Source organism: Scedosporium apiospermum, assembly GCF_000732125.1.
Source record: "Scedosporium apiospermum strain IHEM 14462 chromosome Unknown SEQ_SAPIO_0090, whole genome shotgun sequence".
NCBI lineage: Eukaryota > Fungi > Ascomycota > Sordariomycetes > Microascales > Microascaceae > Scedosporium > Scedosporium apiospermum.
In genome coordinates, this window is record NW_015971791.1 from 419672 (window position 1) to 559674 (window position 140003).

Sequence of the window (140003 nt, forward strand, 5' to 3'; positions counted from 1 at the left end):
TCCAAGATCGTTAGTTAGGACAGTTGCTCTCAACGGCAGCCTCCACATTTTATCCCACAAGTGGCGACTTCATTTCCCCGCAGGGGCTTCCCCCAGAGCGGCTCCGACAGGCAAAGACAACGGCGGCTCCGCTCTTCGAGTCCCAAAGCTTGGAGCAGAGCCCTCTTTGCGGAGCTCCTTTTCTCCATTCTTTGCCGTCGCCTAGACGAAGCTATGCATGTGATTTCGCCTGTTGATAAACTACTTCGTACGGTGCGGGTTTTACGAAGAAGACGAGAATGCTCTAAAGCGAGAAATCGCCGAGGCTATCATGTTAGTTGAAGATCTGCACGCTCAGCTGTTGTTCCCGCCTCGACTCTACGTAGGCTCTAGGCTGGTTCAGGTGAGGATTCGAGCTGTACGCAAAGACGATCCATCACTTATCTTGTCTGATCGATAATGTCTTGAAAACCACAACATTGGACACTTCGTAAAATAGCGGCATTGCAGGGAAAAAGCAATCGGACTCCACATCAGTAACAAAAGATCTGGTCGTAATTTCACACCCCTCGATAAATTCGCGATCTTATCGATAGCACAGCGGTCTCAGACTCGGTCCTCCTTTCCCACCGTCTGCACGGTTCCCACAAACGCAGCAGAGCGGTCGGTTAGCTTCAAAGTGTTGCATATCGCCACCTGTCCCGTATACCTTTTACCCGCACGCCCTACCACACAATACCATTCATGTTTCTTCCTTTTTGTTTCGTTTGATCCATCGTAGGGCCAGACCAGGCTAGGGTTATCGGCTGCATGCACTACCCTCCCCACCTTCACACGCACACATGCAACGACTCGTTTGCTTTACGATTTCGGGTTGGTGATAGGGTCGCTCAGTCTATGTTTGGACCGCCCCCAAAAGTCGGTGGGAGAGATGTTGGAGGGGGAGTATACATGAAACTACGGAGACAGCTCATCTCTTTTTTTTTTTTCTTTTCTTTCCTCTGCTATAAGAGTAAAGATATGTTAGATATTTCAGCTCCGGCGGTCTGCTTTAATTCCCCTTCGGGCTCGTATTGTATGTCCCACATGGCAGATATCTGCGACTTCAATGTATGAAGCAGCAAGCCGACAAGCAAGTAGCCGTGCCCACAGGAGACTGAACATTGAAATGTCGGGAAAGCAGCCCTTGCATATTAATCCAGCGGACCGTGGGAATGCGCTGAGATCTTCGGAAGGCTGTTGTCTCGATTTGAGCGGTGTCCCATCGGAAGTCAGACGGGGGTACATCTCCTCTCCGCTGGTCCGGAATAACAAGAACAAAGTGAAATTGAGACCGTCAATTCGATGGGCACGCTACGCCTCTGACAATTTGGAGTATCGCACTTTAGTGCCAGCTAAGATTTACCCCGGAATCTTTGACTTTTTTCGCCCCGACACTAGAAGGCCTGTTGGTGTTTCCATTTTCCACTGTGCCCCACCGGGCTGAAATCCATAGTGTGCAATTGCTCCAACGGTGAGAATACTTGGAGATTTGATCTCATCTTCCTATTCATCAATTCACTCCCCCCACAAACCATTTGGCCAGATTCTGCAAAGAATCCACCCTAGTAACAGCGTGTTCTCTAAACATATCATCAAGTGTCCGACCAGGATAATCCTCCAGTCGAGGTACGTTACCAGGGGCTTGCTCGGTAGTCCCGAAGAGCACCGGGTTCCAGCCCGCATTTACTGCTCCAACGACATCCTTGGCATAATCGTCTCCTACGTACACTTTCCGCCACGTCTCATCAACATCTGCCTCGTTGGCATCAATGTGGCTTTTGCCGTCTCGAAGGCTAAGAACTCGCGCCAACATGCGCTCGGCAGCTGTAAAGATGAGTTTGTCCGGCTTCTCGACGCCAACGTCGTAGGACATGCAGTGGAAATCGATATCATAGTGACGCGAGGCGAGTGTGCTTGGTGGCTCTTTCACCTCCATGCCGTATCGGAGAGGGCTGACGTTGAGGCCGAAGGATGAGAGGACACTTGGGACGCGATCATCGGAATTTGTGATTACGCCGATAACTATGTTGTCAAAGCGCCGCTGGCTCCTTAATGCCTTGAGTGAAGATGTTAGATTCGGCTCGGCTTCGTAGCCTTCGTGAGATGAGAACCGGTGTAGAAGCCTAGGCGCAAGATCCTTGGGTAGAACTTGATCTTTCTTGATCAAGGGTGTGAATGTTTTGTGAATAACCTGAAATAAACAGTCGTTAACCATGGATTGTTACCAGGCTACAATGTTTATAAAGGCTGTGACGACTCAGCGCCTTGCCTGTTAAGAGGAACACACATTTGTCCACCATCTAGTCGCTCCAAGGCCAGTGGACTTTCCATAGTTGGGATTCAGCCTTGCCTCCTCCTTGATCGCAGCCAGTAGGGACGACTGCAGCTCATCGTCACTGAAGCCGGTGATACCACAGAGTCGGGCTATTTCGGCATACTGTAGGGCGGGTGAGCGTCTTGGTCTGAACAAGGTTCCAAACGCATCGAAACACAGCAGGAGGTTGGGTCTCGTCATGCTTGGCCTTGAAAGGGCTCTATGAATAGTTGGAGAAAATATTGACAAAATTTACTGGACTGAAATATCCCGCATTGCTGTCGTGAGAGCCCTGGGATCCGATGACAGCCGGCTCCGAGTGCTACCAACGAATTCCTGCACTACAAAGCCTTAACGGTTACGAAGTACTTCCCGCTGTCGGGCTTCGGGGAAATGAATACCCGTCGAAGCTTTGTGTCTTTTCGGGCAGTGTGAATATTTATCAATGTCCGGAAAGCAGGAGACGCCATCCGAGACAATTGCAGCGTCGAGCTCGATCGCAAACGCCCAATTTAGATCTTCCACCCGAACTCGACAGCGACATTGTCCAAACTCGATCGCAAAATACAACCCCATCAAAGCCATCAAAGCACACAAAAGAAAACAAACCTCAAACAAACAACGCAAAAGAAAACAACTAATATTTCCTGCACGCAGAGACCTTCTGCATCCGTTGACCGCCCTTTTTTAGGTGCCTCACCTTCTTATTCCGGTCTGTTTGGGCTAGCAAATAACTTCACAATAATGCATGCAATGCACATCTCTTACTTTCCCGCCTTTCCCGCTGGGCGTCCGTGCATGTCTGTGAGAGTTTTTTGTTGTTTGGTGGGCTTTTCGATTGTTGACTACGAAGTATACTGCTTTGCTCCAATGGAAACAGATTCTGCAACACCCTCTTCCCGATCCCGATGCAGTGCCGTATGCACGTTCGGGTCGTCGGTATGCAGGCGCATTTTGCGGTGAAGAGAACAAGGGGGGGAACACACAAACGCGAAGATCTGGAATTTCTGCCAATTGTCTGATTTTAATTTTTTTTACGAGCCATGTCGTACAAGACGCAAACCCGATAAGTCTACGGATAGAGTAAGTATTGGGCGATCCTCCAGATTGATTTCTTGTTCGGATCCGCATGCTTCTTGGTCGTTTGAAGCCCTCGATGAAGTTGAGTTGATGGCTCTTGGTTTGTCTCATATTATCATCCAGTTTTGGCGGAGATGAGAGACAACCCGAAGATCTTTGGACACACCACCCAGGACACACACCCCTCCCCCCGGTCCGGGTCGTCGTCCCCGGAGCCACCCTGCCGTTACGAACCACACCAACGCCCAGCTAAATGTTGCTTTTTTGTGTGTTTCTTTTCTTTTTCACGCCTTGTCTTCGACCCCACTCGCTCCAAACGCGTCGATCCACGGTCGTTGAAACCCCCCAAAAGCCCTTCTCCATCAGGCCCAACCACAACTACGACCACGCAGACAGGGAGTGCTCCGTTGATGATTTCCCGTTGCTGGATGTGAGATGTGAGTTACCGTCTCGGTGGAATTATAGTGGTACTACCATAATGGCTAGGCCCAGGCTTCATTCTGCGACTTTACCAAGTATCAGTGGATTCAATTAATTCTTTTGATTATTACTTCGGACCCTAAGTTTACGAGGTATCGTACTAGGATCATCGGTTTTTCGGGATCGTCCTAAAAAGAAAAAACTTGGGGTAAAAGAGCCCCAAATTCGAACGGCTCCAATTCCCCACCAATAATTACGAGGACCATCTTTCGCACTCGCTCATCAAACACGGGCAAAGGGGTAAAAAGGAAAGGAAGAAATGAATTCCATCGCATCTTCTTCGTTCCTTCTTCCATCCAATGTTCCACGAACGGGAAGACGGGATCTCGGATAGAGTGTATTGTTAGACCTCTCATCTTAACCCCCCTTCATTGTTCCCAACGCCATCAGTCATTGATCTGTAACCTCCTGCGATGAATAAGCCAGGAGAAGGAAATAAACAATTGAAACAAAGCTGTGGGCTGGGCTAGCTGCATCTCAGCAATGCCTCGGATAAGAACCCGTCGGTGCGACAGGAGGGGCAGCCAAAAACTGCAAGCACTCAGCACTCTCTGCATCCTCCCGGCAAGCCGCTAACACGCTCAGCTTCACCTTTTGTGCAGCGGGTGTCCAGGGGCTCTGCTCCCGTTACGAGGCTAAACCAACAGCGGTGTCGCCTCGTTCAGGCGACGGAAACGTGCATCGAAAATTCCCAAACAAAGCCAAAGGATCCGTTGGCGTCGACGGGACAGTCTTCCGGCGCAGCTCTTTGCACTATTTCGGAACCCTCAGGGATTTTCCTTCGGGGAAGAGGAGTCTGTCCCAAGTTGACGGGTCAAAGAGGCAAGGTCCCATACATTGCACTAGTTTAGAATGAAAGAGGATTCTTTTTGTGAGATTTGATACTTTTTTTTTTTTTCTTGGGATCCCTTTTTCTTTTGGCCCCAGGCCTGAGGGCCGAATATCCTGCCGTAGTTTTACAAGGGGAGGGTGTAAAATTACTCGGTAACCTCTGGGAGGGAGGAAAGTTATGAAAGAAGAATAGTCTGGTCGGCCGGGCGTTGCCGTTGGTAAAGAAAGACGGGGGTGAGGACCGAGCGGACGGGACAGGACCCAGAGAAGGAAAGAAGAAAGAACAATCCTCATCTTCGGTTGGGTCGAGGGGACGCTTCCCCGGCGGCTTGGTGTCCACTTTTGGTCGCCTCGGTCATTTCTTGGGAAGAGTTACAGCACGAAGTAGGATGGATCCCTTGTACGTACTCCATAGGTTACAAGGGCAAGGGAGGGTGTGTGGTTTCGGTTAATGAGAGGAGGACCTGGCTAGCCCAAGCCTGAAATGAAGCAAATGGGTGTGTGTGGTGGGTGCACGCAGATTTCCCCTAGAGGAAGTTCTTTGGGAGCTTCCAGAACCGAGGGTGAGTACCGGGCAACAGCCAGCACGTCGGCGAGGTTGGGCTTTGGGCCTGGCGGGCCCCCTGCCTGAAGAGACAGACGGCGGTGTCAGAGAAGGAACGCAAGGACCCGAGAATCTGTTCAATTTCGTCTGATGATTGGGGCTCAAACAGATTTCAAAGGGGGGTAAAAAAAGAGAGCTGATCTCCTTTGCCTACGCGTATGCGAATATCCGGATATATGTGTACACTACATCCAAGCGAACACGGGAAACCTGCCGGCAGTTTGGAAGGGAAAGACGGGAACGAACATCAGAGGAGGCCCCCCGGAAAGAGAAACACAATGCTGTCTTCTTCGTTTTCGTCCCAAGTTGCGTCCGTTCGCAGACTTCCCGTGGGAGTATCAAACGAGGTCTGTCTGCCTTCAATAGGGAAAGGGCACGGGGATTCGCGAACATCAAATCGGGCAATCGAACGAACCTGTTCCTCTTTTTTTCTTTGGCTTCGATGTTCCCCTTTGGGACAAGAACTCTTCCAGTTCGGGCATTCGCGGGCGATCCTCTGGAAAAATAAAATACCAAGATAAAATAAAATCAAATAATAAAATAGGTGGATTGATTACTTCGTACTTCGCAAATGAAAAACCTCGTGGCATTCTCCAGATCTGCAGTTTTGGTTGCCACCATCCTACGACACGACGATCCCTTGATCACCAAATGAAATGGAGATTGGTCTCGGTCTACCTCGGTAGCGGGTGGAGCCGCTGGCCCGGTTCGGTCAGGCACGAAGAAAGACCAAGAGTACAAAGTCCCCCGGCAGGACACGGCGCTCCGCTCCGGCGGATGATCCCCCAAGATTGCATTAGAGTGTACTCGTATAGTGTACAGTTCTCTCTCGTGGGTATTATTAGGGATTATCCTCCCTCCTCCCTAATCTTTCTTAGTGCTACACACTCCGGAGAAGTCCGTGATGGAGATTGATGCATTCAATACCCCCTGCTCTGCCCTGGACAACCTCGTAAAATACTGTCCAAGCTTCCGCGAAGTCCCACACTCTTTGGCTCCCAGCAACAAAGTCCCAAGCATTCCCAGCAACCTGGTAAGAAAATAAAATAGGGGACTATCTGAAATATTACTAGTAACTTTCCCACGAGAAAGGAACGCGAGATCGCGATGGTCGGGTTCGTCTTTGTCCCAAATGCGACGCTAACTAAATTAATACCTGTAAAATGCTCAATCCTCCACGAAGACCCAAGTCCGGCGACGGGGATGTGGCATCCGCGGAGGGAGCGTTAGTCCCAGAGAGGCAGCAAAACTGCACGAGCCCCAGTCAGCCGGATGGATGGGTCCCTGTCTTCCGGAGGCGTGGTGGGTGTGGGTTGGTAACCACTTTCACCAACGATGCTACCACACACCTTCCATTCCCCTTTGATCGTAGCAAGCAAAGCTTCAATGTTCCCTTCTCATACCTTGTAACAATATAACTGTGTCCACTATGAGGACCCATCCACGCCCTCCCTGGCCGACTAAAGACTTCCCCGTAATGGCATCTCGGTCGAGGATTGGGTAGGCGAAAAAAGAACAAGGTCCCAGCAGGACCGAGGATGTGGTTTCTGGGTAATTAGCGTGTTATGTTGGCTGGCCAGACCTGTCAGGGGGATCAGGAATCCTGATTGAGGGGAAGCGTGGGATATTTTCGGGGTGTATCTCAGGAGACTCGCCCAAGCGACTCAGGGACGAAGACTTACCCTGCCTCGGTGGATAGGGGAGACGAGGTGCAGATGCGTCCACCTCTTCATATGCTTGTTCAACACCCTCGCCCATCCATGCCGTCTGTGCCCTCGCGCTGAGTGGTGGTTCCCTCCGGCTGGTAACTACGGGAAATGTTAGCGGCTTCGTTTGCTTGCTCCAGGAAGATGGGGCAAACAAGCTGAAGCAAACTGGCGGGTATCGAGGAAGCAGTATCCGAGCTGAGCGAAAACAGCAATATTGGTGTTTGCTCACTTTCCCTCGTCTTCCCACTTTGCAGAGCGATGCACAGCGATGAATGTAAACGTCTTACAGAGATGTTATGTTTGCGACTTCTGTACTACCTCGTTCGCATTGATTTCTCTCCCACACGCAAACACTCCTTTTCCCTCTCCACCCCACGTCTTGATATAATTAAAACGACCCAACCCCCATGAATGAACCAAAGTGTAGTATCCGACCTGGCGGATACTGTCCGGTATGCTAGGCCAGGCCCGACACCGGTTCTCTGCAACTTCGCTAGATTTAATGACCCTTGCTTGCTCTCTCTCCTCTATCCCACATCCCCCTCTCAGCCACCAAACAGGGGAGACGAGCGATCACTGCAAAGGAGAGCTTCAGGGATTCTTCCCCGGTGGTGGCAGACAAACAATTTGCACAACGGGGGTGATTCGATGTGATGGGGGGAGCACACACACACCACAACCAACCAGGAAGCTCTCATCCCCCCGTGGCTCGTCACCTTCACACGAAGTCTGCCCCCATGCCTACCCCCATGCCAAACGCTCTGATGAGAGAACAGTGAGAACGCATCATATGACTTAGGTGGGGGGATCACCATCCTCTGTGCTTCCCCCCCATCCTGGGGTAGGTAACAGAAGAAGCGATGCCACAAACAGTTTGCTCTCGAAATATTACTCTAGTGTAATTCAATACTGTCGGAGTGGGGGATCTTCAAGGAAACCCCAGTTTCTCTCTTCTGAGGTATCCCCTCCACCCCCGTTCCCATGGCCAAAACGGGGCTCGCGTGATTGATTGGAGAGTTGACGAGTCACTCTCAGCACTCAGCTCGGTGAGGCTATCTATAACTCTTTCATTTGCTTCAGTCCCCTTTCATCTCGCAGAAACGTGGGAGGAGTTGAGGGCTTCCATTCCAGGTCAGCGACCCCGCCAACCGCTTCCTTTGCCTCCCCCACGCGTCGGATAATTGTCTCAGTGACAGGTTACAGCACGCCTTGCATTGTGAATGAAGAATCGAGCTGGTCTCCCACTTGGATTAATAAAATAACCCTCCATTTGGAAAGGGAAGGAGGAAAGGTGGTGTGGTGGTGTAAAGACGGGAGGGTATTGCGAAGCAGCTATTGATAACCTCACATCCCGATTGTTTTCTACGCAGGTAGATCGCACTCGTTAAATGTTCCATGCTCGCGTCGCGAGCACACGTAGTCTAATACACGCAGAGGATTCGTCTTATTTTCGTCCAACGCTCGCAAAAGAGCCTCTGGTCTATTACTTCGTATTCCCCCGAGGCGCTACACCAGGCATCTGCTTGTACGTCTGCGTCGTGCGGTGTCGGTGATGATGGTGGTGATTGGGGAGATAGAGTGATGGTGATGGGCCATCACACATATTCGATTGGATCATCACGTCCAAGTCCTGCATCAGATTGACGCGTCCCCCGCGCCCCCTTATTTCAGACATAAGAAATTACCAGAGAGCAGGATGTTGTCACCTCTCATCACTGCTGAATGACGAAGAAAACTATCACCACTAGCGTCTGATTATTCGCAGACCGAACACTGCGGCTGTAATCGTTGAGAGCCGTTATCGCCAGTTAAGGGCGCCTGGGTTCATCACCACCTGGATCACACGCCCGAGATAGGTGAGATGGGCTGGCCTGTGGTGTTGCGCCGTTGACCGTTGAGGCGGACCATACGAAAGTATTGGCGGGGAAAGTGTGGCTGTGGCTGGCGCCTAGCGACGTATTATGGTGATTCCCATTTGATGCCTTTATCACGATGGACTCTCTTCCTCTTCTATTGATCTCCTTTACTTCGTATCTCTTCCAACTTCAATAGATAGAGAGCTCCTGGAGACGGCCTGGCCGGACAACGCTGATGTTCTGAGTCATAGAAAGGAGAGAGGGGTGTGTCTACAAGAAGCTATTTACATTGTATGAAGTTGACAATTTCCGTAGGTATCTCGACTCTTTTTTTTGGTGTGGATGAAGCCGGTCCAAGTATGTATTAATGCCTGATTGAATCTGCTGCTCCCACACTTGACACGAGGACGCTCAACCCACCACACCTCGTGCTCCTTCACCCATCACCCATCATCCATATACAATCCTCTGCCACTTCATCACATTTAATCGCACTCCACCTCCCAAACCTCCATAGTTTTCAAATCACCGAAGCTAACAATTCATCAACTCGTCCATCCTCATCTACACGTGTAACTACATCCAGAAACCCCTCCCCCGCATCAATAGATCAACCCATCAAACACCAAGAATCCCTCACCGCTTCCGGTTCGACCACTGACATCAAAACACAGTCCTTTCCACCAGACAGCGTGTGTATCCCTCAAACACTTACCTGAAATGGCTTACATGGGCGCGAATCTGTACGCCTGCCTGTGCGTTTCACTAGAATTTGATATTCTTAACCCACTCTCCTGACCGCCCGAGTCCACGCGTAAACCATGTTTCCGTGTCGACCGCAGAATTGAGAAGTTGAGTCGTGGCATTACTCGAGGGCACACCAGGTAGTATGTTTCTCAATATCGAATGTGCGCTCCTCACAACTTCCTATCCGCCCAGGAGAGCCTGACAACACATCGATACACGCCCAAGGCCGCGGCCCACACACACTTCTCTCACTTACCACGTCAACAGCCTGCTTCTAGCTCAGTTCTAGACCACAAGACAATGCGAGGAATAAGCTATTCCTACCCCCTCCTCGCGGTGCCTCATCCATCCCACCAAAAAAAAGGGTCTTGATATCCTGAATGTACCCTTTAATCGCTTCTGACGCACTGCGCCCCTCCACCTCATACACCGCCCGTAAGGGAACACAGGGCTCTTCTCTCCGCTAGATGTAAGGACATCGTCAAAAAAGAAGATCCAAAAAGAAAACATACAACATCAGGGATTCGCTGGTCGTCACCGACCCAACTACTAGTCTGACGCTTCGCAGCTTGTGTTCAGGGGAGCGGACGGGACCCTCAATTTTCTGCGAGCTATGGTCGTATGTATCAGCATCGGAAGATAGAATCGCTTATAAGAGGAGGTGTAAAAGATAGGATAGAAAGAGATCAAAAAGAATCACCGAACCAACGACGGGACCGCGTGTTTTCCCATGAATCTGGCACTTTGGTGAAAAGGGTGCCGAAGATGGAAGCTTGTGAGCCCAGAAAATGGGATATAACGCCCAGAGAAAGGGATGCTCGCCTTTCCGGCAACAGCGGCTAGAGATAGACCAAGCATTGATCTCGGCCTTGAACAAATCCAGATAACAGAGTTGTCCTTGACGTCGGATCTGGGCGGACACTCGGCACGGTCGGGCTGTTACTAAGACCAAACTTTGGCACCAAAACTCTCCAAAAATCGGTTATACTCGAGAGCCACACCCAGCTCCAGTACAAGGGCGTGTTCTTGCTCCTGGGGGTCTCGGGGGCATCCAGAACCGAGTGTCGGGAGAAGAGTCTTCACCGGCGAGCACGAGATCAATGATCTCGCAGACACCGGGTCCCGCTCAGCTCGCCCCGGATCGCCGCCCACAACCTCGACGTACGCTACGAACCTTTGAGCCGTGGCCGGGCCCCTGCCTCATGGCCTCTCTTACCAGTAAGTTATCTATCTTAGCCTACAAACTAGCTACTATATAGCGGCGACACGACCGACTATGCTACCGTCAAGAGGTATATATATGTATCAGGGTAAGGGCTAATTTCAAGCCCGCCAAGTCCGTAAGTTGAATGATAGTTAAAGGTAGAGCAACACAACTAGAGTACAATAACGACCTATCTTGTCATGGTAAATGGGCGAGTCAACTACCCTCATATAAACACCGACACACCACCAGGCTTCCAAAGCGCCATAATGAGGCGGTGCATGCAATGCTGCCCGCCCAGCCCTGTAGGATAATTTGTGGTGGTTTCGCGGATCCAAACATACAAGTAATGGTCACGGTGCGTCTCAGCCTGCTCAATTTCCCCTCAGCTGCCCATCAAGCCTGAAGGGTCGAACTTAGCATAATGGAATCATCCACGCCCTTGCCAGATCCCACCCAAGCCGCCTTCAACAAAGCGATTCGGGAGTTCAAGGCTAACCTGAAGAACGAGGCCCTGTATAGCGAAATTCTGAGCACCACCTCCGCCGACCAGGTGTATGATCTCACAGACAAGCTACAGAACGAGCAGGGCAGGGGAGGTCACCTTCGCAACCTAGCGAAACTCAAACCTTACCTCGAGCGCTTGCAAGGCTATTCCGGAGCCATCGACACGTTCGTCCAGGCAAAGGCCGAAGTTCTTGCGCTAATATGGGGCCCTATTAAACTGCTCCTTCAATGGGCCAGTACCCTAACGAGCTCCCTCGACGCCTTAATCAACACAACCGCTGAGATTGGGCTTTTGCTACCCGAGTTTGGCCTCGCGGTAAAGCTATTTGGGCACAATAGCATGGTGAAAGATGTCTTGGCGCTATTCTTCCAGGATATCTTAGATTTCTACCTAGTTGCGCTCAAATTCTTTAGTATGCCGCGTAAGTTGTGTGAACTAGATCGAGGCGGCGATGACGCTCATATTGACCGGAGCCCAGGATTCAAATCTTTCTTTGAAGCCGTGTGGCCCAAGAAGAAGCAGCAAATCGATAGTGTCATCAACCGAATAGGGCGGCATACCACCATGCTCAGGAACGAAGTCCGCCTTGAACACATCCAGGAGGAGTACAACGCACGTGCTCGCGATATGGAGCATTTTGAGAACCTCGAGCGGTCAACCAGACGGACAGAGTATGGGGTGCTCGAAACTCGCGTGGCGCCCGTGTTCTACGATACGAAATTAAATCATCTGCGCGGGCGTCTCTGCGGAGGGACAGGGAGCTGGTTTCTCGATGACTCTCAGGTGCAGAAGTGGCTCAACGTTACCAAAGACTCACCGAAGGTTATTTGGCTCCGTGGAATACCTGGTGCGGGTAAGGAATACCAGTTTAGAGATATTATTGATGCTGGTGCTGATCAGTGGTCCACGAGCAGGCAAGACATTCCTCGCAGCGTGTGTTATTGATGAGACTCGCTCACGCACCTCCTTGGGCAGCCGGGTGATCTTCTCGTTTCTACATCACTCCCATAGAGATAAGACGTCGGCGCTTTCAGTCCTTCATTCGCTATTATTCCAACTTGCTCGAGACGATGGCGCTCTCCAGGATGTTTTGTGCGAAATCAGCCGCGAGACCCTTAGCTCTGATCCCACTGCCGCCACCGATATACTGATTAAGCTCCTCACTTGTTCCGGTCGCGTCCATATTATCATTGATGGCCTCGACGAAATTGATGAGATCGAACGGGCGAGATTGCTTCAGGAAATGCTTCGAGTCTCGGAGAGCTGCGAGGAGACGAGGATCCTTGTTAGTAGCAGAGCGGAGCATGACTTGGAGACCCTCTTAAAGCCCGTGTCGACTGAGATTCGAGTTGATACGCGCAACACGGACAGTATTCAAACCTACGTTTCAAACCGCTGTTTTGACTGGGTCCAGAATCGCCATTTCAGCCCAGAAGACAGAAAGGAGATCATGACACTTCTTTCTCCCATTGCAGGCCGGGCCAAAGGTAATTTATACTCTCGCAGACCCGTAGTAGGCACCGTTCCCTTTCAGTTGCCACTATGTTGACTAGTTAGCAAACAGGGATGTTTATGTATGCACAGCTCATCTTGAAGAGTCTAGAGTTTCTCGACACGATCGACGAGGTACGAGATGAGTTGAAGATTCTTCCAACAGATCTTGACGATGCGTAGGTTTCCATTTTTTCCCTCTCTCTCTCTCTCGCCCCCACTTATTCATATATACACATCCATATATATGTATATATTCACACCTAGTCTCTTGCTTCTTTCGTTTCTGGCTAACTTTTTCTTAGATACGGGAGAATTTTCTCACGCGTCAACGAAAGACTTCCTTCCGGTTCCGTGAGGGACAAGGCTCGTAGAATTCTCGGCTGGGTGGGCTGCTCAGCGGTGCCCATGACAGTCGAGGAACTCGAGCAAGCTCTTTCCATTCGCATTGGAGATTACAGCCAGATACCAAAGGGATACTCAACTTTAAACCTCGTTCGCCTGTGCGGTCCAGTAGTCGAGGTTGTTGACGGTGAGGTCCAATTTGTGCATTTTACAGCGAAGGAGTTAAGTTCTTGAAGTAAGAGTCCGTTCTATGATGTAAAATTAACTAGAAAGCCAGGTACTTCTTCAGCCACGAAGTCGCCCATTCACTCGACATCGGCCAGTATACTCTCAGCCTCGCAAAATGCTGCATCACGTATCTTTGCCAAGCACACCACGATCCCGACATCAATGAGGATCAACTCGAAACACACCTTATCAATGGTGTATACCGACTTCACCATTATGCCACGGGTTTCTGGCTTCGTTTGGTTGAACTCTACTCTCAGTCTAACAAGATCAACAAAGGCTCCCCAGAATGTTCACAACTCCTCGACGTTTTGCGCTGCGTATTGGAGAACAGAGTTAATGGCGACTATATTCCAATTGGTGATGGAATCGAATTCCCGAGCCTGAAGCCATTCAAGGACGTATCTCGAGAAGTTTACGACCTTCTCTGCAGCGAGGCACAATTTCACCAGAAATCTGAATCACGTCTGTTTCAACTAGGCGAGGGTGAGACTTCCACATCTTTTCAGAATGCCACCTAGAATCTATCTACTTTATTCGACGGAAGCCCAACAGAAACTAATACTCTCTGTCAGATAACTGGGAGACAGCGGACCCCTTGACGTTGCGGCGCATCTCGGCATCTATCCAAAATGCCCTCGACAAGACGGCCAATACGCCAGCCGAGCACGCACAGCACAAAAGGGACGCAGAGGACGCAGAGGACGCAGAGCAATGCCACTGCGACGCCATTCGACACAACTATGGGGCTCGGCCTTTCAAGTGCCCATTCATGAGCTGTTTATCCCATCGAATCGGCTTCGAGACGAAGAAACTTCGACAATCCCACTGCAAAAGTCATGACCGACCTTGGAGGTGCGATGTCCCGACCTGTGAATACGCTAAGATCGGGTTCCTGTCACGCCGGATGAGAGACGATCACCTCGATCGAAATCACAGGGCCGAAGACCCAGAACAATTGATCACGCGTGGCCAAAGAAGCAACGACGAGCTGGTCTCGCTCCTACTCGCTCTGATAAGAACCGACAAAGTGCACAACGTCCGATCCTTGCTTCCGGCTGCTCAAGACTTGAAGAATGATCAGATAATTGCTCTTTTTGCAGAAACTGCATCTCTTGGGTCGTCTGATATGATTGAAATAATTGGATCGCACTTTTGGGATAGGATGATTGACATACATGACTGGGAAGGCAATCCCTTCTGGGAGCAAGTTCTTATCCCAGCAGTAACAAGAGGCAATCTCGAAACAATCGGGTGGCTGACAACTAAAGCCGGATCATTGATTGAGCGGCGAACGGGTATGTATCACGTCAAGGACGTTTTCGTAGCAGTTTTGATGTCCGACAAGTCCGTTGCCTTGTACAATCACCTCGAGCTCTTTATGATTGCTGTTTACAGTAAAAAGCGCCTGGAGGACTCGAGGTTCGCCCGTAACTCGCTCCGGGCGATGGACCCCACTCTAATTTCAGCGACGCGGGGTCGGCCTCAAAGTGAGAGGATCTTGATCTCTCTCTGGAAAAAGCTCGACGACATGGGCTGTGTTCCTCGGAGATATTTTGGGACTGGTCTACTGTCGGTTGCCAAAACAACATGCTCCATAACCCTGGCTTCAGCGCTGATTGACCTTGGCGCGGACTTGGAATACCAGAATAATAGACCTCTTCGACGGGCAGCACGTAAGGACACCGAAGAAGCAGCGAGGTTTATGAGGTTTTTACTATATCGTGGTGCTAACCCTGAGAAAAATTGCAACAAGTATCGATCCACTCCAGCAGAAGGTGCGATCACGCGGGTCAAGATATCTGATGAAGTTGGGGCAAAGGGTATTTCTAAGTGGCTGAAAAAGTCTTGGGAAGATCTGGTGACAGAGGCGAGGGAAGCTAGAATGAATCACGACAAACCGCCAATCTCCGAGGACTAGTCTAGTGCCGAGGCCACACAAGTTTCTTTCATGATGGTATCCTATGATAAGGACCCGTTCAACTTCTATCATTGTGCGGTTTCCATGGTTAGCCCCATAGCGCAGATTCTGGACAACTTTGATTAGACTCACCTTCCATCTGTTCTGATCAACCTCTTCCTGAGAAATCGCTTTCGAGTCGATAGACTGCGATATGAGGCGTAACTTGTCCTTCTGTATCCATTGAACATACTAGCCGCTGTCAGAGCACCACTCAAAATATTCCGAAGTAGAACGCGGATAGAAGGATCAACCGCCCGCTGAGTTCGGGCCTGACTGGGACTTCACTTACAGTCTCGATGGAGCGGTTAACAATATACCTCGTCACTGAAACCTGTTGCGTCTGTCCTATCCGATGTATCCTACCGATGGCCTGTGATTCTGTCATGGGGTTCCACTGAGGCTCTAATATGTGGACGTGGCAGGCCGATATCAGATCAATCCTAGTCGCAATCACTTCGTCAGCTTCACGGCATAAATCTGGATCGATTTATCCACTTACCCTTCGCCAGCACTGCCCATACTAGCCAGCATTACCGTGCAATTCGGATCGGACTTAAACTGCTCCATGGCTGCCCTTCGCTGCTGCAGGGAAGCCTGCCCATCAATTCGTTGAATGCCTAGCCCAACGTCTTGGAGATCTTTCTGTACCAAGTCTAGCATTCTCGTCCAGCAACTGAAAACAAGGCTATGAAGCATCAGCCAAGACAGCAATCACACAGACATCGTATTATTTGCTTTCACTAACCTCTTCCGGGGTGGGGATGCCCCTGGACTTGGTTGCTGCTCCAAGATATTGTGTATCAAAGCTTGAACTTTTGCTGAACGGGATCCCTCCGATGCCGCAAGGATGTTCTTGCTCTCTCCGATTCGGTCAGAATCTCGGCAGGCGGAACATGCCACAGCCTCGTCTACCTCGCCTTCATCGGCCTCTTCAGCATCGAGTTGACACTTTCCACACATGTGGTGCCCACATGGTAGAACATGTCCCTCATCAGCGTCCCTTAAGCGTTTTCCGCAGCCGGCGCACTGGCGTTGCATTGCTTCCATCTCTTGCCAGTCAATAGAGGACAAATCCCTCTGTCTCCACGCCTCCAAGGCCTTCGCGGGTAACATTTGCTCTCCGTAGTTGCATATCATTCTCAAAAAGTTAATCAAGCTCAGGATGTTGTCGCCACCCTTGACTTTCCCAGCGGAGCCCTTCGCACTCCTGGCCTTTTTCTTGCCTTGACCAGAGGCAAGACTTGCTGTTTTGCGTTTGAAGAATGAGTACAGCGGTTCGTCATCCCCCAGCTCGATCCACTCAATCTTCGACTTTGGAGGAGGGAGCTGAAGAATGCCTGCATCGAGGCCGGAGATTGTACGTCGGAGACATGTCGCTCTGACCAAGTCCTGAAGGCGGCCCCAGCCGTACTGGTTCTTATTCTTCACGGGTTTGGCAATCAGCCGGTCAAATTCTCGCTTATCGGAGAGCTTGGGGACCTGGAGGAAGCTGAGGAGGGCGGCGTAATCGTCGAGGGAATTATGTATCGGGGTCCCGGTGAGGCACCAGCGGCAATGCGCGCATTTCGAAATCGAAAGGGCAGACTGATGCAATATGGAGCCTCGGGAGCGTATTCTATGGGCTAGGGAACCTAGGATAAGTACACGAGATCGGAAGTTCATCCTAGACATGGGGAGACGGGCCCCGTACCTTCGTCGAGTACAACGCGGTACCAGTGGTAAGAGTAGAGGGTCTTGGTTTCTGGATTCTTCGACGTCATGAAATCCTCTCGGTGTGTTTCGTATGTGGTCAACACCATATCGTACTTCAAGAGATCCGAGACGAGAATCCGTCTGGATGGGCCGTGATATGTAACCGTGGTAATCCAATGCGGGTTGATATGTCTGGATGGAGTCAAAACAAGTTCTTCCTTCGGAACTCGGGGATATCAATTACCTCTTGATCTGACTTTCCCATCCAATAATGGCTATGGCAGTCAGAACAGCGTTTCTGCTTATAGGGGAAAACACATACTTGATTTCGGAACCACTATCAAAGTCGTGGAGGACTGGATGTCGACTGTAAATTTGCCTGCGTCCCTTACGTCCAGATACCAGCAGATGAGAGCAAGCGTAGTAAGAGTTTTCCCTAGGCCCATTTCCTGAAATTATTAGACGTGCCCGAGTATTGCACTCATGTAGCACTTACATCGGCGAGCACGCCTCCTCGAAGGAGACGCGGCCTTTTCTCATACGTTCCGGTGATGATGTGGCGGTACCTACACCAAGTTAACGATCGAAGACTAGGCCACGTGCGAAATAACTAACCTCGGCTTGGAAGGGTCGGATGGTCCTTGCCATAGCGATGGGAACTTCGAGCCTTCAATAATACCACATTCCCTTTCACTCATCATTGCGAGTGCCTGAAGCTGGTGTCTGGAAGAAAAAAAAAAGATTTCAGTACCTGAAGCACCAGTCTTTGATGGATCAACCTACTCTCGCAACGTAGAATTCAGCCTTGGGCTTGCCGTCACCGATGCCAAAGTCCCAGCCCCGCTCGCACCATCGAATATTCTCCAGATCTTCCCTTGGCTCACTTCATCAAGCAGCCCGCCCCTACCAGAGGCGGACTGAGAGTCTGAGATGGAAAGCCCTTCAATTTTTGGCATTTCGGCGCCAGGTCGGAGGAGGAAATGCGGGTTGAAGTACGGTACCTCGGGGTCGTACTCATCAGCTGTTAGGTGTTGGAAGAAGAGTCCTGCATCGGAGAGGAGGTTGGCGATATCATCCTTGTCTTCCATCTTTCCGTATACTACGACTCTAGCCGTGACATCTGCCAACCTCCATTTAGAAGCTGTGGCACCTTTACGCTTGGGCACTTTTGTTTCTTTGCCATTATGAGATGGCTTGGAGCACAGCAGCATTGCGGTGAGCCTAACGGCGTAGCGGTCTAGGAGCTTCTTCAACGCGCGGGAGTCGATAATGCCGGCGAAGTGACCCGAGTCTTCGAAGCAGAGGCTCAAGATATCGCCTTCTGAGCGGATGGTGATCGGGCAGTCAGCAATTTTTCGATTATCTGTGGTTGAAAGGTTGGCTTCGACGATCACCTAGATGCATAGTTAGAACGTGAGGTACGATGAAGGCCGAATGGAGGGCAACCAGGGTTTGGCACTGAGACTTACAACGCCAAAACAGGTGTCATAGTCTACGATTTCGTCAACTTCATCACTAGCCTCAGATACCAATGGCAGTTGAGATTCAGAATCGTCTTTGGCCTTGACTGGTATCATGCACTCGATGTCAGGCTCCTCCTTTATTCCCACCTCGGGTGATGGGTCCGTCGCAGGGACTGGCTGTGAGTTATTATTGCTGAAGGTTGGCGTTTCTCCTGCTGTACTCCAATCTCGGACATAGCCTTGGTACTCGAGCGACTGAAGATGTGCACCAGATGGTTGTAAGCCAAGCATGGAAGCTGAAGAGTTTCCTGTAGTCGGGATCTCCTGGCTCGCTGGCTGAGTCCAATCACGCTGATGTGGTGAGCCTTCCTGAGGGGTAGCAATCCAATTACCGAACTGTCCCTCAACTCCTTTCATGGTCTGAAATATGGGGTTACAGAGGTTCTCGATTGTCTGCAATGGTTCCATGTTATTGAAACATGAGCCGGGAGATACATTGCCCGGGACAGACTTGAGCTGAAATCCAGTGCTATTTTCTGGAATGGATATGGCCTCTTTGTTGAGTTAGGGCGGGTGCCGGGGCTCGCCGGAGTCTCGTTCGCCGATCCTTGGTACCACGGCCAGTTCATGGTAGATGATATCGCCAAATTCCACGTATATATCCTTCACACTTGGGAGGAGAACAAGAATATAGGCGAGTCGGATTAAGGATGAAATGATGGGAAGCTGAATTATAGACATTGGGCTACCAGGCTGCCAGGCTGCACGCTTGGCTCACTACACTCTCAGCACAGCCCCAGTGTGGCGCGTCTTGCAGGAGCACAACTCATCGACATTCGTCAATATCTCACAGACAAGTCATAGAAGTGTAATTGTATTTTCTGCCAGCTTGTTAGCCTATTGGAAGACTTCGTGCGAAGAGCTAGAACCATAATAATCGATTGCAGGGTAGGGGTCTTCACCATAATTTTCCTCCCACACCTCGCTTCACTCTCCGATTTGCCAGGCCGATACAGAGATGCCGAGGGTGAGATCTTAATGAGACTCCTGTCCAGTAACTAGTTACGTTGTGTTCGCCTGTCTGAACTCGAGTGCGGTATTGCGGCATTGGCTCAGGTGCGTGCGGTTGAAGACAGGAAACGAAGGAACGAGGCGGGGGATGAGGGAAAGAGTAAACTCGCGTCAAGCTGCTGATAATACGCAGGACGCCAGAGTCACTTGCGGCGGTCGTGAGAACTATCGTTCCCGCAACAGAGAGGTAGCAAGAAGATTGGTACTTGGATATTGAGAATAGGAAGGCAGGATCCATGTCTAGATCCATGGGGATTCTTGGATAGATGTGACCTAGATATATTGGGCGAGGACTGCGAACTTCTTTGCGAGGTCGGAGAACCCTCTGTGGAAAGACGAAGCTAGGCTGTTAGGTCTGAGATCTCTCCTTCTGCATGTTGGTGATGGTGACGATGGCGACATCGAGGGAAAATAAGTGCTTTTTCGGGAAAGAGCCGGTCAGACTATCTTTGTAAATCAATATGCCTTACTGGAGCAGTCTTTTAGATTATCCAGAGAGCGCCTGTCTTCATCAGGGGCTGCGGCCATCCACGGAGCTCGTTTCCTGCGCCGTTGCATCATCGACACTCAGCATCCCGAGATCCGACTATTCCGTGAGCGAGACCGGACGAAGACTACAGCGAGGAAATGGTTAGTTATCTTAGTCCAAAAAATTAAAAGGAAATACCGACAAAAAAGAAAACATGCAACACCAGGGATTCGCTTGTCGTCACCGACCAAACTACTAATCTGGCCCTCACAGGCTTATCTAGGGAAGAGCGGACGGGGTTCCGATTTCTCCTGCGGGTATGGTCGCATGTATTAGTCTTGTTTCCAAGAACGCCTTATGAAGGATGAGGTTGTTGTTGTGGGTAGAGTGTAAAGTGTTGGGATAGTCTCCTGATAGAGTTGGGCATAGACTCTGCCTGACAGGAGTATAATTCAGACAACTAGATTTAGCACACACGCAAATCAAGAGGGCAAACTATAGTGAGAGATAGAAAGAGGGTACTCGTTTTGAGTTCTTTGTCTATAACCTCCCCTTCTCCGTCGGGTCCCTCGGAAACTTGATAGGAGTTGAATCGGTCCTCAACCCATGGGCCCTATCACGGCTTCCACGACGGAGATCATGAGATATTCCAACAAAGAGCATCGGAGACAACTCTATAGACAATCTATAGCCTCCTCTAGCAAGTCGAAAATTCCCCTCTTCAATAGCAACCCAGTTCCCACTATAGTGAGCACGAGACCGGCGTTTTCTTGCTTTTCCTAACTCTCAACTTAGATGAACTCGTTAGTCAGTCCATATTCATCAAAACATCTTCGGAGAGGTGAGGATAACTTCCCTGATAAGCTCTACGGCATTTCGGATCTCGCTCTATGCGAAATGGCCAACGGCCGCCGGCAGGAGAGCATCTGGTGCATGCCACAGGTACTGTCCTCGACTTGAAACGGCACCCTACGTGCTCAATAATCCAAAGCTGGGTTCAATAGGATCCAGGTGAGGGGTCTGTTATCGAAGTCTACCCAATACTTCAGTCTCCGGGAAGAGAAAAGTTGGAAGAACGAGAAAGAAAAGAAACAAGCCCTAGACGCAAGGGCGGACGACACTCATCCAGGTCCCCCTCCGCCACATGGCTGATTCCATCTTTGCTCTCCCGACGATCGGGCGTATGCAGCAAAGGATCAAGTTATCCCTCTTCTCGAATGCCATGTTCTCCCTTGCCTCTCGTAGGCAGAAAAGGAATCGGACCTCGCCACATCTCGACTACTTATCACGACAACTTAGGTTCTCATCACTCTCCTGTGGCAGATCAATTTTCACATGCTAGACATCGACTAGCTCTTCTCTATTTCTCCCTGTTTAATGAAAGGACATAAATAAGCTATACTTTTCCTCTCCGGAGGATCTGCCTCCCGAAATGGTGGTAAAGAATATTTCACGGTAGACCTCGCGGCATCTCACGCCGAGCCGTCTCCGGGCCCGGAACCGGAGATGCCGAGAACAGTGGAGGGGACACAACATATGGACGGACTTGTCGAGCAAGGGGAGAAGCAGAATGGTGCAAACCGGTCCTGGATCGACTCAATCTGGAAGGTAGAGCTTCTCTCGACGTTGAGAGGGTGGAGGCTGGGGCGGGTATTTTTGGGCAATGGCTGATGCTGGCTGACGCTCTTATTGTCGTTTGGCTTACAGATTGGGTCTGGTGCAGGCTGTAGCTTGCCGGCGGTGTCTGGAATATGCCTATCGCGAAAACGTAGGGATGAACAATAGCAAAGATCAATAGGCTCATCATCCCTTACATCTAGTGGTTCAACGTGGCTTTCTCACCACCCATTCCGCGAGAAGCGCGGGTAACACCATCTTCCTCGTCTATCTTTCCCTTCCACAGCCTCGAGCAATAACACAACAGAAGCCTCTATCTCGAGCAAGAAGGAAAAAAAAGATACCGAATGGCGGAAAAAAAAGAAGAATACTCCTCATTCAACTTGTCCTCATTCAACTTGCTAGAAGCCACGCGAACAAAGATCCACAAAATGCGTGACCATGCCCCCATGCGTCCCACCCCCTCTTCTCCCTACTACACCCCATCCACCACTTTCCCCTCCTCCCTTACCACGCTCTTCTGAATCTTCCCCTCCCAAAAGAGGGTGTGCAAGATGCCATTCTCATATATCCTAAGCTAGGAGCCAACTAAAACGGAAGGCGCGGCTCGTTTGAACACCCCCTGAGCTTAAACAAATCCCAAGGCCTACGATACGCTTCATTGGTGATGGGGGCCTCGGGTTAGGTATTGCCCGCTGGAGGGTAGGAAATTTGTTACCAACGATTCTTTCAGCTATAATACCTTTGTACTGCATGTGACATTGCCGTCGCTTCCATTAGCTTTCGAGAGGAGGCAGCCTTCGATGGGTCGAGGCCAGGCCGGCGGCACTCAGCCGAGTAAGAAGAGGACTCGTGGCGTGGAAGCAATGCATCCCTAGACAAAGATATTCATGCTCGCGGCCGTCAAAGTGACCGCTTTTCGCCTCAATCGTGTTGAAAAGGCCCATGTTGGTTCGGATCTCGACGATTCATGCATGAGTGCTTTTTTGAATCTTAGTCTTCAGAAGCTGACATGGTTTGATTTTCGTTGGGTTATTCCTGCTTCCAGGATATATCCTGGCGATGGTACCTAACAGACTTCAGCTCTATGCCTTGATGGGTTAAAAAGGCGGCCGGATTTTGGGCCTGGAGGCGACTCGGGATTCATCACGTTCCACGTCGCATCGAGTCTTAGCTCTTCAGATCCAAGTCACTGTACTTAGTCTTATTAGATCGTCTTGAAATCGTATCTACAATGTAGTATACAAGTAGAGAGAGAAGAAATCACCCAAGGACCGGGATCGCAGAAGGCAGGAATGGAATCCGATGTGATATCTTTTTCTCTTTATGCTCAAAGCGTATTGTGATCTTCCTAGGAGGGGTGGCTACGCTTACCCAGATATACCCAAAACGTAAACTCGGGCATGAAAAAGGTGGTCGTCTTACCACTAAAAGCCCTGTGACGACATGGAGAAAGAGAAAAATAATCCAGGAACGTAAGGGCACGGGCGCTTTTCTTTCGTGGTGATACCAGGTATAATCAACTGAGGTATCACAGGAAAGGACCTAATCGAGATGTCTGCCCCTCGAACTCATCGTCGTGGGATATAATCTCCCGGTTCCTTGCTCGTTTTAGTCGGAGCCTTGGGAGGTTGTAGGAGGCGCCCGTTCGTACATACATCTCCCACCAAGCAAATTTCGGTCAGCTCGCCCAGAGGGCACTTCCCCCCCTCTACGTCAAACCGGGGTCCCCCCTCGTCGTCCACTCAAAGCAGCCATCCATCCGCCCACCCACAAGAAGTTTTTGCTTTCCGCCACCACTTTACCCACTAATGTAAATAGCCATGCAAGATGCAAAGGCAAGGGTCGTCTCGCCTATGTAGTGCGTGATCCGAAGTGTGTGTGTGATATGAGATAAGTCGATCCATCGAACTGTGACGAGCCCTGCCATTAGTCGTATCTTAGTCCTGTCTTCTCCACAGTCTGGCATTGATCCTGTAACGCGAACAAACGGGGAGATTTGTGACGAACAAGAGAGGACGAAAAAAAAGGAGAAAAGAGGACTAGGTGTACTAAACCGACGCATCAGTCTGATTGGGGAAATTGGGCTTAAGCATGGAGAAGCCACTCCTATCATTTCGACTGTATTAGGGCGGCGACCGTTTGAACTATGGGTTCATGGCTTTTATTTTCCACCCCCCGTGGCGCGGGGATCTTGCACGTTTGTTGCTGATGTGATTAGGACTAAGATATCCTCACTCGTTCCTGGCCGGGGCTGGGGCAACATAGCGTTCGGCGTCCTTCGTAACCCTCTGTCCGGGGTTCTAGATACGAGCATGTGTACCTTTCCCGATTTCTTCGTGATGGGCGCGCACACGCATTGGCGAAATGTCCGGATGTACTTGTAGAAGCCCTCGCGCTGTAGAATCCATGACTCGTTTCTCCTCTTCACCGTGACTGCGTCATGTCATAAAGTTGGGTCGTTTGTAAAGCCGCAATGCATCGTCCACTTGTCTGCGAGAGCACAGACTCTCGAGGGACGCGGGGGTGGGGAAGCATTTCATCTCCGCTTCATCCTTCCTCTGTTCAGCACCCATGAATTCAAGCTTGGTGGCTGCGACGTTATGATGAGCTTCAACATAATGCCTATAATAAGACCCGCAGTGTGCAGACGATGGGCTGCCCTTGCCCAAGGTTTGCGAACTCGGTGCTCATGGCCTAGCTCGGACCGGGCCATTGCTACAAGTGGCACACACTATTCGTACATTTGGTGGTCGGAGGTGTACCGAGCCTTCTGAACTGGGAATTGATCTGAAAGATGGTGGGTGACTCCGCCAAACGCAATAAAACCCCTTGTATTTTCGTAATGACCTTGTAACGCCGAGGCCGAAGCATGGGAATCATCTCAATGTGCGATCTTGCCGTCTTCAATGCAAACAAAGGCGGACCGCTCGAAGGAAAAAAAAGACAACAACAAAAGTCTCTTCGGACAAGGACATTAGAGAGACAGAGCTATTGATGCCTCCCATAATGAAGCCCCTTGCAGGCTTGCAAGGGTAATTCGCAGCCGAGCCGCAGTTGGCGTGGCTCAGAGGCAAGGGTTAAAAGAGGCCCGGCTTGGGGCGCTGTCAATTCTCCGTACAAAGCAATATCGATGTGCCATTATTGACCGACCGGCTTGCGGGAGGCGACAGGGCCGCGGCCATTCATAGTTTCATCGATGTGACGCTCACAGCCTTGGGGAGCCCGTTGTGTCAAGGGTTTCCGACTTTTCTTGTAAGGATTGCCGTGCTGTAATCTCGCCGGAGCGAATGTACAATACAATACAACGGCGGAGCAGGGCGCAAGAACACCGCCCATTATTACTTTATCTCCACCACGATGCCGATGTAGGACAATGGCAAGGTTGTCAAAGCACGGGGACCGATCGACGACAGGGACCCTGGAGTTGATGGATACATAGATGCGTCCCAGCCCGATTCCAAGCTTTACTTCGTAATTGAAGCCGGACGACCGAAGATTGCTTTTTTGGAAGTTCGAACAAACGATTGAGAGCCAACACTGTCAAAAGCGCCATTGCATTGGGCTTGTTGGTGTCTCAAACCAGGAATGAAATTGAGTATTTCAAACGCTCTAATGTGTGCGGTTGCAATGCTTCGTCTGGTTGGACGGCTGTCCTGGATTTAGTGTAAGCAGGGACCATATCTGCGGCGAGGCGCCAGCGATGGCATGACCGCCCCCTAGCATCAGAGATCACACGTGCATGTATGTCCTCCTCCATACAGCCGGCTTTCCAGCTCTACATATCGATGCAATTCTTTCGTCCTCGGCGATCGCGAATCGCCATTTGCTCGACGCGCTCTGAGAGCGGTCAGTCTTCTCTTGGTTTCATGATCGTCACTGGCGGCGACCGAGAGGATCCATAGCCAAAAGGGCACATACCTTGGCTACCTGTATCCACTTCAACGGAAGTTGAGTCAATGGGACGTCCTTGGCCTCCGATTGTGTGAGGAGAAGAATCCATTGCTCTGTCCTCGGCGTATTAGACCCCGTTTCCAGAATATGCTCACGACGATAGGACGTAGAAATGTCTCACTTCCTCGGACGGGGTCCTCTGTACGCCGCCGCCAAAGGGCCTCCGGGGGGTCTGGAAAATTCTGCGAGACAACCTAGCGGTCTGAAACTGTGGAGACGAGACTGAGAGGAGATAGTCCCTTACTCTTTGTTTGGCTGAAGCTCTGCAACAGATATCAAACTTGGAAAATGGCGCTGATCGAGGAGTTGTGACGAAAAACGAAGCAATTGGCTCCGAGCTGCCTCAGCTTGCAGGGGTGGCCGATTTGCCAAGCCTCTGAATCGAGAGCACCAGCCAGGAACCACCACTCCTTCCCGGATGCTGGAGCACGAGCACAATAATCAGGAATGAGATCGAGATTGTCATCTAACATGTTCATTTTGCGGCATATTCGCCCCATGAAACCCAATTGAAGAATATTCAACTCGGCAAGAGACGGAGCTCGATGTTGTTGGTTGTCCTGGATCCAGGAACATCCGTCTCCAAGCGGATGCACTCGCTTTTTCATGCGTGGGGGTTGCACTGCCCTCCGACAGGTTTAGCGGACCACACGGATTGGGACGAAAGATATCGAAATCGTTCCATTCTTTATTCGAATCGCAGCTTGGCGCTGCCATTGGATGACATTCAGCTCTGCAAGCGTCTAAATATCGCCTTCAACGCCTGCCATCTTGTCGTCTATGACTCTTCTTCTTTTCTAATACGCAGAATTGTTGAGCGTGTGAGTTGTCACCGCCCTCGAGGTCACTTGCAGATGGCATTCACAAGATTCGGCGTCAATTGATAGCTTCTTGGTGAAAATCGTGTCATTTAGACATCAGACCGTTACTTCTCCAACTTAGAGTTAGCCCAGCCTCTTTCCGTTTATGAAGTAGGTTCGAGGGCTTTGAAGTTGTTCCAGCTCCAGCGCTGACCATGAGCTAGCTCAATATCTACGCTAACGTTGAAGGAAGGAGTGGACGAACGAATGAAACGAAGTATTCGCATCGCTTCGATACTTCTGTCTGCGTGTGCTTCGTACACTCTTCAAGGTTTTTTTTCGCCAGAAGTACTTGGGAGCATGTGTAAGTGAGTGAAACGGCGCACTAAAAAGGACCCTGTCTCTTGATGCAAAGGAAGGATTCCCGCTAAAAAGTGTCGAGTGGGTCCCGTGTGAAGAGAACGGGAAGGAAGGTCTAGCGGAAAGAGTAAAGGGAGCTACGAAGTACTTTGGAGGGTACTTCGCACGTATCGCACTCACCCGGTTGCAAAAGGCCAAGAGATTTGAGGAAAGAGAGAGCTTTCTTTTCTTGGTGGCAGGGAAAGTCTGAGCGGGACCGGGGCAATAGGTGCAGCAAATAAGAGCCGGGAGCGGGCGATTAGATCCCTGTTGGTTAAAGTGATAGACGCTGTGATTGGCCAGGGCTGTGAAAGTAGGTGCAGGTTAGGCAGCCAATCGTGGGCCGTAGGTGCCTTGACCACAGCTGGTTGGGCGCTTCCGCAACCACACTCCGTCCACTTGACCTGGCCGATGCCCAACCGACGTCGAGCTTTTTTTACTTGCTCCTTCCTCGCGGCTACCCGTCTCTTGGTCATTGTCCCCCTCCTTTTTTTTTGGCCTCGATGTTCCGAGTATAGTGGGCACACAATGGCATTGCTGCTTAAGCGGGTTCGTTTTCTCTTTCTTGAGTCGAGAATTCAGTTACCACTTCACATTGGCGCTCACAATTGCGGCGCGATGCCGTCATTGCATAACTGCGCTACTTGGGGCGAACCCATACAGCAGGCCGTTCGTTTGCCATGTCGTGCGATGAGCCACTGCGCAGATGGGGATGGGGATGGGTACTGCCAAAGTGCCACTGCACACACTAGTCACGAATGTCACGTCTAAAACTGGGCCGTGACTGGGACGGCAGGTCCATCCCGGTCTGTAAGGTACGATTACACTACAGGCCTGTCCTCTAACACTCCCACACAGCAGAGCGCGGACAGCAGAGCTTCCCCGAACGGATGAGGTACTTCCGTTCTTACTTGATCTCTGCGAGCTCACCAGGTACCTCACGAGACTGTCTCGACAAGAAGCGGGAGATCAATCCTTTCTCACTCTTCGGATTAATGTCATGACGATGTGATAGCCTCCAATTGATCTATCGACCTCCAATCTCTTCTCGTTATTCCCTCTCTTCCGTATTAGTACTTCATGCCGTCAAATAATGCCACTTTATCCCGGTCGCTGAGATATTTCGAGTGCTCATACAAGAAGGCTCGACCAGGTTAAGAGGGCATCACACTTTCGAGATAATGGTTCCATTTTTGCAGGTCGGCTGGCCTGGGATGATGGGCTTGGACATTGTCCGTAATAAATAGCCCCCAAGGACAGATTTTTTTCCCCCTCTCGATCCCGCCAATACGCGATTGGTGATGTAGCATCCGTAAGGGTACCCTAGTCGTCGATTGGAGTTTTTTTCTCTCCTTCTGGTTCAATGTCTGTTTGCGTTGATGTCTGGTCCCTTGATCTCATGGCTTGTTTGGGTAGTGGCGGACGCGATGGCTGATGTACAATAGGCTCGCAGTAGCCAAAATCTAATTTTAGGACATTATTGATGTACGCTATGCCTTGCTCCCCGTCGAGTCGCAGCAAAGGATGCTACGAAGTTGGCTCAAACGGATGCTTGGGGTGCGACTTCCAGGTTACGAAAGAGATCGAGGAAATTGATACCTGTACACCAGTGAACTAGTTTAGTATCAATGCGAATTCGTTTGAGGCATCAATTGAGTGTGTTCGAGTTCGTCGTACTCATGCTTCGTACCTGTGTACTGGTACCGCGCCTGTTGAATTCGCACCGCATTGTTGAATGATATAATCTATTTTCTACACCCAGCAATAACAGCCTATGATGATGGCACCCAACCAGGACCGCTGGTGTCATATCAAGGGCTCGGCATGTCGTGGCTTGACCGTTCCCACGCTTTAATCTGGGGCATTTTCACGTTGACTCTGTTCTTCTCGTTCGCTTCCCCCCTCTACATTGGACCAGAACGTTTACCTCTAGTCTTACAGGCTATACCGCTCACGGTATGCACTGCAAGAGCGGAGCACTTTACAACCCTGGTCGGTGACTGCCAACTGGTCCATGCAACCCGGCCGATTTGGCCCATCATGCTTGCGCACATGTTCCCATGTTCCCATGGATGCTTCCCGATGTGATGATTGTGTGTACTGTTAGTATTACTCAAGTATCTCGCCCTTTCCTCAAATTCACCATTTTGACGATACGAAGAAAACATGCTCCTTCTTTAATTTCATGGTTCAAACGAATACATCAAATCAACTTCATTTGATACGCTTCGCGCACCGTTTTGAAGGGCCTCTAAGTAAAGCCCCGCCACGTTAGCTTGAATTATATATACCCTGGTTAATTTTACTCGTCCTCGGACAAGCGACGAGATCTGAGATGATTCGATCCACCTCTAGAGCAGCCAGTTCCCGCCTTCCATTACGCGCCAATACGGAGATCCTGGCCCCTTGTCCCCACGAACAAACGTTCTGGTTTGGCCCGTATGCACATTCACACACACATCATGTATACTACATTCCTTGTAGTGGATACCACGGCGACTCGGGATTTGCCAGCCTACCCCGATGTACCTGTACTTGCCGGTATTGCAAGATCTTCACCAGCTCCAAGACCCATTCTTGTATCTACCTCAAGCTGCTTGTAAATGGACGCTTGGATTCCATGAAATAATTACTACTGCACAGTAGCTTCCTTGCACCAGCCCATGGCTCTGTTCTGTTGGTCCGTATCTGTAGTGACCGCATTTCACTTATTTCAAGTCACATTCGACGTTGACTACGTCTCCCAATGCTGCTTGATTGTACTTACACTCACACCCATGGGCGAGACCAGTCAAACGCACATTGGACACGCCCATCTCCTCCTTCCTCCATCCTCCATACTACCACACCAACTCCTCCATCACCGGATCGCTTTTCCCCATCCCTCCATCCAAATCCCAAGATCGAGTAAAATCTGGCCTCCTATTTCCCTTCTTTGCCCTTTTCAGCATTATATTATTCCATTTTGTCCAGCTTTCCTCTCTTCTATATTTCTTCGCTGCTCTACGAAGCAGTGATCTGCAACTCCACTAAATCCTAGTTCAGTCCGGCTTCCGTCCCAACCTTCTGGAGACTCCGTATTGTTCTACCACTTCGTACTTTTCGCCTGCTCCTCGCTTCCGAGGTACCTGGACGCACGTCTTCTGCAGCGTTCTTGTGCATCACCCAGGATTCTGCATCTCAGTAGTACAAGCTGTCTGGGCTGTGAGTGTGTAGAAAGGGGCGATACCGCATCTAGAGAAGCAAGAAGGAGAGTATTCTTATACGAGAAGGTGAGTCGTGTGTGGAAGAGCCCGCCGCTCAATGCTGTGGGTCGAGCGCCAACGCATCTCGCAAACTCCAGGTATACCCAGAGACACGCTTTCCCCGCCCTATTATTATCAATTGATCCGTCCCACGAAGCGCCGGAAACCTGTTAGACACACCCTGGTACCGCTACTCCATCCACGTCTGCGTCTACAGCGCCTCCCTGGTCGACTGGTCCCTCCCCCCTTCTCCCGCCACATCCCATTCATTGCCTGCACAAGAGGCCGGAACCGAGATTTGGTTACTGTCCTTTCTCGATATTATTCCCTTTCCCTCCCCCCCCTTCTTTTACTCCGTTTCCCTTCCTGCCTTTCCTATTTCCGTCACTACGTCGCCGTTGGTCTTACTCTTGGGCCATTTGCTCAAGGTGAATGAACCAAGAGCTTACACCTTCACACAAGCCATTCACTCACACGGATCCTGTACTACGGACGACTCCGACTCCGATCCGAGCGAGCGACGTCGATTTCGATTCCTAACCCACGCCTCCCCGACCGAATTCTCAAGAAAGTGTAGAGCAACGATACACCGAAAAACTTGGAATAGGGAAGAAAGACACTCTATTTCTTGCACCTCTCCGTCCTCGCCGGCACCGGAAACGGGCGTCAGAGCGCCTCTTCGTAATGATTTGAAGCTCGTCCTGCGCAGCTTCCCGCCCCGTCCTTGCTTCGCCACAATTTCTCGACCAGCACGCGGCGTGTCCAGACGAAGCCAAAATCTAAGATGTATGTGCTCGTACTCCCCTAGCACAAAATGCAAGCGCATTGCTGTCCCTCTTTCCTCATCTTTTCCTTTCCCTGGGAGTGGACAGCACACTGCCCAGCTACTTATCCCTTTGAGCAACGTTGCGCGAATGACCTCGTCTCGAAATGCGCTCTGCCGACTAATAGAACCTATGACGTTCGCAGAACGTTGAAATCTTAGGGTCAAATAAAGGGAGTTGACGGACGAAAAATACCATTCGAAATGAGCGCTGCCATGTCTTCTAATTCCCGGCAACGGTCCGGCTCACATCACTCAGGCCGGTCGTCCAACCGGGGCAGGACTGCCGAGATGGCGGACTTTGCAATGCAGCCGCCATCGCTTCCCAAGTATTTCGAGCCATGCGCCGCGACGGCATCAATGTTCCTCTACGCGCAGGGTCCTTCGGTCGTCTGCTGTCACCACGATACCCTAACCATCGAGCGCCGATTTGCGAGGCATTCCCACGAGGTCCAGCTATTAGCCGTCGATAATCAAAGCGAGCGCGGAGCTGGACGTCTCGTGGTCAGTTACGATGCTGGACAAAATGCGATTGTTTGGGACTTGATGACTGGAGATGAAATTTCTCGGTTCGCCTCTTACGAGCATATCACGGCTGCGGCTTGGATGCGTAGCGGCAATGTTGCTTTTGGTACGTCCCCGTCCTATCCCTTTTCTTTTTTTAATCCCGGCCTTTCATTTTGGTGTTAGTCGAGAACTCTGCTAACAATCAGGTCAGGAAACTCGCAAGGAACGATAATCCTGTTCGAACCGAGAACACAAGAGCATATCTCTTCTAGAACAATCGACCAAATTGCAGTTACAGCACTGGCTCCTTCAGGCGATTGCAGAACATTCGCAATAGGGTGAGTGATTGAGTGCTTGGGCCGGGCTGGGGCCTCTTTCTGAGAACCTGCGGTGTAAGCCGGGACAGCTAAGAGCTAACTTAAACCCTCTTCTCTCCTCTCTAGATATCAAAATGGGCAGTGCTTGGTTGCCACGCTGCAACCGCGCTTTACGGTGCTTCATAACCTAATGATGTCTCGATCACCTTCGCCAATTGTTACCCTGCAATGGCACGCTTCCTCTTCTCGCCAAAAGTCGGACATGCTTGCATCTCAAACCCAAGAAGGTGATCTCAAGGTCTGGAGCGTGGCCAAGTCCTTTAACGCCCATGAGCCCGCCAAGGTTGTTCGCTCCCTTAAGCGAACAGAAATATTCCGCCCTGGACCTAATTGGATGGCCTGGTCAAAGAACGGGCGCATCATCCAATATTCTGAATTGTATGTAGGACAAAGTTTCCCCCCTTGCTCGCCCCTTCGAGGCCCCGTCTAGCCAGCTAACAATTGCTGATATAGGGAGACCATTTCTTGGGATGTGCGAACCAAGCATGTTACTCATGATATGATTCCAACTCTAGAGCATATTCGTGGCCTTGCAGTCTACGGTCCGGGCGCATCACTGTTCACCTTGGGAGCCAACAACACCGTCCAACAGTTCGACTTGAACGCTCCCTCGATCATGGTTGCTAATGTTCAACACCCGGCAAACCTCCTGCCTCCGTCTCCACCCGTCTCGCTCGAAAACGAAAAGGCGACGACCATTGCCTCGGAGTCGGAGATCACTTTTAACCCCAGCGATGTCGGTGTCTCGGAGAGCGATGATGACTATTCTAAGCAGAGCTTCAGCCAGGATGAGAGTCAGCAAGAGCGCGCCGAGAACCGGAGCATGCTCTCATCTCAAAGCGGATATTCTACGGTTTCTGGCTCCCGCACACCCAACCAGTATGGAGGAGGATCCATCCGATCTCGCGGGCTCACTGAACATACTTACATCTCTGCCGGGGATTCCCTCAAGTCGAAGCAACGTAGCTACAAGCCATCAGATCTGTACTCCCAGTGCTCTTTCAGCAGCATCTCGACGAAGTCTCACCAGCGACCCTCGCGTCTGCGAAACGAAGTTGGCCAGACCGGCTCACCTGCCCCTGAGGAAACCAGAGTCGATGACTTGTTCAGGTTCACTCGGAGCCGGCTCAGCGATATCCCATACAAGCCCCCATTCGCGCTGGATAAGGGTCGTCTCACCAACGACGATCTCCGCCGCCAGATGCTTAGCACTATTTTCGGCTGGCACAAGGAGATTGAAGATCTCATTGCCGATGAGATGAGCCGCCACCCCAGCGGCTCATCTAGTCGAATTATGTTAGCGAAGTGGTTGGGGATCATCGACCAAGATATCATTACCAGAGGCGCCGAGTCTATGACTTCGTCGGATTGGATGCTGTTGGCACTCAGTGGGATCGGTCGTCAGCAGGGTGCCCAACACAAGATCGGCAGAGCCTACGTTACCACTCTGCTCGAGAAGGGTGATGTGCATGCTGCCGCCACGATTCTGATTGGCATGGGCGACCATAACGATGCCATTGAGATCTACAACTCGCACAAGCGCTACATGGAGGCTCTCATCCTGACTTGTCTCTTCTTCCCCGCCGTCTGGGAGCGACAGGCCGCCATCATTAAGAAATGGGGTGAGTGGGCGATTCACCACTCACAGCGCGAATTGGCAATCAGATGGTACGTAACTTATTGAACGTCTTTCCATGGATTGACTGCCTTCCCCCTTTCCTCCTGTTCATTCTCTTCGGTTTCCTCGCTTTTACTAATATTCAATTTTAGCTTTGCTTGCAGCGGCCAAGAATCGACGGAGCCCTGGGCGTCCCCATCTGCTGCCCAGCTTACGTTCCAGAACGCGGCCGCCAGCATCGGTGAGATTCTTAGTCCACCACTGTCGCCTCCAGGTCTTAACCGCGGCCCCCAAAGGCTGGTCGGGAAGAACTCAGCGTTGAAAATCATCACTAGCTTTGGCGACCTGCAGGGCGGAGGCGGGAGGGCAGCCAAGTTCTTTTCGCAGGCTGATGGCGGGCAGACCCCTATCGCCGCCGGGGTAACACCCATTGCGGAATCTGCCGTCGACGCGGATCCTATGACAGCCGTCGTTCGTGGGAACAGGAGTGCGTTCAATACGCCGACCTCTGTTAAGTCTTTTGCTTCGTCCGCTTACAGTAGCCGCGCACCCCTCCCCGCAATCGGGGAGGCTAATGGCGAGCTGTCTGCAGGCGGAGCTAACAGGGACGACACGGAAGAGGAGGAGAGCATCTCGTTTGGATTGTCCATTGTTAGGGCTCATACTGCTAGTCCTATGATGATGAGGGATGGTCTCCGGAATGCCCGCGATAACATGCCGCCCCCAGACGCTTCGGTGACTCGCAAGATGGAGCAGCACATGACCAATCGTCGAAACGGTTCCCGCAACAGGATGCCTACAGGCCTTAACCTTCACATCGAGCCGGTGGACCACGCGCGACCCACGCCGGATACTGCGGTGGCCCAGTCTGCGAAGTACCACTGGCCTCGACGCCGGGGACCTGGCTCGGTTAGTTCGGTTACTTCGGCATCAACATCACGGAGCACGCGCACTGGCGCATCGAGGCACGCTGACTACATCCACAGCCTCGATGCGGCCACGGACTTCCGGAAATCGGGCAGGGGACGAGAGAGCAGCCGAGAGCGACAAACGCAAAGGGAACCGTCATTGGAGCGTGGCCGTACTCCTATCAAGGTGTATCCCGGCAAGCGGTCTCCCACATCGCCCATTCCCATGTCTCCCGAAGACTTGGTGGTTCTAAGTTCTGCCAAGTATACCGACGTAACTGCCACGGATCCGATTGGACACAGGAAGGTGAGCAACAAGTCGCGAAGCTCTAACAAGGGGGCAAGTCGCCGGGCTAGCCCCGAGCGCCGACCTTCTCTGCAGGATTCCCGAGGCAGGACTCCTGGTCTCGAGGGCATCAGGTCTCCGACCTCACCACAGCCCATGACGGGAGTGCCACCGCAGCTTGATGATACTGAGGACGAGGAAGACTATTTCAAGGCCATCGAAGCGCAGCAGAAATTCCGCGAGAAGCACAACAGGAGCACAAGCCGTGGACTAGTTACTCCAACCACTGCCCCTCTCCGCCAGGACCGTTCACGCAGCCGTACCCGTAAGGACAGCACCAGCAATCTTAACGGTCCGGCTCCGTACTTGAGGGGTGGTTCGGTTGAGCACGCGGGAGACCTGAAGGCCATGAAGGAGGAGCGACAGCGACGCAGGGAGCAGGCGGCACGCGAGCTGGAGGAACGACGAAGGGAGTTGTCCAGGAACAGCCAAGCCGGCCCGATCACTCACCCTAAAGACCTCGCGCCCGCTCTACGCTACACTGCTGTCGAGATGTCCTCTTCTAGCAATGCCATCTCGCCGCCCAGGGCCAAGACAGCTGATCCCCACCTGAGCCCGTACGGCCGGGGCAAACTTGGCACTCCCCAGATCGGCCTCCCTGCCACGCCCAAGGCGATGAGGCTCGTTATCGACACGAGCAGCCAGTCCCAGGTCTCCGCGCCTCCTGCAGTCCCCCCGATCCCGTCCAGCTTTGTGCAAGTGAAGGCCGAAGAGGATCAGGCTCCTGCCGAAATCAAGCGACAGGAATCCCCCAACAAGGAGCCTGAGGTGGGAGGACTTACTCTGCTCCCCTCGACGGTTTACCAGCCTCCTTCTCGCCCTCCGATCCCCCGCTGCATGTCGGCGCCCATCCCCGACGAACCGTTAGGTGGTAAGCCCAACCATCGAACCTCGTCTCGGTCGGGTACGCTGAGCAGGAATCAGTCAATCAGAAGCAAGGGTAGAGACTCCCATGGCGCCGGTGAGACCCTGGATAGCCGCACCTACTCCCGACGAGGATCCCAAGATACTCAGCACCCACCACCACCACCACCACCACCACCTTCTGCGCCGCTGCTGAAGGAATTCCAGCACCTCGCGATGCCTCCTCCTCCACCTCCTGCTCCTCTTCCTTTTGCACTTCAGCAGCAGTCTTCCAACTCGGCGCTTGCGTCGGGCATGATTGAGATTGTCATGGACGATGATGAGCCGCCTTCGCCTTCTGCACCGATTCATGTCCCACCGACCGAGCTCACGGTACCCATCCTTCCTCCCCCAGCACCTCCATCGTTGAAGGGCCACAGCCGCGGTCGCAGCATCACCGACAGCAGTCTCGCAGGTCGAATCTCCAAGGCCACCGAGCGTCTCCGATCCGGCAGCAGGACCCGAAAGGACAACAGCATGCGTGTTCAGAAGTCCCCCGAAGTTGCGCCCTACGAGAGCATCCAAGCCCCAGGCCTGTACACCCAAATGGGCATGATGGCGCACCCTCTTGACCCGAATTCTCTCCCCACCGGTCTCAACAAGAACGAGATGATCTAAAGCCGGGAAACGAAATGAGCAAAAAAATTGCATCTTCTTCAAGCCCGGCCTTGCCCTTGATATTTTTGAACTTGTTTTAATCGTTCATTACTTATCCCTTACTTTATCCATTTCTTGCATGGCCATGGGCGTTTCTTTTTTAAGGGTGGAACTTGATACCAATTTTTTTCATCATCCTTTATTTTCTTCTGCCCTTTGATGTCGAAATGCCTCTACCAGACGCGGCGATCCGAGCAACAACACATTGTACACTTCGCGACCCTCCCTCAGCTCACAGTAGAACTCAAAGTTGATTCTCTTCATGACTTGACGATCCATTTTTTCTTCTTTTCTTTCTTCTTCTTCCCCCATCTTGGGAATTTTGGTTTTGCATTTTTTTTTTCTTTTTTCTGCTTTATGATATCGGCAAACTAGTTAAGACAACGGACTCGAGGGAAGATTGTGCAGGTATTCGGTCCGGGTTTTCTATGAAAATCGAGAGTGCATGGGTGAGATGGAGATTTTGTTTCCAGGGGGCAAGAGTTTTACCGCAACGCGAAGAAGGAAAAAAAGAAAAAGAGAACCGGGGAGTAAAGTGTTATACACATGGTGTTCCCCCCTTTATACATTGTTTGCCCCGCGGCATCTTTGTTTATGATCTTGGGGTTTTCCTCTTTGCGATTTTTATTTTCTCTTTCTTCTTCGACACTTCTTCTCTTTTGCTTCTCTCTTTTGCGGTTTATTCCCTTCTTTTTTGATTCTTCTTCACTTGACTGTTTTAGGGGAAGGGCGGTTGGCCATGGAGATGTTAAGAGGTTTGAGGTTCTACTTCATAGGTGGGACGGATATTGGGTAGTTAGAGGTACCGTCAGCCTTGGACTTTAATATGCAAAAGCACTTTTGGTTTTAATGTTGAAGACTTTGGTTGTCACTGGTGATGTCCTTGGTAGAAGGGAGATGAACCGTTCTCGTCTGAATCCGGCGCTGAGACGGGAGCCAAGATTGAGCATGGCGTACGAGTAATGAATGACAGCTTCGCAAGAAACAAAAGAAAAAAAAAAAATCTAAATAATTCTTAGGTGGAGGGGGTTTGGCGCCAAGAGACAGGTAAGTTAGTTGTTGATACGTCCAAATTGGTGGTCCTCTCTGGTGGGTGATTCACGGTGATAGCTTCAAAAAATAGAAAAAAAAAAATTATGGAGTTGACATCTCCATCTCAACCCACCCACCCAAATCCCCCGGCGATCGTAATCCAGCGCGCCACGCGACGGTGGGGATGTCTCTGCGGAGTGAAGCCTCCCTGGAGTAAGGTCATCCCCATTGCTTAGGGGCGCGACAGCATCGATGGTTTCCCGATCGAGTGTGCGACCACCGCGAGCGTTCGCGCTGGGCGTCGAACCGGGGGGATCTTACGGACTTGGGTGGGGAAAGGTTTGAGAAATTGTGAAAGCCTTCTACCGATTGACCATTACAGCCGGTAATTTTGAGCCAAAAAGTTACTTATATTACTATGACGGGTCAGGGTGAATTTCGGGGAATTGTTTCGCGGTATGTAACCAGGCTCGGGTATGGATGTACCTTGCCATCCTCGCAAACAGTGACGCCAAACCCCAGAAAGTTCTTATGCTTTGTCTGGAGAATGGGATTACTATTGGCCTTTGACTGCTGGAAGAAATAAATCTTGAAGAATTTAAATCAGAGAGCTGAAAAACTACGTCTTCTTCTGAATGTTTGTGTCTGAAGGATCTCGACTGTGTTGCTTAGTATTCTTGCTAGCTTGTCCTTGCAAAGAAGCGAGAGCTCCCCTCGGGCTTTGATATCGCCCGTATCCATGCCTGCTTGTACTGAGGGCTCGTCCTTCAAGCTTTATTCTTACAGACAGACGATGCCTACCAACGAGTCCGAGCCGAAATATAGTAGAAACCAAGTGAGCGGACAGAACAGAGCTTGATCGTTCAACCTCCCACACCCGTCAAGCTGGAGATGCCGTCTTGCCATCTGGCGACGGACCGTCACGTGACAACTCACGAGAGGAAATCAGAAGCGGCATTGAAACCTCTCGCGTTCTCGAGTTGCGACAGGGGCGACTTCCAACACACGAATTGGATGCGCCATGAACATCTAGACCATAATTCCGTCAAAGTCCTTTCTCTCCTCGAAGAAACGGAACGAACAGAAACCCCCCAGAATGCTCACCACGAGCCCGCGTCTCCGGACGCGGCGTCCAAGCCCAACAACAGTCGAATTCACCCTCTCCACGCGCCCTCCCCCTTGCCTCACCACGACGCTCATCTACACGGTCGTCTTTCTCGTGCGCCTCCTCCTCTTCCTATCCGCCGTCACATTACCTTTAGCGCGGTTATCCAACAGCGACTTTCTCCCCTCATTCGTCCACCAATTCTTCACCTCGACACCGCTCGGTACCCTCATCCTCGGCGCAACAACCAAACTCTCCACACCAGCCCTCGTCATCATCGCGACCATTCTGGGCATCGCCTCCTTCCGCAGGATATACACAACAGAATCCGTCCTGGTCCTCCGGGGCCTCGGTATCCAAACTCGGCCGGCGCAGGGAGACGGCGCGGCGCGATTCATACCTACGGAGCTGATCAGGGACGTTTTCGTGAACGAGGTGTTTGTGGGGTTCGGGGTGAGGTATTGTCTTGTTGTTGTGGTGGAGGGGGAGGAGGATATGGTTGTGCTGTTTCCGAGGTTGAAGCCTGGGAAAGAGGTGGTTTTGAAGGTTTGGAGGGGGATTAGGGCTTGTTTGTTTGAGGGCGAGGGGGATGTCGTTGTTAATGGAAAGGTGTAGGACGGGAGGGGGCTTTTTGGTGTTTTTCTCTGTGTGTTTTGGCATTGCGTTGCGTGATACCCGGAGCATATTTTAAAGCATAAGATCCATCTTGATCCTGATCAAGTCGTCATCTTCCACTGCATAGAGGGCATAGAAATGGGCCGTGATGTATACTCTATTTTCCTTTTGGTATCCTTTTTATCTATATCCTGCTCAAGCGTTTGAGCTCTCCTCCGCCGCCTTGGCCCTCTTACTGGCCCGCGCATCCTTAATCGCCTTCCTCCACCCCTCCGTCCCCCTCATCTCCTCCGCGCTCGCAAACCCCATCTTCTTAGCGTACAAATCATTCACCTGCTCCGGCGTCATCATCTTCTTCAGCTTCATCACAGGCACGTAGCTACCAATCAGCCTTCCATTATTCCCGCCCTCGAACACCTTGGGCTTCACGGGCCGTCCCTTTCCCTTCGTCTTCCTGGGCCCTCCCTTTGCCAGCTGCTCGGCTGCGGCGCCCGCGTTCCACACTTCGGGGGGATCTGCACCGGCGATGCGGCCCGCCAACTGCGCAGCGAGAACTTCGTCAATCTTCCTCTCGCGCCATGTTGTCCAGGAGCTGTCGAGCACAGCCATTGCGCCGTAGTAGTCCCCTTCGCACTCTTTGCTCGGATACACCCAGTTCAGCGCGTCCTTTCTCGCGGGGTCGTCTTCTTCGGGGAAAACGCAGTCCCAAAGGACGAGGGGCACATCGTGCGCCATGATGTACGTCGTCCGACTAGGATTCTTCTCCACGTCTAACATGTCAGAGATGATCGACGCCGGCTCGAGACCTTGGCCCACAAGGAAGAGAATAGAAACCATGCACCGGATCTGGTGCCACAGGAACGCCGAGCCCTTGACGACGAACGCATACGTCTTCGGCAGCGGAAGCTCATCGTCCCCCTCACGACGCATAGCCGGCCCAGCCAAGAACGGTAAATTCGCCCGCGCATCCGGCACCTCGATAATACCAGCATCGAAGATCTCGCGCTCGAAATTCGTAATCTGTTTCGCGGCGTCGACCTTGCAAAAGTTGCGGAAATCGTGTACGCCGACGAAGAGACGCGCTGCCGAGCGCATCGTCTCGATGTCGAGGCGGCCGTTGCTGCCGACGGGGTTGTACTGCGATGGGAGGGGGAGGAAGGAGGGTTGCGTGAAGAAGTAGCGGTATTGGCGCTCGCGGCAGGAGAAGCGGGCACTGAAGCCCGGTGGTGGGGAGGGGCACCAGGCGAGGATGCGGATGTCTGGGGGTAGGAGTTTGTTGAGGAGGGTTGTGTAGTTTAGTTCGTCTTTGACGTCGTCGAACGGTCGTTCTTCTTTTGTTTCTTCTTGCTTCGCTTCGCCGGCTTCCTCTCCTTCTCCGACTACCCTTTCTACCACTGAGGATGTCTTGGGCAATGGCCGATTACTCCTCACCCTCAAAGAAACAACTTGCCCAAACGCGCTAACTCCCTTATCTGTCCTCCCACACTTTGCATAATCGCAGCAAGAAAAATCGATCACGGCCTTATCCTTGGGATAGATCAACCGCGCCGTAACGAGCGCCTTCCAAAGCTCCTCCTCTATCGTCGGCAGCTCCGCAGACGTCTGGAACTCGAATCCGGCATAGTTTTTCCCCAGGTATGCCAGTTTCAGCGCGATGAAGCGCGTGCTGTACCGTGAGGGATCGATGTCCGTGGGCCTCTTTGGCTTTTTAGCCTTGGCTAGAACTCCCTCTCCTCCTTCGGCAGTAGAGACCACTGCTGCTGCTGCTGCTGCTTTTGCCGCGGCTTCTGCTTCTGCTGCTTCCGCCGCAGCGCGCAGCTCGGCGTCAACATCAATATTGCGCCGCTTGAGTTCATTTTCCAACAAGTTGAGCCGGTCGAGGAGATCTGTCCGCGTCCACCTTTGGTACTTGGCCGCTAGGTCTGCCATATTGAGCGGTTTAGCGAGGGCGTTTGATCCGATCTCCTTGCGCCTGCCAACGGTGCTGCTAAGATGCGCCGCGAATAATAAGAGTCTTGGGGCGTCTTTGTGGAGATGGATATTTCCGGGTCGCGTTCTCCGCGCGTTTGTGTTTACGGTCCGGAGAGGTGAAGATGCCCTCAAGTAGGGACTCGGGCGGACGATGTTCATAAGACCTTTCGTGCTCCTTTAAATCATCTTCATATTACTCACACCCTCTTGATGCCTGGCTTGGAGATTTTTCAGTGTGATGAGGGGAGGTAAGAATTCGCGAAATCCATACTGTGTGGCCCGCTGACCGGAGAAATGTTTAACCTAAATGGGTTTTGTGGATGGACTTATGTAAGTAGTCGTACCTAGGAAAAAAAGAGGAGCCCATGTCAAAGGTACTTGGCCCCCTGACTTCTTAGAGATAGTGACAACTGAGAATTGGTTTGGAGTTGTTATCAGTTGGCGATTACGGAGAAAGGAGCGATAAGAAAGTTTATACAAAAAGGAGGTTGACGTCTTCTTTTTGAGATGTAGCTGTATACACACTTCAGTGTAGCGTTTGAATAGGGGATGGAGAAAGAGGGAAACACAAAACGTTGTCAATGAAAGTGATTGCTACCTCTTGAATTGTTCCCAATTGTTCCTGATATCAAAAGATGGCCGAGATACCAATTTCGATCGTCTTGGTGGGGGACACCAGATGCGGCAAGACGACCTTCATCTCGTAGGTCTTCTTCCAAATGTCCATATACATCAATAAAGAAAAAAGAAGATAGTTCTAACAATGTGAACGTGTAGCCGGGTGAGCTCCAAGGATAAGACGGGCGACTTTACGATTTTAAGGGATATAGATCAACCCTTCATCTTTGAGGTTAACCGGGGGCCATATCGGTTCCGGCTAGAGTTCCGTGACTCGTCGGGCCCGGACAATTGGAAGACGCTGGATCCGGACGTTGTCGTTCTCTGCTACGACATAAGCCAGAGATTGAGTCTCATTAACATGAAGCGATTTGTATGTATTGAAGATTTCACTGTCAAAAGCTCTTCATAATTTCCCCGTTCCTTCGCTTTGTTTCCCCCTTTCCTAACCTTGTGGCATTAGTGGATCACGGATGTCAAGATGACCTTTGCCAACAGAGACACCGTTCCCTTCCTCATCCTCGGCCTCAAGAGGGACCTGCGCTCAGAAGACGATCCCAACGGCATCATCTACCCACAAGAGGGGTACAGGGTTGCCCAGGAGCTAAGGGCTGACAAGTACATGGAGTGCTCTGCCGTAACTGGAGAACTGGTGGGCCTCGCGTTCGAGGAGATCTGCAAGACGGCGCTCATGACGAGGACGACGGAAGGCGGGCAGAGCGAAGGGGGATGCTGCATATTATAAGGTGTTACGGACAACATTATATCCGACACATGCCGGAGATTTTCTGCCCGCTCAAGACTCGCCGTTGGTCATGGAGACATCTCCCTCGGCGGGCTGATCTTCACTCGACTCGAACTTGCCCAGGACACTGACGATAATGTCGATTATGGCCTCTTGTTGCTCCATGGTGAAACGATCCTCGAGATCTTCAATGCTAGTGTTTAAGTTTGCGACGGACTGCGGTCGCAGGTTGAAGAGCATAATGACCTCAGCCTTGGAGAAGCTGTAGGGTCGGAGGCTCTCGAGGAGTTGGGCTATGCATTCCGGCGTATAGGTGATGGGGTTCTGGCTCAGCGGGTTGGGTGGTGAGCGAAAGTACTGAAGGATCTAGATGGGGGGCGAACCGAGCCGAAATAGGACGGCAGGCACGAGTTAGTGGCGTGCATTACCGCGAGGAGCTGAGGAAGAACCAGGGCTTTGAAGGGCATGGGGCGGGGAGTGCCGACAAAGTGGCAAACCCGATCTTGTGGTCCGTCCATTTTTCTTTCTTCTTTTCGCCTGATTTTTGATGCCTTCTTGGCCATAATTTCTTTCCTTTTCTCTTTCTTTTTTTAGAAGGGCCTGAAATTCATCAAATGCTTGGGCCACACCGTGGGGTAATAAATGTGAATGTGGGGTTTGGGACCGAGGGGCAGTGTGGAATTGGACGCCGAGCATGATGAGAACAGAAAATTTTCGAAAGGGATTTTCTCCCTTCCCCCTTCAGCTGAACTCACCTCTCGTACTACAGTCTCTAAGTTAGGAGGCCCGCGGCGTTTCTCCTGGGCATATCTCTCTCTTTGCTCGGTAAGGTGCCTATAGACCTCATAATTGGTCAAGACGGCATTCTGGGCCTCGAGGATTTTCATGGCTCCGGCCTGTTACTCTAGCCTTTGATCCTTCGAGTCCTTTGATAGATGCCGAGAGCCTTGCCAGCGAACCTGCGAGTGGGTGGAGAGAAAAATGAGGGGATAATGGAGGGGAAGAGTGAAATAAACGCCGCTAAACTCGGAAAAGCGCAGATGGAAGGTGTCAGTTGATTGAATGAACCAGCCGTTTGCAGGTGAGTGTGTGGTGTACGGGAGGCTCGAATGCGGGCTAGGTTTTGCCGGAGGGGAACAGAGCTGGATCAAGCTCAAAGCTGGAGATTGAATTTCCCCTTGTTTGTTAGTAATCGCCGATCGGGAAGAATGATGCACAATTACAACCGTGAACTTTCCACTCTAGCCGGGCGTCACAAGCCTAGCTGGAAGGAGGACCCTTCAATGTGTAAAGTTTGGACCGTTCAGGTGCCTGCCAGATTGACAGGAAGCGCGGAAATGGAAGTTGCATGTCTCACCAACGACATCCTACAAGTACGAAGTACGAAGTAGTGTATTAAGCCGGTGCCCGTCCCCTTCAGCAACTGCTCCTTCTTACTTCGTAGTTTACTTCGTAGTGTACACGCGACCAAAATGGACCGAGATCTAGGCCAAGTGCTAACCCACCAGTGGTGACTTTTCCGAGACGGGAGATGGGTTTTTTCTTGATCTTTTGTTGCAGGCAGTTGTGGGTACGCGAATATCTGTTTGTAATGCAGGCAATCTTATTAGAGAACTGGACTGGTCCGTCCATGGAGCCGCTCGTACTTCCGAGATCGAAAATAAGGCGGTGAGACCAAGCTTTAAATTCTGCCACACCACCCCACTTCTCTTTTTCGATTGACTCTTCTGTACGAAGTCAATCTGTGCTTGTGCTGTGTCCAACGAAATCACACCATCAAGTCATTGTACATCCACTGTCAAGCAGTTCACCGCTAATATACCCGTTTGGCAGCTTCCATCATCACAAGCAATACGGATAGAGAGGGCACATTGGTGAACATCTGCAGAACATAATAGTGCGCTTGTAGTAGTTCTACGTTCTCCCGTCGCGAGATTAGATCATTGTTTGCGTTCATTTCCATTTGTCATGCATACAGTGGCATGAGTGAGTGAGATTGAAGCGAGACCAAACCTTGATTATGTTCTCTCCTCCGGTTTGCTGCAGTCTTCTCTTCTCGAGTCCTGCCGTCTAGACCCTTGTGCAGGGACTCGTTCCTGCCTCACATCATTGAGGTATAATTACTTCGTTAAACCCAAGCACCGACCAATCCATTGTCCCATACATCGTACATCGACAGTTGGGAAAGAGTACCAGAGTCAATGTTTGGTTGTCGTCTGCACTGTCTGTATGTAATAGGAATGTACTAGGTCCGAAGACGCAATCTTACTTGCTCTTACCATGATGGTTCGAACCAAGAAAAGCGACCAGCTCTTCACTTCTGAACTTCTAATTTGGGGTCCAGAGTCCCCAGAATTGTCGGAACTTTCAGGAACACTAGAACACTAGGCAGCCTGTACGGAAGGAACCCACTATGTACTCCGTGCACCGCTAACCAGGCCTGGCTACCTCGCACGCAGACTGGATCTGCCAGAGTTTCGGCTTCGAATCTTGTCTGAGCGCGACCAACTTATACTAACGCCTCATCGCGTCTTACTTTGTCAACATCAAGCCCCTCCTTTCATGATATGTTCAGAAGGATTCATCAATTCATCTACTTCTCGTGCCATCGAAGCCTCAAAAATACTCATTACATGTCAATTTGAAGTGTCATTTGATGGCGGTTGAAAAAGGGTTGGTTGCTCTCGACTCTGGTTGGGTGTGGGGTAAGTTCAATGTTGTAACCAGCCCGGTAAAAATGCGAAATGCAAAATGCACCGGAAGCTCATTCCCACCGTAGCCGCTGCCAAGTTCCGTTTCCGTGCTGTCCTGTGGTGGCCCGCCCTGTAATTATTTCAAGCGGAGTGACGCGAGAAATTTCCTTTGTGTGTGTCACTTGTTTCCAGCCCCAGGCTCCTACATCGGCCGCCACCCCTACATCAATGTCCGCGCATCCGAATCAATGCGCTTGCCCACAAAACGTAAAGCTCTCGACTCCAATCCCGCCATCCTCTCGACTTTTCTCCCGAGGTTAGAAGAAAACTAGGAGACGTCTGGTGACCATCAAGTGCTATTCTTGGGGTCACGTGAAGACTGACAGGATCTGAAGATGCGATACTAGTGAAAGTGAGGTATTCTCTACATCCAACTAGAGGTTCGTTAGTACAACGCGGAGCCTGTGGCGAACAAGAGGAAGCAATGAAGCGGTCTCTAGAGTACAGTCAGAAACCTCGAATGGACCAGGACGCGGGCTTAGTACGTCCCCTCCTCGTACCCTGTACATCCCGGCTTCGCTTGCAGTGCCGTGTAAGTTTTTCGATTTTGATGGACTAGGAAGCGCTGTCCCGCTCCTTCTCGCCTCTTCTTGCCAATGGCAATGACGAAATCATTTGTACTATACTTGCCATTACACTAGCCTCGCCCCCACAGGAGCCCACTATGCCCCAAATGTTATGTACCTCGTACACTACAAAGGCTACAAAGGTTATTAATGTACCCTAAACATCAGGTGTATTCTGTCTCTCTGCATGTGCTCTCCCTTCCAAGTTTCCCTGGGTCGGTAGCCTGGACCCCTCCGCAGTAGTGTACCCCGTAGTGTCTCCTGCCCTTTACCATTGACTGCTCACTGGCAGCTTCCAGATTTTTTTTCCTTCGCGGTACCAGGCAATTATACATTAAACTGTCCTCGCCTCTCGATTTCTTCACCCCACCAGGAATCATCTTCCTCTTACACCTTTCTTCAATTCATTCATCAAGAAGTAAAATCTTCCCCATGCCTCCCTTATTAGACTATCCTGCTCTCTAGCCCTCTTTGAGGCTCTTGGCATAGACACTCTCCACTCCCCATCTTCGTTTTCCTTCCCGTCCCATCGTCCGCTCTGCTCCAGCATCCATCCAGTCCGGGTCCCTTGTTTGAATCATCGCACTTTTTTTTTTTTCCTGAGCACAGGGAACCTCCACGGTAGTTGAACGCTGCACAGCGCACCAACTCGTCATAGCCCCGAATCGACAAACTAGCCACAGATCGGCTCAGCGTCCTTGCTTCTTCCGGCCCCGGAGCACGAACTGTTTACAGCAGCCGCAACAACCGCCTATACCCTTTTCACAGCGTTTTCCCCGTCTCGATTTCCATCCGGTCCAGACTTAAATTCCTTTACGCTCAATACGCCTATCCTCGGCATCTAGCCTCCCCTCAGGCCGCAAGTTCCGATTCGGTTGGTAGGTTCTCCCATCCCAGTGGCCGACTGCAGCATTAGAGCCCTCACTACCTCGCACTCCACTGCCTTTGCTCCAGCCATTCACCGCCCTCTAAAAATTTCTCCGGCATAACCTGGCAGAAAAAAAAAGTTTATCAAAAGCAGTATAACTTCAAGCACAAGCGAACTGACTCGGCTTTGCAAAATCTAGTCGCGAGCACAATCCTTGACCACCCACCCCCTCCAAAACAACCTCCTCGGAGAGAGTTGCGGCAGGAATAGCGGTAATCTAGGAGAGCGAGCATCTGGAACTCAATTGTTGTTATTTTGCGATCCTCAACGTCTGGCAAAAGAACCCAGCAGACAATTCCTTGTGCGCACGCGACCCTTGAAACTTTTCATCTTCTCATCTCGTTTTCATTCCCCTCCTCACCCCTCTCTACAACAGAATCGCGCTTCATTGTTCACGATTGCGCTCACAAACACGCCTCCGTTCTTCTTCCTCTTTCTCCTAACCCTACCTCAACGTCTCCTTGACTCTCTCGACCACTTATTCCTCTTCCTCTTCTCACGCCTTACCCAACTAAGCGCTATCCCCAGTGTCGAAGTCACCATGGTTCGCAATATCGTCGTGCTCGGTGGCAATTCGCACCCTCAACTCGTCGAGAACATTTGCAATATTCTCGGCATCCCTGCTAGCAATCGCATTCTGACCAAGTTCTCGGGCGGCGAGACAAGGTTTGTAACATCCCACCTAGATTGACCAAGAGTTGAGTCACAGGAGTGCTTACGCCACTTTTTTTTTGGTCCAGGTGTGAAATCCAAGACAGTGTTCGTGGAAAAGATGTATACATCATCCAAACCGGCTCGGGGAATGTCAATGACCACCTCATCGAGCTCTGTATTATGATATCCGCCTGCAAGATCGGCTCCGCCAAGAAGATCACAGCCGTCATTCCGCTATTTCCTTACTCTAGGCAGCCCGATGTGCCTTACAAGAAGGCCGGCGCCCCTCTTTCCAAGCTGTCCCGCAACGACACTTTTGATAGTGTCCCCCCGACTCCCGGCCCTAGCGCGTCTAGAACTCCTCCGGAATTCAACCACAAGGCCATCAACGGCGTTGACGGTCTTAGTCAAAAGCTCTCTAACGCCAAGCTGGCCGAGATTCAGAACGGCGTCGACGAAAAGGAGCCTGCTACCAACGGCGCTGTCACCAAGACCGAACGCCCCACGACCCCTGCCCAGAATGGCATGACCAATGGCTATGTGAACGGCAATGGCTCCTACACCAGCAACAATACCGGCGCCAACACCCCGTTCCGGTACACCACCCACGACTACGAGAACCAGAACAACATCAACGGCTTCCAGCCACGACCCGGCTATAAGCAATGGATTGCTCAAGCCGGCACTTTGGTTGCCGACCTCTTGACTTGCTCTGGTGCCGACCATGGTGAGCCTACCCATGCGCTCTCTCTTTTCTCTCTCTCATTTTCGGCCCGTTGTGACTAACCAAAGAACAGTCATCTCCATGGAACTTCACGATCCTCAATATCAGGGCTTCCTCGACTGTCCTTTCGACAACCTGTATGGCAAGCCCACATTGCAGAGATACATCAAGGAGTCCATCCCCGAGTGGAGGGAAGCAGTTATTGTTAGTCCCGACGCTGGAGGTGCAAAGAGAGCCACGGCCATTGCCGATGCTTTGTGCTTGGACTTCTCGCTCATCCATAAGGTAAATTGCCCCTCGCCGTGACGGCACACCGCTTCCCCCAGACTTACCAATCACTTTTTTTCCACAGGAACGACGACCTACGAAGTTTAGCGAGCATCGAAACTCGACTATGATGTTGGTAGGAGACGTCAAGAACAGAGTTTGCATCTTGGTCGACGATATCGTCGACACTGCGAACACCATTACGCGGGCCGCTAAGCTCTTGAAGAAGGAGGGAGCTCTGAAGATCTACGCCCTGCTCACTCACGGTGTTATGAGCGGAGACGCCATTGCCCGTATCAACCGTTCACCCATCGACAAGATGGTTGTGACTAACTCGGTGCCCCAAGACGAGCACCGCCGGTTGTGCCCCAAGTTGGAGGTGCTTGATATTTCCCCCATCTTGGCCGAAGCTATCCGACGGTCTCACCATGGAGAGTCAATAAGCGTGCTCTTCCAGTACTGATTGGGCAGCCACCGTTCTTGCCCGCTTGGGATTTTTTTTTAAGACCCCCATCGGCTCTCACTGTTGAATTCTCAACCGACAGTTCACTACGCCCCTCCCCCCGACATCGATTCATTTGCGGAGGGTTAATTTGCCCCCGAAAAATCTACGACACGGACTGACTGCATTATAAACGTTTGGGAGTCACCAGCTCTCCCGGGGGTTTTCCTTACTATTGCCCATACAGGATTTTTATATCTACGCGTAAAGAAGAAAAAAACGGGAGGCGGTTTTCTTTTTTTTGGTTATTTGGAGACTTGAATGCTACACCTTGGTAACGTTTCGGGACAGCGACGGAAAAAGAAGAAACCACAAAAAAACGAGCGCATGGTTGACACCTTTTTTCTTTACTCTGCAGAGGAAGAAGGGGGGTTTGAAGGCAGATGACGGTAGTCGTTATTATCCTGTCTAGCATCGTTCTTTTTTTTAGGTTTCAGTGTTCTTCGTTTCGTTCTTTCCTCTTCTCTTACTATGCACTCAAAAGGAACCTTGACACAAGAGTTTCTGTCCACTGCGCAAAACAGTCCCGGGCGCCTACCGGTCCTCCTTATTCCAGTCCCGTCTAGTCCAGTCTAGGTCCCTGTTTCCCGATTCTATTCTTCGAAGTCCCTGTCCATCGTGCGGGTGAACCATGAACAATTAGATCAAGGGAATACCATACGGGAGAACCTCTGCTGGAGCGACTATCGGGGTGAGAAGGGGGACCGGGGACGGTCGTCTTGGAACAAGCGCGCAACGTAGTTGGGTCTCTTTTTTTCCTTCCTTTGGCATCTTTGTCTCTTTTTATCTCTGCAACCATAGATGAAAAAGAAGAACTATTAAAGCGGAGGTGTCGGGTAGAGATATAGATAGGCATGACAAGTATTAGATTTTGTTTTGCCTTGAGGTCATGTCATTCTGTCTATTTTTGGGGGATTTTTTCTTACTTTCTTTTTGTCCTCTCTGCTCTTTTTGTCCTCTCTGCCCCCCCCCCCTCTTCTCTCTCTCTTTCTCTCTTCTTTTCTTTTTGTCTTGTTCAGAGGTGGGTTGTTTGCATTTCGAGGCTGCATAGACATTGTCACGTTTGGATAGATTCGATGGATAGATAAAAAAATGGATTGGGCGGGTTTAGTTTAGACGGGAACGAATCACTTCAATAGCATCAATATTTCATGGGCGTCGCCTTTCTCCCTTGATATTCGTGCAATATTGGTTCCTCTGACGTGGCGAGGAAAGGAGAAAGCTCTCGGTCATCTCGGTCATCGCCATTCTCGGTGTATCTACCGAACCCTTCCCCAAGGCCTCAAAAACATTGCGCCATCGACTGGATCCTAAAAATAAAATAAAAAATAAAAGTCTTGATTTATTTCCCTTATATGACGTGTTCCTTCTATCCATGTGAGAGAACCTGTACTTGTACGAATGCAAACAACTTACATCCCAAGAAATGCTTCTTCCCGCCCCGTAAGAAAATTACCAAGTCCGCAAACCAATAATACTCCTCCCATCAAGCACAAACCTCATACCCATCCCACAATTCGCCCGGATCCTCCTCCCGTCCCTCCCCCTTCACCGCTCCCACACCGTACCATTCCCTCCCTGTGTCCCCATCTTTCCAAAACAATGCCCCCCCATTCAAACTGGCCCGCCGTCCTAAGGCGTAGCCTCAAACTCCTCCTCCAACTGCTCAATCCCCCCCGCCTCATCCCCCAAAAGCGCCGAATACCGCTCCAGCTGCTCGGCCACATAACTATGCAACCGGGGATCCACCTCCGTCGTCGGCGAAGCAAAAGACGAAGGAAGGCCCTCTTCTTCTTCCTCGACTTCACCGTTGTCGTTGTCGTCAGCGCGGATGCCGAGCCCGACCAGGGATTGGGATTGGGAGGCATCCGATTGGTCGTTGATAAAGTCGCTTCGGGCGCCGATGGATCGGGCCGTGGATGCGCGCCGGAGCTTGTGGGGTTTGGAGGAGGTGGTGAGGCTCAGGGAGGGGCGGCGGATAACTTCGTCGAAGTAGTGGTCGAGGCCGACGGCGGGGGTGCGTGGGGTTTGGGGGAGGCGACAGGACATTCTGTTGCGGATTGGGTTAGTTTTTTTGTAAGGGGTTGCGGACGTGGGGGGAAGGGGAAGAAAATATATACTCACCCTGTATCGTGAATCATCTTCGCGATGAGGCCCGTCCATCCACACTGATGCGTAGCTCCGAGTCCTCTCCCAGAATCCCCATCGAACAACTCGTAAAACCAAAGATAATCCCTCCAGTACGGATCAAAGTCATAAGTATCGTTCCCCCCATTCATACTGCGCCTCCCGTCCTCATTCCTCGTAAACAAGTGCTGAAGCCGATGCTGCAGCTCCTCCGAGACGTGGCCCAGATGCATGTAGTCCCCGCTACCCGTGGGACACTCGACGCGGAACTCTGGTCCATAGAAGAGGTAGAAGCGCTGCAGCGCCTCGACGAGTAGGAAGTTGACGCAGAGCCAAATGGGCCCCCGCCAGTTACTATTCCCACCGAAGAGGTTACTGTCCGAGTCCCCGGGCACGTATGACACACGGAAGTCCTGGCCGTTGACGTTCATCGAGAACGGGTGGTCCTTGTGGTACTTGGAGAGCGAGCGGACGCCGTAGTCGGAGAGGAACTCGGCCGGGTCGAGCATCTTGCGGAGGATCTTCTCGAGCCGGTCCTTGCTCACCATGGCGAGCAGGATGCGGTTGCCTTTACCGCGTTTGCGGATGCTGGCCATGTTTCGCTCGGCGATGTCGCACCTGTTCTTGGTGAACCACTCGACTCTCCTCTTGAACGAGGGGAGCTTGTTGACGAGCTCGGGCTCGAGCGTCAGGGTGGCGTAGAGGGGGATCAGGCCGACGAGCGATCGCACGGGGAGCTGCTGGTTGTGGGGACCGCCCCAGGATATCGCGTCGTAATAGAAGCCGTCCTCTTCGTTCCATAGAGACTTTTCGTCCTTTTGACCAGTCCGGAACGTCATGGCGTCGCTGATGAAGATGAAGTGCTCGAAGAACTTGGACGCGATATCTTCGTATGTCCGCCTATACTTTGCCAACTCGAGAGCGATATTGAGCATGCACAGGCAGTAGAATGCCATCCAGCCAGTACTGTCGGCTTGCTCCAAGACACCGCCGGTGGGAAGAGGCTCGGAGCGGTTAAAGATGCCGATATTGTCGAGGCCGAGGAAACCTCCCTCGAACAGATTCTTGCCTTCCATGTCCTTTCGGTTAACCCACCAGGTAAAGTTCATCAGCAGCTTCTGGAACACGCGTTCGAGGAAGTCTAGATCTTGTCGACCGTGCATTTTCCGCTCTATCTTGAATACGCGGAAGGTAGCCCATGCGTGCACCGGGGGGTTGACGTCCTCGTAGTCCCATTCATAGCTGTACGTAGTAAGTCAGAAACGAACACTTTGTGGTGGAGATATCGCGGAGGAAAGGGAAAAAAAAAAAAAAGGAAAGAAGACACTCACGCAGGAAGCTGACCATTAGGATGACAATACCACTCCCTAGTAAACAAATCCAACTGCTTCTTCGCAAACTCCGGATCAATCATAGCAAGCGTGATACAATGAAACGCCGTATCCCATACCGCAAAGAACGGATACTCCCACGAGTCGGGCAGCGACAAGATGTCGTCGCAGTGCATGTGTTTCCACCGCATGTTTCGGACGGCCTTGCGCTCGCGGGGAGGGGGCGGCTGGGTCGGATCGCCATTTGCCCACTGGTCGTAGACGAAGTAGTAGTGCTTCTTGCACCACAACATGCCAGAGAAGGCCTGCCGCTGGATGTTGCGTAGGTCGTCGGAGATGGGGAGGGGGCTGATTTTGTAGTAGAACTCGTCGGCTTCCTCCTTGCGCCTGTCGATGATGTTGTCGAACTCTTCCTCGTCAAGGAACGGATCGTTTCTCTTCGTGAGGCGGAATCGGACGACTGGGCAGGTTAGAGGAGAAGAAAAAGTAAAGGCGATATACCATCTAGAGACCTACCAGCGCACTCCCCGGGAAGCACACCCCCATCCTCATTAAACGTAAACCAAGCCGCGCACTTCGTCCCCTCCTGCGCGGGATTAACAGCCCCCTTCTCGCCGTCCACGACATATCGATGAAACGCATCCTTGACGTACGGAACCTGGTTCTTGCCCTCATAAAGCAGCTCAAAGTTCGTGTCATTATCGGTAAATATCATCTCGGGAATCACATCGTTCCCCGTCAACCCGACGCCCGGGGATGGCGACATGAGGACGTAGCGCTCACCGAGCTTGTGGTGCTTCGTCTTGACCATGCTTTCAGCGTACATCTCGATGGAGGGTTTGTTCTCGGGAACGTCCCTACCCCATGCCCAGGTGTTCCGGAACCAGACATGAGGGAGGATGTGGAGAGGGGCCGGGTCGGGCCCGCGGTTCCAGGCGGTGACCCGGAAGAGGAGCTCGTCGGGGTCGTCGTCCTCCTTAGCCGTCTCGATGAAGATGTCCCAGTACCTGTCTTCGTCGAAGATGCCAGTGTCGAAGAGCTGGTACTCTCGGTCTTCTTTTCCGCGCTTGGCGTTCTCTTGGATGAGTTGTTCGTAAGGGAACTTTTTCTGGGGGTACTTGTAGAGGAATTTCATGTACGAGTGCTAGATGGGAGGTTAGAAAGGGAAAGCCGCAGCGCAGGTAGGGGAGATGTGTTGCGTACAGTCTAAGACGATGTCAGTTAGCGAGGGCCCCATAACCATGATCCGGGGGCAAGGGAAATCCCTTACCGGTACATTGTCAACATGGAAGTGGGCTTCCTTGACACTCTCACCATGATTTCCCTGGGGATTCGACAGCCCAAATAGCCGCTCCTTCAAAAAGTCGCTAAAAAGACAGCGTCAGAAAGAAGCTCCCCGAAACCGCCTCCCTGAAAGCAGCTCAGACACTCACTCCTCTTCGTTCCAAAACGCAAATGCAACATTCATAAGCGTATGAGTGTCCGAAACGCCAGCAATGCCATCCTCGCCCCATCGGTAAGTGCGAGATCGCGCATGGTCATGTGGAAAGTCTTTTGATCATCCCCGTAGGTCTCGTTAGCTCTCTCTTCGGTCTCCCGACTCTCTTCCGCCCGCCGCCAAGGAGCCGGAATGAATGCTTTTACTTACGCGCCCACGCATCGCCATTCGCGCTATAATCCTCTCGAACTACCAACGAAGAAAAAAAGAAAATCAGCCCGTGTCCCAGTTCCTCCCCGGAGCTCCCACGGCAATCTGTGCTCACCAGTGCCCCATTGCCTCTCGGGTACGTAAGGTCCCCACTTCTTCCAGTACTTGACCTTCTCGCGGTCCTCCTTCAGCCTTTTCTCCTCCCTCGTCAGGAACCCGTCACCGTTTCGCTGGCCACCCATTCTTGACGTCGGATTTTCCAAGTGTCGCGGCGTCGTTTCTTCTGCCAGCGGGTTTGGTTTGGTTTGCTGGGCGGGAGCTGCGAGAGCGCGAATCTAGGACCGTCGTTGTAGATAAGGTCGGTGCAGGGTCAGGTCTCCTACCCGATTGATCCAAAACCCAAGAGCTTGCTTGGGCACCAAGTTTTAGAAAGGACAAAAAGACAAAACTACCTGTACACGAAGGAGACAAGGAAGATGAAACGATCAGGTAGGAATTGAGGATGATTAGGGGGAAAAGAAAGCTAATCAGGTCGACTGCAGGAACGGTGCAGTTGACAACTCGAGCTGCTTCTGACTCGCTTCTTTCTGCCGCGTAAAAGAAGAAGGGGTGGGACGGGAAAAACGCTGATTGATGACGTCTTTTGGAGCTCGTAAATCTCCACAATACTTGTACATTCGGCTGGATTCAAATGGTTCAAGTGTTGGGCTCCTTCTGTTGTGTCAGAAGAAAAGAGGGACTTGAGATGGAGGGTCTCATGTCTTCATTCCTCCGTACTGGTACCTTGGTAACTTTGCACCGTCCTGTTGCGCCTGACTGTTTTGGCTGAACACCTGCTTCCTGTCGTCTTAGTTTGTCCCACGTGAAGATTGAAGAATTGAAGAAATAAGAGGAGCAGATGAATGAGATTGTATCAGATGATGTCTACGAAGTACTCGGGTATGAGTCTCGATCTATTATCCATTGAATAGTATAAACGGAACATATTGTAATCATGGTAGAACTCGATGATTATAGTACATCAAATTTGATGCCTGTCGAAACAGTCGTTCCTCAAGGGTCAACTCGAAACCCTCCATGTATTCGTACTCGGTTCTACTTCGCAGCTCTAGTTCCTAGTGTAGTTCCTGGCCTGGCCAACCTCGTGGTCGCCAAAGTATCATCGATAATACCAAGACCATTGTTGCCAGCTGCGACCTGGTTCAGCTGCGACTTGGTTCATTACTTCGGACATTTATTTCACCTCCGAGACCCCTAAAACCTCGAGAAGAGAAAAACTACCCAGAGCCACTTATCGTACACGCACATATAAATATCAACCACACGCAAAGCGCAAGACAAGATCGTGAAAAGTCTTACTATCGAGATACTTACAGTAAGCGATGATGATTGATGATGGCTTACTCAACAACCACTAGTTTTGCCTAGACTAGTATATCTCTACGAAGTAGTCCATCTCGCTCAGGGACTAAATTCCTAGCTGAACTGAAGAGGCTCGGTTCCTCGCGGTTCCCGAGTGGTCGTGATAGGAAGCAAGATAACGATGTTGAATCTCGCACAAAGATCCGCAGATCCATTCGCCTTTGGCACCCACAGCCATCTTCTCCGATCAGCATCATCTTCAAAAGAGTCTAACTTTCGAAACCGCACAATCCTTATTAAAGGGGTATATTCTAAACTGCTACAGCATCACCAATGAATCCTCCAATAAATGCCCTCGACTCGAATCCCCTATCCTCTCTCTCTCGTCTCTCATCATCTCCAACTGTCATGACCCTCCTTATTCCTCTCTCCTCATCTCAAACATTATCCAACCATATAATATATATATCTCCCATCCCTCCCACTCACAACATCCATAATCCTCATGCAAAAATAGAACATCCATCCCAGCCTATTCCTTGGCCCCCGAGGTCCCAGTCCTAGGTTCCAATGCATATATATATATCAAAACAAAACCCCAAGATTAATCTGTTCCCAAATTCCTCCAAAAAAAAAGTATCCAGAAATTTTTGTGTGTCTCCCTCGTGAGAAGAGTGTATATATATAAAACAGAACCAAGAAAATTTCAGAACCTCGTAAAGACAAATGATGGGCCGCCCAAAAAGAGTAACAGAAAACAGAGGCTACATAAACCCAAAAAAAAAAAAAAAAAAAAAAAAAAAAAAAGGAAACCTGTGCTGGACCGTCGTGGTGGCACTCTTCGGTACGTTGTCGCATAAGCGCGTTGTGTAAAAAACCAGGCTAGAATCGCCTCAATGCCCCTCGAAGCCTCTATCGAGAGGGAAAAACACTAAACAGGTCGTCGAGGAAAGGTGGCCGGATACAAAGTATACCAAAGCACCCTTACTTCGCGAACCAGGGAAACTTCTTCTTCCCCGTCTCCGAAGGTCCCCCAGTTGGAGGCTCGACCTGGATACTCCTCTGGTAAATCTCCTATATTCAAAGAAGATCGTTAGCACTGGAATTCGTCCTCGTAAAAGAAAGGGGAGAAAGGAAGAAGAAGAAGGAAAAACCCACCTCCTCATCCGTCGGCATCCTACAATCCAAAATCAACTCTCTCGCACTAACATGCTTCCCCAACTTCCCATACGCCGTCCCCTGACTCTTCATAATCGGCAGCAACACCTCCCCCAAAACCTCAAACTTCTTCCAATTGATCCGATCGCCCTTGGGCCCCACCAGCGTCTTGCTCCCTTCCTCGGCCGAGACTAGATCCCTCCGGTGCAGGGGGATGAAGGGAATCCGGGGCAGGGGGGAATTCTCCCACGCGAGCCGGTATGCGAAATGGCTCTTCTGCGTGCCCATGAGGATGACGAGACGCGCGAAGTTCTTCTGCACATCGGCGGGGATCAGGGCGCGGGTCTGGGCTAGGCGGTGGATGGCCGTGCCGTTGATGCCAGCTAGGACGGCGGCTAAGCCGTTGTAGTTGTTGAGCTGGCGGAGCCGCATGGCGACGTTCATGAACTTCTCGAGCATCTGCGCACGGTGCTTGGGTTTCTCGCGCAGGAGGATCATGTTGGCGACCCATTTCGCCACGTGGTTGAAGTGGTTGATCATGCGGTTGACGCTCTTGAGGCTGCGGCATCTCGCTTTCTCCTCCGAAGAGAGGGCCACGTGGCGCACGAAGTCGCGGATGCGGATCGACGAGAACATGATCCAGTCGATGCGCGTCATTTCCTCCGCCACGTCCTCGTCCGGGATCGCCATGAAGCTGTGGTACCGCGCCTTGTTCATCGGCAGGTGGCCATCCGAGGGTTCGAGCCGCGACGCTTGTCGCTCGTACTCTTCGTACTGGTGGATCTGGCTGTGGCCAGCGAAGTTGCTGACGGCCGATCCGTCGAGGCCGAAGCCGCCTCCCGAGACGGCGCTGGATCCTCGGCGATCGCCGCCCCCGCTATCCATGGGGTCGTCGTCGAGCCGTAAACTGCTAATGCCGCTAAACGACTCCTGCATCAATGAGGACGAGGAGGACGAGTTGGAAGAAGGCGATGCCGAAGACTCCTTCCCGGCAGTACTCGCGGGATCTTCAACCGGATCGCATTTCGCCCACCACGTATCGTCGTCCTCCACTACATTACGTTCGAGATAGCGCCGAATCTGCTGCGCAGACGTAAAGAAGATAGGCTCCGTCGACAGATGTTTCACAAACTCCTGTAGATTCCGCTTCGTCGACGGCCGCGCGAAATCTCCAGGGTACAGCGAGACCCACTTGGCCACCACCTCGATCATCCTCAGCTGCGTCGCCGTCTTGGTCAGGTAATGCGACGTTCTATCGTCCCTCACGCGGTCCAGCCGGTCGAGGATTGCCGAGAACAGTCGCGACGGCGGTGCGAACTGCCGGTACAGACACAGGAATATGTCGGAAAAGCTGTGGTCGGCCTTGGTCATGCGCTGTGCCACCAGCCTGTCCACGAGCTCGTCGAAGCTGACGCCCGGTATCTTGGCGGGCTTCTCCTGGAGGAGGCCATCCTCGTTGCGCTGCAGGATGGGTATGTCGTCGGAATATCGATACGATTCGCCGTCGGACTCGTCCATGTCTAAAAAGGAATTGTGGACAGCCAGGTCCAGCCTGATGCCCGGGGTACGTAATTGGCTCGACACGCTCTGCGACGCCCCATCCACAGGCTCGCCCCCGAATGTGCCCGAGGGCGTCGTCGAGGGGGAGTAATCGAGTCGCGGACTGTGGCGCGATGACCCCTGGTTGTGGCCGCCGCGGTAGTGCTCGCCGGATATCGGAGGGTTCGGGAAGCCACGCAAGAGCGACAGGTCGGAGCTGGCGCGGCTGTGCTTGCTCTGTTGGCTATGCGGTCTACCGCCGGTAGGATCGAAGGATGCGTCGAGCTGGGCGACTGATGCTGCGCGGCGACGTGATGTTGCAGCCTCGGCGATTGCTCCTACGGAATGGAAAAAAAGGCACGGCGTTAATTATTTTGGTCTCTCTCTCTCCTTCTCTCTCGGGGTCGCGTGCGGTCTCTTCTCTCTCTCTCTCTGTCTCCTATATCGTGGGGTAAGGGAATGGGGAATGAATCATATTATCGTTTTCTCTTTCTATTTGTCTTCTTCCAATTTTTTTCTGAGGCGGTCTAAGACGTATGTGGCACAAGGAGAGGAAAAAAAAAAGCCGGGACCATGTGGAGGGAACAGCCATTAGCCGGGGGGGACGATCATTGGTAATGGAACTTACCCTTGCGATTTGAGATTACTGTGCGGAGAATAGTGTTGAGGCATGCACGAGAATGTTCAGGTTTATTAGAGGAGATGTTGTAGTTGGCCACACAAGCCTTGAAAAGATCGTGATTGGCCATGCCGTCGGCGTCGACCTGCCTTGCATTCTCTGACGCATCACATTTGCACGCGACGAGAATGGACGGCAGCCCCGAGTTTGTAAGGGCAGCTATAGCAGCGGGCAGGCAAATTCTAATATTAGTGATCTGCAACAAAGCCAAACGTTCAGGTGGAGCATGAATGATCCATGGGGCGGGTGTGCGGGCGCGAGTCCGGGGGTGTTCACCACCCCTCCCATTCCAGCTTAGGCCAATCGCTGCCGAAACGAGAGTTATAGGGCCTCGCCTATAGGGAGGGGAGACAAATTATGGGACGCAAACATGATCACAAGGCCAAGAATATAAAAGGGGGGAGGGGAGTGGAAAAGCAAGGGGATAAGATGCAAGGAGAAGATGGAAAGGGGGAGACACGAAAAGGAAGATCGTATTTACCCAACGTCCTCGGCAAATCCATTATCGTCTCCTTATTCGTAACATCGTACAAGATCAAGGCTCCATCGACTCGCGGCAAGATGTGCCCGTTCATCTGCTTGGGCCACTGTATGGGCTGCGAAGGTGCCATGTCAAAGTGTTCCAGGTCGAGCTCGAGGAGGGTCACGGCGTAGTTTTGGTTATCGATGATCATGCGGAGATTCGACGAGTTAGAGATGGGCGGGCGCGACAGGCCGAGGACGCGCTGGACGAAGGACGACTTGCCAACGCCGCGGGCGCCGATGATGGCTATGTTGAGGGCTTCCATGGCGGGATTTGGATCGGTATTGGTATTAGAATGGAGGTTGGGATTGGTATACGAGGTCGGGTGGCTCTGGAGGGAGATGCGGAGAGGCTCTCGTCAGTTATGCACACCATCTTCGGGTGGCCGAGGATCGAGGGGACAGCGCAACGGCGGAATCGAGACGTGGCATTTGACAGAGGAAATAAAGGAGAGATCTGGACAAGCGAAAGAGATGCGAGAAAGGAAATCAGATGGGAAGAATGAAAGGAAACAAGGAGGATCCCCCCACTCCAAGAATGGAAGGTCGGTCAGATGCGGTTTGAGGATGGAATCAATTCAAGTTGATGCATTTCTAGGTTTGGGAACATGACAGGTCCCGAGGAAAAGGGAACACGAAGCGACGGCGTCGATGGAGTTAATGGGAAGGATTTCGGGTATGCGGGGTAGCGCGAAGTTGGAGACCAGTGGTCGTGCCTGCCTCGTGGCGGATGGTGGAGCCAGGCGGGTGCAAATGTGTTCAAATTGGTTGATTTGATGGGGCCAGAAAATAGAGCGTGGGAAAAAGAGAGAGAGAGAGAAAGGAAAGAGGGAAAAATAGCGCTAAGTGTACATGGACATACCCGAAGTGGACCTGCGATTGTGGCAGATTGGAAAACCCCGATGGTCATAGACTCTCGACGAGGCGGCGGCCGCTTGTATGGTTGATCCGGAACATTCGCATCAGGGGCGTGAGGGTGCGGGCGATGGTGTCCGTGTCCGTGTGCAAGGTGAGGAAGCGACAGTTTGGTTACGGGCTGCTCGTCGTCGAAGTCCTCTTCGTCGCTGCTCTGGTGGTCGACAACGAGGTCGAGTGCGTCGAGGATAGAGTTGGCGTTTCGAAGCAGGTGGACCTCACCACTGTTACAAGTTCCAATTCCGACCCCTTGCTGTGGCGCGTGCTGTTCGTACTGTTGGTACTGGTGCTCGTGCTCGTGCTGGTGCTGCTGCTGGTTCCAGAGCGGCGGGGCCTCCTCATCCGAGACGGCAAGCTTGTCGGCGGCAGCGTTGCCGGAAATCGTCTGCTCTATTCCGATTCGGCCTGCTGCGTCTGCGTCGTCCTCCTCGTCGTAGTGGTGGTCCGAGTGGTGCGCGCCGACGTCACGCAGCTTCTGGAAGAAAGGATCGTCGAGGATGGAGATGACGGAATCGCGAAAGGTCGGCGACGGGAGACACGAAATGGTAGACACGGGTCTCGAGTTGACCGTGGTTACCGACAGGGCCGGGGAGAGGAGAAAGTTGGAGGAATCATGGTCGAAGAGGGAACGTGGGGTGTCTGATTGACGCGCTTGCGACGTGGTTTGAGATGAGCTGCCCTCCGACATCCTGTGCGAGAGGAGGGTGAGTGTGAGGGCGCGGGTGCGAGCCTGAGCCCGGGCTTCGTCGGTCATATCCGACGTCATTTCAGCTGTGCCCTATTTTTCGCTGGCTCGCTCGTGTTGGTTTGTTGGCTTGAATTGCTTCAAGCTACTACTACACTGCTAGTGGGTAGTTCAAAACCATGGAAAATTGAAATAAAACAACCCTCCAGAAACGGCTTTACTCTTCCCGTCTCTCCCGCCGTTGTTCATTCCTCCTCCCCCAAAAGGAGAGTCAGTCAAACCGGACAAGAGATAGCGAGAGAAAGAAAATTGACAATAATAAAAAATAAAATAACAAAGGAAGAGAATCGAACGAGACCGGGGTGGGATCGGAACTTGAAGGGGGAAAGCGAAGCGGGTCCGGCTCCAAAAACTCGGGAACTTATTTCGCGGTTGATATCGACATATACAGGTGGGAACTGTCTGCATCTGCGTCTGCGTCTGCGTCTCCGTCTGCGTCTGGATACGAAGGAGTCCGGACCCGTTCCTACCAGTTTCTTTCAAACATTACCCCGAGCTGATGAAGATGTTGCCTCTTCCTTGCTTCGTGAAGCGTCTCGTCGGAGTCGAAATTCGGATTCGGTCTACGAATCTAGCAGGCCGAGAGGTTTTGGCAGGTCCAGTCGAGTCTGAGATTTCGTGGAGGTCGAGAAGACGAAAGAAAGGAACAAATGCTGCCCGCTCTCCGTGGTGAAACCGATGAATGAATCAGTTGAACGAAAGATTAAGACGCGCAGAGGTTTCCTTTCCCCCTTTTCTTTATGGTTCATGGGATACGAAACCCGGAAGAACCAAACAACGGATTTTTCAACCCCGGGTTAAGATTCACAGGGTTGAGTTTAGTTTAGTTTGCTGATGACAGCATGCAACGGCGAAAACAAGGTAGTATTATTAGTATATATCACTAAGTGCCGATTCGATTCTCTTGCCCCCCTGTGTTGCTTCTTTTTGCTCTTTTTTTTTTTTTCTTTCTTTTTTGTTTTCCAAGGATCTTGGCGGTCAAAGGGGCGGGTTCAATTTTGATCAATGTCGCGTTTCCAGGATGTCGCCGGGGCCCGGGTCCAGGCTGGCAGGCCTAGACCTTGTCCCGGCCGAAAAGGGACCAAGGAACCAAAGCCGCGGGCGGACAGGAACAAGAGGATGCCAGGATTGAAAATGGAACGATGTTCTAGCAAACATTTTTCCTCTAGCAGGAAAAGAAGAAGGCTCTAATATGCTTCCAAGTGCTTTCGGACAACCCGCACCGCGGGGGTCAGATAGATCTCTGCATACACTAGGATTTAGTTCTCAGTGTACGAGTGGGTGGACAAAAACTATGCCTTAAAGCGGCGGCCTCCTCAGGTCTGTCCGCCCTCATTCTCTCCCCGGCAGGCAGCTTCGAGAATCGAAGAATCAAGGCGACGCGGAAACAAAAGTCTCCCCGTCTTTTTCCTGCCCCCTGCCCTCTGCCGGTGCGTTGCCACCTCTGAGATTACAGCTGTCCAGGGTCGCTGTCGATGACCGGGCTGAAGACAGAGGCAGGCTCTGTGCTCGACTGCTCCCGCTCGCCTCACCCAGGACGGCAGTAAACGGTAGGTTGCTTTTATGTAGTTTTTAGCGTAAAGCTAGGTAAATTAGTACTGGCGCGGTACATTTGCAATTATAGCACGAATCTTCCCTTTCATAGTCTTGAACAATTAGAAACAAAAGTATCAATTTGGCCACTTGCCCACTTGCCCGCAAAGTGTACTCCATCCTTCCGCTTCCTACTTTATAATCTCCGAACCAGGAGATTGGGACTTGTTTCTTCTTGCCGAGTCATGCCCTCAGAGACAGTCTCATTGAGAGGCTAGTTTCTAGGTAGGCAACCAACCAGTCAATGATATCATACGGCAAGCCGACCCTGACCATGAACATCAGACAAGACGGTAATATTTGAACATCATGTCAAGAAAAGGACATGACGGCTGTCCTCAAGGAATACTTTTCGAAGGAGCTGAGGTACTTCATCATGTTCAAACGACCTCCGAGGACAAATTACAAGTACATAGGATAGTGCGCTTAGGTTAAATTAAGCCCTCAAGATGCTCCCTGACAGCTGGGAAAACCCCTGTCAAGCCGAAGATTAGCGTTGCGACTCTCGGTAAGCGGGTGCAACTGTCAACATTTAGTGCTGAACAATGGAGTCAATGGACCCTGGCTGCTCAGTCCGCCTGGCCAAGCCCTGCAGCACGAGTCATTAATGCAAGCATTCCGTCATGTGTACAAGTCCTTGTCCACGATATGCTAGAAGACAGCAATCATCGACTTCTTCGTCAAGCCATTAAGTCATGTTATGCCCTAGTTTCCGCCATTTACGAAGTAATCTACTTCGTACAACAACTTGAGTACATTGAGATATGCGAGATCTTGGAGCAAGAACAGCACCATCGAAGATATCAATGTATTATTCTGCATCGTTAAGAGTTATGTCAGTGTGTTATACTCCGCAGCTGGCATCGACAGGTCTGTTCACACACTGTGTTCCTGTACCGTGTTCTTTGGGCTGCTCCAGCGTGGGCTTGTACGAAGTAGACAGTACGAAGCAGACTGAAGTGGTTGTTCAGATTGATTAATGTTCAATAGATCCCAAGTAAACTAGTTGTGCTAGATTACTTGTACCAAAGTTACTTGAGATTAGCACGCAATTGTGCAGCGCTGATCCAGATCATCAATGTGTATCATTGCATTCTAGCGTATTTGTACTAGTGTAGTATGTATAAGTGCCCTCTCTGGTTCCTCGACCGGCATGGCTTCTCTATCAAGACGGTCAGCGACGACGAGTTGGTAAGGAAGGACAATGTCGGATGGATATATGATGCAGCAGCGTTGCACAGCGAAGAAGCCGTCTAAGACCGTCCACGGCGGATAGTGTCACAGCGGTAGTACCGCATGCATTCCCCAGCATCGATGTCGGTGATTCCTGATGAAGTGTGCAAATTGGACCTCGGGCATTTATGTTTCAAGTTTTTCAACTGCTCAATAATACTACGGTAACTAAACTAACAATATCCTATGTGTTTCTCTTCGAACCCCTGTCGCTATGAAATTCTCCGACTTCATGGAAAGGAGCAGGCAACGAAAACTAGGAATCATAGAACTGGCTGGTTCCTCGGATTGGCAAAGGCCCGGTGCCGAGACTCGCAATTGAGTTTGATTAGAATCACACGAGTGGCGTTCCTCAACATCTTCGACGCGGCAAGAGCCAGGCTTCCTAATCGTTGAAGAGCGTCGGGTTGACTCGGCTGCTACGCCAAAAAGCCACGGCCGACAAGAGTTTTATGGTACCTTTGTAGGTCTCGACAGAAATGAATCCCGACTCCCCCCACAAAGTCCATTCGGCCCCGTCCTCTGTATACTCTTGAGCAAAAGATGGCGTCGTTCCTCAGAGAGCTCCACGTTTCAACGAAAATCCGTTGGATGGCGTACATAAATCCAACTTCGTAACGCAGAGCTGAGCCGCATACACACCGGATCACTGCATCTCGGGTGCCACAGCATCCTGCAGGAACCGCTCGTCTTTCAGGGTTTAATGCCTCGAACTAGTGTAGTGTACTTCGTACATTATTCCTGCCTTGAACGGAGATCAGTCCAGCATAACTTTCTAAACAAGGCTATGGCCAACTACTTCGTACACTCATCCATGTCGTCTCGTTCCTCGTAAGGCTGAAATTCTGTTTCAAGTTGAACTGCAAAGGCTGTCCGTATCTCCATCTGCGCCAGTCTCCTGGGTCCCGGACGTGAGCTAGTTCCACCCCAGCAAAGCATGTTAGTATTGTGAAGATTTATTCTCGTTCCCTCGGCCTGTCCGAGAAAGTAGCCGAATCCTATCCCGGGAGAGTTGACTTGGAGTCACTACAAGAAGAGATGACAGAGCCAGTCCGTGGGGATTGAAAAGAGACAGCCGTATAAGCTACCACAGTTATAATACATGTCTGACTGGAAGAAGAGGGATGATTCTACATGGAGGACAACAAGTCGGGACCAGGTTTGTAGAAAATCCGGTCGGCTTCTCGAGTCCCCGTACCTTGAAACCTCAAGGCCTGTCTGCACCCCCTCCCTGCGTCGGGATGAATCCCGGTGCTGGACTAACACCATGAAGTCTCCGCGGCATATGCTCGCCATCACCACACAGCACTATGGCATTGTCAGTAGAACAGGTGAATTGGTAGTTTATCTAGGGGATCAAATTCCTTTGGAGAATGGTAGATCAATTGATGTGAGTTCGTGGTTGGAAGACGGAGAATCAGTCCCCCCCTCCCTTCCCCCCAACAAAATGAAGAAGGAGGAAAACAAAGTTGCGAAAAAAAAAAAAAAAAAAAATTCACGGTTTCGAACGTATGACGCCTTGTTCAGGTCTTGACACGAGCGCTCGTAGAGGTGCAGCCACCTGGAGCTACCCGATACTGACCCAGCTTTTGATCCGGGGCTATAAGGCTTCATCGTTTGTCCGAGGATGTGGTGGTTACGGGCGGCTCCTTCCAATCCCCGTGGTTTCTCCTTATTTTCAGTCACAACTGCCCCCCGGCGGGCAAAAGGCCTCTATCCGTATTCGACTCTTCAGTCGTCAATCCTCAATCTGTCCTCATTTCAATGAACATATGGCAGTAGATCCGATGGCTGTGTGGAATGAGGAGCGCAGCTGGTGGCAAGCTGATACTCCGTGCCGTAGAGCCTTGAGCAGACGGTATGATACAACGACGGCAGAGGAAAGCGCATTGTCTACAGCAAATCCAAGCTATGCGACTCGGCTGTAAATCCGGAAGCCGGAAATTGCGTAGGAATATTGGCGCCGCCTCCCCTCGCTATCAAGGTGAATTTCCCCTCCTTAAGGAGCTAAAGTATGAAGTCATGCATCTCCCTTTCGTCAGTGTGGGAGTCAAGTCTTGGTAACGGCTTAGGATGCGCGACAGCTTAAGATTTATTCTGTCCCTCTCCAGCAAGGCTGGGAGGAACCGAGGCGGACTACCTCGGTAGGCGTCTTGGTTATACGTCCTGGACATAAATGGGGCCCGCTGGATTCGACGACTGGTATGAAGGCTGGATTGATCGAGATAACGAGACGGTCTAGATCCTTTCTTGGTACCGTACGAAGTAGTCTCGGCTGGGCGTTTCCCGCCAAACGGGGGTATCTAAAGAAGTAATATGAATCTCAATGTTCATTATAGATGTTAAATCATAAGCTAACAATCGATTCTACCAAATAGAAGAGTCTGTGGCTGTAACTGTTCAACTGCTTTCCTCACGAGTGATAGAAAAGAATTTCTATTCGCTCGAGTTTATCTCGTCCTTGAATTGGATCCACCCCAGAATGGCCCAGGCCAGGCAAGGCCTCATCTCTTTGTGGCGCCAAGAACAAGTCCCGGCATTTCTTTGGCCTATCCTATTCTCTCCTCGTCCCGCCGACGCCGTAGGCCGGGAAGCCCGTTCGCTGCCGTCGGTGCCGGGGGAGGCAGCAGTCTTCGGGTGGGAAGATGCGCGAGTCCCCCCCGGACGCCAAGTAAATTCCAACATGGACTTGTCAATCCCGTTCTCAACTTCAATCTCCAATGGGCCATTCTCAGTTTTTGTCTAGCAACTTCGATTCGTACAATCTGAACCTCTCAGAAACTCCAAGATCGACATTTGCACACCAAAGATACATGCGCAGAGCACGCAATCATCCGCACAACAGAAACTTTTGCCATCTCGCCATCACGCACAAAGGGCTCAACCTTAAATCCCAACACCATGTCTCCCCCGTCCAACGAAAATCCCCCAAAAACTCTCCTCCCACGCTAACCAAATAGCCTTCGGCGCCGGCCCAACCAAAAACATGCGCGGAACGCCATGTACGCCAACATTCTGGGGAGAAGGATCTCTCTCGTTGCCCTTGACGGTACTAGAGCGTGCTGTGGGGCTAAGTTCCCCGTGGAGTGAGTAAAAAGCATACGATTTTTTTTCTCCTTCTCTTACCCACCCGCAGATCGGTTCCCTCCTGGAGATAGACGTAGTAGGATGGGGACTTTTTTAGGGGACGGCCATTGATGGGAAAGGGGTCACAGACCATTCATGACGCTTTTTGACTCTTGTGGAGAGACGGTTGGCGTAAGATCGAGGAAAGAGGCGGATCCTTTTACACGTTTGGATCGGACTCGCCTCTTACTTGGAGTTCAGCCTTGGCGGGTATGTAGATAGCGAGAGATAGTGAGAGGGCTGATAAATACAAATCGGAAGAGTGCTTATATTCCCTCCCACCTTTCCACTCCCATTCAACCCTTCCCTTTTCTTCTCAAAATCATAGAAAATATATCTCCTCATCTCGACAGATAATCCACCCCCCACATTATCTACACCCGTAACTGGGATCCATCATGACCTCCCAAGGAAACTTCGCCCCCTTCCTCGGCCTCCACCCCTACGGCCCCAAATCCACCAAACAACAACATCTCCAAGCCCTCCAATCGAACAGCCGACGCCCCTTCGACCCGGAGGATCTCTACCAACGCCTCCTAGGCGTCGTGGCCGAGCGAGAAGCCGCAGAGGTACGGCACAGGATCAGGGGCATCGCGGCGGAGTACCCCCGACACCTCCCGGACCTTCCCGAATCCGATGAAGAATACGAAGAATCTGCTACTCCTACGGAACCTTCTTCCGAAGGATCAACCGAGAGAGAATCCCTCGAGCAGCCGTTGGGGTTCAGATCGTCGAGGGCGAGAAAGGCGCAGTTTGACAATTTTACCTGGAAACAACCCGACCGTTCCAAGAAGGCGGCGAGCGTGCCCGAGCTTAGAATCGACACGGTATGCCCCCTTCGCTCCGAATCTGCCGACGTCAAGTCGCCCTCTTTGGTGCCGCCCCCTAGCACTGCGAATAGAGCCTCTGGCGTCGAGGCACCACCTGCTTCAGCCTTCCCGCCTTCCCGCCGTGCTTCCGTCAATGTGGCCAGCCTTAAGTCGGCGCCAACGACAAAAGTCACGGGTCCCTCCCCCACCTTGAGGCGTGTCTCCCACGATGCACGTTACATTCCTCAGCAAAGACATTCTCCTGCCCAGTTCGGCACCACTGCCGCCCCCCCAAGCAGCATGATGGCAGATGACCGAGTCGTACCCCGGCAGAGGCCACGCCGTGGGTCTATGCAGTTCTTCGGAGAACCCGATGCGTCGATGGCCTCCCCCACCACACAGAAGCGTCGTTCTCCAATCAGAGCTTCTCAAGGCGTCTGGGATGGAATCCAAGAACCTACCATCCTCGAATCCGGCACCGCTGCGGCCGAGGCCAAGAAGCTAAACAGGCGAACGATGATAGAGTCACCGTCAAAACCCATGTCCACCCATGAAATGGGGACGTCCGCGCGACGTATGAGCACAGGTGATATGGGCGAGACGCGGGACAAGCCGACCGGGAAGGCCCCACGGGCGGGAGCCAGTTCTAAGGGAGCATCGGGGGATCCCTCAGTTCCCTATATTTGGAGAGACCACCATGCCGACTGGACCCATGGCGACGAAGATGACAGCAAGAAGCGAAGGTCGAGTCGGCTGCTGCGGAGGTTTGGCCTTGGCAGGAGGTCCTCACACGATAGTTCTGGAGCTTCATTTGAAGAGGCCAGTGATGACACGAACGAGGGCAGCCGCGCCGCCTCGCGCCAAGCCCTCGAGGTGCCCGAATCGCCCAGGTCGCCAAGGATCAAGTCTCTGTGGCCCTTTAGGAGGTTATCAACACACCTCAAAGAGCACCACTAGGGGGGAGAGGCGGTCGCATTTATTCCCACGGTCAAATTTGACAAAACATTACCATCACAACAACGGTTAAAACCTTCCCTCGAAAACCAAGTTTCCCCTTTAATCCTTGGACCGACGAGTCTCGGCAGCCACAAAATTTCTGAGCAGCTCGTTATCCTGATCCGCCAACCTCTTCTGCACCGCGCCCTCACCCTCTTCTCTGTTCGAGAGAAGATGGAGCACGAGCTCCTGATACTCGCGTACGGCTTCGCCTTCCTCCCCAGCGGCTTCCCTCGCGCGATGAAGGGCTTCTTTACCTCTCCGTATACCCGTGGCTCGACTCCAGATTTCCTTTTCAAGGCGACGACTCTCGGACGGTCTTCCGCCCAAGAAGGCCGGCGGTTGGGTGGTGGGTTGCGACGGTGGTTGCGTGGCAGCGTGGATCTGAAGCAGTTGGTCGGGGAGATGAGGATATTTTTTAAATAGCATTTGTAATTTTTCGGAAGATTCGAGGACGCCGAAGGGGTTAGACGGGTCGATTTTTGGTTTCTCGGCGTTTTTGGGCGTTGGGTCTAAGGGCAGTGCTTGGGGTGGTTCGGGGTCGGGAGGGTGGTTTTCTCGGTGTGTTTTGTTGCATGCTACTGAACAACTAGATAGCGGCGCGTCAAAAGTGCGCAATGATTAGAACATTTGAAATGGAGATTGAGCTTCGTAAACGGAGCCGCGTGTGGAAATGGGTAATTCTCAGGCGTAGGTGCCCAGCAAGACGGGGAAGAGAATGGGGAGGGGCACTCACTATGGCATGCGACACCTAGGACATTTGTATTTTCCGACATTGACGTTGCAGATTCCGCAGACTCCAGATCTAGATGCGTTCGCTGTTGAGGCGGGCTCCGTAGAACTTCGTTTTTTTGAGTTCGTAGGGATGGCCGGCGCGTTTGAATCTGGTGATGTTTCGCCCATGTTCGCCTTGCCCTCCTCAGGTCGTGTCTCAGGATCTGCCGGGTTTGGCATTTCGATTGGTGATTGTGAGAGCTACAACTGTGAATATAGCAATGATAAGCCTAGCAAAAGTTGAAGGGGTTCTGAATATTATTTCTGGGGATGTGAAGGTGTAGGTAGAATCAAGGAAGAGAATGAGGATGTGTTGTGTTGTCTGTTGTGATCGGGAGAAGGAGCAAAGCTTGGTGGTTTTTCTCTTGCAGAACTTCACATGCGAAGCTTTTTTGTCCCTGAAAAGACCCCAAATCAAAGCTCCGGAAGGATGAAGCTGATTGGCTCTGTGAAAGTGGGAGATTCTGTTTGCAGGAAGATGGCAAAGATAAAAAGCAAGTCAACATGTACCGAAGCACAGACCAATGAAGGGTGGGATTTGTCTCTAAAGTACAAAGTACGAAGTACAACTCGTTTGTATTACTTCTGGGTTGCGTCATAAAATATTTTTTCCATTCAACGCCTCTCAATTACTAATAATATTTCCCAGCACTTCGGTCCAAGTCGGCCTATCAAATAAGAACTTCCGGGCGCACCTTTTGGAAAGGCGGACGGAATTCCTCCCGGATTGCAACAACACTTCCTCGGAGATACTGTCGCCAGAGCAAGGATCAATCTTCGGCATGGCCTTATAACCAAGATAACCACATAAACATCTCTCCCTTGCTACTCCTAAACACCATCAATTGATACTTGCCACGCAATTCAAACCTGCCAGAAATCGTCATTAAGAATCATGGCCTCGCGAACAAACCCCAGATCCGCTCTGGGCCTGCTGGCCAGGACAAAGCAATTCGTCCAGATACCCAAGAATGCGACCACAACCTCCCGCAACGTCGCCCGACAGCTTCACACTCGGACGAGACCCGCGGCCCCCATCCTATCGGCGACGACAAGGCCAAGGTTATCATCCCGAGCCACGACTCCCGCGCTCGCGGGCGCACTCCTTCGTCCCCAGGGCGCCCGCACAATCTTCATCCAAACCGAGCCGACCCCCAACGCCGACGCCGTCAAGTTCGTCCCCAACCACCGCGTGATCCCCGAGTCCATCAACGTCCCGTACATCGAGTACCTCAACCCCCGGAGTACCATCTCCCCTCCCTACCCCTCGCCGCTGGCCGCGAACCTGATGAACGTCGAGGGTGTGACGTCGGTCTTCTACGGCACCGACTTCATCACGATCACGAAGGACCCCGACGCGAACTGGGCGCATATCCGACCGGAGGTGTTTGCGCTCATCACCGAGGCCGTGACGTCCGGACAGACTCTCGTCAACACCGTAGAGGGCAAGGATGGTGCTAGCGCCGCCGAGGAGGATAGCCTCGCCTATGACGAGAACGACAGCGAGGTCGTGGGGATGATTAAGGAGCTCTTGGACACTAGGATAAGGCCGGCGATCCAGGAGGATGGTGGCGATATCGAGTATCGTGGGTTCGAGGACGGGTATGTCTCTTTGAAGCTGCGTGGGGCTTGTCGGACGTGCGACTCGAGTACTGTTACGCTCAAGAACGGAATTGAGGGCATGCTTATGCATTATGTGAGTTTTGACCTTCCCTTTGTGGGTTGTGTGCGTGAATCAATACATACTAACCTGTCGCAGATTGAGGAGGTCAAGGGTGTACATCAGATCCTCGACCCCGAGGAGGAGATTTCCATGCATGAATTTGCCAAGTTTGAGGAGAAGCTCAGGAACCAGCGGGGCTCCCAGGAATAAGAAAAAAGGATGCAAATGCTGCTTGAATTCCGGCAACAAAGCCAGGAACCGCCGCCGCTGGCTGTCGTGGTAGACGACCACCAAGGGTGTGCAAACACTTAAAACTGTATCGATACCCATGGATAGAGGGAGGTCAACAACCAAAAGCTAGAACTGCATATGATACGATGAGAAGAAGAAGATATATGAGAATATAGGGATATAGGGAGGTCCATCACGGAGACAAGCGGAATTGTACTATTACATTGAATCTTAGCTCGACTCTCCCAATATCGTATGCGCCCATGTCCGGTAGACCCGCGAATAATTTCATCCGAACTCAGTGATCCCGGCCTTGAAGGAAGGAGCTCCGCTCAGCGCCTTCCTTGCCACGATTCATAGGGAACACCTCCGCAATAGCTTTATATATGAGATCCCGAAGAGAACTTCCAACCGAGCAGCTCAAGCAGTGATGACACTGCGACCAATGGCCAAGTGGTCAATGGAGCGCTCAGAAGGTTAGAAAATTGCAATTTTCGTAGCTACGCGACAAGCTCTCAGTGATTCGATCCCGAGGGCGAGCGCGAGCGAGCTTTTTGCAATTCTTTTTCCTTTTTCCTTTTTTATTTTTTATTTTTTATTTTTTATTTTTTATTNTAGACCCGCGAATAATTTCATCCGAACTCAGTGATCCCGGCCTTGAAGGAAGGAGCTCCGCTCAGCGCCTTCCTTGCCACGATTCATAGGGAACACCTCCGCAATAGCTTTATATATGAGATCCCGAAGAGAACTTCCAACCGAGCAGCTCAAGCAGTGATGACACTGCGACCAATGGCCAAGTGGTCAATGGAGCGCTCAGAAGGTTAGAAAATTGCAATTTTCGTAGCTCGCGGCAAGCAACCAGGAGTTCGATCCTGGGAGCGAACCCCGAGCGAGCTTTTTGGTTTTTCATCTTCCTTTAGTTTTATTTATTTATTTATTCTTCTCGTTCACTCTACTGCATCCTCCTTTATTTACTTCTCCGAGTTCAATTTGATGTAGGAAAAGACGAAACCTATATTATTCTACTCAATCGCCGAATCGGCGCTGAAACTACGCATTACACGCCATCCCAAGACCTCAGCTTAACATGTCCGAACCCGTGTACACCACGAGCTCTAATAACCAGGCGAAGGTTTATGTCTGGATAGGAGGGGTTCTTAATAGAACATGGCTGCAGAGAGAATAGAAAAGGCCGCTCTTCTGCGCAGGCTCATTCGGGTAAATACAGCAACCACACGGACGATGTCGTTGATGTGGCGGGTACCCGGGTCTTTATACATGCTCCAACTTTCTCCGCACTGGAAATGCGGGATTGGACTTCCTCATCCTCGAGGAAATTATTCACGGGAGAACATATTACAGGATGCGGGCTGTGGAGCGTGGGAACTTGAGCTTAGCCGTGGAATTGGAGAAGACATGACGGGAGGTGCACTATGTAAATGCTCCGCTAACCCGCTTTCTTCTCAATTGAAGATGTCCTGAGGTCAAAGTTACCTCAATTTGCGTGAGAGAGGTGCGTCTGGCGTGAGATTGGAACGAAGCTATGAAGGGTCTCGTGCTCGTTTGTGTAGCTGTCCTGGCCGTCTCTTCTGCGGCGGTCATCGACAGGCAGAAAGTCGTTCGCGCATTCAATCCCAAACGAACGAGAAGTTCAGAGGAAACACCATTGCAGGTTGGAAATGGCAACTTTGCCTTTGGCGTCGATGTGACGGGCTTACAGACCTTTAAGCCGTTCGCGACCATGTCGACGTGGGGATGGCACAAGTTTGCGCTCCCAGAGACGGAGAACCAGACGTCGCCAGAGGGTGAGCTCTAAACACCAATTGCCACTCGGAGGTACGAGAGCCGGTCGTACTGACATGAAAAACTCATGCGGGATTTACAGAGTTCAAGGGCGTCGAGTGGGATACCCACGGAAGACCAGTCTTCTACAACCAGCCTAACGAAGACCAACCCGATCTCTCCAACTGGCTCCGCGAGAACCCCCACCGCCTCAACCTAGGAACCCTCGGCTTCTCATTCGCAGATGACATTTCCGAGGACGATCTCACATCAAAGACCCAAACGCTCGACCTCTGGACCGGCCTCATCACCTCGTCCTTCGAATATAAAGACACCCCCGTAACGGTCCAAACAGTCGCAGACCCATATTCCGACACCGTTGCCATCACCGTCGACTCTCCCCTCCTCGCAACGGGAGCCCTCCAACTCTCCCTCGACTTCCCATACCCTGTGAACGAAAAGTTCAACGCACCTTTTGTGGGCGTGTACAATCAGAGCGAGCTCCACAACGTCACTCTCCGCAACATCGGCGACCAGAGCGCCGAGGTACGGCATGTCCTCGACGAGACGGCTTATAGTGTTTTTCTGCGCTGGGAAGGGGATGCTACGGTCTCTGGTCCACTGTATGAGCGCACGCACACGTATTTACTTCGGGGCTGGGGGGAGACCTTGAGACTGACGGCTACGTTTGCGGAAAGGAAGGTTTGCGGAAAGGCGGCGTCGGTGGAAGAGATTACGGAGGCGGCGGAGAGATGGTGGGGGGATTTTTGGGAGAAGGGCACTTTTGTGGATTTGACGGCGACGGGGGCGGAGGATGCGAGGGAGGTGCAGAGGAGGGTTGTGTTGTCGCAGTATTTGGTTGCCGTGAACTCGGCGTCGGATTTACCTCCCCAAGGTAGGGATGCTCTCATTCTTTCGTTCATCCATATATCGAGATATATTGAGTACTAACTCGCCGATAGAGTCTGGTAAGAACACAAAGAATGAGCTCTCCAAAGCCGCAACAGGAGATCTATTGCGTGGCTCGCAACTGACATGTCTCTCCAGGTCTCGTCAACAACGGCTGGTATGGCAAGTTCCATGTAAGTCTTCATCCCTCTACATGTCCGTCAACGAAATCACTTCATATCCTAATAATAGCAAGATGGAAATGTACCTCTGGCACGCCCTCCCCTTCGCCCTCTGGAACCACTGGCCCCTCCTCAACCGCTCCCTCTCCCACGTCTACCCAGACCTCCTCCCCGCCGCCCTCAACCGTGCCTCAACCCAAGGCTACAAAGGCGCCCGGTGGGGTAAGATGACCGGCCCCGACTTCAACGACGCTCCCGGTGAGATCAACTCGCTTCTCATCTGGCAACAACCTCACCCCATGTACTTTGCCGAAACTGAGCACCGCCGAGCAGTTTCTTCTTCAGAAGAGGAAGGCGCCGTGCTGGAGAAATGGGACGAGATACTTTCCCACACCGCCGACTTCATGGCCTCCTTCGCCTGGTGGAACGAGAAATCCGGATTCTACGATCTAGGTCCACCCGTGTATCCCGCCTCCGAAAATACGGACCCCAGACTCACGCGTAATCCTACCTTCGAACTCGCCTACTGGCGCTTTGGTTTCGACATCGCCATCCTGTGGAAAGAACGCCAAGGTCTTCCTACACCCCAGGAATGGCTCGACGTACGCGACAACCTTGCGCCCCTTCCAACCGTCGATGGAACGTTCCCCGTATACGAAGGCGTTCCCGACATGTGGGTTTCCAACGCAACAACCATGGACCACCCCGCCATGACGGCCATCTACGGCCTCCTCCCGCCGCCGTTATCCGGCCCCGAACTAGACCTCGAGGTCGTGCATCGTACGGCTGAGCACGTCAAGGAATTTTGGGATCTAGATCAGTCGTTTGGTTGGGATTTTCCTATGCTTGCCATGAACAGCCTGAGGTTGGGAAATGTGGCTGATGCGGTTGAGTACCTCTTGCACCCGACTTTTGCCTTTGATGATGCTGGGTATCCTCTGGGTGGGACGAGGGTGCCCACGCCGTATTTTCCTAGCTCGAGTTCTTTTTTGATTGCGGTTGCTATGATGGCTGGGGGTTGGGAGGGGGAGGAGGGTGCGCATTTTCCGGAGGACTGGGAAGCTGTTGCGGAAGGATTTAGGCCGACTTTGTGAAAACTCGGGCCTGTAATATGCTCCGTATCTTCGAAAGGGCGAGACTACTATAGTGTTTCGTTTGTGTCATTTCTGAGGAACAAGATTTCAACTTCGGTTGGTCAGATCTGTAGCCCGTGGAAGAGGTGAGGCAATCTCTGATCTATGTGACTGTAAAAGGACCATGCCAATCCTCTCCGAGTGACTTCTCGAACTAGACACTATTAGCGTCAGTTCCCATAACCATGGGATGCTACTCGTAACGGGTCATCCACCAAGGGGTTCTCCAGACACATCTAAAGATCTATAACATGACGTGCTCTTTTTGTAAGGCTCTTCCTCATCAGATAAAAACAAGTCCATCAGGGGCATTTCACAATATTCTGCCCCAGAGAACGACCCAATCCCAGTCCTTCCCCCCAACTCGTTCTCTAAAAAAAGATCCATGCTCTTCCTCCCGGAAGCTTTTAAAAACGTCCTAACAGCCAAGACCCTTCTCACAACAGCACGTCCCCCATATGCTCCCCCTCAAACCCAATAGCATTCAACCTCCCAATCCTAGCCTTACTCTTCGCCTTCTCCGCCTCCTTCCTCTCCCTTGCTAACTTCTGCACCACCGCCGCCTCCGCCGCGTCGTACCCCGCCGGCGGCTCGTCGTCCTTGTCGAGGTCGATTTCTCCTAAAAGGAGCACATTTTCGCCGCGCACGAGGAAGATGCCCCGCGGGATGTCGGCGTAGAGGCCGCGCTGTGTCGTGTCGATGGTGCCGTCTTCTTTTTGGGGGGGTGGGACGAAGACGCGTTCGATGGTTGATTGGAGGACGAGGTTGGCTTTAAGCGAGAAAAGGATATCATATGTTAGAAAAAAAAATGGGGTTATAACCCTCGTTGCAAACGGAGAGATATGATTCAAAGTCTCCAGTTCCCTTGAGCAAACGCACCGAATTGATCCCAGCTTCTCAGTATGCCAATGAGTTTCCTTCCATCACGTAGCGCAACCATCAACTTCTCTGCAGGAAGGAAAAGAAGAAATTAGTTAGCTGGAAAGAAGTAACCCCCTCCACCCCCGCGCTGCCTCGCCTTACTATCTGTGAGATCCAAAAGCTGCGCCGCAGTCGTAAACATCTGAGGCGGTAACTGCTGAGGAACCGGCGGGCCCTGGAGACCACCCGGCGCGCTTCCAGCCGGAGGAGGCGCAGCTCCTCCTCCGCCGCGGGGTCCGGAATCGGATATCGTTAGGTTCTCCATCGTGTCATTCGGATGTGTGTTGGAGTGTCTATTGGTTGTCTCGGTTTCTAGTGCTGGCCATTAGGCGAAAAGAAGAAGTGTGCGCCGAAGAGGGGACCAGCAGAGGATGTCGGTTGTGGGATTATAGAAGCTTAGAGAGCTTCGCGGGAGCTTTGTCTCGATTGCGCTGGTCAGCTATGATTATAGGACCCCATGGGTAAGGCGGGAGGTAGGAAAGACAATTCGTCTTTGGGTAGGGAAAAAGAATACAGGACTTACCCTAGTTCTCAAGAAAGAAAGGAACACCAAGATCCAGAAATTGGTATTAGTCCACAAAATGAATAGTGCCCTTTCAACCTCATCATGGACACTCTTCGATACGAGTTGTCGTCGCTTGCAGAGGCCGATGCGCAAGCTCTCTCGAACTCGGAATTTCCCTGGTAGAATCGATGTGGGGTTTCCAGCCCATCACGTGTTACATTTGGAGTTTGGAGACCCAAATTTTTAGTGGAAAATGTAACGGTCCGCCGCCAGCTGCAATGACACATTTTAATTTTGACTTCATCTTGTCTTTTCGTAATCAATCTGGTTGCACGTAGATCTAGAGTTACACAGCTTTGCAGGTGAGATCTCACCAATGAAATCCGGCTGGGAGCTCTCTGTATGTAAAGGACTGCCCTTTGTCCTGCTTATGACGTACGTGCGAGACGTGTGTCCCTCCATTCCATCCCTCTTTAGAAACTCTAATGGGTGACCTTGTTCAACTCAGCATCTTGTACAACATTAATGTATTACCAGTCAGCTGCGCCCTGGGGCTCTCTACTCTTCTGTCTCTCATATCCTCCCCTTTCTATATGTATATGTGTTTAAATACGGGAAAATGCGATACAATCTCATCATTTGTTGAATATAATGCTTGAGGAAAACATTGGTGAAACATGCAAGGGATAACCCATCGCTCCCATGTCGGGTGTGTTTCCCGAATGCATCGAAAGACCGGGAGGTCAACATCTATCAAGGAGGAGGTGGAGCATACATAGCGCAAGCAGGACAGTATCTGGACAAAGAAGGCGAAAGAAAAAAAATTATACCCACGGCTCTTGATGCTAGACTGGCGTCCGCTATGCTGCCAACCCGTTCACCGTGCTAGGCCGCTCGACTGATGCGGGCACTCATCAGCTCTGGAGAGCTAGATCGAGGTGTGGGAGTGAAACAACAGCAAATGGCACCATAACCTTCGCAGCAGACATTTGCCCAGACATGCTTCAGTGATCCGTTCGAATAGTCCCATCAAACACATCACGGGGCAGGGGCGAAGTCCCGCCCTCCTGGGAGTCTCTTCTTCAATATTTTCCTTGTTGTTCTTCGAACTCTTTTCCTTCCCCTCCTCTCTATATGACCCTGCTCTCGTCCCATATCCTCCTTCCGTTTTTTGCTTGCTCCACCGTCGTTCCGGTTGACCCTGCTGGCCGGGAGGAGAAGCCGCGGGGATGGGGCATCTAAGAAGAAGAAAAAAAAAAGCTCTATGTCAAAAACATAAACTGCCAACAACGCCGTGGATAAAAATGCAGATGTATATGCCGCTCTTGGTGATGTTTTGGGAACGCATAATTTGCCTTAATCCGAAAGAAAAAAGAATCTCGAGAGGAAAATTCGTCTCCTCTGTGAACTCGACGGTCATACTGAGGAGAGAATCAGGTACGGCAGCGGTAGGAATTATTCGAAATTTCATCATGATGATAAAGGTTCGAGGGAGATTGGGTCATCGATTGCTCCTGGCAGCACGCCAAACCAACCGTGACCGCGGCTGGGGGCTCCTATCAAGGCTCGAGGAATAAAAGTGTTGGGGGACTTTAAGGAACCATGGGATTCAAGGGAGGAAAGAAAAAGAGGTGGGGCGCAACATCCGGTGTGGGAGAGCGGATATGTCGTATAAGGGCATAATAGGTGAAGAAGGGCAAAAAGGGACAAAAAGAGGATATCTCAAAGAAGTGAATGAAGGCGTGTATGGTTCCTCCAGTGTCTCGTCGGAAAATAAAGAGTTGTTTCGAGCCCCAACGGGAAGCCGGACTCGCGGCATGAGTTCCAGCTAGCCGCGCTCTTTCGCCGCCGAGTTGCCGCTCAGTGCTTCTTCATGGTTGACCGCTCCAGAGCCTCCTGAAGCTCGGGCCTCGCGGAAAGGGCATCTTTGGCCTGCTTGAACGTCATCCATTGACGCTCGCGCTTGTGCTTCTCGGGCCATTCGGTCTCCTCCCTCACGACGGTAGCTTCGTAGAAACGGTAGAGGGCCTTGGAGTTGTCCTTAGAGCTGCTCTTCGAGGGTTTGGGGGGCCGAGACTCGGTGATGTCACCGAGATCATAGTCGATCTGAATGATTATTCCCGCTTCCTCCCAGGCCTCTCGCTCAGCAGCCTCCGTGCACTCCTCGTCAGACTCCCATCCTCCCTTGGGGAGCACCCAGCCTTTTCTCCTAGTGGACTGGATGAGAAGGACGTACTTCCGGTCCTCCGTCAACGGGACAACACCAGCGACAAGTCGCTCTCCCTTCGCATTGTATCCTGCAAGAAGGCATGTCAGCTCATGGGGTCTTTCTTCCCTTCAGGAAAGCGAATTGGATACATGCCGGGTATCTCGGTGCACGTGAGACCCCGGCCTGAGGCTAGCGGTCTGGTCATCAGAAGGACCAGACACACTTTTTTTTGAGGAAAGCTAGGGAAAAAAATGCATACGTTGTTTTGATCTTCCCGTTCGGGATTCCATGGCCCGACTACTCGTTGCGGCAGCCATGACGGTGGTGAGTTTCGGCGTGCAGTCACTCGAGGTCAACGGTTCTTGAGCGCCGGGAAGCCGGTTGATGTAAGGTTGCGCACCCAATGGAGGTTGGAAAGTGGCAAATCTGTCAGGCGGACAGGTCGGTCCGGTCAAGGCTCGAGTGGTCTCAGGGCACTGGCAGAGAAGGGAGGGAAAGGTAAGAAAAACAAGAAAGTAGGTGAAAAAAGGAAAGGAAGTGAAGGGGAATGAGGGCTGGATCTCGTGCAGGGTGAGCTTGGTCAAGAGTTATTAAGCTCCATGGTTGCGCCCTTGATACCGTTGGAGTTTGGTAAGTTTGGAGGAATCAAAGGAAGACGAGGGTCGAGAAGGACCTTATTCCAGCTCGAGAAGGCGATTCGAGAAACGAATTGTTCAAGAAGCAGTTCTCCGATGATAGGTGGAAGAAGGGGTCTCTGCAACCTGCGGAAGCTGGGAGCTGGTGCAGGGGAAAAAAAATTACAGGTGCAGGAGCCACTCAGTGGAGGGGCAGTTGAAGGGGTTTTTTTCGAATGGGATAAGGGGAAAGCCCAAGGGTAATAGTGGGGGGAGTAGAATAGAACTGGGGCACTGTACCGGCTACTCGTTAGCGTGGATGTACTTGACATGGACTGTGCTTTGGAACCCCTCGGGGGAGCTTCGGTTCTGGGCTGACCTTAGCAAATCGGTGCAATTGTACTAGACCCAGTGAAGTAATAGTTCACGGAAGCCTCCGTAACGGGAACAGAACAAGGTCTAGTGTAAGGCGTGAGGTAAGACCAGATGTGGTAGGTTCGAGGTTGCCAGTTTTTTTTCCTTCTTCTTTTTCTGCCCGTCTTTTTTTTTTTTTTTTTTTTCGTTCCTTTTTATCTTTTTTTCGTTGTTTCTCTTCTTTTTTGTTCAGTTTTCGAGAAGGGGCCGGGATTTATATTGGAAAATTCGTGAAGAGCCACAGATTCCAAGAGTGATGATAGGTGTGCGTGGGGGTTTGATGGAGGAGCAGTGGTGAACTTGTCTCTTCCATCCGCAACGAGGTCTGAGCTGGTTTATGGGAGAATTGGGTTGGTTGTTTTCGAGGGTTGGCTGAGACCAGCACCAGGATGTTGAGCTGTCTAGCAGTAGCGGGAGCTCTCGAGGTGGTGGTAAGTTTCTGAAGAACAATAAGAGGAACTTAGTTATGATTCATATGTCAAAGGAATGGACCCATTGTCCGGCCTGGCTAGGGGGGTCGAACATTCGGGCCCGGACTTAGGGGGGAGGAGCGCAAAAGAACTGAACATACCCAACAAAGCTGGCGGCAGGTAGGTTCAATGCCACACCAGCCAAGTACCAACAGCAGAAGACAAAATTGTCAAAAGTATCGTCTAGCGCAACAACAGCTTGGAGACGGCAGGTGCTAGCGTGACACTTGTTGCCTTGGTGGTGCCTTTTAGTTTGATCTTCTCGAGTTTTCTCGATGGTCTTTAAAATATGCCGTAGGCCCGGTTTCGACTCAGGAGATGACTCCGCCGCTAACGGAGAGGTTAGAAAAAAATAACTTGAAAAAAAAGTTGACGTTGAGACTCGGACGGGCAAGTGGTAGCGTGTAGAGCTAAGATAGGAACGAAGAAATTCAGGAAGGACAATTTAAATTGACTAATGATCGGCAAACGAGTTGACGTAGGATGTATCTGGCTATGGGCAAAGTGAATTGGGAAGATCCAAGGGAGCTGGAGACCACTATGGAGCCTGCTGCACTCTTGATGATGTCTGGTGAGATCATCGACACACCAAGCGAGAGGAGGGCAATATTTTTCAGGGCAAGTACACGGGTTATATATATTCGCGTGAGCCGCAAGGCAGCACCTTGGACAGCTTGACCCCATGCTCCATGCCCCATCCCATGCCCCATGCTCAAATCGGTTTATACCGCCACCCTGTCGAGCAACCCTCAAAATGTTAGACCGACACGGAAAAGCATGGTGTGAAGAATGGGGGTGACAAAATATGTGGCAGGGTGTAGTATGTAGGCATGGACGGGTGCGTTGCGATGCGGGTATCTTAGGACAGACTTCTTGCCTAGTTCATAGTTGTGGGGGAAAGCCGGAAATAAAATTGAAAATAAAATGGTACAGCATCCAAACGAAGCTGTCCAATGTTCCTTTTGGATATCCATTGCCAACACATACTACATGGCAGGAGGAAGCATTTGAAAGTAGTGGTACCTGGAGATTACTGCGTCCCGCCCTGTCCTGTCCTGTCCTGTCCTATCCTAGACGATCTCTGGATCATCGTATGGACTGTGCAGCGTGGGGAGGATGACTTTACATGAAGGCGTGCCAGATATTGCTGGCACCTGGCATTCGGTGGCAATTATAAGTACGAAGTAGGAAGAATATGACTTGGGTCTTGCAATAAGATCCGTCAAAAAGGAATCTATACGCGTCAGGCGAATTCCTATTACTGTTAATCACTCGGTTAGGAAAATACTGCCGACTTCTTGAGGAGCAATCTCCAGCAGACCGTTTGGGGGGGGGAGGCAAGGTAATGCCCATCTACGGATGGAGACGAGATGATGGTGGTGGGGTGTGCAACTAACACTTCGAAGTAAACCCGCGAAAGAAGAATATTACTTCGTACATTGATACGAGTGCTAGGATCTGGGATTTCGAGATGCAATCAAGTGTCGCGTGGAACCCGACCAGAAACTATCCATGTACCCGACTGCGTCGGAATCAGCTCAAGCGCTTTTGCAAGTGACATCAAATCAACTTGAAGCCCATACCACCACCCCTCTCAACTTCCTGGGGGTGGCTTGCAAGGGAATGGGTCAACAGAAGGGAAGAAGGGAAGAAGATTGACCAAATGTCACTCCTGTCCTGTCCCCCAAAAGCTCCCCTGCGTTCACCAGAGAAAAAGAAAAAACCGAATTGTTCCCACCAGGACATTCCTGTCCTGAGAGGTACAACCGCCTTGTCACGCCAGGCTTTAAGCAGGGAGGGATCGATCTGCATCAATGCTGGCCTGGCGATTGGTCCCCTGGCTTCTGAGCTAGCACCGGCAGGATGGGTAGCTGTATAAATCACCACCGACCAGACAAACAGCACAGATTGGATATTGGATGCACGTGTTTGAAACCTGTCGTCCATCGTCACTTCGTCGTGACAGTTACGAGCAGCCATGATACGGCGGGGTGAGGTATCGAGATCCTTCAGGAATAAGGTTCACTCGCTGGCAGTGTAGGTATAATGTACCTGCAGATTCAGTAGAGGCCATTTTCATGTGGATAATTCAGCTAGTGGTAACGCTTCATGCTTCAACAATGACGGTTCCGGCTAGTCGCTCCCCCAGCTGGAAGGAGTCCCTAGAGTTATCTCGGGTGGGCATCGTTGATATTGACTCGTCATTGTTATTACACTGCCGTAATCGCCTTGGGGCTCCTAACGCCAATGGTGTTAGACCATTTTCTCCGAACGGACACTCAACAGGGTGTTGCAAAGTCTCGGGACCTGTTTTTAGCACAACGTTAAATGGATTCTGTCTAGAGTTTCAGTCTCAACTTTCGCGATACCATTGTACACTACTTCGAGCAAAATAAGAACCCAACTCCATCTCAGCCCCACTAATATCATACACGGAAGGCACGGGCAAGGGACTAGCTTTGATAATATTGATGGGACAGCAAGAGCGCCCTGGCCTGGGCCCTCTAAGTCCCGTCTATCCAAGTATACAAGAAAGTAAACGGTCAACCGGCCGGAAGGTCGATGCGGAAGGCAGTTACTGCCGAAGGAGGAGCGGGACAGCTCTCCTAAGTACTACTTGATACCTGATATTCTAAACATTATCGAGATCGCCCTGTCTCAACTGCAAGGTAAGGAGCTGGCATGATGGAAGGACCGATGGGTCTTGAAGTAACCTGTCAAGTCTGGACGAGTCCCAGGCGATGTGGCTGGCACATGTAAGGGACGCTGCCAAGAATAGGACATGATTGATTGATCTCTCCACCTGCGAGAACAGAGACTTGACCAGTGGGCCAGTTCCTTCCCATTACTTCGTACCTTCTAAACTATACCTTCTACTTTACCTCAGTACGCTGTAGTTTATTACACACCTGACTGTGACTTCATTCATCGAAATGTGAATTGAACCGGGGGTTTTTGCAGATGGCATCTGATGACAACGACCCTCCCTCGAAGAGGAGGTTACGAGTTATTCCCCGAGTTGAACTTTTACATTATCAATGCCTCCAAACTCACTCAGCTCAAGTAGCTCCTTATAATCTACAATTGCAACTTCACCATTGACTGATTCTTCGCCACCAAAATGCCCAGCAAGAAACCCCGGCCGAGGCTAGCGTGAAATGTTAGCATTCATTGTTCAAAGTACGAAGTACTGGGTACATGATCATGAGTTGGCATTCAGAGTCGCTCTAATGCAACTGGCGCAGAGTGTCAGCTCAACTCGACCACAAACAGCACACATCCAATCTCGTCGATACATTGATCAGAGACTGAGCGTGCTTCTTCCAGTATCAATTGATCGAATCTTGCCCCACCCCCGTTTTTCCATGCTGCAGTACGGAGTACGCTATTTCCTAGGGCCTTATCCCACAAGAAAGAAGCCATCCAACCTGATGGGCGACCAGTCGGTGTTCCCCCCGCTTCATAACGCTTCAATACGGAATCTTTTTTCGATTCCTCTCTAGTATCCTTGCTCCTCAGACCCAATCCAATCGAGTCCCAGCAGCAGCAGTAGCAGCAGCCTAATGGGTGCCTACTTGACGACTTGTTCACTTCAACAGGTGTCGCCACATTCACCACACCCTTCCACATTCTTCTCTCCCACACCGCCTAGCCCGCCTGGCCAGCTATAAACGGACCTTCTGGCATCAGAAATTGAGCTTTCAACGGCCCTGTGCACAGGCACACGACAGCTCACGACAGCCCACGAGACCGCAATCACCGAGACTAGGCTTTTTTTCCCCCCTCCCCTCCAGCCTGTTGTCTGTCATCATTCCTGCCAGCATCAAGTGTCAGCTCAACTGTCGCCTAACAAGCCACAAGTCAGGCTCATCTCACGCATCTGGACAGTAAGTATCCTGATTTCATCAACTGTACAGCGGACACAGCGGACACAACTTGAACAAGACACCACGACATTGCCCGATTCCAGAACGCCCCGCTTAGTCTTCCAGGAAACCCCTCTTTCCCCGCCAACCATTCAGTTGAGAAGAGAAGCGCAAGGAAACGAGCACCCATTCCCTCTCCCCTTCACGATGCGTTGTTGTATCCCATCTGCAGGCACGGGGGAAAAGGGAAAGAAAAAGAAGGAAAAAAAGATCCTAATCCAATGCATCCCTCATACTTTTGGGGCAAGGCGACTTCGTTTCCCGGCACGAATTGACCTCTTCCATTGATATCAGTCTCTTTTTTCTTACCCACACCCCCCACTACTATGAGATGGGATCCCCACATTCGGATTTCGCTCAAACTAGCATTTGATAGGCATTGTTGCACTGTTGCACTGACAAGGAACTCGGCTGACATCAACACGACTAAGAAGAAAGCGAGTCTTGTTTCTCGTCTCGAAAGTCGATACCCCGAGAGGCCGCTAGATTACCTTAGCTGCCCTCGGCTCGGGTAGTATTGGATGCAATGGACGATGCGGATGCGCGAACCCCTGGAGCTGCATTATCCTATATATCCCCCATTGGTGAGTTGTTCCACATTCGTCTCCTCCAACCATTTGAACCCGTGCAGGATCTCCAGCACGCCGTTGGCTCGTTCTTCTTTTTTTCTGGAAGCATTTCCCCCTCATCTCCATTGCATGCTTTCTTGGTCCAAGCAATCCTTCCAAGCACCATTGCTCCCTCTCCTCATGGCACAACATCTACCTGCATGCAGGCCCGCCAAACGTTTGCATTTTTACTCCCGGCCAACGTACTAGTGGCAAAGCACTGCGGACCCTCACCTCAGGTCGATATGTGTCGAAGACGTGTTGCATGATGTTGCTGTTGAAGCTTCGACTTGCTTTGCACTGAGGATTCCTTGTTACCGCTTTCTCGGGCTGGCCTGTACGGCGTGTTGAAACATTGCCTTTTCTGGGGAGCGAAGAATTAGAATCAGGTGGACAACGCAAACTCGCCTTCTGGGGATAGAGGTCGAATCGCGGGCAGAGCTTACCCCCACGCTCACCCAGCTTAATTCCTCGATTCTGTATGATCCATTACCGGTTGCATTTCTTGCATCTGCGCCTGTCTTTCTGTTGAAGGTGTTTGTTGTTGTTGAAGCACACCAGGATATGATATGGAATGCGTGTTTAGGAATCAGGTGCTTAAACTACGCTCCTGGTTGGCAGACCGCAAAGCTTCCACAACGCATTCTTAGTGAGATGCGTTTCATAACCACCGAGAATCGTATAACTGCAGGCCCGATTCTTGATTCTGGCTGGTCCCGCTCCACGACCACCACGCCTGGAGCGAGCGAGCGACCTATAGCGTCTCTCTCTTTGATAACACTTTCCCGTCATGCCAGCCCATTCTGCGTATTCATTATGTGATCCACGCCTCGCCCTTCTTCTTTGAGGCCAGACTGCCCCATGTGGTTTGATGCCCAGACTTCTTTTTTTGCTAATATTCCTATTGCAGGTTATACGAACTCGTCTAACTGTGGCTATTGCGGTGGAGGAGGACGTAAGAAAAGTCAGTCATCCCCATTTAACCCCCACGGTGGCCCAGCACAGAGGATGCGCTGGCTGGCCTTGATGGGAAACTTACACCTACACCTCGCCTCTGTACTTCTCTCGGCCTTGTGCCACACCCCTCCCCGATGTCCTCCCCGTTTTGGGAACCGTGAAGGTTCCCTGTTCGTCCCCGGAAACGCATGTGCTCGCTCTGTTGGTTTTCAGTTTATGTGAGATCTGACCGGGTTTTTTGGGGTGGAAATGCAGGTTACTCCTACTATGCCTCGGCTGTCTCGTTGACGCCGGAGTTTTACCAATCCCTGCTCGACCGTACATGGAGACGTTCTGGAAGTCTCTTGTACCGGCCGGATCCCCGGAGTTCCTGCTGCCCCCACTACACCCTCCGCCTGGATACGGACCTATTCTGCCCAACGAAGGATCAGCGTCAGACTATAAACCGATTCAACAGGCATATCATCGGCGAGGCTTATGCGCGTGAAGCAGCCCGCCTCTATCCTCGGTCACGCGAAGAGGCAAAAAAGCGAGATAATGTATTTGACCTAACCGAGAGGATTCACGAGGCCGAAATTGGTGCCTTGAAAACGCCTCCATCGCCGAGCCATGAGTTTTCCGTCACGATAGAGGAGGACTCGTTCACGGAAGAAAAATACAAGGTGTTTGAAAACTACCAAATGAAGGTGCACAAAGAGACCCAAGAATCGGTCAGTCGAAACGGATTTACTCGCTTCCTATGCAACTCGCCAATTACTAGGCGCACCGAAACCTTGAAGTCCGGGAGAAAGCGACGCCTTGGGTCCTTTCATCAATGCTATCGGATAGACGGCGATCTCGTTGCCGTCGGAGTGATTGATCTGCTTCCTCAATGTGTCAGTGCCGTCTATTTCTTCTATCACGAATCTATTCACAAGTTTGCACCCGGGAAATTGGGTGCGCTAAGAGAGATTGTTCTAGCCAAGGAAGAGGAGTATAAGTGGTGGTATCCCGGCTTCTACATCCACAACTGTCCAAAGATGAGGTACAAGATTGATTACTCGCCACAGTTCATCCTTGACCCGGACACCCTTGCCTGGGAACCCCTGGACTCTCAGGTCCTGGCCATCCTCGACAGGGGGGCGTATGTGGGAATCTCGGAGGCGCTTAAAGGCGGGCAAACGAAGAAGGTGAACGGGGCCAGTGGCGATGCGGGAAAGGCTTCCGAATCCTCACCTCCATTGAAAGAAGAGAAGGAAGAAGAAGAAGAAGAAGAAGAAGCCCATAAGTCAGACGAGGACGGGAGTGATGCGAGTAGTGACGAGGGTGAGACCCTCCTGTTTACGAAGAAGATGCCTGGAATCCCAAGTCTAGATGAGATGAAGGAGGTAGACCTGGATGATGTCTTCCTGAGGCTTGGCGTGAATGGCTCGCTCCACAGGACGTCTGATCTTATTGTCTGGCACGATCTGACAATTGATGACTCCCCAAACATCAAAATGATGGTGGCTGAACTCGTGTCGGCGCTGGGGGTTGACCTTATGCACGATTTCTGCCTCGATTTCACTCACAGATGAAGAAGGAATCTGAGGGGCAGATTAACCCTGCCCCTCCTGCCACAGGATGACAAGTCACTATTACTTCAAGATACTTTTGAAAAGCTCTTCCAGTCATCTATCCAGGTTGGGCAGGTAGTCACACTACTCATTTCCTATTAAGATCCCTCGGTCAAAAGAGTGGAAGCCTCTTGGCTGCGGGGGGACCCTAAACAGTGAGAAACTCTAGGCAAGGCAAAGCGTATGGTGGGAAATATGCATACCGCCAGATAGCGCAAGCTCCTCTTCTAGTAAGGGCTTATTTCCGATCTGGATTCATGAATGAACAAAAACTCTACTCACGATAACATGTCGGTTTATTGGTTCATGGTCGCTATACGGGCTCTTAAGATAATGTTGTCCCTTTGAGGTAATTCTTCTTGTGCTCGGTGACGGTTTCGATCGCGGTCGGCTTGGCGCCTGTAAGAAACGGCCATGCAGATTGACGAAAGCAGCAATATCAACGTTGGATGAACGTCCCGACTCGAACGGCACGCCAAACCTAACACAAAAAAAGAAAGGATCCATTCCCGGACGGCTAACTCGGCGCGGACCGTGTACTCCATGACCTCTCCCCCCCCACGCGGGTCTTCGGTGAAGACTCTAAATTTTTATCAGGCCTTTTTTGCGGGATTTCCGCCTGGTACCTTGCAGTTACGGCAAGGGGGAGTGGTAATGCTTGAAGGGGAAGGTGAGCACATGGCTCTCTCTTCTCTTGGGGATGAGAGGCTTCGGTTCCCGTTTTGCTTTGGGGTGGTTTGAGATCCCGCGGGGGGTGTGGGTTAATCGCCGAACTAGTAGGGGGGTCTTGGGGGACTATACCGTGGTTGTTCACCGAGGGGGAGAAGCGTGATGAGTAAGGGTTTTGTGGGAGGGGGTGAGGATGGGTTGGGTGTGTTGGGTTCTTTTTGTGGGTGTAGATGTTTTGCTGGGTTGGATGGGTGGTGATGCTCAGGTGGCTTTGGGGGTGATCTACGTTCGATGTGGGTGAGGGTGGGATTTTGGGGGGGGGGGACTTCGAAGTGGTTGGGAGATTCTAGAGCTCGTGGACTTGGTGACGCTCGTTCGACGCTTAGAGAGGGATGGTGTTAGGTTGGGGGTTAGGGAAACGGGGGGGAGGTTATGGGTTTTGCCCAAGGATGATGTTTTGAAGGCATTCGATGTCATGTCGCTTTAGTAAGTCCACCAACATGCTGGGAGCAAGTCCTGATCGTTCCTTTGTAACTCGGACACACATCTCAGTCATTGACAGTGGAACCATGGATGCTTGTCGAACGATGGCAGTTCTCGTTGATCCCTGAGTAAGTCTGCGCTCATCCGTCCACGTCGGCGGTCATCCCCGAGGAGAACCGAAGACATCACAGGCGAGAGGGAGCGTTCGCTGGAAGCGCTTCTCCATGAAGATCAAGCCTTGACGGTCCAGGGTTCAACCGTCTTTGTGCAGGAGATGAAGGAATGGCGGATGCTCGCCAGAGACATGGCGATTCGCAAGGCAATAAACAGCTCAAGGGGTCTGGGACTGCAATTCTCCTCGAGAGGACAATAGCAGCGTTTGTCCTACAGGCTCACACAAGGGACCTGTGAATCATCGCATAGAGCAGCCCTTGGGCACACAATCTCTCACTCCTCATTTCATGATACCGGGCAAACCAGGTTGGTAGAAGATGCATTCTATTCTTGGAACCCATAATGCACACAGACCCTCACAGCCCACACATCTCCTTCCCAACGTTTCTCCCCATTCCTTTCACTCCGCTCCCCCTCGTCCTCCAGCTTGGGACTCCACACCAAATCAAGACGATGAGGGGGGGAGGAGCAAGTCTAGATCGAAGGAATAAGGAAAAAGAAAATGACAAAAAAAAAAAAATAAGTCAAGGACAAGAACCTCCCACTCACTGTGGTCCGGAGGTTCTTTATTTAGGCTTTATCAACAAAGAGGATTTCTTTTTTTCGTTCGAGGAGTATACAAACGCTTTTTACAGGGAGTCAGTGAGGAGCTTGTTGAGCTTGGCGAGGCGGGCCGAGACGCTGCGGTCGATTGTTCGGTCGCCGATCTCGACGATGAGTCCACCGAGGATGTCAGGGTTAACCTAAGAAAGCGGGTGTTAGGGAAGTTGTTGCATATATGTCCTCTCTCTCCTCTTCTCGAGAGGAGAGAGAGAGAGAGTAGGATGAAAGGCCGACATACCTCGTTGGTAACCTTGAGCTTCTTGCCAGCACCGACGTACGCAGACTTGGCAACAGCGGTCTCGAGGCGGTTGAGGGTCTTGTTATCCAATTGCTAAAAGATATCCCCCTCATTAGCATCATGTCCATTCTCCATTGCAATCGTCCTCCTAAAAACACCTAGCAGCATATCCCTAGGGGTAGGCGATACGATACCTGAGCACTGGTAACACGCATCTCAACCTCACCACGCGCCGCCGACATCAAAGTTCCAAACTTTTCGCAAACGCCGCCGAGCAGTCCGAGGCGGTTATTCTCCGCGAGGGTCTCGAGGAAGTTCTTGACGGTCTCGTTGCCGGCGCCGGCCTGCTTCGCGAGCTCGGCGACGATGGCGCTCTTGTCCTCGGGCTTGAGGGTCGGCGCGGCCAGGATGTTCTGGAGCTTGACGTCGCGGGCGACGATCTGGCCGAGGGTGTCGAGGGCCTGGGCGGTGGGGTCGAGGGTGGAGGTCTTGACGGCGGCGGTGTACTGTTGAGTTTCTTCTTGTTAGAACCAATTGAGGCGTTTTTTTAATCATCATGAGTTTTTCCGGTGCTACATGAGGCTGATTTTTCCTCGCGCCATCCATGCTCGGAGAACACCAATTAAACCCCCAATGACCATCCGGAAAACATCTTCCTTTCAATTGTTATCGGAATCGACCTACAAGGGCAGTGGCATAGGTTCCGTCAAGTCCAAAAACGGCAACGGGGGCCCTGACGTTCTCGGTCGCGGCAGCCGCGGCGTAAGTCCTGAGCTGCATCGGCACCACCCGCTGGGCGGTCGCGGCGCGGACGGATCGGATGAGGGCGTGTCTCGAGAACATTGCGGCGGATATTATTGTCTCTGGGAGGGCGGACGAGAAACGAAGGGGGCGAGGTGTTGCGAGGATGGGCAAGGGAACGGAGTTTCAATTGAATGAGGCTTTCAAAGGCTTGTCTCCGGTTTGTGCTTCGGAAATGGGATTTGCTCGGCAAAACGGGTTGATGCCTGGGATGTGAGGCATGGATTCTTGGTGCTCTTGGGTTAGGTTATGTAATGCTTCCGATCCAGGAACAATGCGGAAATTGCCGGGTGATGCAAGGTTGTTTTTGGGTGTTTTTGGTGAAAGCTCAGGCCTTGGATGATTGAGCCTCAATTGAATTAATTCGCATCTGAAGAGCAACGCCAGAAACATGGGGCTTCCAAACAGTTATCACCGTGTACCTGCACAATGTCTTTTCTCTGATAATCCTATTTCTCTGCGCAACAATCATGTACTCATCTCCAAGCGAAAAACAAAATTACGAACAACATGAAGTCTCCCAACGCCAGGCCAAAAGAAACAAGAGAAAAAGTTCCAACAAAACAACACGATGAAACCTGCATCAATCACTCTTGAGCATGCTATCCACCAAATCTCCCAACGGGCCCCAAAAGTCCTTTCCACTCGCGAGGTTATGCTCATCAATGAAGAGCACATACTGCTTGAAGCTCGTGTTCAAGTGGGGCTCCAGACCAAGCTCGCGAATGACGGGGTAATGGTGGCAGTAGATGTGGGCGTAAACTCGGTACATGCGCTTGAATATTTGGCGGACGAGACTGGGGAAGGATTTGGGGAACGGTACTCCTATTAATCGAGGTGGGTTAGTAAAATGCTTGTAGGTGCAAAGAGAGTTTCTCCAACATACCGATCCGGCTCGGGAGAACCTGTTCGTTGTCGATATTGCTCTGCACCCAACCCATCATCTGCTCGATGTACGCCGGCGCAGACATCTTGGTCGGCCGCTTGTAGTTCTCGCTATCTTGCCAGAGGTACTCGAATTCGTCTGTCGCCTTCATCTCTGGGCAGGACTGCGGGGAGCAGAACTCGGTAATGGCGCCATAGAGGAGGTTGATTTGGTTGTAAAAGTCCACCACTACTCGACGTTAGATTCTCTCTCTCTTTCTCTCAACTCCGCGCCCAAGAAGTCCCGGCTCCTTACTGTTCACAGCTAGCCATTCATTCTCATCTTCGCCTTCGGGTAGCTTGACGACTTTGCGTAGGCTTCCACCTCCGAGAGTAGCTTCTGCATATTGGCGGAGCTGGTGGCTCGTCGTGCCGCCGCGGCCGGGAGCTCGGGGTCGGAACTGGTTGCGTGTCCGCTGGTTTCTGCGTGTCGGTCAAGGATTAGTGCTTTCTCTCGCACGGCGAAGAGTGTATATAGGCTGGGCACAAGTGAGAGGGAAGAAGAGCCTAGAGGCCGCTGAAGCGTCGGGCAGTGATGGCTTGGGCGTGTGCCAGGCGTCTTAGGTCAGGAGCACTAACACTGTTGTGAGAAAGGAACTCATTATGATGGTCGTCTGCGAATGCGAAGTATACGGTCAATTTTATCCTTGATTCGATCTGTTGCATTCGCTCGTCGTGGCAAGCCGGGGGCAATGATTCAGCCGCAGGGATGAGGGAGCTGAGGAGCAGGGAGAACAAACAATACAACTGTCTAGCGGGGTATCTTTCGAAAGCGTGTTGAATGGGCTCTCGGTGAGAAGAGAAACGTTTGATTCGAGAAATGCTATTCGCAATGCATTCAGGTAGAAATACAATGTCGCCTTCAAGATGCCGTAAAGGTGCTAGATCTATGATATTCAGACAGACCGTGGTGTTGGTGATGGTGTTTATTGGCTTTATTAGCTGCTGTTTCTCTCTTGGTTTGGTTGCTGGGCGGCCAGTTGTGATTTGGCACCAGACTGAAACAACCAAAGAGGAACCTCACACTGTGGACAAACACTGGTGCAACCGGTACCTTGACCAAAGTATCTTTGCCCCGCTCAACAAGATTTGTCCCACCTCTCCCCCCACCTTCCTATGGGGAGAATGAGATGCAAGGAAAAGCCAGCATGTGGAAGGCACAAGTGACAAACTAGTACAGGAAGCTAGATAATTAGGAAAATGAAAGCGCTTGGATAACAAATCGTCGGGAGTTTGGCCGAGTGGTTAAGGCGTTGCGTTTAGGTTAAACCTAGATACCGAATCCGCAATGGACATTGTCCGCGCAAGTTCGATCCTTGCAGCTCTCACAATTTCTTTTTTTGCCCATTCTTTCAATTTTCGTTTTGCTCCTCTCGAGGATTACATTCAAACATGGAGAGATACTCGGGCTATTTGCATTTTTAAATGCCTCTGAATCAAGAGAAACGGGCGATCGGAAACTAAAGAGGGGGTCCTCGCACCACTGCAGGAAATGTTTCTGTTTGGCATGGAGGGCGGGACTCTACCACTTTAATGATCCGAAGAGATGGGGTCAATCAAGTCATTTATTATAATCTACTTCTCCCCCTAGATCAACCCAAGCGCTATGCCTCCAGTAAAACGTCAACTCCAGCTTTGATGGAGTATAGAAGCCTCCTCCACTCCCAGTCCACCCTAGCAGCAACATTACCTGTGTCGCCAGTCAATGATAACCTGGTGAACAGACGGTCGGTTGGGCTGGAAACCCCGGCTTCCACTTCTTTTCCCCTCTGGCAGCCCAGATACAGTCGCTGAGAGACTTGAGAAGTTTGGTACACTGATTTCCAGTTCATTGGCATCCTTCATTAGGCCAGAGCGACTGTCTGGTCGCCAGGCCTGCCTAGCTAGGTAGGTATGGGGCTTCTCCTAGTTTGAAGGTATGTATGCCATAAAGAAGTGGGTAATGCTGCCATCATGAAAGGAATCATAGAGTTTCCTGGTCGATATGTTTGGTGTTCCTGACCAGAAACCTGATGGATGCATCCTCGTTCTAAGCGGAATATGGGTGTTGTCGGTGGCAAGGGCCTGTTCGAACCCTTTCCCGGCTCAAACGCAAAACGGATATTGCAAGTAATCCCAAATGAACGGATTCGACCCCCTGTTCTCAAACAGACCCGAGAGTAAGATCGGTTTCTGAACGACGCCGTACCTTTCCGGTCAGCTTCATCGTCGTTCATTGCTGAAGGTAAAAAACTTTACTTACATGGTCGACCGTTCTGGTTCTTCCGCTAGCACAAAGGGCACTCTTGAGTGGCAGAGATGATGATGCCGCAATTGGGGCAGGGAACAGTTGACGGAGCCATAGCAAGTATTAGTGCTTTGAGTAGAAGCAAATATGATGAAGTAAATGTTTATGAATAGCTTCGTCTAAAAGCAGTGAATTCACAGGTTGGGCTTAACAAGATGAGACGTTTGTACTAATAGAATAGTAGAGAAATTGGTTTTGAGGGAACAGAACCCAGAAATTTATACACGAGCTTCGAAGATTACCAACAGATCGAGATTGCACATCTGCGTAGGAAATCTTCACCGAATTGGCCGTTCGCCTGTTCGCCTCCTGTTCGCCCGTTCGCCAGCTCAGCGCCCGCTCTGGTGACCAGGCTGAGGCTCGTGAGACCTACTCGGGGACCTTCCGCCCATCTCCGCCAACCAACATAAGTACATCTGGCAGCGGCACTTCGCTACGGAGTCTACTCCTCCGATATTGATTGGGTAAAGTTATACTGTAACTGGACATTCGAGGACATTCGATGAGGCTGTGATGTGTCCTGTCTTTGTCAGTTGGGAAGTCAACCTTGACTCAAAACACGTCAGGCGGTACAAGACAGGCCATATCTGTGGCTTAGACTATTTGTTACACTTTGAGTGATCAGTGAAATGCCACGTCTGATAAAACATCTCAGCACTCTCTCTTTGATGTGAGTGCCACGAGGCCAGGTGAGGTTCTGTTGCCTGGAACGCTTATGGACAGGGATCTCCAGGGTCCAGAACAATAAGGCGGGGGTGGGGTGCGACAGCACGTACTCGGCCACGTGACAACGCCTTCAAAATCGAAGCTTAAAACAGAGCTGCAAAAAACCACCACAGAAATCGAATCCACCCTCAAAATCCCCGATATCCATCTACAAATTTCCCCATTCACCACCTCCACCAAAGACCGAAAATGGCATTCGACGACGACGACGAAAATGCCATCCTCCGCCCCGCCCACCCCTCAGCGGGCGAGGAAGCCGACGAAAACGAGGACCGCGCCCCCGACTACCGCATCCTCGCCTCGATGCTGAGCAAAAAGGGCCGCTCAGCGCAAGAAGTGCGCAAAGGCGAAAAGGACTTCGAAGCGCACGGGACACGCGCGCAAGACGACGCGCTCGAGACGAGTCGGCGCGTGATGGACGAAGTCCTCAGCTACGAGAGGCACTACACGGAGGAGAACTGGGTGCGGGCGTGGTATTTTCCCGATTGGTGGGTCGGGGACGAGGGGAGGAAGATTCGTGAGGGGAATGAGCGCATCGATGCCGTGGCCGGGGAGCTGTTGTTGGAGGATCGCGTGGTTGTTGTGGAGCATACGAAGAGGTTTCCGGCGAGGTTGTTGGGGAGGGTGGTTCCGGGGGTGAAGAGGACTTGTGCGGCTTCGGGGCAGACGTGGCTTTTTCCGGAGGAGGCGCTGTTTTTGCTGGAGAGGGGGACTATGGAGATTTGGTGGCCTGATAGGAAGCTTGAGGAGCTGTTTCCGCCGCAGGAAGTGGGTGAAGGCGGCGGACAGGTTCAGGAGTCCGTCCTTACACCGATTCAGGATGAGGAGTACGAGATTGGACTTCCGCTGAGTTTGCAGGGGGCGTATGCCATGCTTATCGGGGAGCCTGGGGAGAGGGGAAAGGTGCCGCTGGCGAGGTTTCAGGTTTACTCTACTTTGAAGCGCGCCGGGTTCCATGTGATGCCCGTGAGGAGAGGGTTCAAGCACGAGCCGGAGACGTCGACCTCCACGGATGATAAGCCAGGGTGGACTCTCTGGCGATGGTTGGCATCGCTTATTCCCTCGGTTTCCCAGAGCCACGTCCCACCTCCCCTGGGCCCTTTAGTCCGGCCCGGTCTCTACCGGTCCTACAACTCCATCTTCGAACAGCTTTCCGTTATCCCGCGACACCTACCATCAAAACGAGGCTCTGAGCGTACCGACCCCGATGATCCCTACCGGATCCACTACCACGTCTGGAAGGCCGAGGGTGCCTTCCGCAAAGGCGCCCCCCCGCCGCCCGATTTCCGAGTCTGTGTCGTCGACACGCGCGACACGCTCTTCCCGTCACTCGAGCAAATGACGGCTCTCCTGGAGAGCACGCCCTATGACCCGCCTCCACTCGTTAAACCGGGGGTTCCCGCGGGTAACGTCGGTCAGATGCATCTTCGCCTGAAGCACGGATACCGTAACGTGCTCATCGCGGTGGTGGACCACGGCATTATTAGTTTCAATCGGTTCAGTGATGCCGGGTTCGGCGAGGAGGTGCTGTTTGAGGGGTTTGATGCGCGGGTGCGCGGTGCTGCTGAGGGGAGGAAGGGGCCCGCAAAGAGAGGGGGTCAGGGGGGTGGGAAGCGTGGAGGGAAGCGGGGAGGTAAGAGAGGTGGGAAGAGGGGTGGTTGATGATGATTGTGAGGTGGGCAATTCAATTCATTGCGAGGTTCTACGATGATGGAGTTGGTAGAGGTGCGATGTGAGATACCCGGACCGTCGTTACAAGGTCCACTTCTGTTTGATATTTGTACATGGTTCATAGGATCGGGGACAAAAAAAGGATAGACTTTTATAGAAAATAGACGCTCACCCAGAAATCCATGATGCCTCGGAATTTTCCTAGAACTTATTTAATATGACTTTTCTCTGTCTCTCCATTCTGATTTTTAATGTTAATTTTCATTTCTTATTTTTCCCTTTCTTGCTTCCTGCGCAAACGGGCTTTACACCAAGCCAAGTTACCACAACTACACTACTCCCCGTCTTTTCCTCGGGCCTATGGAAGCAAAAGTGGGCGTCGTTTGCTCCAGTGGCGTAGCGCTTATTGGCTCGGCATCGCCAGAACGGAGTGTTGGTCGTCTCCGTGAGGGAATGTGGATGTACATTTACAACTACGTGTACAAGCAGTGTTTTATCGGACCATGGCTGTGCGGCATTGGATGTGATGTTGGATGTCGTACGTCCTCATTGGGTTGCAGAATTGCGCAAGGGGAGGGTTTGATGGATTTGCCTTTTTTTTTTTTTTTTTTTTTTTTTTTTTTTTTTTCTTTTTTTTTTTTTTTTTTTTTTTTTTTTTTTTTCCGGAACAATACTTTGTATTCTACGTTTTTGTTTGATGTGCTTTATTCTGGGTATCTTTGCCGTTTCCGTGGGACACCAGATAATCTCATTACGACATCTCGTTCAGTTCTAATCCCGAGTTCTTACAGGTTGAGACCAACTTTGAAGAGTATCATGTCGAAGGTTAGGGGGAAAAAAGGAGAAGGGAAAAAGTGATAAAAAGGTAAAAGAGATCGCAGGGTTCATCATGTTGGCTCGAGTGTTACCACCAGATGCTACATCTTGCTTGCCGCCCTTCCGACGAGTTGGATAAGATCATAAGCTGGATCCAATGAGGATGAGCCTTGATCAGCGGGTGGGCTGTTGAGGCTCGGGGCAAGTTGTACGGAGTACTTGACGTGTTCTCTCGTTTCAGGATGATATCTGTCCTCACATGCACTCACAGTATCTTATTCTTTTCTCTTCGAGATCCTCACGGTATTCAGAGTATTCAGTGGTGAGATCAAATGTCACAAAAGGTAGTGCCATTCAATATCTTCTCGCTTTCGCAAGGAGGTTGCGGGATCGCGGATGGAGGAGACAGGAAGAAATTAACACTGCATACAACATGAAGCTAATGATCCTTCGTTTGCTAGGCGGACAGGGATTAATGGAAGCGCCCTGAAGCCGAGCAGTTTCAGCTGACGTTGGAGGCAGGCGTGTGTACGGAAATAGTGCAAAAGCACTCCACAGCTTCACGTTCACTACACTACTTCGTACTTCGTGTAGTCATAAACTATGGACAAACGGGAATGGACGAAGTATACGGGGAAGAGGGTACGAAGAGGACGAAGTAATATTATACTTTGTACATGTACTGTGCTAATTTCGTTTGAGCAATCGCGATCGAACAAGCGTTGATGTTGGCGGCTAGCATCTGGCAGTTGAATCCTGGAGTCATGGGGTCATGGGCTACTGTAGTGTACCTCAGTAGTGTCGTAGGACTATGTAGGGCTATTACAGGCTGGTACCGAGGTACTTTGTTCCCCGAAGTTGGAGGCTTGCGACTTCCATCCAATGTTGATCTCGATTGATGTCGGGCAGGGCGGGATTGTCTTCGGCGAACGAGATGAGTGTACTTCGTACTTTGTATTGTTCGGGGGTACTTTGAGAGGTCCGAAGAGAAGGCCTCAGCTAATAGATCATTTGAGTCGGCGTGCTCTGCTCAACATTGAGCCCTTGTCAAAAGTTGAATTGTCTGAACCCGAGAGCCTCTTAATAATGTTCAATCAAAATAAAGATTATTGTAATGTTGAACCTTTGGAACTACTTACAAAGAATGGCGCGAGGCGATGGCACGGTTAGTGACAATTCAAATTGCTACTTTGGACTTGGAACAATGATTACGGAGTACTTGGTACACGACTCATCAATTGACAATTGACAGCAACGGCAAGGTCGAATGCCAGTACCTTCCTGTCTCTGCAAATTGCTGGCGAAATTATTATTCATTAGTTAATTAGCACCCTTGGCATATGTCAAGTAGCTTTGAGTTTACGAAGTATTAGAGGCGAAACAGGCAGGAGCTTCGGGTTCAACTGTCAAATGTGTTCATAATTCATAGCATGTGCCAAGTGCCCTGTTGTTCTTTCCTTCCTGCGCCTCGCACGAGGGAAATAACCAGACCCATTTTCAAGTTCCAGTTTTGGTTGATCTTTGCGACATTACGAAGTACGAAGCGAAAGGGCAGTTCCGACCAACCTCGCAAGGCAACCTGGGTTGGGTTGGTACTTGACACTTGTAGACTTGCGGTCTCTCTTCGTTGTCCATAATTGTACCAACTTGCGACGGCAACTGTGATTTGATTGATTTGATTGATTTGATTGATCCTCCTCCCGCGACTCAGGTTTATTTGTTCAGAGTTTCTTTTTTTCCTTATCGCTCGCAACCGCCGCTCAACTTGCTCTCCTGGTCAAACAACTTTACACTGCCACCACCACTGCCACGACGATTGCCGCGACCGCGACCTCAACCACTGACGCAAGTGACTTGATCAAATTGATCAAATGCATTGGTGCATCACCCAATAGAGTCAACATCAATCGAATCAATCCAAATTCATCAATCTCTTGATCCGTTGTCTTTCAACCTCCCAAACTGATCCCGTTTCTCCCGTTCCTTTCCCATTTCACGACAACTCCCACTTGCTTCCACCTGCTCTCAGCCTCTCCTTCTCGCTCTTCTCTCCTGTTTCCATTATCAACGTTCAACCCGACGCGGCATCAACTCAAAACCAGAAACGAAACGAGCCTCGTTTAACCCTGAGCCTCACTCTCTCGTTGTCTCGCGATCGCGACATTTGACGTTTGGCTCTTGACCCGGGCAACCTTCCCCTTTTTATCCATCCTTTCTCGTCCCTCGTTCGATGGTTTTCGCCTGTCTTTTTTGATGAAATTTCGATGCCGATCAACACAACACAACACGTAATTGATTGTCAACTTTTTTTGAGTTTTTACCCTTCTCAGATCGATCAACCAACCACTTCCAAGCCATCAAACTCTTCACAGCCTCAACTGTAATAATCAAAACGACACGTTTGTCCGATCTATCATTGGATCCCATTCAACTTTGTGACTTGGTAAGCTTGAGCTCGTTTTCTCTCTTCCCGTGTTGCCATCCAACATCACCACAGCACAAGCGTTTTGTCTCGGCAGTTCCAGCTCTGGTCTTCTCATCCCCAACTCTGCACATCGAGGCTATCTCGAATTTTTCTGCATCATTTTTCATCTTGTCTCTCAAGGCCCATCCCCAGCCTTGCTTCCTTCTTTGCGCCCACCACTGCCACCAGAGAAAAAGGACCTCGACTTGATACACCGCGACATGCCCCCTTGTAGTTCGTGAGCCCTTTCTTCAACTCTCAAACCTCGACCTTTGATTGAGTGAGACAACTGCGTCGAGTAGTTTGATGGATGTTTTATTCACTCTTCCTTTTGTCCTTGCACCACCACTTGACTCATCAACTCATTGCGCCTCTTTATTCTATATCCCACTTGAATTGCCATAGCTGTGCTATTTAGTCGGTAGCAAGGGCTAGCAAGGGCAATAAACTACCATGAATCACACTTGTTCACAGTTGCTTTGGAGCTGTCCATGTTTCTTACTCCAGTACCAGTGTATTGTAACAAACTGCCTAGCGACTTCCTGTTTGCATCGTCACAACCATCGAAACTGATTAGTTGCGCCCATCGCAATGAATAAGTTGGTTCCCTTATTCACTCTGTCTATCTTGGTTTTTCCTTTTTTTTTTTTAACCAAATCGTCTTTCCCACATCTCCCTCAGTCCACCTCGTCCGCTCTCATACTCTCATTCTTCTTTCTCCTTTTAACCCAACTTCTACTTTACATCCCACCGCCATATCTCTCCAACTCTTGTCACCCCTAAGTACACACCTTACTTCTAAGCCGTCATCTTAAATCCAGCTTTATACATTTCAGTGACACCCTTTTAACTAACAGCAGATTATAGTCCTGTTCCATCTCAGGAACTAATCCGCCCTCCCTGCTCTTTCCAGCACAAAACTCAGTAAAGGTAACTTCTATCATTGTCTAGACACAAGATAACACTACACTGCAGCATCTTGCCATCTCCATCTCAGAACCTCTACATTATCCAAGCCATTTCCATCAAAGAACCACTTGTTCTAACCATGATCGCCATTCTAGATATCCAGCATCTCTACTCTCTGCTTCTGATTGCACAAGCGTCAGTCAGGATGAGTGAACAGGCTCCAGCTCCAACAAAGACTCCTCCGCCGCTCGAGGCCGACGGCGTCCGCGACGACCCTGCCGAGCCCGTCAAGCCCGTCAAGTCCCCTGTCCCTGTTGAAGAAGACCCTAGTCTGTAAGTTTTGTCATCCCTCTCATCGACTCGTCGATGCCGACTGAAACCTGCAGCCGACCCGCTTTCTTCCTCTTTCAGAGTCTAACCCATTTGTCTAGACCTCCTCCGACCAGCAATACTGTAATTCTGGATCACCCAAGCACGGCAAGTGATCATGAATTGAGCCCTGTTCCCAGCGAAAGTCCGAGCCTTCCCAGCAGTATGAATATCAACCCTCTGCACGACGAAATTGTCGTCAGCTCGCAGAATAATATCGTTTCGTCTAACCCACCATACTCCCACTTCCCCGACACCGACGGCGAACCTCAGGATGACACCTCTTCTCGTGGCCCAACGGATGCCCGCCGCGGCACCAAACGCGTTCTACTTCCCGACAGTCCCCCCCGTCGTCAGCATGACCACCAATCCGACCGTGCAGTCACTACTGACATTTCCAAGGAGCTAGAACCCCGGCGTACCAAGATTGTTCGTCGATCGGTTACTGGTCCCGGCATCAAGGGAGTCGTGCTAGGCTACTGGAGGGACTCTCGCGTTCCCAGTGTTGAGGATAGGCATGCTGTCGTCGGCTTCATCGACGTGCGAGATCGTCTTCGCACCCAAATTCAAAATACCACGCGGTTTGGGGAACCCGTCCCGCCCGAGTACCCTCTTCCCCCCGGCCCCGGAGGCAGCTGGGTTACATTCGAGCGAATCGTTTTCGACGACCATCTCGTGGGCCTCGACCAGCACCACATCAAGGAGTACGTCAAAGTCCGTTCCGAGATGACTTCTGCCGATGATTCAAAGGAAGCCTTTTCCGAGGCCGATCTTGCTGCTCGTGCCGAAGCCATTAGCCGCCTCAAAGCGAACCCCATTCCTGATACCGCACCCCCGGCTCCCATGGCTTATGGCGAGAATGTCCCCGAGACGCTACTTACCCCTGCTCGCGTCGACAACTCTGCGAAGCGCCGCAGGACGTCGGGGAGCTTTGTGCCCGGCTCTTCCTCGAGCCCTTCACTCCGCGAAGCCGCCATTAACGCTATCCTCTCTCTGGACCCCCACGACCCCCTTATCGGCACCCGCCCAACCCGTGTACTTGTCGGATACTGGAAGGGCTCGAGCGAACGTGATGTCCGCAACCGCCACGCCGTCTACGGTATCCTCGGCCAGAACGACATGTTCCGCGTCAAGGTTGTCCGGGAGACCCGTGACGGCCGCTACATGAATGGAAATTTCCCCACCGGAGCCGGCGCCCTTTGGATCCACTACGACGAAGTCCAGTTTGAACCGGCCCTCGAGGGTCTTAACCGCAACGAGGTCAAGGAGTACTGCCGTGTCCGACAGTACCAGATGGACCGCGGCGACGAGTCGGAGCAGCAACGCTTGGTCAACGAAGACGTCGCCGTTCGCTACGCCCGCGAGCGCGTCGCCGCCGGATTCCGCGGGTACACCAGCGCCGCCATGCCCAGATCTGCTCGAGACGACGATTCTAGCATGATGGCCGAGACACGACCCGTGCGTAGCAGCTACCAGCAACCGCCGCAATTGCAGTCTCAACAGCAACAACTTCACCACCAGCATCATCAAAACAACCATCACCACCACCACCATCAGCAACATATACTTGAACAGCAACAACAGCAGCAACATCCACTTCATCAACAACAGCTGCAACAACAACAACAGCAGCAGCAGCAGCAACAACAACTCCAGTACCGCAACGCCGGATCTGATGCCGACCTACCCCAGCGCCGCACCCGCGATATACGCCCCAACTACCAGGAATCATCCTCTTCCTCGGCGACTCATCATCATCATCATCATCGCGCGACGTCCGAGCTTGTCGAGAGGACGAGCAATATCGCCCAGCGTGAAATCGCCCGCGCCGAAGCCGCTCAGCTCCGTCAGGACCGATACGCCGCCACCAAGGAAGCCGCCGTGGCTGCCGCCGCTGCGCTCTCCACGGGTCACTCGACGCCTATGCAGGGTGTCCGCCACGAGGCGGTGCTCCCCAGCAATGGCCACCTCGCATCGTCGAGCGGTTATCACGGCAATCATAACAGCAACAACAATAACAACAGTAATGCCAGCAGCAATACTAATAATGGCGGTGGTGGTGGTGGTAGCAGCAGCGGCCGCGTACCGTTGCACGAGTCGGACGAAATGGCGCGCCTCAACAACGTCTGGGCCAGGCAGGAGGCGCACCGCGCGAAGGCGGCTGCTCCGAGCAGCAGCCAGGACGACGCCAAGATCTACAATGGCGTCAAGTACGAGCGGAAAGCCACGGGGCCGTTCCAGGGACGGTTCGTGTCGCAGGGGACGATTATCAGTATTGATGGGGAGGATTACGTGGAGTATCGGGTGCTTACGAAGCCCTCATTCTTCTGAGGAGTCTCTTTTCTGTCATTGATTTCTCTCTCCTTTTCTGTTGTGCTTGGTTTGGAGTGGTTGATGATACCCAGGAGAGTTGAAACGTTCTTCTTCTCTTTTTTTTTCTGAGGAGAGCTGTCCGCAATGCATATCCGACTCTTGAAAGTCGTCATTTAAGCTGGAGTGGCAAATATCATTGTTGGCCTTGACTTGATTTGATGCGAATTGTCCGCGCGGCGGAGGGGAAAAGATCTTTTGAGCTTGTTTGATCATTATACCCGACATTGTTGCCATCATCATTTGGAGGGAAGGCCTACAGAGGTTCTCACAGCTACGGGCCATGATGTCCGTGCTTCTTGCCGTCTACTTAGTAGTGGCGAAGTCGACATGTCAAACAGGGATTGGTGATAAGTGTAGAATGATCTTAAGAAGGTGCCGACGGAACAGCGCGGAGTCTTTTTCCCTTTTCTTTTCCTCTCAACCATTCTGATACTTTTACTCTCTCCTCTCATCCCATCACCGCCCCATCCTCTCATCACCACCTCTTACATCCTCGTTTCACAGTAGGGGAATCCAACGGTTCATATACCCATCTAATCATACAAGAATGGAAAACACATAGAAGAAACGAAACAGAAGCCAGGCCACTTTTTACGGAAGGTTCGGAAAATAGGGAAACGGGGTTTGATTCCTCGAGGAAGTGGGGAAATTGGCGTTTAAAGGGTGTCTTTGTTCTTTTCTTTTCTTTTCTTGTTATTATATCAGATTATACCTTTTTCTCCTGCTCTTCTTGTCATGTTTGACGGAATAATAATTCAATTTCTCCTCTTCCATGGTTCGCATTCTGCTATTTCGTTTGTAGGGATGTAGGGGAGTTTGCAAGGACGAGAGATAAGACTCGATCGATCTAGACCCTTAACTTGACATATATCAACACACGACGATGATAAAAGTAAAAGACATCAACAAACTTCGAGCCAACCTCGTCTCGACGAAGGAAGAGAGGAGAAAAGAAATGACCAAGTAAAAAAAGTTTCATATCATTGGAGAGTCCCTAAGTCCTACACCTCCACCTCCTATCTCACCATCCCTTCCTTGGCTAACCACTACCGCTTATCCCCTTATTTCCATTAATGTCTAAACACAAAAGGAAAACGCAAAAAGAAGAAGGGCGAAAAAGAGACAAGAAAAACAGAAACAAACCAATGCAAGATGCAAAGCGTTATGTTTTTTTCCTTCTTCTTTTCTGCCATCCCCCCAAAAGTTTACTATACAAATCCCTCTTCGCTTTCCTTCTCTTCCTAGTAATCCCCTCTCCCCCCTCAAGCCAACGAACCGCTTGACGCTCTGTTCATGAGCGAGAGAGTGGAGAAGGGGAAGGGTAAATGTAGTTTCTGGACAGAGAATGTATTTTCCGTCTCTTTTTTTTTCCTTTTTATCCCTTTTTTTTTTGTTCTTCTCAATTCCTTATATGCAGTTGTTTGTTTACCCGTTTTACACACAAGCCTTCCCATAGTGGACAAGTGGACGAGATAAAGAAAATGCCGGAACCCCCACTGAAGTGATGATGTGTTGGATATGTCCACATCCCCGGACTCCTGCTCTGGTTTTCAGAGTTGCTCGTTTGTTGGTGACTGGAAACACAAAAGAAAGGCGCAAAAAAAAAAAAGACTCAAAAAAAGAATTCGCTCATAAAAACGAGAGTTTCCATCTCCAAAACCTCCTCACTAAGGAGCAGGAACAGACGGCGGCGGCTCCGTCGTCTCGCCCGTAGTCGGCCGCCCAGTGGGCAGGGGAGGCGGCGCAACGGCCGGCTTATCAGGCACGGGCACCGACATGGTGCCGTTGGGCGACGCCGGCATGCGGCCCGTCAGCTTCTCGCCGCGGATGACGCGCTCTACCTCCCGCTTGTCTAGTGTCTCGTATTCGACGAGCGCCTTGGCTAGCAGATCGAGCTCCTTGCGCTTGGAACTCAGAAGTGTCTTGACGTCCTCGGCGGACTCGCTGAGAAGTCGTTGCACCTCGGTCTCGACCGCGGCCCTCGTCTCGGAGCTGAGCTTTTCGTAGTTGTTGGCGTAGTCCATGGGGCCGAGCTTGGAGGACATGCCGAAGCGGCCAACAATGGCGAAAGCCTCCTTGGTAGCCTTTTCGAGGTCCTATAAAGCGAGCAGCAAGTTAGCATATAAATTTTTTTTTCATTTTTTTTTTTTTCATCTTGAGGCGGGTTTTTTTCTCTCAACTTACGTTTGATACGCCCGAGGTGACGTGGTCAGGACCAAACGCCAACTCCTCCGCAATCTTACCACCTAGCGCCACCCGGATATGCGTCATGTAATCCATAAGAGTATAAGAGTACTTGTCCATCTCGGGGATGTACGCCGTGTGGCCCAGCGACTGACCACGGGCGAGAATCGTCACCTTGTGGAGCTCGCTGGGCGGCTTGTCAGCGAAAAGGTGAACGAGCGCGTGGCCGGCCTCGTGGTAGGCAGTCATGAGCTTCTCCTTGGGAGAAATGACCCATCGCCTCTCGGCACCCATGATGACCTTGTCCATGGCCCACTCAAGATCCTTCATTGTGACGGCGGAAGCCTTGGCCTTGCTAGCGCGAACGGCGGCCTGGTTGACAATGTTCTCCAGCTCGGCACCGGAGAGTCCAGAGGTGAAACCGGCAAGGACGGAGAACTTTACATCGGGGGCGGTCTTGATCTTCTTGGCGTGGTGCTGCAGAATGGCAAGGCGGCCGCGAACGTCGGGAAGGTCGACGACGACGTGACGATCGAAACGACCGGGTCGGGTGAGAGCCTTGTCGAGAAGCTGAGGATGGTTAGTAGCCGCGAGGACGATGACACCGGTATTCTGCTCAAATCCATCGAGCTCCGTCAAAAGCTGGTTCAGGGTCTGCTTCATATACGCTGCGTCGCGGACGTTTCGTTTTCCACCGATGGCGTCTAACTCGTCAATGAAGATGATCGAGGGGGACTTTTCCTTGGCAGCCGTGAAGAGATCGCGAACTCGCTTAGCGCCGACACCGACGAAGATCTCGTCAAACTCGCTGCCAGACATGTAGAAGAAGGGGACACCAGACTCTCCAGCAACAGCTCGAGCAAGAAGCGTCTTTCCGGTACCGGGAGGGCCAACGAGAAGTACACCCTTGGGGAGCTTTCCACCGAGAGTCGAGAACCGGTCGGGATTCTTCAAGAATTCGACAACTTCCAAAAGTTCCTCCTTGGCCTCATCACAGCCGTGGACGTCGGAAAACCTCGTCTTCTGGGTCTCGGCCCTGACCTCGCCCTGGCTCTTCTTATTGCCCCGCTTGTAGACGTCGAGGTTATCAAAGAAGCCGACAGCAAGCGTGACGACCACCATGCACATGTAGGTAATGAGACCAAAGTAAAGCAGCGTCTTGATCCACCGGAAGAGGACCGAACCCTTGGATTCCTCGACAACCACGTGAAGCGGACCTTGCTTAGAGCCGAGACCCTGGCCAGTCGAGGCCGCCATATCGGTTCCCTTCATGCGCGCGGCTACGGCCTGAGCGACGGCCTGCATTTGTTCCGGAGTCAGGTTGTTGTTGCTGGGCACGCCAAACTGCGATGACGCACCGCCGACAGAGGCGGTTTCTCCGACACCCTGTTTCAGCATCTCAAGCGCGCGAACGTAGGCAGCGTCAGCGGCCTCGTTCGAGGCGTAGAGGCCGGACTGGTACCTCTCGACGACGATTGCCGGCATCCCGGCCTTGAGGAGCAACTGGTAAAAGGCATTCTGGGCGGTGGCGCTGTTGGGGTTCCGATTGGCTGTGGCTTCCCGCGTAGCGAGCAGGCTTCGTGAAATGCCGATTGAGTCACCGGTGCGAAGAGTCGTAAACTGAGATGAGAATCTGAGTCCAAGAGTTGCCGAAGGAGATGATGATCGGACGAAGCGCGGGTTGATGGAGTTGGCTTTGGCAGAAAAGGACGGAAGGAGGGTGCGTGGCACGTAGAGCGTGCGGGACTGAGGAGAAGGCTGAAGGGCGGCGCGATTCCATCTTGCCAGATGAACAGGGAGCCTTTGGCCGAGAGGACGTAAAAGAATGGATGATATGGAAGGGCCGAGGGCTGGCCTGGCTAGAGCCAGTGCCATGGGCCCTGGAGTTGACATGTCGGCGAGGTGGCGAGGTTATCCCGCAAAAATTCGGAATTAACGATGCGGGCGTGACTGATGCGATATGATATTCGTGCTGGAAGATGGGTGAGGCTAGGTTACTCGCTGGATGTCGGAGAAAAGCGGGGGAGAGTCAGGATTAGCTGGAGACGAAAACGCGAATTGCTTAAATATCGGAGCAAACCTACCACATGCAGGGTGCGACCTGCATCATCACCGATGATAAGGAAGGCGGTGATGGATGGATGATGGGGAAATGGATTCAGTCGAGCCGTCGTATGTTCCTCTAGAAGCCTGGAGAAGGCGAGAGGTCCGAAAACTGGATGAATGTCGGCAAATTAATTTTCCAAGCACGCATTTCGCCATACGGCAATCACGTGGATGTCTCACCAACTCCCGACTCGTTCAAGTTGTTGGGATTTAAATGCTTTTCATTGGTAGGAAATCTCCGATTAGATCATGGTCTTAATCGATCACACGTGATCTGGGGAATAAATGGGCTGGATCGATTGGACGATAATTACATACTATTCATCGCCAATTGACTCACTCGTGGAAACTGCCGCCAGACGCCAACAAGTGAACCGCCGGCATCGGGAAGTCGCTCCTCGTCTCATCACTTCAACTGGCACTTCGCGATGATCCGCCAGACACAAGCTGAACGGGATATTCAGTCTCTGCCTCGGTACAACATCTGCATTTCTCCATTTCTCATGCCGGAAATTGCGCACATATGCTGTGCCAAACCGGACCAAAGACAGAATAACACTAATAGGGTAAAACCAACATTGATCCTTTGCAATCCATGCAGCGAAAGTCCAACCTCTCTCTTCGCCTTGCCAGGAAAACAAAATCGTCATCGAGGAGCACGGATTAATTGCAACAATTCTAAGTAAAGAAGACGAAAGACTTCCCGGGCCGAAACCCTACGCTCTCAAGACTCTGTAAAACAAACAGTCCACCATCTCACTCTCCTTTCCAAGGTGCCCGGTTCTTTGAGGCGGATAACCTCAATGTTAAGAAAAACAGGCAATAAGAACCAGGAAACCTGCCGAAGTCCCTTCATCTATCCCATTCCGTCTCACAACGATGCATGCCCATTTCCCGGAATATCACCCAAAATTATGGCCCATTCCCTCCGCCCCGGCTTTCCCTTCTCAGCCAAACCCCCCCATTTACATCCTTATGCGAAAAGCAGGAGGCTTCTTCCCCCCCACGTCTTAAGATCCGAGATGCCTGGCTACGTCCAGGTTTTCTCATTAGTTTGTAATTATTCTTCAGTATGTTGCAGCGAAAGGGTTTAAAAAGTAGGCGCAGCAATGCATATATCCCTCTCACATCCCTCGTATCGGAGGTGTCTTCCGAGAATAAAGTTGATAATCCTATCAACTTGCATAGGCAAGATTGGCGACGAAGGAGGAAAGCCATTGTGGAAATAAGCCCAAATATATTACGGAGCATCAAACTCCTCGTCTCTCGGAAACATGAATAAGCCAGAAAAGACATTAAACAGCGCCCTCCCTTCGGTCCTGCAAGTTTTTGCACTGCCTTCTCCTCCAGGATTCGTATTCTAGAGGTTTTCTGGAATGTGCGAGTTAAACCCTTCCCTTCCTTATTGTCACCTTCCGTCCTCTCGATCCCATCGAGGCATCTCGCAACGCCGATCACGATCCAACCTCGTCTAACTACTGAAACATTCCTCGTCTTCCTTCCGATCTCATATCTGTCCTCCAAAGAAGACACCGAGACTGTCAGGCTAATATTACCATGAGAATCAAATGCCGTAAGCCTGGGAAAAATATCTCTTCCTTTTGGTTCAGACCTGCATATGTGCCTGGACGCTTCAGGAAACTGCCTCATTCCTTTCTGCCTAGATCTCCCAACACCTTCCAATAACGGCCCAACTGACCGGTCGTGGCAACAAAAACCTCGCACTTTTGTTCTTCAACTTTTCTACGGGAGACGGGCATTTATATATATCACGGAATCACGCAGCAGACGGAGCGTCCATATTTTTGGTTCCAATATACCAATGTTAAAACTTTCCACAAAATGAAAATAACTAACATGACAAAAATCCCACTGGAAGAAAACACAGCTAATCTTACATATCATGGAGGATGCTCAGAGTCGACGGATCTCAAGATTGAAGGCTTTCAGTCTTGTAAGATGGTCACCCGAGTCTATCATCTTCTCAGTTACCGCCATCTTTCGTTCGCCGTATCCCCTTTGACACACACTCGCACAAAAGACTGTCTTGTCCACCCAAACACCATTTTGGACTCCCAAAAGTTAATACACCGGACCGTCACCTGACTATCCATTTGGGATCTTGCCTTGAGGTCCTCCAGTAGCGGCGTGGACTCTTGGTTCCAATGTTGCCCGCTCCTTTCTCCCCGACCCACCTCGACCTCGACGAGCCCTTTCCTGTGCTATTTTCCGGGTTCCGTTCCGATGAATGCCTTCACACACCCAAGAACACCACCGCCATTACAACCAAATACCCGCCCAACCCGAGAGAGAAGCGCTCATTTCCCCTCCTGATGCCCTCCCGCCCAAACCCGCCAAAATCATGAATCAAAAAGCGGCCGTCAACATTGTGGGGATATCATAAAGGAATCCAATTCATCCATAGTCGTGCGTCGTTTGATGCGTCCCCAGTCTTTGCCTCGTCCCTCCTCGCCTTCCCGGATTAATATGCTCCAGCTCCCTTGGCCCCTATCCTCTTCGCAGTGTGTGCCGTGTTCATGGCGAGGCTGTCGCCGAAAGGGCTCCTTGCCTCGCCGGTGGGTATTGCTACTCACGCCGTTATAGCTTGCCTCGTCTCGTTCTTTCGCCTTGCTCAAATATCCCCAACGGCGCATCTCTGCAAGGTAAAGGAGCAGGGAGGTGGTTGCTGTGTTGAATCAAAGGCAACCTGGATTTGTGTCCAACAAATAAAATGTCAAAGCATAGCGCGTGGGTAATCTGAGAGTCAAAAGCCGAGGCAAAGTCGACTACCAAATGCAAAAAAAAAAGACATGCAGAAAATTAAGACAGATGAGGACACGGGGGTATTTCAACATGGCGGAAAAAACAAACAGCATAAAAAAAATGACTGTGACATCGCAGTCGTGGTTCAAGTTGGCCCGTTTCCGATCGCCGGTATCTTCCAGGCGACAGGCTTCCTCAGTGTCGCACGTGAAGCGTGGACAAAACCGACCTCGATTCAGGTGCGAACTGAGTAGAATGCTCTGGGGCGGCCGTCTTATTTCCTCGGGAGGAAAAGTTTTGTCTTCGCCTTATATGCTCCTGTTCGATGATCCAATGCCCAGGGTCGGTGCTGTGGATCCCCATCTGGTATATCCAAACTGTCTCTCCTTATCCCAGAAGGCCAGAATAGAGAAGGAAATGAGTGGGGAAAACCGGGGAAGCCAATGATGACAACATGCACGACGAATAATGTAATATTATTACACAGGTAAGTCCCCTCCCCCTCATTGAAGAGAGGGCGGACCCCCTTGAAGCGATTAGGTAGGTATGCGGGATGGGGTATGATGATGTTCACAAGAAAAAAAAGAAAGCAAAACGTGTGCGTCGTTAACAAGCCATGGTTTTACATGTTGGCGATCCTTGCGCTGGGAAGCTGCATCGATGGGTCCTCGAACTCGACAAGCTTGGGGCCACCCCAGGGATCATAGACACCAGATCCGTATGTGGGGATTTGCCCGATGGTCGCGACCTCCACGGGAGGCTGGTAGGGCATGTTGCCGTACCATTGCTCTCCCTCGGACTGGGGGGTGGGTTGCTGGTACTGCTCTGCTGCGACGGTGGAAGTTGAGTCCTGAGAGGGCGTGGGGGTGGGCATCGCCTGCTGCGGTGAGCCTACAGGCTGTTGGCTGATCTGCTGAGGAATGGGCGAGGGATAAGAGACCATCGACTGGTGTGTCTGCTGCTGCTCGACGGGCGAGGCGGCATGAAGGGCATAGGTGGCAGCCTGAGTAGGTTGATGCGTGTAGAATCCCTCCTGGTTAGACGGGCTCCGTCCAGACGCCGCGGAGAAGCTGCTGGGGCTGCTCTGGATAGAGGAGGTGAGGCCGGGGGCGCTGTATGGGATCTCAAGTGGGAGGCGCTCGATGGGCTGGCGAGGGATCTGGTATTGTTGAGGCATGGGGTTCGTGTTCATCGTGGCAACGCCTGGATTGCTCTGTTCTGTTACATAATAGGTCTGGGGCATGCTGGCGGTGCGATGGATCATCTGGACGCCGGGGTGCTGAGGGGGAACAGGCTGGCCGTGGTATTCGTGAGGACCACCAGAAACGGTGTGCCTGTGACCGTAGTGCTGAGGAGGCAGGCTGTTATACGGGCCCATCTGGTGACCAAACTCGGCGAAGGAAGCTGCCCTGTGGAGGTTATGGCTGTGGGACATGGGCTGGGGGCCGGCGTTCATGACGTTCTGGACGGGCCATTGCATGCCGGAGTGCTTGGGGGTCGCGGGAGATTCACCACTGTCCGAGTCCGAGGTGCAGTCGTCGAGCAACTCGTTGGGATGCAGACCCCTTTGGTGGGATCGGCGCTGGTGCTTGACCATGGTGGTCTTGCGGCAGAAGCTACAGCGGCGAGGTTAGGACTTTGGTTGCGCTCGACACCCAGATGATCGATGACGGGTCTTACCTCTTCAAGCAGCCATCGTGGGCGCATTTGTAGGGGCGCTTGCCAGTGTGGATGCGTCGATGACGGGCAAGACTTGAGGACTACGACATGTCAGTGTCCAAAGTTCAAGGACAAGGTGAAGGTGGAATGGAGAAAAGAAAGGACGAACGTCAGAAAAGCGCTTGCCGCACCCAATGTGCGCGCACTGATGGGGCTTTTCTCCAGTGTGAGTGCGGATGTGGACGGTGAGCGCACTCCTCTGGATGAAGCTCTTGCCACAACCGGGCGTCATGCAAGAGTAGGGCCGCTCATTAGTGTGTATCCGGTAGTGGCGCTGCAAATCTGACTTGCGGTTAAAGCTCTATTTGTCTTGGGCGTTAGTAGGGCGTCCTTTGGTTTTCTTCGCTCAAACGTCTACAGCCACCGAGGAAGGGAGGGGATCGATGCAAACCTTGTTGCAAGATTGCCAATCGCACTGGAAGGGGCGGGCGGTGGGTTCGTTTTCGACAAGTTCGAGGAGTTCCATGGTGATTAAGATTTAGGTGTAGATGGTGGGATGGGTGTCAAAAGTGGGTTGGTTCGCTATGAAGAAAGAGTCCAAGTCCGGTTGATCGCGGCGGTATGATGAATAATTCTAACGGAGTTTGCAACTTTCAGCACATCCAGGGCACAAGTTCCGGTGGTCGACACGAAAGAAATCCGAGGTGAGACGAAGAGCCGATGGTTCGGGGGAGGCTTCCTGCGCGAGAACTGTCCTTGAGAGGAAACAATGGGAAACGGCAGAGACAACGAAGAAGATCCAAAAGCTTCTGTGGCAGCCACCCAACCTCTTTCTGAGTTCAACTCAAGGAAACGGAGACTCAAGAATCACCAAGGTTAAGACGAAAGAGATCCGGGTCCGAGTCCGTGAGAGGATTAGGCAATTCCAAGTCTTTGGTGATATGGGCGAAATCGGGTGTGTGTATCAACGTTTATATCTTTCCAGCGACACTCCAGTGTTAGACAAGAAAGCTCTACCAAGCCGAGTATGTTGTGGGAAAAGTGTCGAGTATAGGAGAGGATGGACGAAGCCAATGCCTTGAAGGAAGAGGAGGAGTAGAAAGGATCACGATGCGAGGGCGCCTTGATGGTTATGTATGTGGGAGAGTGGGCAAGGCGTGGAGATCCTAAACAGACGACCTTGGGAGTACCAGAAGAAAGATGAAGGGCGTTGGAGGAGGATATATACTGTGATGGGCAATTGGAGATGGATAATGGGCCCTGGTTGTTGGAAAGGGCTGAGGAGCCCTGGGGTACAGGATTGTAGCGCGGTCTTCACACGCTAGAGAGACGTATGTACACTACGGTACCATGCATGCATGGATGCCATGGATTCCACTGGCACAAGGGGGGGGAGGGGAGGGGTTAGGGTAACAGTGGTAGTAGGGGTGTGATGTCTCCAGTAGACCGGGGTGGGGGGTGAGACACACCACTGCAGAGAGGGGGTGCGGTGGGAAAAAGGGACAAGGGTAGGGAGAAGCGAGGGAGGGTGGAAGAGGAGAGTGCAACGAGAGAGAGAGATGGGGGGAGGGAGGGGCTTGGTACCTGGAGCTAGTGGATGCCGAGCGCGGTGCGGTGAGTAGCAACACACAGGACGAAGACTGCGAACCCAAAGTAGCACGCACTCAGAGTTGTATTTTTGTTGGTCAAAGAGCACCTCAGCGACGAGGGAGCCGCAGGCTGGCCCCGTTCGAAAGGCAATGAGAGGGAAAAACGCTCGAGCACTGGGTGTAGTGCTGACACGCCAGTTCGAATAGACCACTTACGCAGTACTATTTTCTGGGCAGTGGACACTCCTGCGGGCGTGGCGATCGTGGGAAGGGAAGGTCAAGGTCTGGTCTGGAGAAGGGAAGCCTAGGCCTGGAAGGGGCGGTGCGTTCGAAGAATGAAGAGTTGCAGCAGCTTCGAAAGGGTATAGTGTCGATATGGATTGGCCGGCCCTATAGCACGTCTCAAGAAATGAAGGGGGAGTCGATAACGCAGCTCCAAGTCTATATCGGTCCTAGTCAGGGCCTCAGGACCACAGCGGATGCACGAACACGACAGTCTTCGCGTCTTTCGCGCAGGCACTCGACGAAAATAGTATGCAAGGCAGCCAGCTCGTGGTTACAGATGACTTTTCCAAGACTGCATTGAGGCAGCGGGACTTTCGGGCGCCCTGGATTCGCAGAATAGAGAGAAGAGCCCACCGTCACAACGCGAGCGTGACAGAATTGGTTGTTTGAGCTAGTCGCCCAACCTGAAGCCAGCCAAACTAGTCCAGAGGAGTAAGAGACGTTGCAAATCCGGAGAGGACGTCTCCTTTTGGCAGAGCAAAGAGAGATCTTAAGAGATTCAGATAATGGATTGGGATTATACGAGAGAGGGAAAGAGGAGCTGTGTATAACTGGTAAGTGATGAATGGGAACTATGAGAGTGACAGAGAGAGGCAGAGGGAGGAAATGTGACAGATTCTGTTAATTTCCTCGGACGCATTGCCTTGGTCCCAACAACTGTGTTAGTATGTGCCGTCCTTTGGTGTTGTCCTGTCTGGTAACAGAGGAAACCACAAGAGACAACAAGGTCCTCAAAGAAATTCGACGAGTCTACCAAAATGGGTTCTGTTTCTACTTCGTAGTGTTACGATCGCAGTGCAGAGACAATGGAGAGAAACAGAAAAGAGGAAAAACCGAGTCCAGCAGGGTTCAGATGGAATTTCCTCTGGAGGGGGGAAATAAATGAAAGAGAAGGAGCTCGACTGGTCTAACCCGGCGTGGCTTGCTCTGGAAAGCTTTGAATTGGCGGGGACGACCAATTGCTGTTGGCAGGCCCATCCTAAGGGTCGAATACAGTGGACAAGTACCTCGCAGAAGGGCAAGAGGATATGATCAAAATACACAGGTGCTACTGCCACTTAGGAAGGAAACAAAATAGGCAAGCGAGTCACCGGATTGTACTTGACTCAAATAAGAAGTTGGAGGAGCAACTTGGGACCTGTTTAGAATAGAGAGCGCCTGGCCGTACGAAGTACTAGTGCAGTGGAGAGTACATTGTACTTCGTACATCAGTTCATAGTGTACCTCAGTACACTACAGACCGGTCAAGTGGGCATCGAGCAATAGAGTACAAAGCAGTGTACAAAATGGTGGCAATCCTGGAAAGAACTTGGGGCTGTCTTGTGTGTTGGGTTGCTGCCACAAAAAGAGCGGACTGGGGACAGGGATTGAGACAATGGAAGCCGCGGGACAGAAGTGATAATACCCACGAGGGGGAACGAGAAGGTATCCACTGCAGCTCCCACCACAGGTACTTGACTTGAGTACTCTCCGCAGATGTTTCGGTGGGGTTTTTATCCCAGCCTATAATAGACCAGCCCTCCTATTCGTTGTTCGGATAAGCCTATAACAGCGCAGTCGTATTGGGAAGGGCCTGCTGTCAATCGAGGTTGTAGCGGACGGTATCAGTGTCCACGATGTAGAGCCAGGCAGTGTCGAAGGCCGGACGGCACCGCTACCTCCCAACGAACCAACATTGAAATACTATAATAGACACGCCTCTTAATAGATTGTTCTATTGTCTAACATGTACAAGTAATTACTTCGTACAATGATATTGATGGGACGTTTCACACCGAGATGGTTAAGCTTCATTTACTAGGCCCAGGGCCAAGATAATGGGATCAACTACTTCATCGCAGGAGATCAGCATTGAATTTGGAGGCAAGGGACAAGGGACGGAGAAAATGCCCCTTACGAAAAAAGCTATCAGTTATAGCTTCCAATTGCCCAAGCCAATGGACTTCAGTCCGTCACAGTCGTGGCGATCGTACAGGTCACAATGTGGTCCTGGCAGTGGTAGCGGACTTGGCTCTTGCTTCCTAGCAGTCCGGTGTGTGTTGATTACTCCACTAAATCGCCGTATAAGTTCGGTGTCGCAGGGTTGTTCCCTTCAGAACTTGAGCTCGCCATACCCCGACTAGTACTTGTACGAGGTAGATAACCTTGTTTGTTGGATAGAGAACAAATTGGTGGTTCTGCCTATCATGGGATGCTGGTACTGCCTGTGCAGTGCGGGCGGAAGCGGGAAGGAGAAGTGCATGGTTGACCCTCATTGATCTCTCTCTCCCATCCAAAGGGCAATTTTCACGCGGTTTGGTAATATTTAATTCTCAAGTAACAAAACGCATGTATCGATGGCAGCATGTCTACGAAGTACTGCATCTCCTCTTTTGTCAAGCATCTCATTCTCGCATCTTAATCCCCCCCTTCAAATTCAGCGTGTTGGTTGATACTTGAGGAGCCTCGCCTTTTCGCTTCTCGGCTTCCTCTTAGTCGCCGACCCTAGCAAGACAAAAGAGGGAAGGACAATTGACACGCAAGATCACCCAGCTTGCCGGAAAGCATGAACTACGCCACTCAAACCAATTCAACTTGCTCCCTCCAGCCTCATGTCAATCACAACACTCGCATGGTAATCAAGATTTGATCGACTCTTACGGGTTAGCGCCTAATGGGAGGCATTGCCCAGCAAGCTGCTCTAAATTTCAATAGGGTTAAGCGCAGTTCAGCCATGCAGCGTCCACAGTATGTATGTACGAGGTGTTAGTGTACCACAGAAAAGAGAGCATGTGTTAATGAAAGTTTCCAGTAAAACCAGGCGGTGGTTCATTACTAAATCGATTTGATGATTTCACTGCATGCCGTCGAGGAGTGGAGCTGAGGAGCCAGGACAGGCCAGCCATCTTCCGGTCTCTGGACATATCGACCGACTCCAAGAGGAACCAGATGTAGTCGTCAAGATTAGTCCGTTTATCGCGAGAGATCGGAAAGCGTAGATTACGAAGTAGTGCCTCCACTCACTAATTTTTTGCTTAAAATTGATGACACTGTGCTAACACCTCGGTACTGCGTTAACCAGAAAGTGCCGTCCTTGCCTGCCCAAGTCAATGATAGTTTGTCGCCACCTACAATGCGAATGCGAAGACCACTGGGGACAGCCAAAAGAGGCGTTTGAATCTCCAAGGGCCTAGGGAGTGAACTACTGATTTAACTTCGTGCTCCAAGTCATTGTAGAGACGGAATTATCGACTCGTATTCTCCCTTCACATGGCGAAACCTTGACTCAGGCGTATCCGGGCAACGGACTGAGGGATATTGTAGCGATGACAGTTTGTTTCCACGAAGATCGATCCATTACATGTCGATCTAGAATATCAGAACCAGGACATATGTGAATATCCTTTTCTTCTTGTTCCTGGTTAAAGATGATATTGGGGGGGGGGGGGGAGACCCGGGATGGTGTGTCTGGACCGCCTCATTAATTGGCAGCACCCCCTCCTTCGTCCTCAATGATTCTCGATTTAAATGCCAGTCGCCAAGAGAAAAGAGGCGGCTTCAAACGAAGGAAATCTCGAAACAGGGATACACGATTTTATCTGGTCTCTCCATTCATTTAGATGTACCTCCACTTGCAGGGCAACAAGGCGTCGTCTACGAAGTATCCCATGATAGAAACACTCCTAAAAGGAAATCCAAATAATCGGAAATAACACACCAAAAGTAGAGGGTCGTGGTTTTAACTTTCAAAGCTCATTAATAGTTCGCCGTATGATTTCGAAATTGGGTTTGGCACTTTGAGGAGAGGATTCATCTTGAAGCCACGATCCCAAGAGAGAGGAAACGTGCCCACAAATCCTCCCAATAGTCCATCCCCCTAAATTTAATTCCCGACTTCGATAGCTCAGCCACCAAATCCCATCCCACATGGACTTGAATCAATGATGTTGTCTATCAGAAACTTCGTTGACGCAAGCCCGTGAAGCCAGACTGTTCTAGCGCAGCGCCGGTCACTCACACCACCTACCCACGAGGGCACGGATTTAGGCTCGTTCTCTTCCTTCGCCCTTTTTCCCTTCCAACCACGAGAAAGCCAAACAAAGAGATGGGGTGCCCCACACGAAACAACGCACCATTTCGATTGCGGATGCCCAATAGCACATGGCACCAACGACCATCGTCCTGGGCTTGCCGTCCCTTCTCCTTTAGACTTTCAATCTTAACCCCTCCTTTGGGAACTTGCTCATCTTCATCGAGTCACGTCAGTTGTTTTTAGTCTCGCCGTCTATGAAGTAAACCAAAGAGGTGGGTGGGTCTTTTCGACACCATCATCCATTTCCTCGGGCTCAAGCTATTCTCTGCCTATCGAAGGGAGGGTCCTCGGGGTGTACCACGAGGAATCGATGTTGTATTTTAATTCTAAACTATTTTCTAAACTTTGACTGCCTGCCGCCCTTTGGATGGAGCCTTTGAATGGAGTCCACAATGTTCACACGGAGGCATGCCATTCCTCCATGCGTTCAAAGGATGAGCCAATATGCGCTCCACCCTCAGGATTCATCCCGTCCCCCTCCTTATCAGGGGTCCTGATAAATCTAGTTGTAACCCGGCCGAGTGTGAAGCTTCTGCAAGTAGAGAGCACGAGACGTAAAGTTTCTGGACCACATGGGCTGGAAGCCAGGCGGGGTCAACTTGTCATGCATGCAACAATGAAATAATGAACCACTTCGTACCAACAATGAAGACATCTACCATCTTATCTAATCCGATCCAAGCTCTCTCAAGGGAACCATGAAAAGATGGGATTTTACGCCGTCGACACTTCAAGCTCGTGTTAGTCTGGGATGGTCCATCTTGGGTCTCCCAAGTCCGTCTAGTGGAGATTGTGGGCAAGGACAGGCGGACGACAGGGCGGAATATGCGCCGATTCGATGTCTCACTTCGGAGGCTGCGTTGGCTTTATTTCCCCTACACGGAGGATTTCTAATAGATCTCGAATCTATTCATGTTTTGATCTCATTTACACTGCACCTTTCCTAAAGAACCCAATGGAGTCGCCGATGGAAGCCACGAAAGCTTCCAGTGCATCAGAGCTCTAAAAGCCTGCAGTAACACACTCTATTGTCTCACTTCTCACTTCAAACTCCACCCAAAATCTCCGCCAGCTATTTTCCTCATTAGCGTGCGCGAAAAGCTCCACAATGACAACAGCAGCCAGGAAAGCCCCATCTCCCATCTTCATCAAGGAGGGCACCATCGCTTACAATCCACTACACTAGTGTATTAGTGGAGTCCAGTACCTACGATTGTACAATTGCAGCGATCCATCAAATCATCATCATCATGGTGGTTGGCCCTTGCTCCTTCAGACCAGTCATTTTACCCCGCCCTCGTACCAAGGGCGCAAGATACCAGGGAGGCCCATGCCAAATCGAATTCTATGTTGCATTTTCACTACCAGTAGGCTCGGTCTGTTCCTTGCTGGAGTTTGGAATCATGGATATGGGTGCTGAAAGAGAGAGAGGACTTTGATTGCAGTGTGATCCATGATCTCCACAGGTCAATTGTTACAACCTCTTTGGATTTAGTGCGACGGAACCATTTGAGCTGTATGCGCTAGCAGGTCGTACGAATGAACGCAGTTGACTTGTACGAAGTAAGATCTTGAGCTGGCGTTGTGTTGACGAGCTGAGCTGTGCTGCTGAGCAGGGAGTTGCTGGTCAGAGGCGGGGGCCTTAATTTGTCCGATGCCAGGACTTGTTCTCCACCAGAGCATCGTTGGAGGCGAACATGAATCCCAAGAACTCGTGGCAAGAAACCGAACAGCAGGGCTAGAAACTCGACAGTATCTTCCTTCCATGCAGCTCTGGAGTAATAAGTTCCGACTGCCGAGAAGGTAGGGATGAAAAAAGGAGACATGGCTTGACGATTAATACGACGCAACTGAAAGAAAAGGCACAACAGGACGATTGATTTTCTTTTTCCCCTTAGATTTTCCCCAGCAAGCCTTCATCCGAGTCAAACATTGCCTGTTCTTTGGTTCTCGTTACGGAATATTTTCAAGGGGCACGGGAAATAACTTCTTGCCGTGTGTGCCTCTTCCCCGCATTATCGTCAAAGGCCCGGGTCTTGCCTTCAAGTCTGCCTCGACGAAATGTCGTCCCCTCCATCCTCCCACATCGACGCTAGCGGCTGAAGCTTAACAGAATGTGAGTGGTAATATTACGATCCCGTCCAGACTCCTGACAACGACTTTGTGTGCAGATCATCTGGGCTCTGCCATCGTGACAATACTACTCTGTGGAGCAGGCACCTGGCTCGTGCAGCCGTGAAGCTCTGTCCATTTCTGATTTTTTGAATGGCATCCCCAGTCGACTTACACAGAAAAAGATCACGTATGCCTCTGAACGTTGGTAACAAGCCCCCTCTCCTTGTCTGCACCCCGTGGCTGGTGCATGCTCTGCCGCGAAGCGTAGCATTTTCTTCTTGGTTCGTGCATTTCCCCAGAATTTTTAAGGGAGAAAAAGGATGAGCACAGGTACAGTTCAACCAAAGATTCGGTAGAAATATTTTCTAAATTCGGCTTGTCGTCATGAGGGGGTTAAAGAGGTACATGGTGGTTGCCTCTTTCAATCCCAGTAAGTCCCAGCCGCCGCTCCCAACTTTTTTCTCATACTCCTCTTTTCTCATTTTAGAGACGGCAGGGAGAACATCGTTGCTATGTGTAGGGTTGTAACGCGGCAAGCCATGGCTTCAAATTTCGGGGCACTAAATCCAAATGGAACATCGAAAAATCTGGGGGAGGGTGAGGGGAGGGGAGGGGAATGGGGAACACATGATCATCTGTTGCTACGCACTGTCGAGACGGGAGATGACGATAGCGGATCCAGATCTTCGCTGGAAGATTATTTTGTTGCGGCCCAGACGACTTGGATGGAGCAAGCATGAAAGAAGGGGTTGTACCTTTTCGCCGTTTGTCTATCCGCAACAAGGAACGATTTCTGCATGACCTACATATTCCCCGACGAGGAATATTGTCTCAGAAAGCAAAGGAAAAAAAGACAATTACGATGATAGCGGGGACTTACATCTTTCACTGCACGAAAGAAGAAAACGAGGGCTGCTCCAAGACCAAAACGGGAATATCGGCAAACACCAGAGCACGAAAGAGAATATGGAGCATAGAGGAAGGGGAGAAAGCAGCAGCGGGACGGCCTCGTGCATGGGATGCCGCTGAAAATGGACGCCGAAGTCCTTTCTTGACGGCCGATTTTGCCTTATCCTCGCTAAAAATTTTGGGGGCCAGTACGAAATAGTGGAAGATCAACGTATGCAAGCTCAACAATCCGCGAAACCTCGCCAAGTTAACGCCTTTAGCCACCAGACACGGCAGAGAAAATGGCAAGGGTCTGCCCTCTCTCACCGCATCTTGAATGAAGAGAGGGGTTGCTGGTTGGTGTTGAGGGCGGCAAGCGCCAACAGCCCCTGGAAAAATCAAGTATTGACCCTAGCAACGAAAAAAAGAAAAGGGAAAAAAAGTGGAAGCGGGAGGTCCCGAGAATTGAGGCTGGAAGATGGGAACGGACTCGACCGGCCCATGGCGGGGAGGAGGGGCAAAAATTGCAACGATGCTACCCCAGGTTTTTTTTTTTTTTTTTTTTCGTTTCTGAAAAAGCAAACTTGTTGGCATGGCACAGGATGAGACGCCAATTGCTAAAAGGGTCATGGCATAGCGATTGTCTTCATTCGTCCCTCGCACCTGCCGTGACCGGCGCACTCGGCTAATCCGGAGGGAGACCTGATCAATTTCCGGCGCCGGCAGTCGGAAACTTACATGTTCGGTCGGCGATGCGAGCTTCAGTGTTGTATTCTCCCGCTTTTTTTTTTCCCCTCTCCACTTTTTACTTCTTAGAGTTCATATCGATACACCCTGTTCGGCAGAGTGCGAGCGTGTCATACTCGAGATGCAACGTTTAGAGAAGACAAAGGCCCGCATTGATTCTACAGTGCACTTCCAGCAGCGGGGCCGGGCCCAAAATGTCGATGGAAAGGCTCGCCGCGTTCTTCAGGGCAATTCAAAAGAAAAGTGTGGGGATGGCATTCCCGCATCCCTCGCCTCCTTTGAGAAAGAGCTCGAGCGTCGATGCAGACACGGCACGTAGTTCGACCAGGTGGTGTAACCAGCCCCTCAAATCCTTCCCAATTGATCAGGTCGAGGTCGAGAATCTCAGTCGAAATGGGAAAACATCCTTGTTCCCAACATGAACTGGGACAAAGGAGAGAAAGAAAAAGCTGCAAGCCTCGTTACAGGGAGGGAGGAATAGTGCCCTGCCTCTGCAGGCGTCTGCCGTAAATTGGCCAGCCATTTATTCGTACAGGGCCTGGCCGGACGGGAATTGAACTAGGGTGTTTCGCCTCAACATCAATTGATGTCAAATTTTGATGTCGTGCTCCCCTGCCGAGTAATCCAGGTATCACGGGGTGACTCGGACGGGATTGTATCCAATATTCATGACGCCGTTGGACAACTGAATTTATCTGCCGATTGGATCGGTGAACAACCTACCAATGTGATCTGCACATCGCGGTGTAGCGAGGCCAATCCAGAGTCAACCGGAGGTGAAAGGAAACAGAAAGACGGGAACGAGATGAAAATGAGGGGATCGACGAGGTTGACGGTCGGTCCTTTTGCTAGAAGAATTTAGTTGCAAAATAAATAAAAAATATACTTCGATAAACCGACACTGTACTTCGTAGTGTACCTTACACACACTCTTCCGTTCCATTTTGCTCTGCGCACTTACACACCTCTACGTACGGTAAATTACCTCCACCAGCAAGATTCTTGGTCATTTCTGTGTAAACCCACTGGCCGGCGGGCGAAGAGTTGATGTGGCTCCCTTTCCCATCCACAAACACTGCCCTCAAGCAGATCATGAGCCGTATGCACGTTCATTTCACCTCCTTAGACCCAAAAATCTGCAGTTCGGCGTGTCTATGCTTGCAGTTCATGGTGCCTGGCAGCATTTCTTGATAGGCTGGGGTGGGTAGTAACACCTCTTCGCAGGTACACGAAACCAAAGGGAGAAAAAAAGAAAAAAAAAAAAAAAAAAAAAAAAAAAAAAAAACACAGACCTTCACCGCAAGTGCGCTTCTTTTTCTTTCTAATTTTTCGAGAACGCCCCTGGTCACCCACCCTGTTCGAGAGCTTCGCCCATGTCCGAACCTTCTCTTGCAGGCTTGAGATGCCTGAGCGATCATGTTGGGCAGGCATTGGCGTCGCCCATGCAAAACTACATACTGACCAGGCTAGTGTTATTGAGAGCGCCAGTGAGCGATCCCATAGTACAAGCATGGAAGGTTGGGTTTCCTAGAAGAAGGTATCACTTCGTAGATTTGCTGCGGACAGGGCTAGCCCTGGTCGGAAATGAAAAGTGCGGAGAGAATTGTTCCCCCCCTTCTCATTGTCCTAACTTTCTTCCACCGGATATTGCTCTTTCGCGAGACGCATGAAAGATGCAGGATAAGGAATTGTTCTAAACTCGTTTCGTCGGAATAATTCAAGGGAGAACGACAGGAAGGGCAAGGTACCTTCCGTACACTAGCCTGCCGTTTAGGAACATCGGAAGAATTTAAGCAGGCCAAGAACAAATCCACTCGCACTCTTTTCTCAGTCCTCCACACACACTCGTCTAGGTTTCCCCACATGTCATGAGAAGAGATTGAACTGAAAGGGGACGAACTAGCCAAGCGAGAGGGGAAGCGAGGACAAGGGATAAACGAGGCGCGGTCTAGGGTGGCCTACGTCGTACATACACCACCATCCATTCCGCTTCGCTAGGTGCAGGATAGAGTACAGCTACACTAGGAAAAGGGAAACGAGAGTCAGAGTAGCAGAGAAAGAGAATAAAAATGCAAGCTGCAAGATGGACCGGAACCAAGACGGCTCTTGTGGCCGAATGGACTGTCCGCCTGCATTGCAAGGGGGAAATGGGCATGAACAAGTTTGGACGACTAAAAAAGCTGCGAGATGTAGGTGTAGATGCATCTTCACGCGGCATGAGGTTGCTTTTTCTGGGGGTGGTGGAAGCGAAAGAAGGAATGATTCTCTCCAAGTCGCTCCTTGGACCTCGATGGGGCTAGTTAAATGTTGATGATGGTGGATTCCTACTTCATACTTCGTACGAGGAGCATAAATTGCTGCGAGTGCAGCGATTTTACTACACTCCCCTTTACTCCCGCCGGATTGCCGCATATTGTGGCTCAGTTGTACGATTGGGGAGTTCGCAGGACCAGACTACTGGTGGAATACCAGCCAGCTGGTTATTGGGATACTCATGATCTTCCAAGGGTTCGGTGCACCAAACGTCTTTCCACAGGCTTGTCGAGTTGAACGACGTGCCAATTACTTCGTAAGTACTTCATACACAACATCAACTATTTTGCGACAAAAGCACGGGAACTACACTATGGTATGCGGTCCTCATGTACTTCATACATCGCACATTGAGATTTGATGGCTTGCGTGTTACAGCAGTCTCCGCGCCTGCAAGAAGCGGCTTGGAGATTCCCTCACCGCTTTAAGGATACGAAGCAGGGCCAATTTCAACCTGCTTCTCAGCAAATATGCAAGAGCAGAGATTCAAGTTCCTCTTTGAAACCCTGGCCAAATCCGTTCACGAGATGCAGACCCCTAGTACCGACTATACCTAGTTAGGAAAAGGCTAGTGCTGTCAGGACGGGACAGGATACGACCCTACGAGGTTGCCCTCCACTTCAACCCCGGTTCCTTGTGATTGTAAACCCCCGTCACTGTGTGTCGTAATATTTTGCTAGGTCTCTTTTTTTCCCTTTTTTTTTTCGCTGCGATCCTCGATCCTTGACACCCAAGTCGACAGCGATGCTGCATAATGTCCCTAGCTTTCATGATTTTCCCTGCGGAGGATTGTTCCTACGCAGTATTGCTGAATGTTGGGTCGTTGTTTCCGCCAGGGAACCTAGAGGCGCTAAGATTACTAAATCGATCCCTCAGAAGCATCAGTTTAGAGAAAGAGAAAAAAAAAAAATAAGACAAAAAAGAGTAAGAAAAGGGAAGAAATCGTCTCATCAACATCCCAGACGTTTCCAACCGCCGACGTGGGGGCTCAAGGTCTTGGATGATCACATAATGCTCTGTCATGGCAGGAAATGCTCGAGATTAATGAATGAGGATCTTGTTGTATCAATTGATGTTTCTTTTTTGGGGCCACAGAGTACGACATGATCTTGTCAGACCTCACCTCGTGGACGGAGAGTTGGTCATCCCCTGAACATCAAGTCTGTGTGTGAAAATGCAGGTGGCATATTGGAGTGTGCTCCAGGCCCTCTTTTCCTTGTCTTTGCCCGGATCAACTCAAAGACCGACCGTCTCCCACATGGCAAATGCATGGGTTGTCACATCGCAATATTATGCCGTCCTTCTGGACACTCAAACTCCAAGAAGTTGAGAAGTTGTATCCCGGAGTTGGACCGTTGATTATCATATTACCCCATGATAAGCCTGGCCCGTGCCCGTCTTCCCCTCACCCACAGCACGCTACAAACTTCTAATTTATGACGAGCAGCAAATGAAAAGTATTATCGCGAACGCGATAATTGGGGTTGGGCCTAAACCAGCCAACTCTTTTCAATTGGGAAGAATAATTGGTACTCATGCTGTGCTATAAACATACGCAAGCCACCTCGCCGAATAAGTCTCTGACCCAGCAGGAAGGACGATATTACACAAGTTCAATTGGTTCGAAGATTCTCTGGTTCGTTGTAATACGCCACATCCTCGATACAGCCGCTGCTTCGTCCGTACGAAGTAGTTTACTTCGTACTCGAGAGTGGACCGTGCAGTAGCCAAGGTTGCAGTCCGGGGACAGGGCCAATCCGGTTTCTTACCCGCGACCAATCAGAGCTGCTGTTCTCAACCCCACACTGTAAGCAATGCAACCCGGACTTGCTGCGGCCTACCAGAACGTACTGGTACCAACCTCGAGCTCTCACACACAAACCCAGCAGCCACACTCACCACTGATTTCCGCCAACTTTCGAAATTCGGTTCTTCTCATCTTAACACCCCAAACTTTTTTGTTCGTGCCTTTCCGCGCTTCTGGACCGACATGGACAGGAAAGCGGGGTGCACACTGTGCCGTAGAGATATTTGCGGTAACCATCTCGTTAGAAACTCTGGTTAAGGAAGCGGGGCGGAGGGGCCACTAGGTGCCGCTAGCTCTCTGGCTGGCTGATACCGACCTGGTCACAAGGGGCGTCCTCTGCCACCTCCGTGCTCTGTGAGCTGCCTCCTTTCTGTGCAGAGTCAAAGTCGGCAGTAAATTACTCGGTATACTCGGGGACTGTACCTCAGTCTTCTCGGGGAAGTTGAGCCCAAGTCATGTAGTTTCCCTTTTAGGCCTTATCGCTTATCAACCTCGCCAGCTGACTGCTTGGCTTGGCAGAACCAAACTTGTTTCGGTCGAGCTCGTCTTGTGTACCTCGTGCTTTCCCTTTTTTTCAAGGAGTTATCGACGCCTCGCAGCTTGGTGAAACTCTGGTGTGAAGCGCAATAAGAACTGGACTTGCAGATTGCAGGAAGCTCTCTCCGACCCCAGAGAGGAAGAAAAAATGCAATCCGAGTCAACCCTCTCCAGAGAGGTTGATTGATGTAAGTCGACAATTCGAATTGAGGAACAACATATTTCTTCTTCAATATTGCTAGATGTGTGACTTTCGTCAGTTGCTTTCGCGGGGTTTCCTGCATTTTTATTACAAGGACATCATTGCCTCAAATTTTGACAACTGTCTCTGATGTGGTCTTTCCAACATTCCCCCCAAGATTAGATCTCAATGACTCTTTTCGGAGAACGCGATCAAGACCCTTCATTTTCTCTTGTCCCTGTTTCGTCTCGAACAGGATCTGACATCGGGTCCGTGTTCTCCCAGGGCCTCCCCGCCTCTCCCCTTGACCTCCGACGGGGGGCGCACAGGCGTCCAAACTTTTGAAGCACCCAGGCTTGATGTCGAACTTGAGAACTCCGCCAAGTGCATGACTGGTTTCCTTGACCTCGCCTGACCCAGGATCATCCCCGCGCAATCGCTTCATGCAAGACAGCAGTTCCTTCGCCCTCGATCTGTTCCCGCTGATAACCAACCGCAATTTATCGTGGGTTCGTTGAGGGTTGCATTTTCTCCAAAATAATTTATTGATGATGGAGGGGGGAAGGCTTTAGTGGTGGGTTGCGTTTTGGGCCTGACAACATCAAGAAAAAAATTTTTTCCCTATGCCATGTGCCATTTGAGTGTGGTCACATTGTCATCGAAGATTTTGGTTCTCCTGCTTCAAGTGCTTCACAAGATTGCTCTGTGTCGTCCCCCGCCTCGAGACGAACTGCGGGGTCCTTACAGTAGCCTATCTCGCTTTCTTCTCCGAGACATGGCCTGGTCATCGAAATAATCGTAGCTGTCTATTAGTGCCGGCCTTGCTGCCTTCATGGGTCTAATGCAAGTTCTAGCCTGGTAGTCAACGTGCCTCTGAAGGATGGACTAGTGAACTTCCCTACTATCGCGCTTTGGTGTTTTCCCCAATTTTTTTTCCCTCTTGGCTCCGCCAGACGAACACCCAAGAGATCTCATGTAAGAACAAACCAATAAAAATCCGATGCGACGAGGATTCATCGAGACTCGGAGACTCCGTTATCCGGCAACACAATCCAGTGGGGAAAACAAGCAGCTTGCTGCTCCTGCGACGTACGAACACCCTCTCGTCCCTCCCCTTTCTTGACGTTTTGGATATCTGCCCACTTCAGCAGTGTTCTTACATCTCTAAGTGTTTCTCTCCTGCATGTCGAGTGCTGCCCACACACGGATCCTTTGATCTCCGTGGTTTAGGACATTGATGACGAGCAACGTCTGTGTTCGAAGTACATGGCGGTACACAACGTGCGCTTTACTCGAAGTAAACGCCCATCTCGTCCCATCACTTCCTAAACAAGATAGGCGAACCCGCGCTAGAACACTTCCTTCTTCAATGCTTGCTTTTCAGCCGTTCTACGCATTGAAGACGGTGAAGACGAAAGGCCCAATCTAGAATATTGCTTCTCGTTCAACGTCCAGCCACATTGAATTGAGCGATTGAATTGAATTTTTTCGTTATTTTAGGAAAGGTTTCATGTACGAGGGTATCGTTGCGTTCACCCTCCAGCCCCTCATTTTGAGACAACCATGAACGATTTTTGAACTTGGCCATGCACCACCGCGAAAAGTTGCGTTGCAAAGTGTGTGTGGGGAAATCTTTGCCTGCCATTCAATGGTTCTCCAGCGTCTCGTGGTTGCTGGCATTATGTAAGGTTAACTGGGCTTGGGCCTGAGCGATGGAACAACGGGACGGGACTCCGACGAGCTCGAGGTGTGTGCGTTTTTGGATGTACGAAGTATGTACTCCAGACTGCGTCTGCATGCCTGAGTCCACATGAATTGAAAATTTTTTATATTCTATTTTGGAATGGATTTTGGATGGCATCCGGACCGGCTTCGTCCAGTGTCAATTTGGGGCAACGATGTGTCAAAGTACGAAATACGTCCTAAAATCGAGTATCGGCGGATCTGGATTGATAAAAAGATGCTTATCGATAAGCCGCGGCTCATCAAGAGGTGTTTCATTAATGACGTACTTTTTCGCCCTGCTCGTCGATTGTCGATTGGCGAGATCTCAGTCACAGACTACGAACTAGCAACCATCCCGAGTGTTAATCCAATTACCAAGTAGACTTCCCCCAGTCTTACCAGAATAGACTGGCAAACTCCGACATGTAGAAGTGGTCATCCGCCTGCCTCATGAAGATCATTATCCTAATCCAAACATCAAGAGTCTCGACTCCCCTCCTCTGCAGCTACTCTATCACACGCGCCTCCGTGACTAGGACCTACAGTTCGCAGATGTCGTCATGGCGCTGCGGCGGGATGACAGCTCCTGGTGATGCATCAACCACGAAATCCATCTAAGAGCCCAGCGCATCAACAACAGGAAGCACCTCTTCCCCCACACTTCAACGAGGATCCTAGTCTGGCTCCGCTGGCTCAAGAAAAAAAAAATGGGAAGAAGGGCGGCTCCCCGCCACTTCCTTTCTGGAGCGAACCGATAATTAAGATTGCCGATACGGAGACGGGAAGAAGAACGGCTGGGGATGTAACAACGCGGGGAAAGGCAAAGGAAAGAAGTGCGGGGCATTGGCATAGATCCCTGAACCAGTGAGAAACTCAATTGAAGATGAGAGGGGAAAAGAAAAAAAAGTCCCATTGATTCTTTGGTTCTCACTGGACTGTGCATAGCCTTTACCAAACGCTGTCGATGCACTTCGAAGTCGGGTTCGGAACCAAATTTAGGTTAGGCTTAGGAGTACAAGAGGGTGGTTGAGGTGTCCAGAAGAGGGAGGTCGAAAAGGGCCTGATCCAGTCTTTTTCGGACGCTTTGGCGAGCCGAGAAGGGAAATCTTACCCTACCAAGAAAGCCTACTTTGTACTAGACCCAAAACGTGGTGGTTATTCTTGGTGACATCTCCCGGTCGCCTTTGGATAGTTGAGGCGCACCTCGCAAGAATTGTACCCACATTTTTTTTGGTCTTCTTCTGCTCTGATGGACGAAGTAGTACCCCTTGGGCTCCAGCAGGCTTTCTACTTGTCGTGGGCGTCTCGATTTAAGCTTGCGATGCCACCGCTACGTCCACGTACCTAATCTTACATAGCGCATCGATGGAGGTCCAAGTTGTGGTTGTAGTGTACCTTGCTACGGGCTCCGACTTGACACGAAGAGGGGCTGGGTAATACACTGCGTCGTATACCCTACCAAGTATGAAGTAGGCGCGCGTGACCATCATCGGCGGTCCTTGGAGAATTGGCAGGGTTGATACCTGAGCAATGTGTGGAGATGACGCTTTTCGCCGTCTTTCTATGGCATGGGTGATTCATTGTTGGAATGTGTTACCCTGGTGCTTTTCTCTCTCCTTCTCTTTCCTTATCTTTCCTTCTTTGTTCCTTTTCTTCTAGGATGTTACAGGGCGTCGAGGTGAGATTGTTAGGGGCGTTCGGAGCTGATGAAGCCGATTAAATCCTTACAAATGTGGTCTAACTCTCGCTCCCTGTGGTGCTGCCTGGGGAGCTTCGTTGAAAAGTGGTGTTGAGTCGTCCAATCAGCGAACAATGGAGCCAATCGTTTGACGTGAAACCAAGTCGAAACAAGTTTCTTCTTGGTGAATTAGTGGGCTTATTGGGTGCTGCACGCAGACTAACTAGCCTTGTCTGGCTCCGCAAGGAGTTTCCATTGACAGACCTGGCAACTATTGATGAATATGATTGATGGATCAATGGCATTCTTACAGCAGGCAGGCAGGCAATCGATCGCCACATTTGATCTCTCGACTGCACGACTTACATGCAAGCCACCAGACAGAGCCGATGATATCACTTATGAACTCCAACATTTCGAAACCGGGATTACTGCTGCAAGATGGGAAACTTAAAAGCACATCAGCAAGTTCTTCATCGCGCATCCCCGAAAGCTATCTCGAATATGGCATGCCGGAGCCGCACGCGAACAACTTTTTTTCCTACTATTATTCTGGTCGTTGACTTCTTCAGTGATCCTTTCCTTATTTTGCTTCCTTCCTCCCCTTCTGTTTCGCCTTCTGCGTGCGTTCAACAGGATGAGCAAGGTAGTGGGGCTGGGGAGGGGCAACAAGGGTCATGGTCATGGTGCTGTGCATTGATTCGTGTCCAAGATGGAGTCGCGCACCACAAGTCATCCCAATATACTTCGTAGGTTCGAAATGAGAAAGATGTGCAGGGTCTGTTCGGACAGAGAGTGTGGGTGTGAAGGGATGACGAATAATCCAGGGATTTCATTTTTGCATGAGGCAAAGAGAGAGAAAATGAGGATCAGGGAAAGATCGAAAAGGCTAGATTAGGTGTGTGGTTACTGGGCAGAGGCGGGCGGAGCGGGGGAGGGGTGGAAGGCGGGAGGCGGAAGACGGAGGGCGCACCAAAGAGACAGGAGAGATTTAGCTCGGACGCGGCCGCCATTTTTAGGCGGGTTTTCTTGGTTGAGCAGACTGCTGCAGCATTTTTTTCTTTCTTTCTTTCTTTCTTCTGCAGTTCGGATGCAAGCGCGGGTTGTTTTACAACAAGGCCGACTAGGGCCAGACTGCCTGGCCTAGTCTGGCGAATGCTTCCAAAGCGAGCTCGGTTCGAACGGGCTAAACTGGTTTGGGTTCGAGAAAAGAGAAGGAGATTGATTCCCAGATGCTATGACGCACACTCTTTTCGTCCCTCGAGATTCAATTTCCCTTGTATGTTGAGACAATGAAAGAGGTGCATTGGCGCGAGGCTCGCATGGCTTTTTCTTTCGATCTGCCCGGCCGTTCCTGACAGCCTAAGCGCCTCAAAATCCTTCTACGCGGCTTCCTTGCTCATCTTCAACGGCCTGGCCTGGTGTCAACCCATCGCGACGACCGACCTCTTTCACTGTCGAGCTTCGCGACGACTTCTAGTGCTTCGCGACGACTTCTAGTTTATGTGTCACATGTCTGTGTGTATGCAAGTTATTCAATCTCATCACAGATCAGGAAATGCAGGAAAAAGGTCCGAGGGCTCGCGTAGGAGAATAGCCAAAAAGAGTCACGGATCCATACCTATTTCTGTCCCTGGTGTGTCCGAGATCCCCTGGCTCGCCTGGCAGCCATGCTTCGACCCTGTTTCAACCCCGCAAAATTACTTCCCTGTTGGGCATTGGTAAGAACTAATTTGATACTTGATACCTTATCTTCGTGTGAAGCAGCCATTCACGCTAAGCGATGGCTGCAGGGAGTCTGAATTGATGACGGGCGACACCGGTGATTTTGTTGGAGTCCATGACAAAACGAGAAACGCCGACACGCATATTTGTGACATCTGAAGTATTCTCTGACTTCCTCTGCTGCCGCACTAGATTGAGGTCCCCACACCGCCATAACCATGACAAAACCATCCTGGACCTTGCCGTTGAGTCACGGCAGAGCAACTTCCCGTTGTCAGACAGCAGGGGCCCAGCCAGCAATTGCCAGCCAGGCCCGGTCATTGTTCTCCCTTCTAGAAGCCCACCGCAACAGTGCGGAGCGGGACAAGACAATAAATGACGAGAGACAGGCCGCAAAAACGGGCCTTGCCCTGTCCTTCTTCGGCATGTGGTTCTTCCGTGCAACAGGATATGCTCCTTGGTAGGAAGGTTCTGGGCCTATTCCTTCCCACGAACTTGCCGAAATGGGGATCCGTACTTGTTTCGGGGCCAGAATAGGCGTGGGAGACGGGTTTAACACCCTCTTCTCGAGTTTGACTATTCTGGTTGTGACAAGAGCTACGCACACAAAATTCGAGATGCCACTGATTCGGTTTCGACAGCTGGCAGAGAGAGAAGAGGGTGTAGGGAAGACGCGGGGTGCCCATTAACCTCATGTTCGCGAGCGTTTCGTCCTTCCCACCTTGCATGCACTAGACCAATCGCCCGTTTTAAGCATCTTCTTTTATTTTTCCATTTACTTTTATTAATAAAAATCCCACCTTTCAGGCCGTCCTATGCGGATTCCCAAGACCCTCGCCTCGGCGTCCATCCATCCCAATGCATCGATTGATGCTTGGCCAGAAAGGCCACGGGGGGAGGCCGGCTAACTGGAAGTACACCGAAGTCTCTTTGCCTTTGCATCATCAAGTTGTACAGCACGGATCCACGTCTCACCAAGGATGCATTGTCAATTGATCGATCAATTGATCGATATCGAAAACTCCACTTTCTTCGTGGCTGTTCAGCCCCTCCCCTCCTCCAAGTACGAAGTAATTCCCAGTAGGTTGGGAAGATAACGGGTCAAACCTAGACGGTGTACTTGCGTACATACTTCGTCGTCGTGGAAAGTATGCAGATCAGCGCCATCGCGGATTAGGATAGAGGAGCGAGTCCTCGTTCTTTTGCTTCACTTGCTCACTGCTGACCTCGTGCTGATTCTAAACAACCCTGAGGGCCGGAAAACGCCCGAATCAAATTGTGATCGCCGACCACGAAGTGGACTTCGGTGCGAAAGTGCACTCGGCCGTCACTGATCTCTGTATTCCGTTTTCTGATATAACTCTCTAGTACTTCGTAGTGGATCAAGAAAACGGTGAGGCTCAAATGCGGGTGTCTGGGTTCGCTGCGATATGCAAGGTACAAACTGGTGTGGTCGAGCCAACAGTTCTTCCCAGAAAAAAAAGGAGGAGAGGAAAAAGAAAAGAGTGCCAAACTTGAAACTGTTGAAATATTTGCTTTGCCAATATCGAGCCGCTTCTGTGCGAACAGACTTGATTCACTGGACTTTCCGGAGCACGCACGCAGGTGGGAAATTAACAAGAAAAAAAAAGAAAGAGAAAAAAAAAAAAAATCAAAACCCCCATCTGGTCTTGCCCGAGACTTGCAGATGCCCTTTCTCTTGCATCACGCATCATACAAATTAACCTCCACAAGCATCCCAAGCTGCCCCCATTATTGTGTAAGTTTGGTGGGCTCCATAGTCCCTGACATCCCACGATGTCCCCATAAAAAAAAAGAAAGCAAAGGGGTCGAAACAAGGACTCCGCTTCCCGCTCGCACGCCCACCCGGGAAGATCCACAAACAAACCCCGAGACCTCCGCCTCGCAACAAAGAAACAAGAAAAGACAGGAAAGCTTGTCCTCCGTCCGCCCGCGCGGCCCTCTTTTTTTTCTTTTTCTTGCCTCGGGAGGACACCAAAAAGCGGGACGGGAGAATCCTGATAAACTGATAAGGTGCCGAAAATGCTTGGCTCTCTGTTCTTTTGGGTCGGCAAACTGCTTAGGCTAAAACAAAGATCAATTGATGCACTTCTTCTTTTTGTTCTCACATCGGCCCCCAAATGGTCAAATGATCCGGTGCGTGCGCCGGCTCGCTTGCTGTTTGAGGTTAAGGTTGGGTTTTTTGGGATTCGGATATTAATTGACTCCGCTTTGGTTTGAGGAGCGACGTTGGACTCTTTGAGAGAGAGCACGTTTCTTGTCTTGCGAACTCGAACTGTGATGTGTCGAAGGCGGTCATTCAATGGGTCGCCTTGATTTTTTTCCTTTCCCCCTGCAGTCTTCTTCTCTGGCTTCTTTTCTCGACCGTCTCATTTCCGACCTTCAGAGTATTAACTGATTCTGATACTGCATTGAACTAACTAACTTAGTGGCATTTTCCTCCGCAGGTCGATCCAGTTAACACGCGTCAATCTTGTCACCTTGCTTGCGTATGCTCCGCCCTCCTGTTCATGCCATGCAGGTCAAGCAAGGTTCGTGATGCCCTCGTGTCTAGTGAACCCAAGCGCCCGCCCCGGATGGACGCTAACCACGAGAAGGGCAGTACACTCGCCACATGATCACTGAAAAGAGGTTGAGTAGTTGGTGATGTAGACTTGGGAGGGGAAGCTTCTTTCTTCGTTGCAACGATACAGCAGGATACGACTTCGCGTAGTTCAATTGTGTAGACATCAAAAGTAGAGTACAAGGCCTGCCTGGCAATCCAGACAGCAACGCAGTACTCTGGCGATAAGGAACATGAAGGCACATGTCAGCCTTTCGAACAAGCGAAACCTGCGCTAAAACAGTTACCAATACGTAAAAAGACCCAGAAGCCTGTACACTGCACCACACGACTTCATAGGCGTTTGCATCATCGCCGGAACAGAACGATCAATTGATATCTTGGCAAAATGTGGGGTATGGAGCCGGAGCTCTCAAACGGATTTCGCGCTTTCGTGCCTTCGAATGTCCAACGTCCGAGGGTCCCCCTTAGCTTCATCGTCGTGATTTATTCCATTCTCTCCGACGATCGACAGGCCTTCTTTCTTGATTCTGTTGTTCGTTTCAATTCTAGGTGCAGCGGAGGGTTTTTAGTCAAATCCTCAGGGCTGGGGGGGGTACACTACTCGTATACTCAGTACATGGCGGCATGGCGGGACTAGACCAAGCTGGTGAACACAAGCGAAGCTTCGAATTGAGCTTCTTCAGGCTTAGCGGGCATAGTTCTCGATGCCTGTTTCGGCGATTCGAGATGGTAGAGGTGGACACTAGTGCCGTCTAACCTTGTCTGCTGCGCTAGCGACTTTGGGGAGGGAGGGGGTGTTGTCGAGGCTACCGCCACAGTTGAACCGGGGATGGGATGGGATTGAAGGGAGGTACGAAGTAAAGAAACCATCAATTGATTTCAGCATCCTCCGGAGTGTTCAAGAATAGTTAGCCCTAACCTGGTGTTGCATGCACTAACGTCTTAACGATCGATATCAGCACGTTGGCAGGGGGTGCCTCCTCCACTCCTTTTTGGTTAGTGGAGCTTCTGAGGTACCTCAGTACGAAGTACAAGACTGTACATTGACGACCTCGAACTCTGTACACTACGCTACACTCGGGATGGAATTTAGAGTATATGTGCTGCGACGACGACGCCTTAACTTTCCCAACTTCGTAAGCTAGCACGCAGAATAAGATACAAGGATGGCCTTGAAGGGCCGAGAGATCTGACAGTGGCGAGCGATTCCTGCGCGGACATGGGCATATTGTCCATCCTCGTTCAGCCATCTCTAACCGGCGTAATTTCCAACACCCTTGGTAGTTGATCTGCTGTGTTATATGTGGTAGTGGGGTTGACTTTCACCAACATTTGACCAGAAAAGCACACTCAACCTCGACGGAACACTTATCACTCCTCACAACTGTGCCGTCACTCTTGGCCCGAAGCAGCTTACCCCTCCTTATAGTGTGATTAAAGTCAAGAGCTCGAGATTAGAGTTGGTCCCCCGTCCGGATAGACTAACAACCCTTGCGATGTCAAATATGATCTATCAACAATCTTCGATAAAAATCCACCACGGAGTACGAAGTACGTACCCTCGAGAATGACCACTCCCCCTTGTTCCCGTCGTAACCGAATGCCACATATCGACAGTAGCGTACTCCAGAGACATGCAGTAGTGCCGTTCTCCTTTCCACACAAAGGCAAGGTACTCGTGTTTCGAATTCTGGTGAGAATACACTGGTACAAAGCAAACATCAGCTGCAACCCACACTTTTCCTCACACACCCTGTTCGCTCTCGGTTCCTTCAACGTCTGTTCTCAACGCGGAGGGGAGGGAAGCCTGTCAGTGGCTTGTTCTTCGTCTTACCTGTGCTCTTTGCCGGGGATACTAGACAAAGACGCAAGGATTCTTTGGCCTCGTACGAAGTAACTCTCTCTGCGAGTCCCGTCACAGACTGGATCGGCTCTCGCAGCAAAGACCAGGGTCGGAGAAGCAGACAATGACTAAACTCTTGGCTGAACATGGGGTTTGCTCTTGCTCATCTCAGGTTTGTGCCTTGCGTGAACAGGAACCCTTACACCGCAGAAGGACATGGGTTTTACGGCCGTCTCCTCGGAGTAAGTTTTTCCGACCTCGAAATCAGCCCTCTCTGCTGTTTTTCGCCCAACATCTCATGTTGTTTAGAGTACAGTTTGGCTTGTCCAACTTGCGACAAGCCATGCCCTCAACCTCGAGGCCTATCGTCCTTCCTTGGGCATATCCTCCGGCGGTGTGGTCCATCCACGGAGGACATGATTGCTGGATTTGGAAGTGTTCGTCCCTCTTTTTCTTTTTAACAGACGTGAAGCCTGACAAGCTTGGCTTCGCTAATAATTATCACGAAGTTTTCTTGATGAGGGAAAAAAGGGGGGGGGGGGGTTTCCTCGTCAGTCGTCACAGAAATGACGGAATGGGTGTGGTGCTAGCAAAATGCGATTCTCATGATTGCTGAGGTGGGCCTTGTTTCACAGTCACCAGAACAGCACCTTAAAACCAGACGATGACACTATATTCGTAGTGGGATGCGGAGCAGTCCCTTCCCAGGGCTGGGATTATAATACACCTACCGGAGTCTTACTACAGCAGACGAGATGGCGATTGCTGGCTAGTACAGTCGGTTTTGTGGTCCTTGACACACGCAACAAGTCACACGCAGAAAAACGGGATGTAAGTTTCGCCGATAAGCCCTGGTCAGACTGGGCTTCAATGTTCTCATCACGTCGCATCATAATCGATAAGAAGAAGCCGGGGTGGGGGGAGGTTGATGATGGTCTTCACTTTTCTTGAGCACAAGTCAGGAAGAGGGGCGTGAGGACAGATCAAAGGACCCCGTTTCTTACCTGACTTGATCAATCCGCGGTACTATTATCACAGACCACGATTAACAGAAACTCAAGATAGTTTGGCGGGGTGGGGGGAAGGAACTTTGAACATTGCACACACAAAGTCGAGAGCAAACCCAGCCAGATGGAGCAAACAGGCACGCCCCCGGAGCCTATCAGAACGGCTCGTTTTCCTTTCAGAGTGTGAAACCGGGTAACGCCAGAGGGAAACTCGTCTGGGGCACAGTCTGTTCCTGGCGATCATTTTGGCCCCTTAGCGGGGCATTTCTCTCCAACCCCAATTCAATCCGTGCTTTTTCGTCCGGTATTAGTTTACGGGTTTACGAAGTCAATCCCTCCCCTTATGATAGATTCCTGGCGTCTTAGTTCCAGGTTTGTACAGGATCAGAGGGAAATCCTGGCATGCCAAGGCGGTGCAGGAACGGCGAAATCTTACTCCCAAGTGGTCCTTGCCTCACCATGGGTTGAAGGGGGATTTTGACGCCTCATAAGTTAGGTTCGAATTTTTGCTGACTTGATGGCTTCGTAAGGAGGGGTGCTCTTTTACGAAGTCCGGATTGTTAGGGTTAGAATAGAGTCGCAGAGTCGTAAGGGCCAAGGCCCGTTGAAAATGGCACCTTGCCGGTGAGCGAGGAACAAGGGGCGTCCCTTCTCCTCGCGTGGCATCCCCGTAAGATGTCGTGGATAGGAGAAGCAGACCTGCTGCTGTCCCTTGTTACCACAGTGGTCTTTGCGGTGGATTCGGGGGTAGCTCGATTGCGTAGTATCAATCTTGATTCTGCACTATCACAAGTCACAATGCTGGGGGTCGTTTACTTGTACATATGCAGTAAAGTGTGAAGTGAAAACCGGACGACGACGCTGCAGCGGCGTCTGTGGAAAGAAAGTGGACGAGACTAAGTGTGAAACTTTAGTGTTGCACGAGGTCGAAGGGAGACATCTTACTGTAGGATCGCAGAATGGAGTTTGTGGATGTGCGATGGGGGGCGTTTTGGGGCCTTCGTATTGTGGTGGTAAAACAAGAGGGCTGCAGAAGAAAAGTGGTTCCTGCTCCAGCACCATCAATATTTCGGGATTTAGCAAGTCCACCCACCGGAGAGTAAAACGCATGGCATCTTCCGAAATGCAGCGAAGGTCCGATGTCAGAGCCGATAAATGAAAAAAGAAGAGTGGGGAGCTGTGGGACGGGGTTGAAAAGAGAGCTTGGGTATTGTTCTTCGGGTCGTATTTGGCGATCATTGTGTGGATGGCACTCAGAAGGTTTACGACTCTTAACTTCGTCCTTCGGAAAGGCTGGAACCTTGCCAAGAGGCAAACGGGAAGGAGACACTTTACTGTTCAATTAAAGGGGAAAATACTGGAATCTAGGAATGTCTTCCCCGGTCTCGCTTGATCCACACCCAGAATCCCATCGATACCACAGGGCAGGGCAGGCACAGCCTTCAAGTTGCATTTTAAACATCAGGAGGAAACGAATGGGAGTGAGGACAAGGACCACAAGAGGTAATTGGGAAAGTAATAGTCGCAATTGTAGTATTGTACGCCTCCATAACAGCCGCATTAATGGGAAACCCCAGGCACCTGTCAAACACGGACCCTATAACGACAGGAGTGCTATTAATATTATTGATCGATGTGAGGGGGGGACTCAAGACCACGTTCAATATGAGCAGTGATATAGGGCGTCTGGACCCTTTGGACACTCCTGGTTTGCTCCTTTTTATTTGGCCTCCCTCTGCCGGCGGCAGATGTCGTTTTCTCGCTGTCGTGAAACGGGGGCAGTAGGAAAAAGGGGGTAGAACAAACGAAAAACGTGAGCGGCCGGCTGTCAAGTTGTGATGGAGGGTGGAAGCATAGAATCAATGCCTGGCTGGCTCTTGATCATCTGGATGCCGCAATGTGCATCCAATCAGATCCGCAACGAGAGCCGTTTTGGAGGGTCGCACACAAACAGACAAACGGGAGCACATTTCTTGCCATGTGGCTTTCGTGGGACGTATTTCTGTCTCCGAACAGGAGCAGCCAAAAAGGGAGGAAAAAAACAATTGGAGAGACTGATTTCCCCACCGTCTCGACTTTGTGCCTCGGCATCATGACGTCTGCCTAATCGGATTAAATTGATGTGACCATTGATATCTATGATTGGTCAATGGACTCGGGGTAGGTTGAACCCAACTGAGCGGACGACGTGGCGCCCAAGTTTGGAAGTCCGGTTCCGCAATGGTTACCGCTAGGAGACTTTTGGGATTTTCTTTCTCTTTTCAGACCTCAGTGGCATTTGTACTTCGTACTCGAGGCCTTGTACACTACGAAGTACTGCATATGTGGTAAATCCTGCTGTGGTCAAATGGAATTAAACAGAAGAGCTTGATGTTGCCTCAGGGTCGCAACCATTCGCAACCTTGACCCTTGGGGGGATTCTTGACGATGTGACGGCAAATCGATGGGACAGGATCCCCGATTCACACGGCATTGTGTGTGCTTCTTTTTTTCCCTCCTTCTCTTACGAAGCACGATAGATATGACGGCAAGGGGGGGATGTGAAGCGTGCATTTTGACTTCAAATCATTGGCCAGGAAATGAGAAGATGATGTCCGCGCAAAGGCAAGCATGAACAGGGACAGGGAAGGCATGATTGCCTTGCGAGGCGACCCTGATGCGACGGCAGGGAGCTTGATCGAGTTGGGACATATTTTCAGTTACAGCGGGTTCCGTTCGCCCCGGATATCCAAAGGAAAAATAAAAATAAAAAAAAAATGAATGATATCATTGGCGTTACATCACTTTTTCGAGTGCAAAACTACAATACTCGCACTTCGAAAGGGGGAAGTTTTGCGCACAGCGTGGGATTTTGGGAGCGATGGCGGAGGTGTGATACTCTTCGGAAGGATTTGGCAGCGGATGAAGGGAACGTGGGGAAATGGAAGACGCAATTGCGACGGACTTGCCAAGATGCTTGATGCTGGACGCTGGGCGCTGGAAGCTGAAGATCATTTGATTGATGCAGTTGGCTTTCTACACTATTTGTTTCCGTCTCTAGCGAAATATGTAAGATAATTAGAGTGCAGCTAGACCCGCCCTCGAAATATTAACATGTGGAAGGGCCTTCCCTGCCAGAACTTCGTTATTAGTGTAGAGCACAGCGATGAGCAAGGAACATGCAGCAATTCGTCTACCTGCCTGCAGCAGTTAAGCCCAACAAGCTCCAACCAACATGAACCACCCTGATATACCAAGAACCCAACTGCATCAGCGGCAAGAAGGAAACAGAAAAATCGTACGATGGATCATGAATCCTGATGCACCCTAATCTATCAGAA

The 140003-nt window shown here is 51.2% G+C and overlaps 20 protein-coding genes and 4 pseudogenes across 20 annotated transcripts; 11 read left to right on the plus strand and 13 right to left on the minus strand.

Moving 5' to 3' along the window:
* Nucleotides 1–1531: 1531 nt before the first annotated feature.
* On the minus strand, nt 1532–2536 carry SAPIO_CDS3992 (Uncharacterized protein; the record flags this gene model as incomplete). The annotated part of the gene is made up of 2 exons (XM_016786655.1): nt 1532–2212; nt 2309–2536. The coding sequence occupies 2 exons, from the start codon at nt 2534–2536 to the stop codon at nt 1532–1534; spliced, it is 909 nt and encodes a 302-aa protein (XP_016643631.1).
* Nucleotides 2537–11270: 8734 nt separating this feature from the next.
* On the plus strand, nt 11271–15339 carry SAPIO_CDS3993 (uncharacterized protein; the record flags this gene model as incomplete). The annotated part of the gene is made up of 6 exons (XM_016786656.1): nt 11271–11775; nt 11833–12287; nt 12439–12841; nt 12919–13024; nt 13151–13377; nt 13994–15339. 6 exons carry the CDS (start codon nt 11271–11273, stop codon nt 15337–15339), a joined length of 3042 nt encoding a protein of 1013 aa, XP_016643632.1.
* A 41-nt stretch (nt 15340–15380) lies between these two features.
* SAPIO_CDS3994 (uncharacterized protein) lies at nt 15381–18953 on the minus strand (the record flags this gene model as incomplete). Its single annotated transcript, XM_016786657.1, has 8 exons — nt 15381–15404; nt 15472–15525; nt 15671–15821; nt 15881–16066; nt 16127–17012; nt 17072–17214; nt 17857–18467; nt 18543–18953. 8 exons carry the CDS (start codon nt 18951–18953, stop codon nt 15381–15383), a joined length of 2466 nt encoding a protein of 821 aa, XP_016643633.1.
* Nucleotides 18954–31118: 12165 nt separating this feature from the next.
* Nucleotides 31119–36191, plus strand: SAPIO_CDS3995 (IDC1 protein; the record flags this gene model as incomplete). Its single annotated transcript, XM_016786658.1, has 5 exons — nt 31119–31545; nt 31633–31759; nt 31865–32176; nt 32252–33466; nt 33569–36191. 5 exons carry the CDS (start codon nt 31119–31121, stop codon nt 36189–36191), a joined length of 4704 nt encoding a protein of 1567 aa, XP_016643634.1.
* Nucleotides 36192–38358: 2167 nt separating this feature from the next.
* On the plus strand, nt 38359–38982 carry SAPIO_CDS3996 (annotated as a pseudogene; the record flags this gene model as incomplete).
* Nucleotides 38983–39177: 195 nt separating this feature from the next.
* Nucleotides 39178–40911, minus strand: SAPIO_CDS3997 (annotated as a pseudogene; the record flags this gene model as incomplete).
* Nucleotides 40912–41588: 677 nt separating this feature from the next.
* Nucleotides 41589–42316, plus strand: SAPIO_CDS3998 (uncharacterized protein; the record flags this gene model as incomplete). Its single annotated transcript, XM_016786659.1, has 3 exons — nt 41589–41656; nt 41731–41944; nt 42035–42316. 3 exons carry the CDS (start codon nt 41589–41591, stop codon nt 42314–42316), a joined length of 564 nt encoding a protein of 187 aa, XP_016643635.1.
* A 51-nt stretch (nt 42317–42367) lies between these two features.
* Nucleotides 42368–43203, minus strand: SAPIO_CDS3999 (uncharacterized protein; the record flags this gene model as incomplete). The annotated part of the gene is made up of 2 exons (XM_016786660.1): nt 42368–42682; nt 43072–43203. 2 exons carry the CDS (start codon nt 43201–43203, stop codon nt 42368–42370), a joined length of 447 nt encoding a protein of 148 aa, XP_016643636.1.
* A 3901-nt stretch (nt 43204–47104) lies between these two features.
* Nucleotides 47105–48671, plus strand: SAPIO_CDS4000 (Uncharacterized protein; the record flags this gene model as incomplete). Its single annotated transcript, XM_016786661.1, has 4 exons — nt 47105–47229; nt 47304–47944; nt 48015–48226; nt 48294–48671. The coding sequence occupies 4 exons, from the start codon at nt 47105–47107 to the stop codon at nt 48669–48671; spliced, it is 1356 nt and encodes a 451-aa protein (XP_016643637.1).
* Nucleotides 48672–50342: 1671 nt separating this feature from the next.
* On the minus strand, nt 50343–54058 carry SAPIO_CDS4001 (Glycoside hydrolase family 63; the record flags this gene model as incomplete). The annotated part of the gene is made up of 8 exons (XM_016786662.1): nt 50343–50760; nt 50835–52079; nt 52169–52628; nt 52685–53312; nt 53439–53535; nt 53602–53719; nt 53817–53855; nt 53932–54058. The coding sequence occupies 8 exons, from the start codon at nt 54056–54058 to the stop codon at nt 50343–50345; spliced, it is 3132 nt and encodes a 1043-aa protein (XP_016643638.1).
* A 2104-nt stretch (nt 54059–56162) lies between these two features.
* Nucleotides 56163–60757, minus strand: SAPIO_CDS4002 (uncharacterized protein; the record flags this gene model as incomplete). The annotated part of the gene is made up of 5 exons (XM_016786663.1): nt 56163–56252; nt 56337–58213; nt 58504–58860; nt 59036–59408; nt 59939–60757. The coding sequence occupies 5 exons, from the start codon at nt 60755–60757 to the stop codon at nt 56163–56165; spliced, it is 3516 nt and encodes a 1171-aa protein (XP_016643639.1).
* A 6329-nt stretch (nt 60758–67086) lies between these two features.
* Nucleotides 67087–68454, plus strand: SAPIO_CDS4003 (annotated as a pseudogene; the record flags this gene model as incomplete).
* A 99-nt stretch (nt 68455–68553) lies between these two features.
* On the minus strand, nt 68554–69447 carry SAPIO_CDS4004 (uncharacterized protein; the record flags this gene model as incomplete). Its single annotated transcript, XM_016786664.1, has 2 exons — nt 68554–69082; nt 69230–69447. 2 exons carry the CDS (start codon nt 69445–69447, stop codon nt 68554–68556), a joined length of 747 nt encoding a protein of 248 aa, XP_016643640.1.
* Nucleotides 69448–70162: 715 nt separating this feature from the next.
* SAPIO_CDS4005 (NFU1 iron-sulfur cluster scaffold-like protein, mitochondrial) lies at nt 70163–71140 on the plus strand (the record flags this gene model as incomplete). The annotated part of the gene is made up of 2 exons (XM_016786665.1): nt 70163–70963; nt 71027–71140. The coding sequence occupies 2 exons, from the start codon at nt 70163–70165 to the stop codon at nt 71138–71140; spliced, it is 915 nt and encodes a 304-aa protein (XP_016643641.1).
* Nucleotides 71141–72704: 1564 nt separating this feature from the next.
* SAPIO_CDS4006 (Uncharacterized protein) lies at nt 72705–75107 on the plus strand (the record flags this gene model as incomplete). Its single annotated transcript, XM_016786666.1, has 5 exons — nt 72705–72966; nt 73047–73838; nt 73906–73911; nt 73991–74025; nt 74088–75107. 5 exons carry the CDS (start codon nt 72705–72707, stop codon nt 75105–75107), a joined length of 2115 nt encoding a protein of 704 aa, XP_016643642.1.
* Nucleotides 75108–75583: 476 nt separating this feature from the next.
* Nucleotides 75584–76332, minus strand: SAPIO_CDS4007 (uncharacterized protein; the record flags this gene model as incomplete). Its single annotated transcript, XM_016786667.1, has 3 exons — nt 75584–75915; nt 76026–76094; nt 76170–76332. The coding sequence occupies 3 exons, from the start codon at nt 76330–76332 to the stop codon at nt 75584–75586; spliced, it is 564 nt and encodes a 187-aa protein (XP_016643643.1).
* A 2100-nt stretch (nt 76333–78432) lies between these two features.
* On the minus strand, nt 78433–79098 carry SAPIO_CDS4008 (uncharacterized protein; the record flags this gene model as incomplete). Its single annotated transcript, XM_016786668.1, has 2 exons — nt 78433–78869; nt 79041–79098. The coding sequence occupies 2 exons, from the start codon at nt 79096–79098 to the stop codon at nt 78433–78435; spliced, it is 495 nt and encodes a 164-aa protein (XP_016643644.1).
* A 6860-nt stretch (nt 79099–85958) lies between these two features.
* SAPIO_CDS4009 (Arginyl-tRNA--protein transferase 1) lies at nt 85959–87326 on the plus strand (the record flags this gene model as incomplete). Its single annotated transcript, XM_016786669.1, has 2 exons — nt 85959–85971; nt 86026–87326. 2 exons carry the CDS (start codon nt 85959–85961, stop codon nt 87324–87326), a joined length of 1314 nt encoding a protein of 437 aa, XP_016643645.1.
* Nucleotides 87327–89320: 1994 nt separating this feature from the next.
* On the minus strand, nt 89321–90375 carry SAPIO_CDS4010 (uncharacterized protein; the record flags this gene model as incomplete). The annotated part of the gene is made up of 4 exons (XM_016786670.1): nt 89321–89434; nt 89533–89625; nt 89727–90038; nt 90217–90375. 4 exons carry the CDS (start codon nt 90373–90375, stop codon nt 89321–89323), a joined length of 678 nt encoding a protein of 225 aa, XP_016643646.1.
* A 541-nt stretch (nt 90376–90916) lies between these two features.
* On the minus strand, nt 90917–91859 carry SAPIO_CDS4011 (uncharacterized protein; the record flags this gene model as incomplete). The annotated part of the gene is made up of 4 exons (XM_016786671.1): nt 90917–91158; nt 91220–91447; nt 91514–91680; nt 91837–91859. 4 exons carry the CDS (start codon nt 91857–91859, stop codon nt 90917–90919), a joined length of 660 nt encoding a protein of 219 aa, XP_016643647.1.
* A 2600-nt stretch (nt 91860–94459) lies between these two features.
* SAPIO_CDS4012 lies at nt 94460–95932 on the plus strand (annotated as a pseudogene; the record flags this gene model as incomplete).
* Nucleotides 95933–100335: 4403 nt separating this feature from the next.
* SAPIO_CDS4013 (uncharacterized protein) lies at nt 100336–102830 on the plus strand (the record flags this gene model as incomplete). The annotated part of the gene is made up of 2 exons (XM_016786672.1): nt 100336–100463; nt 100562–102830. The coding sequence occupies 2 exons, from the start codon at nt 100336–100338 to the stop codon at nt 102828–102830; spliced, it is 2397 nt and encodes a 798-aa protein (XP_016643648.1).
* A 1709-nt stretch (nt 102831–104539) lies between these two features.
* On the minus strand, nt 104540–106949 carry SAPIO_CDS4014 (Mitochondrial inner membrane i-AAA protease supercomplex subunit YME1; the record flags this gene model as incomplete). The annotated part of the gene is made up of 2 exons (XM_016786673.1): nt 104540–104968; nt 105057–106949. 2 exons carry the CDS (start codon nt 106947–106949, stop codon nt 104540–104542), a joined length of 2322 nt encoding a protein of 773 aa, XP_016643649.1.
* Nucleotides 106950–110547: 3598 nt separating this feature from the next.
* Nucleotides 110548–112110, minus strand: SAPIO_CDS4015 (C2H2 finger domain-containing protein; the record flags this gene model as incomplete). The annotated part of the gene is made up of 4 exons (XM_016786674.1): nt 110548–111541; nt 111606–111685; nt 111754–111945; nt 112036–112110. 4 exons carry the CDS (start codon nt 112108–112110, stop codon nt 110548–110550), a joined length of 1341 nt encoding a protein of 446 aa, XP_016643650.1.
* Nucleotides 112111–140003: the final 27893 nt, after the last annotated feature.